The following is a 143218-nucleotide window of genomic DNA, read 5'->3' as shown; positions in this document are numbered from 1 at the left end:
TTCATTGGGGATGTAGGGAAAACTTAGGTCGGAAACTTTTTCCCATGTAAAATGAGCTAATTTTTTCATGGAAAATGATTTTTCATTTCCCTTGGTACCCAGAAAACCCATGTATAAAACAGTCATTTCACATCTCCTTCATTGGGGATGTAGGGAAAATTTAGGTCGGAAACTTTTTCCCATGTAAAATGAGCTCATTTTTTCATGAAAATTGATTTTTCTATCATTAAATCATTGGGATGACTCATTTTTCATGGAAAATAAAAAAATTTCTCTGTTTTTTATGAAATCTCATTCCTACTAAAGACTAGAGCTTTTTCCATGAAATATATTTTCCATAATTCTTTTTTTCCAGGGTATCTTTACCTGCTGTATATCAGATGGTGGTGATGGCATTCAGAAATATGAATTCAGGAGAGAATTGTCCTTTTAACCAAAAAAATGACGGGTCAGGATTACTCTTAAAATCCCATCCTCTATCAGTAAATTACCTTTTTAATTGGTGATTTATGCCTGTAATTCCTTGCACAAACAAGGGTATATGCCAAGGAAGAAATTATGAGACAACCCAATCTCCATCTTACACACATAATTTATGAAAAAAACAGTTTAGAAAGAAATCTCACGCTGAAGGAACCCGCCTGACAATCGACGGTCAAGATTCAGTAGTGTAGAAAACTTGTGAGTCTCTTCTTTGTCCATATCTGAAGAACCTGACAGCCAAGTGTCGGAGAAAATCAAAATCATGTAGTAAACAGAAGGAAAAATACAAGCTAAATTTTTAAAATTACAGTTCAGTTGAGACAGAATACATCTCATAGTATGATATTACCATATTAATTCAAAGAAAAGATCAAGCGGAATGTAATTCTCAAAGGCATCTCTTTGATGATGACATTTTCCTATGAATGGATACCAAATGTGCTGTAGAAATTTCAATATTCTTAAGGTTGAGTGACCTGTAAGAGTGGATACCAAATGTGCTATAGAAATTTCAATATTCTTAGGCATGAGGATGTGGCAACTACTTGGGGGAGTCTCAAAGGTTGACGACTCCACCTTTCATTCTTTTCCTTTATTGTTCAGGCTTGCCAAGTAAGATAATAGTTCCAGTGTTTCAGAACGCAGATGCGGGTCAAAACGCGACCAAAGCAAATCCTAGTCGACTCGAAAAGACGTGGCTGAGTACTCGGTTGACGTTGTCATGACTCGAGAGAGTCAAAGGAGTTTTGATTGACTTTCTAGGGTGATGCAGGTGAAAGGTGGCAGAAGCTGTGCTCCGGTTTGGAATGAGCAAGTGTACATAAAGAGGTGCAGTATGTGTAACTCTCATTTTGGAACTAACATTAATCAAAACCATAGAACAAATGTGATACAGATTCTGTAATTTAATAGGTTTCGGTGTACTCAGGGTTCAGCTTTACTTCAAGTTTTCTTAAATTCAAGGTCCTTCTCAGGTCCTTAAGTTAATTGCAAAAATTTCAGTAATCACCTATTCCAATATTGTCCTTAAAGGTCACTCCATATTCAGAGTTGAAGCAACTTTAATTAAAGTTCAGCTAGTGCATTAACTTGCAGGCAGAAGCATAGGTCAGCAAACTTCTTCCCAAGTGAAAACCGCGAGTTTCAATGTTCTTAGAGAGCTAATTCCCATCACCTCAAGTGCACATTCAGGAGAAAGGTGGAAAATAAACACAAACTTAAAGCATAACCAACAATTGTCCTATGTTTCTCAATGCTTTTGAAAAGCCTCAAACCAATATGCTTCTCTCATGCCTGTATCTGATGGAATTAATTAACAGTGGGAGGATTTTATTTTATTTTATTTTAACAGAGGGAGCATATTAATCTTGGACACCCAGTACTGGAGACTGCCCAAGAGAATGAAATGTCAGTTTCTGATTCAGAAAGTGGCCCTACTAGTGCCTTACCGAAGGAGGTCGGTTTCTCAGGGGATGAAATGGTTGGACTGGATAATGAAGATAGAAATCATACTTTTGTCAAGAATATCTTCCTTTCAGGGATGGGCTCTCTTGGGAAGCACACTAATGTTGTGGCCATACATAGAAATTCTCATTCTAGTTTCTCCTCAAGAGCTCAGTTGCGAGCTTTCCGGATTTATTCAGAAGCTATGGTGAAGAAGCTTGGAGCGGCATTAATATGAAGCAGTGTTGAAAAACGCAGATGTGGGTCAAAATGCGGTCAAGAAAAATCCTTGTCGACTTGGCGCGGACACGGCCAAGAACGTGGTTGACGCGGCTGAGTACTCGATTGATGCGTTCGTAACTCGGCAAGTTCAAAGGAGTTTTTATTGACTTTGTAGGGCAAAATGCGGAATGCAGTGACAAATCTCAGAACATAGCCAAGAGAAAAGGGAGCTGACTCGGGTGAATCCACGATGACGTGGGGGAGTTTTAAAATTATGATCTGAATTATGCCTGGTATGGTACTTCTAAGGATGGAGTTTGTGGGATTTTACGCCATGGGTTTAGTCGGTGTGAACCACCCGAAGGTGCTGGATTGTATGGGTCTGCCATCAATCTATATCTTGCGGATTCTTCTATTAAAAGTGCGGTATCTTTCCATTCTGGATGAAAATCGGCTGCGGCATGTTTTGCTTTGTCGTGTGATATTGGGTAACACTGATGAGGTCTGTCCTGGTTCGAAAAGCTTCATCCAAGATCCGAGGAATTCAATTCCAGTGTAGATTATCAGTCAGCTACTAAGAGACACATCGTGTGGAGTACACACATTAATACCCATACTTTGCTGGACTATATCATAAGTTTTAGGATTCCTTCTTGCCCAAAAGGGTTTCAGGAGCTGGTGAGAAGACCCAGCTCAGCTTGGATGCCATTTCCAAAACTAAAATATTTCCTTTCACTATTCTTACCTCCTGCTGCTATCAGTTTGATAAAGAGATATCATAGTGATCACCTGGACAAGAAAATTACACGGGAGCATCTAATACAACAAGACAAATAGACAAGTTACTCATCGAAGCCATTCGATGTTATCGAGCCAAGCAACAACCTAACGTAATGGTTTCTATACCGAGCAAGCACGAAGGTCTATAACATGCAACATCCGGAATTCGTCTAACACTGCCAATCTGTCAGATTCTCTCTCATTTACTTTGATATGTGCAAACAAGATGTATCATTCTGAAAGAACTGTGTTACAAATATTAGCCCAAGGCAAGTGAATGTCTTAGATAAAGTCAGTGTTGCAAGGGAGAACTTGCATTCTTTTATTATATCTTCTACCATGAGCAGAATTGATATGAACAGGAAAGCACGAATATTTACCAGAACAGGGCGGCTAAAATAGCACAGTGCTTCTTTCCCCGCTGGGATGGAAGAGATGTTAGGAGGGGCAGCATTTATCAGTCGGCGATAGAGTGTAAAAGAGAATTTGAAAATATATCTACCAATGGAGAGGTCCAAGGCATCTATGGATTGGAAGGTGGCTAATGAAATATTGTACGCATTTGTTTATGAGGTCTGTATTCGTGGAGGCATCTATTCTTTGATCCTTTTTTATTCTCGGTAATAGTAGTTGTTGTTTTTTTTTTTTTTTAAGAATAGATTGTAGCATATAAATAAATAAAAACAATCATATTGCTCATCTATTCGGTGAATTGTGAGCTAGAACCACCTTCATATACAATACAATGATATGGAATTTGACCATATAAAAGATTTACAATATATTCTTATTATAGTAATTCATTCATATTATAGGAATGCTAAGGCTGTAGGGTACGTCATCAGTACCTTCAGGATTCTGATCTCTGCAATATCAGCAACATTACAAGGATTATTTCTTAATTTCACAATACAAGGACTGCTGCTCTGCATGATTTCCCATAAAATAAAAGAATTATTGGGGTTTCCAAGAGAATAATTTCATTTTTAAAACTTGAAGCTAGAAAACAGTAAGAAATACAGCAATAGTTCATTAGATAGCACGAACACCAGAAACAATGAAATGCAATGAAGATTTGCAAAGACACAGAATACAGATCGACAGGCCACATGTAGGACATTGCAAGAGGTCATAAATATCCTCAAGGTCTTTCTAAAATGTTCATGTTAAGATAATGTTATTTGCCGTAAAATGGCACAAGCGAAAAGAATACAAAAAGGGGCGGCCCAGCGGACGAGGCGGCCGCCATTGCGGGGTCTGGTGAGGGCTAGATGTACGTAGCCTTACCCCTGCTTTCCCATGACCACCAGGTCACAATGGAGCAACCTTAACGTTGCGGCAAGGCAAGCGAAAAGAATAAAAAAACAGAAAAATAAAACATACCCGTTTCAACCACACCATTCACGAGCATTCTGGAACATCCTCAGCCATGGACTCGGCCCCTTCTTGTCGACTTCCCATTCCTTTGGATACCATGGGAACTGCCACATCATGAAACAACGCTCTGGATGAGGCATCATAGCAAGATGCCTCCCATCTGGTGAACATAGTGCTGCAACCCCTAATGGCGAACCATTGGGATTGAAAGGGTAAAGCTCCGTTACATTCCCATCATCATTGCAGTATCTCAGCGGGGCCAAATTCGACTCTAGGATGCGATCAAGAACACCCTTGTCAGGGAAATATGCCCTACCCTCACCATGAGCAGCCCAAACACCCAATGTGCTGCCTTCCATGCCTCTGAACATTATGGACGGAGAGTCCCCTATAGTCACACTAGTAAACCGGCACTCAAACCGGCCAGACTCATTGTGTACAAACCTTGGTTGTGACATGTCCCCGCCCTCACCAAGGACACCCCCAACTTGCCACCCAGGAACCCATCCCAAAAGTGCCATGAGCTGACACCCATTGCAGACACCAAGGCTGAAAGTGTCGGGACGATCATAAAACTCTTGGAATTGGGTCAGAAGCTGCTGGTTGAATCGAATGGATGCTGACCAACCTGTTGAAGTATAAATGATTAAATAACACCATCTCTAATAGCATCATTCAAAAAAAAAACATCTCTAACAGCTTAAGCTTTTGGAGTAACTGGTTGTTTCACATGGTATCAGAGCAAATGTCATGAGTTCAAAACTCCTTCATATTAAAAATCCACATGCAATGGCAACCCCAAAAAGAGGGCTCACATGTGCCACGTGTATGGCCAACCCAAAAAAGAAGGGCCACACATGAGGGGGAGTGTTGAAGTATAAATGATTAAGTAACACCATCTCTAATAGCTTAAGCTGTTTGAGTAATTGGTTTTTCACACGACCTTTTGCAGAGTCTAGTACATCCGCATAGCTGAAACCTCCAACGAATGCAACTCCCTGGAACATCTGAAGAGAAATGTGGCCGCTCAGTAGGTCCGACATCGAGATGTCCCAAGGTTCAAAACCCGCGGCATAGAATGCTGCAGCCATTTCCCGGTCTCCATTACTCCCCTCTTCGCGAATCACAGCTACTTTCGGTTTTGAAATCACTGCCATCAGTTTCTCATTCGTAAATCTAGGAGTAAAAGATAATGAACACAAAGGCTCATGCCTATATTTCAATCCATCTTTTTCCAATTCTACACAGGACGCTAGTCTCTGCAACCTCTCAATCTGAAAACTAGTTTCTTCCCACATGTCCCTAAGGTGGAAAGTTTCCTCCTTTAATTGAGACATTCCATCAACACGTAATTCTACCACAGGCGACTCGGTAACATGTCCAATAACCTCGGCAGAAACTTGAGCAGAATTAAGCTTTTCCCTGACCATTGTGAAATTCTGCTTGCTTACCTCAAGAACAAGACCAAGCTCTTCTGCAAAAAGAGCCTGGAAAAGGCTCTTTCCATGTGATGACAAATCTAACTGCACACCGCAGTTTCCAGCAAATGCCATCTCGAGAATACACACAATAATCCCACCATCACTAATGTCATGACCAGCAGAGATTAGGCCATCTGAAAGCAGTTCTTGAACGACTTCAAAACATCTTTTGAGATAAGGAACATCGTCAAGATCAGGGCAATCATGACCAACTTGGTCAAACGCCTGAGCAAGAGCCGAACCACCTAACCGTCGTTTTCCTCGAGCTAGATCAATGTGTAACAAAATACCATTATTTCCAAGCTTTAAATCTGGGGTCACAGTCATTGTTATATCTGGGCAAGTGACATAAACACTAATCACAAGATTTCCCGGCGCCTTGACAATCTCACCGGAGACATGAGCCGCCATAGAAAGACTGTCCTTTCCCCCATCTATTGCTATACCAAGTTCTATCATCGACTCTGAAAGGGCATTAGCAGCGTCATACATCGCTGCCCCTTCGCCGTCGAGTTTCGCAGCATACATCCAATTACCACTTGCTTTCACATCTCCGAGCGATGTAACCTTAGCCCAAACAAGATTAGTCAAAGCTTCACCAACAGCCAATCTTGCCATTGCTTTCGGGTTTAGTAAACCTTTGATGGGTTGTTCCCCTATTGCACACGCACCCCCTGTTAGGTCAGTATAAGTCTGGGCAATTACCGCAACATCAGAAAGGGGAAGTTGCAAGGCCCCAACTGTTTGTTGTTGTGCTACAAGTCCTGTGACACACCTATCAACTTTTGTCGTCAAAAAACGTTTCGAACATACCGATGGAAGACTCAAAACTCTCTTCAGAGCCGCAAGCAATGTGATCGCAGGGGCAATATCAAGCGGCTCGCATAGTGGAGCCATCCGTTTGAATTCAAAATATTTCTGAGGCATGTCTCCAAGCACTTTTTCAAGCTCAAGATCTACTGCAGGAGGTGGAAGAGGGAGACCACTCGAGCGACAATGTTCTATGGCAAAGCTGTCTATTAACACAACTCGTCCATCACCACTGATGGTTCCAATAACAGCCATAGATACCCTTTCTCTTTTACAAATGGAGTCCAAGAATTCCCGGCTTTCCGGCTTCACTAAGATAGCATCTTGTTCCTGGTATTCAGCACCCCATATCTCCAAAACAGACATTGTATGGTCACCAATTACTATTGCCCGGATATCGATTTCCGCACCCATTGGGTAGATAATTTCCTTAACAACATTGCAATTTCCCCCCGCACCCTGATCATGAATGCTCACAATAGGGTTGTCTTCTCCCATTTCGATACAAGCACGGACTACACGATATAACTTTCGGGCCATCTCAGCATCTCCTCGCTGGACAGCATTAAAATCCAAGTCAGCATCATTCTGGCCACTCACCATGCTTGACGCAGCACCGCCACCCATTCCAATTCTATATGCGGGACCTCCTATCTTCACAACTAGCATTCCAACCTCAGGCTCCCCTTTTGATATATGCACATGATCAATCTGACCGATTCCTGCACTAAACATTATCGGTTTCAACCATTCACGCCTTTCCCCGTTTGGGAGTCGCATTCCAAATGTTCTCGTATATCCTTGAATTAAGGGTTCTCCAAACTTGTTTCCATAGTCAGAAGCGCCATTACTTGCATCTATCAAAATCTGCAAAGGGGAAGCCAAGTTTGATGGATAGGCAAAAGATGTATCTTCCCACGGAGCGTATGAACCGTCGATCTGAAGGTTTCCAACACAGTAACCAGCAGTGGATGCAATGACGTAGGACCCACGTCCTGTTGCATGAGTATCTCTGATGCGACCTCCAGCACCTGTTTCTGCACCAGGGTAAGGAGCAACGGCGCATGGGAAATTGTGGGTCTCTGCTGTAAATAGAATATCGAGGTCTCGTGTAGAAGTGTGCAAGGGAGATGTTGAACCAGACATCACAGGACGCAGCAAATCCACCAGGAAACCCCTGATAGCACTCGAGTTATCTTTGAAGCCTATGACAGAGTTGCTGGGGTTTGCCTTCAAGGTACTCTTAACAATCTGCATAAGAGTGCTACTCATAGGCTGCCCATCAATCACAAGCTTCCCATTGAAAAACCAGTGCCTGTTAAAAATATGCAAGGGGTAAGAACCCAAGTAGAGTAAAGACATTAGAGGTCAAAATTTCCAAAAAAAAAAAAAAGAGCACCTGCTATGCTCACTGTTAGACTGAGCAATATCAAAGAGCTCCACAGTTGTAGGATTGCGTCTGATGTCCTCCCTAAAAAGTGATGTGTAATACTGTAGATCCTGCTCATCAAAAGCAAGCCCCATTTTCTCATTGATTTCTTCTAATGCTGCCCTTCCTTTCTCCATGACAGGCACCTGGCTAACAGCCTCAGGAATTATGCTCGTCTCGAATGACATGAGCTTGGAGGGATAGACACACTCTGTCATTCGATCGTGAACCATCGCAGCAAACTCATTAATCAGATTTTCCTGTAATAGACCACTTCCTGCATTGAGATACAACAGGTATCTTCTCGACTTCTCCAAGCGGATCACCTCTGTTAAATTACACGCTTGGCAGATTGAGACCGCATTAGCTGACCATGCCGTTGTAAAAGACAGGCGGGGTCCGACCTCAACTAACACCACACTAACATCATCGGCTCTCTCTTTATCAAGAGAGCTCTCAGTCTGCAAATTCTCAGGTTCGTATGTTTCTCGAAGAAGCCATTTGAGAATTTCAAGCTTCTCAATAGATAGACTAGAGCTTAGCCCAATGTTGAAACACTGTTCCGTCTTTAAATCAATGATGTCGGGCGAAATTTTCCCCTGCACTAGCTTCAGAAGCTCGTGCGTCGCACTTTCTCGAATGAGTGGGACACGATAAAAGTGCATCACTCCCACAGTACCCTCCAACTCATTGGTTCCTTCATTTACTGTACTGGGCATACCTTCCGAAGCAACTGCTCTTGTCTTCAATAGAACCGGCACTTTTGATGCAACAAGTCGATTAGACCGGCAACTTCCATAACTACCCAAAAGCTCACGATGTTTCTGTTTATGGCAATTCCTATGGAACATCAATTTTTGCCTTTGCATTCCCTTCAAGAATTTGGCCGCCGCAACCTCACCAAAGGCAGCCATTTCCTGTTTGCACCAAATACGTATGAGATTTTTAATGGCCACGAAATTTTTTTATACAAAATTGAACAAATAAAGCCAAATCAAGAATATTACTATCAAGTAATGTTTTCTAACTGCAAAAACAACACAAAGCATTGTTTTCTTATACAAATTTTGATAAATAAAGCCAAATTAAGAATCTTACTATCAAGTAATGTTTTCTAACTGCAAACAATACAAAGCATTTAATACATACCCACATATCATGTGGAATTTCTATAGACTATATGATTTGTACAACTTAAAATAACCTTACTTTGATTTCTTTCTTTCAAAAAAAACAAAAAACAAAAACAATACAAAGCATTCTACAGCATTGAAAAGGGGAGATGAAGGTCATCAAGCACTATTTTCCAAAGGGGCCGAATTAAATATTAAGAATATTAAAAAAAATGCTTAAAAACGACCTAAAATGAAATATAAACGGAAAAAAATCCAAATACATCCTAGATTTTTAGGGCCCGCATTGAGATTCAGCCCTACGCCGCACCGATTACACTAAAAAAAGGCATTTCAAAAAAAAAAAAAAAATAGTGTCTGCAGTTCTTTTTATACAAAATTAGATAAATAAAACCAAATTAAGAATCTTAGAACAATACAAAGCATTCTAGAAAAAAAAAAAAAAAAAAACTGAAATATTTACTAACTAAGATCTTGGTTTTAGCTTTTTAAAGGGGGGGAAAAAGGTTATCAGAAAAAATAAATAAACGACCTAAAATGAAATATAAACGGAAAGTGCAAAAATAGAAATTTAGCAATGGAATATAGAAAATAAATCAAAGAACAAACTAAGATCTTGATTTTTTTTGGCTTTCTTTAGGGAAACAAACATCATATTATCAGAAAAAATAACAGAAATGAATGGCAGTATAGAATTTCATTATTCTCTTGAAGAGATCAAATGAAAAATAGAGACAGAATGAAGGATCATATATTATCAGAATAGAAGAAGGAATGAATAAAAGTAAAACTTACCGGCGGTGAAGAATCGTCGTAGAAAAAGTCTCCGGCAACTATTCCGGCGAGTTCAGAGTCGGACTAGGGTTTACCAAAACCCTCTCTTCTCATTTTATTGGTTTTTTTTTTTTTTTTGTCGGAGAGTTTTGGGTTTTTCTTCGACACAAAAAATATCAGTATAAATTTTATTTTACTTTTACTCCGATAACTCGGGGCGATTCGGGGGGATGGATTTGGACCATTTGGTGAGGCCCACAACGTTAAATGAAGAGGCCGTCGTTTATTCTAGAACCGTGCGATTATTTCTGCGGCTTAGATTAAAAGAGAGGAAAACCCACTCAGTGCATGTTTGGCGTACCCTTTAAAACACCGTTTGGCGTTTGAAATACCGTTTTGGGGCCAAACTGCCGTTTAGGAGTGTTTGGGTGTGCAGCCACCGTTTGAAACGCCGTTTGAAACACCGTTTTGAACCCTCAAAACGGCGTTTTGCAAACGGAGGGGGGAGGTCCGTTTGCAAAACGCTGTTTTGAACGGAGTTTTTGAGCTGTGGGTTTTTACGTGTTTGCCCTCACCAAAACCCATTTTTAAATATATGCGTGCGACTTTATGCGTTACGTCAAATACCAAAAAAGTGGGGGTGTTAATATCATTCTTGATGACACAAATTTGTTAAATTGTTAATATTTAATTCAAAACAAAGGGCTGCTGATATCATTATATGATCTCTTAATTTTGATTTTTTAAAGACAAAAGAATTAAAAGAAACCCTAGTTTCTTACTTTCTTCATCTACTTTGCAAAGTTGCAAACCCACTTGTCCGCCTCACTGCCTCAGCGCCTCCACTCGGTTACATTGGGCCTAATGAGAGAGTAATTGAGTTACATTGAAGCCAACCAAACAATGCCTTTTTTGGTCATTTTACCACTAAAACTCCGTTTTGGGGCATTTGCAACCAAACACACAATACCTCCGTTTGCCATTTAAAACCTCGTTTTGATCTGGCCAACCAAACATGAAAACGCCGTCTGGCAAAACACCGTTTTGAACCAAAACGGCGTTTTAAACGCTATTTCAAACGGTACGCCAAACACACAAGTTACCAGGTCACCTCTCTCTCTCTGATCTTCTACCCTTTTTAGGGCAACGTCACTGCCCAATTCAAAACCCTAATTCCGTAAAAACATGGCCATGTTGTCGTTAAGTTCAACCACATAAAAAAGAGATTGAATCTGGTGGTGACATTAGAGAGAGAGAGAGAGAGAGAGAGAGAGAGAGAGCGAGATCCTTAAATAAGATCAAGAAGACCTTTGATCTTTCCCGAGCTTGAAGACTACTATGAAACGCCCATTGCTCTTTTCTCCCTTTTTACTCTCCTTGCTCATCTCAAGAGATGCAAAACATGTAAGAGTAAGAAAGAGGGACCAAGGGTTAGGTTAGATGGGTTGGGTTAGGGAGGAATCGAAAGGGGGACTTGAGTGGGAGAGAATCGCGAGGGAGAAGAGGGAGAAACAGAGAAGACGAGTGGGAGAAGATGACGATGCTTCAGAGGCTACCAAAAATTTCGTCAAACGAAACCAGAGAGAAACCCTAGATCGATCTAAGTTTTTGGGACATGAATGTAAAAAAAAATTTGTTTAGTGGAGAGTTTAAGGGTTCGACTGTCTTTTTGGAGATTTAATACTAAGTTTCTCCCGGTTGTGGCCCCACATACGAAAGCCAATGGGAGGGCGTTTAATCATCTGCCGCAGCTAACTTTGCTACGCTTAACCGCAGCAACTCTATATATACTAGTAAAAACCTCCCTGTGATAGCATGAGCCGACAAAGAACTGTACGGACCACATCATAGGTTGATCTAAACTGTTCATGTGATAGAACACAACATCAATAAGTTGTGCTCATAAAATCATTTCTGTAGGCCGATCCTAGCCCTTCAATCTATAGAGGTTTCCATAATTTAAAAAAAACATAAAGGAAGGGGGTAGGATTGAAACTATGTGGCTTTAATGGGTGCCTTTGTTAAAAAGCATAAAGGAGGGGGGCAGGATTGAAAATATGTGGGTTGAATGGGTGCCTTTGTTAAAGAAAGTCAAAAAAAGTGATGTGTAATTCTCAATTTTGAGAGAAATTCAAATAATTCTCTCATTTTCTCTTCTGCTATATAGTATACTAGTAAGCCCCAACGTGCGATGCGCGACACAGCAAAAAAAAGAAATATGATACAAAAAAAAATAGTTAAAAATATGTATAAACAATAAGCAAAAAAGTATGCATAATCACTTACCAAGTAATGAAAAAAATGCAAAAGAATATGTTTTCTAGGCCGACAAAGAATTGTACGAACCATAGTATAGGTTGATCCAAACCGTTGATGTGATGGAACACAGCATCAATCGGTTGTGCCCGTGAAATCATTTACATAGGCTGATCCTAGCCCTCCAATCGGTGCACAGGCCGACAAAGAACTGTACGGACCACATTATAGGTTGATCCAAATCGTCCATGTGATGGCACACAACATCAATCGGTTGTGCCCGTAAAATAATTTCCATGGCTGCTCCTAGCCCTCCAATCGATCGAGGTTTCCATAATTGTTGTTCCTCTTCAGGTGCCCGGAATGGCGGAATCCGTCAATATTTTGCAAGTTGTCTCGCATAGGGGTGTAAATGGATATTCGGAAATTCGATTACCGTCCGCATCCGAATCCGTTTAAAGCGAATATTATCTGAATCAGTTTCAAGCGGATATTATTTGAATCCGTTTATGAGATATCTGGCTCTTCGCAGATGCGAATCTGGTAAATGGTATATCCGATCCGTTTAACATCCGAATCCGAGAAGTAAATCCTTTTTATTTATTATTAATAATATCATTAATATTTATTTTTAGTAATGACACACTATCTTTTGTTTCTATAAGAAAAGTGAATATTCTTTTTAGAAAAAATAAAATAAAAACAAAAATAGCCCAAACTCATTCCATCAAAATAACCCAAACCCATTCCATCATATACAAAAAAAAAGAAGGAAAAACCCAAAGACCACTACCAACACTATCATCCATCCCCATCGCCTCCCTCCCTCTCTCTCTGCCTTTGTTTTAAAAGGAAGAAGATGATCTCATATATTTTAGGGTTTGAGAGTTAATTTTGTGAAGAGAATGTAGAGGTCTAGTTTTAGGGTTTGGAAAATTCATCCGAGTAAGTAGGAGAAAAAAGATAAAGTGCTGCAATAAAATGTTCGAATTTACCGGATAAACGGATACGGACAATATCTGAATTCGAACAATATCCGACGGATACGAATTCGGTAATAGATATTAAATATCCGTCAAATCCGAATCCGAATCCGAATTCGGATAGTGTATACTGTAATCGAATTCGGATATAGCCATATCCGCTCCGAATTCGATCCGTTTACACCCCTAGTCCCGCATGGGTAATATCATGTAGATTTTTCGTCATTGTCATGTGTCTATACCTCTTCTTGGTAGTTTATTCTGTAATTGTCATATACATACACCACGTGTCGGTACTTTTCGTATTAAATGACAAATCAATTGACGAATTTACCCTCAAATAATTTCTCAAAGATATAGATGTTGTTAGATAGCACCAAAGGGGTTAATGATAAAAGAGTAATGCCGACGTGTAAAGGTGATATGGATTTGAGGGCCCCGGAGGTATTTAAAACTTAGAGGCGTGGGAATTTGAGGGCATACGAGGCATTTCTCTCTTTTAGCTGAGGTGTAAATCCCCCCGATTTTTCAGAAAAGCCCGGGCTTCAAGCTTATTATAGTAGATAGATATATAGAGAAGCCTACTGCTGACATTTTTTCGTCCACAATAAATTCCAAGACCATTGCTACATTTAAAAACAGACATATTCTGGGACAGAAAAATAGCAGGATACCCATCAAAAATAAAATAAAATAAAAGTACTAGAACACTGCAGAATTCTTGCTGTCTGAAAGTTGATTTAGAACCTTATTTTTGGCCATGTCTGTGTGCAATTATGGAGTGAAATTACAATCAAATTTAGCATCGTAGTATTCTAGTTGTTGTTGGATAAGCTTGGATAGAAATTATTGTGCAAACTCTTGCGTTCGTGACTTGCAATTGGTTTCAAAGTCCTAACTAATTGAGGAGTTGAAAGTGGGAACACCCTCATGACAGTATGCTTCCATGTTAACACAGATATTGCCTACCTTTATAATTGTTGAAGGTAAAATCGGTTCCTCTCTCGAGCTTTGTCTGAACTAATAATGAAGTGTCTTCACAGAATTTGAATTGCTCTCAGTTAGTATAATTGCCTAACTAAATTAGTGACAAAGACACTGGTGAAGGCTTCCCGTCCATTGATTTCAACCAATCCCGAAATCAACCACTCACAAACTAGGGATTAGCTTCCTGCTGTACTCACCCTGCATCAGCATAGCATGCAATCGAAAGATTTATTCAGAACGTTCTTTGAGCAACTCCTACATCTGTATATGGATGAGATATGGCATTGAAATGTGCGTACCGATCTACAACAATGAATCTAGTAGATTTTCCTTTTGAAATAGGCAGCCCGTCAATAAAATCCATTGCAATATCTTCCCATACGGCGGTCAATGAAGTCCCGCCAAGCTTTTGGATGAGATAAAAGATTTTGCATGGATGGTACTTTATCTCTCTAATCCCTAGAAGTGTCAATTAACGATTAAGCTGATCACCTCACTAAGGCCCTGTTTGTTTAAGATTATGCTAGCAGATTGTGAGTCCAAAACCAATTATTGGACTCAAATTTATGTTCAATTTTGAGTCAAATAGTTGGTTTTGGACTCTCAATCAGTTGGCATAATCTCAAACGAACAGTGCCTAAGGACCTGAACCAGTAGCTTCTAGCGATTACTTGTATATGGGGCAGTCTCTACCCATAATCTCAACTTGTAATCTCTTTTATTTATTTAATGGGATCTTTTTCTGAAAAAAAAATTCAGACATGACAATGCAGATAGTATAAACTTATATATGTATACTAATAAGTTTACATGGACAAAGAAACTATAAGTAACATATTAACATAGTATGGCATGGAAGGAGCGACTATATATAAGCTTGTTTTAGGCATCAGACCATGTGATATCATAGTCGCCAATCTCGGATTTTGGGATCCCCAATGCCTTCCACACTGCAGGAGATGCATCCACAATGTTGTAGGGGCACGGTGGCTGGAAGTCATGATCGGAATCACACCCATAAACTGAATCGCACTCATCAACGACCTTGGCCATCACAGATCTTCCGTTGGCATTGATCTTGATGTTGTTCAGGCAACGACTTCCACCATTATACCACCCCGTAGACAATGCCACAACAAACTCATGGTCACTATGGTATTGATTGTCGCACTCGGAAGGGCCTCCACCATCACCGCCTTTGGCAAAGCTGTTGATGGTCATGGTTGCCGGAGTGTCGCCAGTGATCGGAGGAGAGCAACGGTACTGTGGGTACAACTTTCCGGCCTTGCAACAGTCAGAGTCGTTCTCCGGGTTGCAATGGCCAGTCTTACCTCTCAAGTAGCCGCTGGGATGGCACGATCCAAATGGAGAATAGCAATGCCCAACATGGAGGGTTGCTAGAACTAGTAAAACCATTGCAAGTATGGACTTGTTAGCCATTCTTGGTGGTTTCTATCACTTGCCTTCTTCTTCTAGTTGAAAGGGTGGTTTGTTGTATTTTTGAAGTCTAATTTAGTAGTGCATCCTATTTATAGGGAAACCCTCCTTGCTTTCCCATGGAGACTCTTATTTTGTACAACGTATGAAACTACAGAATTGAAAGACAACGTACACGAAAAACAGACAAATCGTCACGGCTACGGCTCTCTTCTTGTTTTGATAATAGTAGTATAATTTAGCGCCATTTCTATCTCAATGTGGACATAGAAATTCTCTGTAATATTTGCACTCCACAACCCAGCTTTCATTTCTAGGGCTCTGTTTGGATTGAATGAATTTTCTGGAAAAGTTAGGGATAGAAAAACTTTTCAGGAATTTCTAGGGGAAAAAAAAAAGCAATTTGAACCACGACAGTAATCTTAAATTTATGATAAAATCCCTTTAATTTAGACATAACTATATCATTTCCCTCTAAATTGTGAAAATGAAAAAAGAAATGATAAAATCCCTTTAATTCAGACATAACCATATCATTTCTCTCTAAATTGTGGAAATGAAAAAAGAAATTGCAAGAAAAAAATTCTGTCGGGACCCGGGTAGAACTCGCCCTCAAAAGCTAGTTGTTAAGGGGAGGGAACCCATTCCCTTATAAGCCCATCCACATCTCATTACACATCCGATGTGGGACTATTTGCTTTTGCGTGGAACCTCAACAATCCCCTCCTCCACGCAGAAGCAACGTGGACCATCTCACCCCTCCACACAGTGGCAATGTGGGAACCACGAGATAACTACACCGGCGTTTCCAAGATCTTCCCCAAGGGACATTCCTACTCTCGGAGGCAGATCTCGGAAACCCCGTGTAGTTATCTCATGGTTCAACCAGAACCCGACCTGATTTTATGGTAAAAACTCGAGCCAAATTCCCAAAAATCAACCTGAGTTGCACACCTAGTTTTAGTAGTGTCGGAAAGGAAGGGCCGTGGTAAGCCGTGCGTATTGAAATCTCAGCTCAGCACTAAATTTACATTATATATCCAAGGCTTGGGTGATAATTAAAACCAAAATATGGAAAGGCTCACACTCACTCATCATTCACTAGGTAGGTTATAGGGGAGCAACTCGGCTGGGTTGGGTCGGGTTGAGGCCAACCCTAGCCCAGCTAGAGATAGCATTCCCTCAACCCTAACCTGACCCAACCCGAGTTTAGGGTTGAGGATGGTCAACCCTAACCCAGCCAGCCTCTAAATCTCTCAACCCTAACGTGACACGTCTAATCCATTTTTTTACAAATTGGATAATGTTGAGCACGCACGCGCGCACACAAAATAATAAAAAATAAAAAACATAACCGTAATATTTCTAAAAATCACAATAAAATTAGAGGACAAAGATCGGGTTGGGTTGCTCAAAGCGTCAACCCTAATCCGACCCAAAATTAAATCAGATTGGCTTTTCCTACCCTTAACCCAACCCAAGGAAATGCCAACCCAACCTGAGCAAAATATCCAGTTGAGCCCGACCCAAGTTGCACCTCTAACTAGTTACTTTCAGACTCAGCAATTTCACGAAGAGGGCCCATCAAATGTAAGGTCAAGATCATAGTACAATTTATCATATAATACTTCCTCTTCCAAACTCTGCACATCTCCTCTAATGGCAGTTGCGAATGCCTTTCATTTCTCCATTTCCCCCTCTTTCCTGCCAACTAATCATCTCCAAATTCAAACATCCCCACAACTTCCCAACCCTCTCTAACCCCAAGCCGGCAACTCCCTAATCGAGGTTCTTATTCTGCTAGTTTCCTTCTCTACCAGTTTTTCTTTTTAGCTTCCCTGTCTGTTTTTGGTGTCTCTCTGTTAATTTTCTTTTTGCTGAGGAGTATCTATAAATAAATGCAATTATCGTTTCGCTAAGGACCTGTTTGTTTAAGATTATGAAGACCGATTGTGAGTGCTAAACCGATTATTGGACTCAAATTTAAACGTAATTTTAAATCCAGTAATCGGTTTGGCATTCATGATCGGGTTGACATAATCGTAAACCAACAGAGCCTAAGAGTATATAAAAGAACCATAATTGCTTTGGAGGTAGGAGGTCTGATACCCTGGAAGAGAGATCTATTTTCACCTCTTTTGTCCCTTTATCTTGATTACAAATTTCAATATCTTTACATAGAACTTGGATTATATCACACAGCTTCTTCGTTATATGCGTAAGTATGATAAAACACTACACTTCCTTGTTTTGACAATGGCACTCCTCACTTCATTAAACACTTGTCTAATTGGCTGTTCGTTTTCAGAGTGTTTTAACATTACAATGTCAGTCCCTTTACCTGAATTCCATGTCTAGAATATTAGTATTTTAGCAAGGTTAATGACATCTGATTTATTAATCCTCTTGTTTTGATAATTGCACTCATCACTTTGCTGATTGTAAACAACAAAACCTTTTAACAGATTACGTAAAGAAGTGTAAACCAAAGAGGCAAGTGACATTTTTAAAACAAGATATCAGTTCCCTTATTATTAACTCCCATCATCCCAACTGCAAAATATTTAAGACATTGAATTCTCAAACTGGTTGGCATTTAAAATTTCAATCCAAATTTCCAAAAATCTAAACTTTAGCAGGGCTGCTGCAATTCTGTGTATGGTTGAACCTCAGATTGGTTAGCATTTAAAATTCCAATATAGCTCAGGTTAGGTCAAGATAATTGTACCTCAGATTGCCCTTAGGTCCAAGTTTCTCAACCTCCTAACAATTAAAAGACTAGTAGACTTGGCCCATGTTTGACAACCATGAATTTTCTTTTCATGAGAAATTAGCTTCTCAAGTGGTGAGGGCGTAGGAAGCGTGAGAGGAGACATGAGTGGAGGGTTGAAATGGCTAAAAAGGAAGGAAAAAATCAATCATATTTTGGGTGGAGTTTTGGTTTCCTTGTTTTTCAGGCTTTTCTTACCTCCTCCCCACTCAGTCCTTCTCGTGTCTATCCCTCTCCTACGCTCCCTCACAATTGGGTAAGCTAATATTCCAGGAAAAAGAATTCATGGTAGCCAAACATGTCTTGAATAGGCACCTTCACCACTTACAGGGTTCAAAAGAGCTAAGAAAAAGATGGATCCTTAAATTTCCAAAACCTCTGACCACACAACAGGCATAAAATCATTGAAACCACGTCTTACTAACATTCAGTTCAAAAAAAAAAAAAAAGTAATATCTTACTAACATCATAAAGATGTTTAGAAAACTAGATTAGATTTATCGCCTTATAAAATTTTACCAAAGCAGAAACCAAAGGAAAGCGGCGGGCAAGTTCTACTACTGACGGACTTCGACTCTCTTCTTCTGCCAGAGTCTATCGATGGCACCGTCAGCATCTCCCTGAAAAACAGCTTAATGCTAGATCAGTACAAGCACACTTCATGGATAATGAAGAAGGAAAAAGTAAGGAAATGCGAGTAAAAACAGAAGCCCTTCCCATTTAAGATGGGGAAAGAAGTCATGCTAATGGAACATGTAAATTCCTCCAAACCATTCCATTTGCTTGCAGTAGTAGGAAAGCAACTAGAAAAGTTAACCCAAGTGCATAAATTAGCTTGTAGAGATAGTCTGAAAGAATAGACCATGTCGACACAGGAAGTTAACTCCAATGAGGATGATGATAAAAAGAATAGACGCATGTCCGCTTTCCCATCATATCCTTCATAAGAATGTATGAGATTAACCAAACTTGGAGTGTCCTACACCCACAAATGGGTAATGTAGTCTCCATTCCTAGTACAAAGGAGTCTACGAGTGTTTTTCCAAAAACAAACATCACATAATGATTTCACGGTAATCTCAATATTTAGGCATTGTGACCAACTACAGTTGAGGCTCTAATAATTAATGCTCAGTAAATTTATAACCTCTTATATCTTAAGTTGCTCAGGAACCAACATTGTTCCTATGCTAATAATTTATATTCTCACACTTCTAATGTTTAATACAAAAACCAATGGTATATGATATAATAGATTACATTCTTATGAAACGTTGTTCAAAGTAAATACAAGTGAACAATAATGTTGTTTGAAGTACCTACTATATGGAAGTACATACTATATCTCGGTATATGGGAAACATTCTTAAGTCTTTTCAATGGATTTTGTTGTTGTGGTCGCAACAGCCATGGACTTTGGGGTTGTAGTGGAAGAGCCACAAATGGCAAACCCAGGTAAGTAGCAACAACATACTCCCGCCCAAGGTTTTAAATTTCGGTTTCGGCAATAATTTCAGGGGTAAACGAAACCAAAATTTTAGCCGAAATCCCAATATTTTGGCTGAAATTCGGTAACAGCGCACGAAATGGCGTTTTTTGGGGCCGAAATTACCGAAATTTCGGTAATTTCGTTAATTTAGGCTGAAATTGTGTGAAGGATTAAAAAATTAATATTTTATTGGAAATTTCGCAAAAAAATTCGAAATTTCTGAAATTTCGCCCAAAATTTGGTAAATTTCGGAAATTTCGGTTTTGGAACATTTCGATTTCGGTCCTCACCAAAATCTGGATTTCTGCCGCAATTTAAAACCTTGCTCCCGCTTGCCGCCTGGCAATGACAGTAGGTAGTCGCCAGATTTTTTTTTTTCTTACCAAACAGACAAGTATAAAACCCAGTACGCCAAAAACGTGGGCAAGACAAGGACAAAGATTTGGACGAAAGAAATGCCGCGTGGCTAGAAATACTTTTGATAGAGTGACACTGTGTTCTTCGATATTTCGGGTCCTAAGCACCTTTTCTTTTTTGCAAAGAGAGGGGGTGGGCAGCACCTATCTAGTGATTAATATTCTCTAGTACCTTGTATAAAATGTGGACACTGGCAATATTAATTATTAGAGCCCCAATTGTATTAAGAAACTTGGGAGAATTAGGAGATAGATTCTCTTACTTCAAATGTCAATTCAGTAATTCCCCTTGAAACTCTTTATATCTTTTCCGGTGGCTTCCCAATCTCCAAGTACATGATATTAGCAATTCGGATGTGTGACACGCCAACAAAAGGCCCACTGAATAAGCAGAATGACACCCTCAAATAGAAGGAATCAAAGAAGTGAAAAATTGGAACAATGGTGTGAAAATTCTACAGATGGAAGTCATATTTATATTTTTTGGGTAGGTAAGCAAGGATTGAACCTCTGACCTCCAGGTTGAAGAACAGAACCCTGACCAATGAGCTAGAGGCTCAATCCCAAGTCATATTTCAATTCGGGATAAACAAATTGAGACAACCTTTCCAGAGAAACATGGGGATGGTAAAGAATCTCAAAATTTTCAATCCCTTACTCGGGTCTCTTAAAACAAGCACTCATTTGCTGCTATCAAGCAAAGTAAAATATGTTATGTTGGCCTTGTGAAAACTAAATTCGATGATCTCAGACATCCAGAATTGCTACTGTAGTTTCTTGGGATACCAGAATGCAAAATTGGGCATCTAAAAAATGTAGATAAACTGCAGTCTCACAATTGAACAAACAATTCAAGTCCATTCTCAGAAAAACTGCATTCAAGCAATTGAACAGATAATCCATGTCGTTTTTCACGAATAAAAAAAAATCATATATAGATAAAGAAACACCCACAAATTCAACAAATGCATAATCACAAAATTAACTGTGCAGAATACAAGAACCATTAGTATAGTAAACACAAAGGTTGCAACTTGGGTCAGGTTTTACCCGACCCGCATTGAACCGACCCGAAAATAACATGGGTCGAGTTTAGAAATCATGGGTCTTGGGTTAGGTCGGGTTTTAGGATGAAAAACCCAACCCAATCTTGGGTAGTATGTTTGTGAAGTGAAAAAATAGTTTCCTTCTTAAATTTCTACACTTGATGACATAAATTTTGAGTTTTTTGGTGTGAAAATTTGTTGTTTTCTACCATCTTTGAAATTAATCACTAAGAGCAGAGCACAAATACCTGAGCGCGGACAAAACCACATAGGGCAAATGTGGTGAACTGTCCAGTATAGACCCCACTCTCATCCAAATGCCCCACATTTATCTGAACTGATGCGTGATCCTTCGAAGTTATAAGCCTGTTCGTTGCCGAACTGTAAACAAGAAAAAACACAAATACAAAACGCCATAACAACGCTCATATAGGCCTTGATGAAAAGAACCCAGAATTGAAAGAAAAGATATAGCCTGTTAAAAGGCTTCAGAACAAAAAAAGAAGAAGAAGAGGGAAAAAGGATAATACCATTTTCTGGGGATGTATAAATCCATGTTTTGCCCCTCTTCGTTCTGCATTTTGGGAAGCGCTTAGACGACAGGAATAAGAAGGCAAAAAAAAAACCCTAGTTTCTTACAGTAGGGTTTTTTAGAATGACGAAGAAACCCTAATTTCTCAAGCTTTATATAGTGTCAGCTGCGCGTATTTTTCAGGAAAAAACAATGAAAGGCTGAACCCTACCTTATTCGAAGGTCCAAGATTATTTACGGTGTAAGCTCGTATCGGTCGGTATTTTTAAAAGGTACTGTACGGCTTACACCATAGGATGATCCCAACCATCCATCTTATGGACCACAGCATAAATATAAATAGGTTGTGCCCCAAAAATCATTTCCATAGGATGATCCCAATCCTCAGATCTATAAAATCTTCCATAATATATGCAGTTCCTCTATATTATTGGAAGGCATCCTAGTATATATTAAATAAAGAAAGATGATATAATAGCAAAAATAAGACCGTCGTCCAGTCCTTAGAGCAATGTCTAAGTCTTTGTTTGGACGCAGATGGTTACCATGTAGATTAGTGGTATAAGTAGTCAATTAGGTAGGAGGCAAACTATTGTAATGTTTATTTTTCCTAGGATTTACCTGGTATCGCAGTGTTTGGTTGCCAATCTTGTACAAGTAACGGTAGGGGGTGTCATTACTGATATATAGAAAGAAAAGGGAGAAAAGGAGAGAAAAAGAGAATTCTATTTGGCTCTGTTAACTTGTTTTCCCCGGGAAAGAAAAAGAAAATGTTTCTCGGAAACCTGACGTGGCATTAGGAAAAGAAATCCAGGGAATTTGTGCAGGAAAAGGTTTCCCTGGACTGTTCACTTGCGCAGGAAAAGGTTTCCAGGGAAACTGCTTGCCCTTCTTTTTGCACTTATTTTCCCAGGAAACGAAATCTGAGTGTTTTTGGTCGGAAATGCAATCCCCCCTTTGGGGGGGGAATGGGCTTTTCCATGTCATTTTTTTACTTATTGTAGAAATTCCACTTGTGTAATTCTATTTTCCCGAGAAAGCAAGTGAACACCAGAATTTTGTCTTGTCAAGGAAAAAAGAGGCTGTTTTTTAGGGATTTGCTTTCCCGGTAACGCAAGTGAACATAGCCTTTAGGTATAAGGAAAGCTCATGGGTGCCACATCACCAGGCAAGCAATATTTAGCTATCATTCTATCTGATAGTCTCCATGGAGTGTGATGCTAGATTGGCAAACAAACACCAAAAAAGTGCTTTTTTTTTGCTTGGGTACTTTTTTTTGCTTGGGGAGTGCTCAAGGCTCTCTTGCAATTGGCATCTGAACAGAGGGTAAGGAAAAGGGCAGAACAACTAGGGTCATGATACCCTTAAAGACAAACTCAAAACAAACAAGAGAAAAGAAATACACTAGCTAGATTTGTGCAACGGGTGATGCTTTGATTCTTCTGTTGTGCAATATTCTAGTAAGGGAATTTTGGGGTCATAATGCAGAACTTCCACCGATTCAGGCATTTGTTTTAAAAAAAGGTATATTTTTGGAATGAAAGTTTTAGGGAAATGATATCTGCGCCAAGGTGTTTCGATAAACAAGCGGTCCACTTGTTTGTCGTGTAGTATTTAAAGGGATTTCAGAGGATATTACGGTTCTCAAAAAGCTCTTTAAACCCTTTAAATACTACACGACAAACAAGTGGAGCGCATGTTTATTGAAACACTTGGCGGAGATATCATTTTTTTTTTTTCATTATGTTTACAAGGGCAACAGAATAGGATGCTGATATCAATCCATCTGCAATCCAAACCCACCCCAAGTAGAGATGAGAAGTTGATACTAGAGTAGATGTGGATGATGTATATGAGAGCTGAAAGTAATTAAGATTGGAAGTCAAAATTGTGCATTGGACCATTTATCTGTCCTGCCGGTTCATAATTTACTACTTCTAGCATATCATCTTAATAGGAATGCTAAATTGAAGGCCACTCTTGCAAAAACCAGCCGCATGGGCGCCCTCATTGGATCCACGTCGCCCAAAGTGCATTTATTAAATTTATAGTTTTCAATGCGATTCTAAATGCACTTTCTGTAACGGGGAACCAATGGGGGGCATCCTTGCAGCTGTTTTTTTTTTTTGCAACGGCGCCCTTCTGTTTAGCATTCCTCCCATCGTAACAAATCAGCTGGCATGCATACCATATTATATTAGTTATCTAACAATGACTATATCTAGGGTTGTATATATCTAGGTCTTCTTCAACCTTGAGGTCTGATTTTTCAATCCCAACTTGCCTACCAAAAAAATAATTAAGCAATAATTAATTCCCTTAATTCTAACTTCAAACAATTATTCTATTTTTTATTTCATCCTGTTAAAATAAGGAATCTGCTAGGCAATTTCGCATAAAGCCATTATCTGCTTACTTTTGCAGGAGAGAACAGCCACCTCAGATGAATTAAATGAATAAGACAAGAGCTGCTAAAAATTGAGCCTAGTGGCAGTTCTCTCCTGCAAAATGGCTTCATGCGAAATTGCTTAGCAAATTCCTTAAAATAAATATTTCCACCCACTTTTGTTTTGTCTTTTGTTGAAAATGACTTGTTTTAAGATAAAAAGTCATACAGAAGATGGTCGGATTGCAGTTATATACAATTCTTTTTAAAAAATAAGACAAAAAGAAGGTGGGAAATGCTTGGAAGAGGTCTAAGATTATGGGCTCCAAGACAGTTTGGCCTATGAGTCTTGGCCAACAACTTAGGCACATGGTTAAGATTAAGACATCCAGTGTAAATAATTCATTTAAAGCTTCAAACGATGTTTGACTGAGAAATGTTGTTTTCTGCAAAATTTCAATTTGATGAAGTCATTCAAAGAAATAAAACGAAGCAATTGTTAAGAAACCAAGAAACCCATCTTGAGAAAAATGGACTCTTTTTCTCCCCTTGTGTTCTTCTTCCTGATTCTGATAATTTCAGGCTCTGAATCGAGGAAAATTGTCGTTCATGAACATCAATTGGGTGAAGCATTTGGTTAGTTAATGAATTGCTTAAACTTTATTAGAAATTGTGGTTGATATTTCTTTCTGTTGGGTCTTTGCAGATGGAGATGGGTCTTGGGTGGAATTGAATTTCTATGGAGGAAGAAGGGCAGCTAGAGAATCAACACTCACACCACCATCTCCCCAAGCAAATGAAAATCATAATCCTGGCCCACCCACTTCTCGTTGATTATCTGCAGTCAGATCATTTGGTTTGAAAATTCTATGTTTCTTTTTCAGTTTAAATGAATTTTAATGCTACTGTTATTAGTAAAGTTTGGTCATGTGGTGAAGATTTCCTTTCACTAATTGTAATAAGAACAAGGATGTATGTTGTGTTGTAGAATTTTCCTCTAAATATAAAATTATGGCGTACCTGATCTTTGATTTCTGTAAAAAACTAAGAAATAAATTATTAGAAAAAACCTTTTTGATGCGACGAGATGAGGCACGGACTAGGTCGCTCTCTTTAAGGTGATTTTGTGCCTCTGTGGAAAAGCCTCCGGTGCAACATATCCAAACACAATCACCTCCAAGATACAACAACCCGATGCACCGTTGATATCTATCTGAAGTGCATGATCAGATAGATATGAACCAGACGACTAACACTCCAATTACCCAGCAAGAAACAAAAGTAGATAAGGACAAAGGAAAATGTAATACACTGTTCTATTAACAACATAGAGAGGAGACAAAAAAGTTGTGTTTAAAACGTTGGTGCAAATACGTTTTTAAAGGCAAAAACGTGTCTGTTTTTAACACCCTTTCAGAAACAGTAAACACGTCCCGTAAACGTACAACCCTTTAAATGCTATTTTAAAAAAAGAGCCGTTTGTTGAAATGTTTTAAGAAGGGTTTTAACGGTCACATTTGAAAAGATACGGCTTTTGAGTTTTATCAAAAAAAAAAATACGTTGTTTAAGATAAAACAAAGGGACATAACACTTGGTGTTAAAAAGATAATCCCGTTTAGGGAAAGTTCTTTGTAAAACTCCCAAGGCAAACAAATTGAATGCCCTTGAAAGGCCTAAGCCTTTGTCTCAACACTTCCTCTTATATGGATGGAGGAGTCTCTCTCACTTTCCCATCTTGAACTAAATTTCACAGGTGAAAAGAAAGCACACTCCAAAGGCTTAAAAAATTTAAGTGGGAAAAGTACAAAAGAGAGAATCAATTTGAAAACTTCAAATTTTGGGTTGGAAGTTTCAAAAGAAAAGGAATCTTTTTAAAAAGGTAAAAGAGCTCTCTTTATTTTTAGTATTAAAATACCAACATGTTGAATGTGGGACTTTTTATAGGTATATTTCTTTTTCATTTTTCTGTGTTTGAAAGAGTTACTCTCTCTCTCTCGTGGCAATTCTTTATCAGTTTCGTTGCAAATATTTTTCTCATAGTAACGGTGTAAGTAGTCAATAGGGAGGAGACATACATTGGATTTACTAGGACCTTACCTCATAGACTAATTGGAGGAGGTAGTGTTCGGTTGTCAACCTTGTAGAGTAGTGGTAGGGAGTGTTATTGCCAATATGAGAAGAGAGAGCTGAGAGCATGAGGGAAGAGAGAAAAATGATCATTCCCAAGAAATCCAAGCAAAAACCCATCTTTTTGTCGTTTTGGCATGGATTTCTTTGGAAGGAGACAAGAGTGACACATCAAGCAAACATTCCACAGGAGACATCCTATTAGTCTCCTAGAATTTCAATGCAATTTTGGCAACCAAACAAGGGATTTTGCCAACATGGCACCCAAACGCCAAGCATGACCCTCAAGCTATCCCGGCTTTGTGTACACAAACAGTTAGGTTTTGTAGGATTTTCTTAAGAAAACTAAACTGTTGATCTTTGTAGTCCATCTTACGCACAGGATGTCAATTCAATATGCGAGAATTTATATGGTGGCCGACCGTCAAACAACAAGGGCAGGGAGAAAAAAAACTCTCCCCCTTATTTTTTGATCCAAGTCAAACCCCCTTTTTTGACTTTCCTCTTATAAAAAATCAAGGGGTTGATATTTTCTCTCTCCGCCCTTTATATGTAAAGGGCGGCCATCATATAATTTCTCCAATATGGAACCAAGAATATGAGGGTCTCCTCATGATGTTCTAGCTGCAAGATCAAGTCTCTATGCCTCCAATGCCCCAGGTAGGAGCCAAAAAGTTGGCTTTGAGAATTGTAAGTGAAAGTGACTTTCTACATAGTCGTTCAAGGCCTTTAAAAACAGGTCCAATATCAAAAGAAAAAATAATTTCATATTTAAATTAGGAGGTGGTGGAGTGAGGATTTTTTTCGGCCTAAGAAATAGGTCAAATCTCAAAAGGAAAAAAAAATTCCTATTTAAAATAGAAGGTGGCGAGTGAGGATTTTTTTTCTTTGTTTACCAACTCCATCACACACAGCCCTCTAGAATCTTTCTCACCGGCCTTCTCTACCCTTCTTTCACCTTGGGTAAACTAATATTCCATAATTTTTTTTTCATGGCTGCCAAATATGGCTTTAGGGTATTGATTTTAATGAAACAAATGAAAAATTGATAAAGCTAAACATCAAACAATAGAAATTGAGTTAGCATATGCAAACAATGAAAGTCATCTGGAAAGTTGCTTCTAAACATCAAACAATAGAAATTGAGTTAGCATATGCAAACAATGAAAGTCATCTGGAAAGTTGCTTCTACATTGGAGAATTATTGTTTGAGTTTCTCCATTATCTAATACTACCATTCTTGGCCCATTCTATGCATGGTGTAAAATGGTGGGCTCCCTGTGCATGGACTTGGGTGGAGATCGGGGGACTCATTCCATCTAGTGTAAACAGAGTAGTCATAACTCATAAATATACTAGAGGGGTAGCCCGGGAAGAAAAGCGTGAAAAGTATATTACTTCCCCAAAACATTAAGTAAAATTAATAATGTTTACCGCCAAGAAAAGGAAATGCAGTGGCTGATGTCCTTTCTAAACTTGATTTCTCATATAAAGGTGAAGATCTCGACCTTCCTACCATCTCTCATCGACTGTATGGCTCTAGACTCCTCGGAATTCCAGCATCCTCGATTGTAATTTTTCTCTTTTCTGGGTTTCGATTGTATTTGGGTGGGTGCCCTTTTTCCTGTCTGGTTTTGTTCCAGGCCCCCTTTTGTATTTTTTTTTTTTTAATCAAATCTGGTAGGGGTCCTGCCTAACCCCAGCTCAATTATCAAAAAAAAAAAAAAAACATTAAGTAAAATTTTGGGCTCCATCTGATGCAGGTGTTTGACCCACCCCAATCAATTCATGGTGCAAAAATGGTGGACCCAACTCTATGCATGGAATTGAGTGGATATGGTGGACCCACTCATAGGTGTAAAATGGTGGGGCCTTACCCATCTTAGGCCCCCAAATTTAGATAATTCGAATCGTGTGAATTTTTGGATGGGGCCTTACCCATCTTAGGCCCACCAAATAGCAATAAATATCCATGTACGATCAGATAATCAAGACCGTCCATTTGGCGCGCTTTTAACCTCCCCTGCGCATGTTAGAGATTCCCAGTTTTGTTAAATGAAATTTAAAAGCGCTTTCACATCCTATAAAAGGGCAAAAGAGTAGAGAGAGGGAGAGAGAAGGATGGAGTTTTCATTGAGCGGGAACGCGCTGAAAACCTTCAATCGGTCCATCACATGCCTGGCGCGTATTGGTAACGAGCTCGTCATCCAAGCCTCTTCCTCTCAGGTAACCAATCATCATCATTATCTCATTGGAATCTTGTATTACTGACTTAACCCACATAACATTTTGCAACATTTTCCTAAATAGTGATGTGTATTTTCCTATTCCCATACTTCATCTTGTTTTAATTTACAAGGACTGAAAATCCCAAACTGGGTATTGAACAATCCTGTTTTCGAGAACCTCTTCACATCGATTACAGATTTACAGGCATACTTCATTGGATTTACCTTTTCTAATAGTTGGTTGGGTTCTAAAACATTGATTATGGGTTTGTGCCAAATGTTTTTGGATTTTGAGTTGAATTGGGTCCTTTGAAGTGCTAACCGGAAAACACATTTCAATACCATTAATTTGTCGAATTAGTTGGAATGTGTTACATGCCTTAGATGCCTAATTGGTCGTACCACAAACAAGCAAGGAACAATTTAGAAAACGTAACACAAATAAACAAACAACAAGATAGAAAAAGAGAGGGTTTGAGCCTCTGGAGGCTCAATGGTCAAGTCTTTGTTCCTCAATTTGGAAGTCGGAGGTTCAATCCCAGCCTACCTACGAAAAAAAGATGGAAAAAGATAAGAAAAGGGTTGATTTGAGGCAACCGGACCTCATAACGGTTCAATTCGAGAGGAACCATGACTCTCCTGAAACATAAGTTTCAGTCTTGGTTGCAAATTCTCTCCCTTTTCATTAAGATATGACTCCTTAAATACAAGCACAAAGCTGTGCCACATCACCAACCCTTACCCACTTACATGACACACAATAAGTGACTAACATCCACTTACATGACACATAATAAGTATCTAAAATGCACAATCGTACAATAACTACTTTGTAACTACATCATATAAACAATAACATGTATGTATCATTCATTCCCCCTTAAAAATGACCTTGTCCTCAAGGTCGAATTATTGGAGAAAAACTTTATTCCATTAGGCTCCTGAATCTTAATGGTCGCAATCATTCGAACCCCGCCTTCAAAATCCATTGTGATCAAAGTTGGAAAGAATACGATTTTTCGTGAAGCGCCATTTAAATGGTGGAATAATCAAATGGTTGAACAAAATCATTGTGATCCTTGGCATGCTATTCAACTAAAAGTATTTTAGTCGTGATCACTTCTCGCATTTCTCTGCTCGAACATCAACATTTTTAAGATTTAACATTCCTTCGTCTTTGCGCATTTCCTTGATCGCCACTCTGATTTTGTTCAAGCCTTCTGCAAATCTTCGTTGCTCTTCTATCATTTTTGAAACAAGTGCTTTGATCTTCTAAAAATCATCACTTATAGAGTCCAAAATCTCTAAAGACGTAGGCATGACGCAGGATAGACTGCTCTGTTACGTGCTTAATTGGCTGTAACACAAATAAACTGTTGGGGTTTCACGCAAAAGCAAATAGTCCCACATTGGTAAAGTGATGGGGATGGCAATGGGTTATAAGGGAATGGGCACCCTCCCTCTAAAGGCTAACTTTTAGGGGTGAGTTCTACCCGGTTAAAATTCCCTACAATAACAAAGAAAAGGATAGAAAAAGAGAAGGAAAGGGCTGATTCGAGGCTACCGGACCTCCTAACGGTTCAATTCAAGATGAACCATGACTCTCCTGAAACATAAGTTTCTATTTTGGTGGCAAATTCTCTCCCTTTTATTAAGATATAACTCCTTAAATACAAACACAAAGGTGTGCTACATCACCAACCCATTTACCCACTTACATGACACATAATAAGTAACTAACATCCACTTACATGACACATATTAAGTACGTAACACTCATAAATCTAAAATGCTTAATCTTAAAATAGTTGTAACTACATAATATACACCATAACATGTACGTATCAGAATGTTTGGTCCTCTGTTTTGGGTTTTGAAAGAGCATTTGGATGTTTATGGATGTTACCCTGTTCTTTTGGGGAAGAGGACCACCCTTTTGGTAGTTACAGGTTTGGAACTTACTAGGTTCTTGCAATGGCTAATTAGTGAGGGAGTGCTTATTTATTTCACATTTGAGAAAACAACCCATGCAACAATCTTGTCTTCTGTACTTGACATTTCCTGTCTGATCGCCCATGGTCTGAAATACAGAAGGTTTTCTACTTTTTTTCAATTGGGTAATCTGATTTACTTGAAGCAAAAAGGATGGGCGTATGTGGCATGTGTTGATTAATTATTCTGGGGATCTTAAGTGAATACATGAAAGTCTGTTAAGGAGATCTATCACTATGTTGTATGCAAGGTTTAAATTTCGGCCGAAATACCGAAATTTTGGATTTCGGCGACCTCCAACTCCCCCCCGGCTCCTTGTGCCAGTTATAATCAATCTTAGTTCTGCTTCCAAATATGCAGAGAGATAGCCCATGAACATTATCTATACAAAAGTCTACAGTGCATGGCTTGACTCATGTAGCAAGCATATTAAAACATAATTAATTGTCTTCTCTGGTATTGCTATTTTTTACCTGGTCTTTGAATCTAATCCTAACTGATTCTTCCACCCCCATTTATTGTGTCGTATATCTTGCGTAAATTAAAAAATACCAACAGTACTTTTTCTTCCTGTGCAGCTTGTTTTTCATTCCCTGAATTCATCTCGGTCTGCATATCAGTGCATAACATTTAAAGCTGATTTTTTTGATGCCTATACACTTTCTGCGGTCCAAGTGCAATGCAGTGTGCTTTTGAAGGTATTCATCCGTTCGAAGTACATTTGCTTGTATAATTTTTGGATATAATTATCTCTAACTAGGTGTTTAGGCTGTTTGTTCCATTCTCAGGACACCGATTACAAGTGTTGATCGTCTGATTGTGCTTCTGCCCAACTCGGATGCGGCAAAAGTGCAGTGGACTTTAGACTGCCATAATGGTACTATGTTCTCAACTATCATTAATTTATGCTCAACTCCAAGTCTTTATATGATATGATAGTCTCTGATTTCGCAGACACTTTGAATTTATTGCTAACACACGTGTCGTGTGTGCGTGTCCACACATGTGAACACACCTTTTGATACTTTTAAATGTACTACTAGAAGTGTTAAGACTTAATGTGGGCATGTTCAACACGGTTTTGTACAGTGTCAAATGTGACATTTCGTATTATTATTAAATATTGTATTTACCTCTTTTATTATTAATTCTTTTTTTTTGTTATAAACTCTTCATTTAGCTTTTCTTTTACCAATATTTGTTGTTATATCCCTTCCCCTAAACCTAAAGCCGTAAACAAACTCTTATTCCAATATTATATTCATTGTATCCTTTTGGTCTCATTTTTTCACTGCATATTGTAGATGAAAGGGAACTATATTAAATTGACGAATGAGTTGTTATTTGATTATCGCATGTTTGATTCAAATTATAGTTGATTATTCCTAAGATTTATTAGGTTGTTAAATGAATACCGTATTTATATTGTTACAAATTATGACAACAATTAGTAATTTTATACGTATGTACATGTATAGGCATTTCACCATTTCTAGATTTTTAGGGGTTGCCATGTCAGACACCTCGTATACGTGTCGAAGCTCGACACACGGATTTGTGATCACAAATCATGATTATATTTACTTTCTGTTTTAGTTGTGTCACCGTTTCTAAATTTTGGGGGTTTGCCGTGTCCAACACTCCATGTCCGTGTCCACAAATCATAGATGATAGCGTATTTATATCATATTACACACACATCTTTACTTGCTTAATGTGTTTGAAATAATTTCATGGAAAATCTTTGTGAAATGTGGCACAGGTACGAGGAAAGCCTATTGGATTAGTTGCAATGTCGAGCCCGACATACAACATCTTTCTCTCGATAGGAGAAAATTTCCCAGTAATTTTGTAGTGAGGCCTCGTGATCTCAACAGGTTGTTTGCTAATTTCCAATCATCACTTCAGGAGATTACCATCATTGCAACTGAACCAACGTCCTTACCTTCTGATACGGAGGGTGCAATAGGTGGGAAAGCAGTGGAACTTAGAAGCTATATAGATCCAACAAAAGGTAGTCTTTCCATCCACTTTGCTTTCAGAAAGTCTCTTCCCAAGGTTGTGAAGCTTATTACATTATTTTAATCACAGAGAACAGTGATACTGCCTTACACACTCAGCTTTGGATAGATCCTGTTGAAGAATTTGTGCAGTATACACACACTGGAGATGCTGTGGATATAACATTCAGCGTGAAAGAACTGAAGGCATTGTTGCTCATGCTTTTGTAGATATTCCACAACCTATTAATTACAAATGCTCAGTTCCTATCTTGTAAAATATAAAAGATTAAATAATGCCATCTCCAACTGCTTAAGCTTTTGGAATAATTGGTTGTTTTCACATGGTATCAGAGCGAAGGTCCTGAGTTCAAACCTCCTTGATATTAAAAATTCACATGTAATGGCCAACCCAAAAAAGAGGAGCCACATGTGCCACGTGTAGGCCAACCCTAAAAAGAGGAGCCACACGTGAGGGGGAGTGTTAAAATATAAAAGATTAAATAACACCATCTCCAACACCTTAAGCTTTTGGAGTAATTGGTTGTTTTCACACCATCTGCTTCTATTCATAATATAAATGAATCAATCATTAACTGTATACAACATAAAGAATCATTAATTGTATAAATCGTCCCTTACCTTTGATTTTGCAATTCATTTATATTTATCATTCTTCTCAATATCATTAACATTGTTATTATTTGCACTCTACTGAAGTGTTGTCTGAGTTGCCATGTATCTCCCATTCGATTTATGCTATGTATTTGGCTGAACTTTTTGCTACTTAATAACAGGCATTTCTTTCATTTTGTGAGGGATGTGAAGTTGATATTCATCTATTTTTCGAGAAAGCTGGCGAGTAAGATCTTCATGATTCCTAGTTCTTTGTCTAACTTTCTCTTTTATTTTAGATGCCAGTTTTATAGGACCTCCATTGTGTAATTGATGTCTAAGATTGAATTGTCACTGGCTGTATAGACCTATTCTATTGGCACCTAAATTTGGTATGGATGATGGCACCAACTCCGACTTTGACACAACAGTAGTCCTTGCAACAATGCTTATATCACAGCTCCGTGAAAGAAATACTACAGAGCATCCCCCACCTGTTCCAGTACCTTCTGGTCAGGCTGTACATGGGGCTGGGTCCCAGGCACAATGTGCACCTCATACACATGATAGGCCTCGAGTGGCTAACCCGTCACCGGTTTTGGAGCACCCGTCTGACCACACCAGAATCTGGTCTGAACTTTCAGGTGATGATTTCTTTTTTCATCCTGGAATGGCAACGTCATGTTCATCGTAGTTTTAAATTTTGGCCGAAATCCAAAATTTTGGTCAAAATATTTCGGTGTTGATTTGGACCGACACCGAAAGTACATTGAATTGGAAAAATATAAGATTTTTTTATCTTTTTTTTTTACACCGAAATCAATGAAATTTTCATGAAAAATTCAGAAATTTCCACAGAAATTACCGAAATTTTAGGTTTAGAAATTTTGTTTAAAAAAATTTAAAAACCAAATTTTTTAGAATTTTTACATTATTTCAGCTGAAACGGTTTCGGTTGTGGCCGAAATTGACAATGAAATCCTTGATGTTCATATGCATTTCTTTCTCAAAGAAAAGTGGAACAATAACATCACAATAATAATCTGTGTACCATATGCAATTGCACTACCAAAACAGGAAGTGCGGCCAAAAGCTCTAGTGTTGTTGAAGAAAGAAATGCTCAACCTGACCAAAGCCCAATTGCGGGAGAAGGGAATGACATGCAAAGGCTTAACATGAGAGAAATTTCGAACACACTGCCCACGAGAGAGAATGTACCTGATCCGTATCCTGACACTTCTTTGCTGGCAGAGTATTTTTCTGTACCATAATTTAAGGGGAAATCTGGTACGAAATATTGAATCTTCATAACATAAGTTCACTCTAAGAAAACCTTATCGGCTTATCCATGTCTGATCAGGATCAGTTGGTGGTCGGAACTGGGAGCCACGTGATCCCGCCATCTTCTAAAATGTCAATGTGAGAGTAGCCCACTTCCCATTGTCAATGATGAGATTACCCATAGTGAACTTCTGCTATTGGTGTTTCATACCAAATCAATCCCTAGTTCTATAAGTGAAGTCTGTTGTGGTATAATTTTCTGTTGAAATAATATATTGAAACCATTTATTCTCTTACTTCAAACTATCAGGATGCTTGAACTATGTCTACCAACATATTAATTGAATATTTCATGTGAATATAATTACTAGAGGCTAAAAGATGGTGTAAATTTCAGCCGAAACAGATCCCTTTCAGCCCACCTCATCATGAAACTTATGTGGGAATATTAATCACTGAAACAATCTTGCATCTTCCATGCTTTGTGAAGTTTTCTTCTCTTCACTGAAACAATCCCCTCCACTCGAGAGGAACTCGACCCGTGTTCAACTTCTTGATAATGTCAATTGTATGGGGATCAATTTGTATGTGATTCTCAATAGTTGTCCATCTCTTGGGTCAGTCCGCCCCCCTGCACTAGATTAGTTGCCTGTGAAAGTCCATCAACCTTGTACTTGGTATTGGATCATTAATATCAACAAGCTGCTCTACAATTGCTATGACATTGACACTAGAATGAACTGAGACGGGAATTTCTGTTAGGTCAAGTGTGCTCCTGAAGATCCTTATACTATCTCAAAAGTTGACCTACCAGTGGATCAATTCTTTTTTTTTAATGATACCAATGGATCTATTCTTCATGCAATTTGTATGCAAATTCAGCTTGGGCAACTGACTAGTCCCACAGCTTTGGCCAATCATTTTACAAACAGTATTACCAAGGGTCTGATTCACCACTTCAATCTGTGGATAATAAACACCTTTGTATTTAATCTTCGTATCGCCACTGCAGGGTCCTCCAAAGTGGGTAAGGAACTTCATGTCAACGCCAATATCTGTGGATGATAAACCCCTTTGTATTAAATCTTCGTATCGCCACTGCAGGGTCCTCCAAAAAGTGGGTAAGGAACTTCATGTCAATGCCAATAGTAATTGTCTTTGGTACTCCTTGTAGCCACACTACCTCCCTGAATGTACTCACTGGTAATGTGGGATGCATTGTAAGAATTCCATCATGAGATGAAATGTGCCATGTTAGAGAACCAACTAACCACCACAAAGATGGAATCCATTGCTTGTTGAGTTGTCGGAAGTCATAATATGAAGTCCCCTCAAGACGTCTTGCCAAGGTCTAGAATGAACAAGATTTGGTCTATACAATCCCATGTTTACATTTGGCCCGTGGAGGTTTGGCTTTCCATACAACTTTGAATGGCACATGTGACGTTGCGTCGTCACTGAGCCAATAGTGTCTATCCTCCATGAGTGTGATACACTTGCCTTTACCAAAGTTTCCTCCAAGTCCACTGCCTTGTAGATCCATATTGATGTGATCTCATTGGGACAATCCAGGATGCATATATTCTTTCTTTTAAAACGATAACCATCTTGTATGTAGAAACCACCCTCCAACTGTTGTAGCCTGTAGGCACTTGCTTCTTAGATTTGTGAAATCCTCATTGTGTCGAACTGCTTCACCTCTACACCTCTATACTCAAAGTGCCCAATACAGAAGCTCGTTGTCTTAATGCTTTTGCCACCTTGTTCTGAACACCAGACTTAGAACAAAGGTGTACACATGCAAGAAATATGCCACCTAATAGGCATAGGTTTGATAGACATCTTACGTGCTTTTGGGCCTCATGATCTGTATATAGGAATAGGATGAACTCTTGCAAGATAACGTAGTACCGCCATTGTTTGAGAACCTGAATAATTGAAAAGAACTCTAGCTCATGTGGACCATTTTTAGCTTGACTTTGTCGATTTTTCGCTAAAGAAAGTCTCTTGTTTGCCCCTCTTAAGAGAAAACTCATCAATGCCGATATGGGAGGCATCATAGTCCACCTGAAAGAGTTTCTTGAAACCCGGCAATGTGAGGTCCGAGGCTTCGATTAATTTTTATCTAATTAATTTGAAATCCATTGTTGCATCACGCTTCCATATGATCCCTCCTTTCTTCAGACAAGTGGTCACTGGTGTCATGATGGTGTTGAAGTTCCTCATGGAAATTCTTGACATCATGCACTGATTTAGGTCTTGGCCATTCTCACTTAGCCCTCAACTTCTCCTGGTCCACATAGTTACAGTCGAGTGCATGGTGCCACACTCAACTTCTCATGGATCACCTCAACTTCTTGAGCTACATAGTTACAGTTGAGGGTATGAAGGTACACTCTTCATGTCGGTGCTTTACTAGATAAATTGGTTGAGGCTTTCTATCTCAACCTTGAGATCGTAGGTTTAATCCCAGCTTGTCTACCCAAAAAGTGGTGCTTTACTAGATAGATCTAGTTATGGAAACATTTGATTGTCTCCATCTTCACCCCTTTTCTATTTCTTGTTGATTCTTCTTCTCAAAATTTCATTTCCATTTGGTTACATGTGTTCCATTTTATTTATCGATGATGCTTCTAGATGCGCTTGGTAGTATCTAGTAAAAACTAAACCCAAAATTTCTGTTACTTTTCAGCCTTCTCCATTTATTCTATAACCCAGTTCAATGAACATATCAAAGTGCTTTGTCGTGTCTTGTTTGATTTAATGTATACTTGAAATATTTTGGGTAGTTATTCAAAAATCATTTCCAGAAAGTTTTGCCCTTGACTAACCATAGAACTTGGCAGCCTATGGAAGCAAATCATTTGCAGAAATCCCAAGGTTATTTTCAATACTAGTTCATAAGTTAAAAGCTTACAGATTTTTGCTTTCTGCTTGTAGCATCTTTCATTGCTAGTATTATGTTTTGCTTTGCAGGTTGGTCACAGCGTCATCCTAGTAATTGGGTTAGTGCTGGTGACGATGATGAAGAAGAATATGAGGGAGAACTGTGTGTTCAGTCAACACCTCAATTCTAGAAACAGTAAGAGGAATATCGTATCTCCTCATTTTACAATGGTTTTGGAGGGCGAGAGTCGTTGCTATTTATTTTTCTTCTGTTGTAAGTACTATTTCTTCTTTTTACAAGTCATGTTTTTCTAATCAAATAGCTTCTTCTTTTGTTATCATTTAACAATATATACTCTACTAAAGGTTCTAGATCAATTGCCACTATTATGAAGATAGCTTTTGATTTGTCAAACTACCATGAACTGCTAGAAAACCCACACTTTTCCACTTAGATGAATCCATGGCACCTAAGACAGAGCTAAATCTTATGATTCTTAACTATGTCTATAAGCTGTAATCATCTTGGTGCTTCTGGGTCAGCTAAACTTCATCTTAGTGTTCACATCAAAGCTCTAATAATTAATGGACTCAAGCTCCATGTAAGCCTACTCTTGAACCATTAAGAATGTATCCAAGCATTGTCTCGTCTGGTTTTTCTCATAGATTCTTTTAAAGGAAGGATTCTTTATTACTATTGTGTTGTTAGGGTTTTACTTCTTCCTCTTCCTCTTCTTCTCAGGCAAATAGTCTGTAAATCACTGTCCATATAGTTGGGTTTCCTGATCGTTTGTTTTGCAGTATTTCTGATCACATGCTCTCTTTTGCGAAGCTGATTTTTTTTTTTTTTTGCTATGCATTTTTCTTTACAGAATCTTTTGTGAAGCTTGTCTGTCAATCAGATCCATTCTAGCGGAGTTTCTCCTCTACGCTTGATCTCAAGAGTTAATTTTAGTCATGGAAGCAGGATTCTTCCCTGGGAGCCTTCGATTCCCGCTTTGGCAACCTTGAGTAGGATTTTTTCCTGGGAGCCTTCGATTCCCGCTCTGGCAACCTTGAATTTTACTATTAGTTGGAACAATTTTTAGAGACCCCACTTGGAGTTGGTTATGGAATCAACTAAGCATTTTCTAATTCTTAAACCAAAACTGAGTAGCTTTTCAATTGTTTGCGTTGGAATGACGTATAACTGAAACCCAAGTGATCATTTTATAGTTTTTAACCAAAGCTGTGTTCTTTTTCAATAGTTTGCATTAGAATAAGGTCTGAGTAACTGATACCCAACTCTGTATTTATCTACATCAATGGTTTTACCAACACTGTCAAAGTCTTTTAGCTTGCTTTTGATTATGAGGCAGCAGATTGTTCTTATTAACCATAAGACTAAAGGAGAGCAGTTCATCTCGTTTGAATGATGCAATTTCGGGTGTTTTGGGGCTTTAGTGAGTATATAAGATTAATTTTAATAAGGAAATTGTGTTTATTTGATAGCATATTGCTGTAATTCTCATTATAAGCTGTGTGTTTGCACATGATTGAGTCGAAGCACAGGTGGGCCCGCATATTTCCAACCATCTGGGATGTGGCCCCAGAGGCTTCCCTATTGGATGATCCTGACCGTGTTTTATGGAGTTGGTTATTTGAACGAGGATAATTGGATTTTGAGTTTTTAATCCTAAAATTACTGACAATAAATTGAAGGGTTGGGATCATCTAATGGGGACAGTTGTGGTCGCTGGCTGGATCAACTGACCCGATCCTGTCCATGTGGAACATGTAGGGCCCAAATAATGGCTGGTAGGCTATTTTATCATCTTCCTGTATGAAAATACCAAGCAATTTCAGTGATATTGTGAAGGGATTTTAATTAAAGCCCTTCTTATTGTACCACTAGAAAATGGCGCGCTATCCATTAGTCATTAAAAAAAGGAATTTGCTAGGCAATTTTGCAGAAAGCCATTTCACGTCTCACTTTTGCAGGAGAAACAGCCACACAGGATCACTTTTCAGCAGATTTTGTCTTATTCATTTATTCATCTGTGGTGGCTGTCCTCTCTCCTGCAAAAGCAAGCCCCGAAATGGCTTTCCACGAAATTGCCCAGCAAATCCCTTAAAAAACGATATGCACTCTTATTGTTAAATTTTTATTAGGTAGAAAGAGCCAAAGCTCAAGTTATTAACAGCTATTGAAAATTTTACTAATATACTCTAGATAACTTATCTACTCTATAGAGGGGTAAATTTACTCTTTTTTTTTTTTATTCCCTCTCGGCTCTTCTCTTAACCCTAAGCCCTAACTACCCTAGAGGGTTGATGCTTGTAGCAATTCAGAGTAATTCCTTTGTTTACAAGCATCATTTTACTTATTTATAAATTTAGATTAGTCACATATAAGAGACGGTTTCAACTGAATAAACTGCGTAGACACATTAATAATAAAGAGTGCATTTTAACTTTTAAAAAAATTCTAACTGTGTACAATTGGTATGACCTAGAACACTTCGATTAACATTCTGATTCGAAAATGGATCATAACCCATACCCTGAAAGTAGATTCCAAAGTACATTTCGAATAAGATCGACTGATAAGTGATCTGAACGGTGATAGAACACCGTTCTATCATATAGAAGATAAAGAAGAATATTGATAGATTGAGAGGAAAAGAGAGAATAAAGTGAGCTAATTCGAGGAAACTCAGGCCTCCAATGAGTTAATTCGAGGAAACTCAACCTCCAACATGCCAAGCACTAAACGTGATTTTATTTCTTGCTCAAAAAGCCATACGGCATCTACATCTTATAGAAAATAAGGATAGCAAAATAGGAAATATAGATTAGTAGAATAGGAAATATGAAAATAGAAATATAGTGCAATATGGAAATCTAGCTTAATTAAAATCTTCTAAAAAAGGGAAAGTGATCCTAATAAACGGATTGCAGCCCAGATATAGGTGAGTTCGATCCAAATTTGATTCATTGACAAGCATGCTCACAAGTCACAACCCAAGGTTTGTATGTTTTAAATAGCATGTGGGGATGCCCATCACACCTCATGTTTTCCCATTATAGGTTAGATAGTATGTATAGACATAGATGATTCCAAAAAAATTACATATCAAAGTTCCCAAACCTAAAATTGTTAGGATGGGTTTGAAATGAGCATGGTGGTGTTAGGTAGGTTTGAAAAGATGAGAGAATTTTGGAATTTTTCTTAGAGAACTTGGAGCTGTTTTGAGGGTGGTACAAGTGATTAGAAAAATGGGCTTCTTTATGCCCCAATATGTTTATGAGAGAGATGACAACTGGCTTGACGCATGTTTTAGAACGACGTGAATGGCGCGTCGGTTTCTTGCTGACCTGCCTAACGCCGTTAATTACGGAATTTTTGTCTTCGCTCGCTCCACTCTTCCTATTCAGATTCCTTCTGACAAAAAAACAATAGGTACCCTGATAAAGTCGCACTCCCTTTAGGATAATTCGCACCCTGATAACGTGAATTGTGGCAGCTTTAATGTTTTTTTTGACGTCAAATTACGTTGACAGGTGCACCCTACTTAGATAGGCCGTGTCCCCAAAAGCATATATATATATATATATATATATATATATATATATATATATATATATATATATATATATATATATATATATATATATATAAGATGATCCTGACCTTTTGACTTACAGATCGGTGGGCCACGCACATTATAGTGTGGGCCATCAATACCAAAAAATCCTCATAAATTGAAAATAATTAGCACTAATATTTTATTTTCCCAACTCGCTTTGTGAGAGAGAGAGAGAGAGAGAGGTGACAGCAATAGGGGTGAAAACGAGCCAAGCCGAGCCGAGCTTGGCCAGGCTCGCGAGCCTTACAGGGCTCGGTTTATATTAAGTTCACACCCCTCATCTTCCCTGGACAGCCCTATCTAGTGTAATTTGACTACTTTTTTTACACTATGGTGGGTGGTCCAAGTAACAAATGGGGTTCCAAAAATGAAGTGACATATTTTGCCTCCCGCTTTCACTCCTGAATAACCCTTTTAGTGTATATATTAATAATATATATATATATATATATATATATATATATATATATATATATATATGAAGAAAGTGTCTCTAGTCTCTCCCCTAGATAAGCTTATCTACTCCTCCCTTTAAAAAACACAGTGGGCCCACGCTGTTTGGATGATCCAAAGCATTCATTTGATAGGTCCTAACATAGATAGGGTGTGCCCAAAAAATCAGCACCAAAGGGTCATCCTAGAACTTCATTTTGTTGGGCACACCGTGTCCAAAATGGACGCATATAAACGTGACGTTTATATGTGTCCATTCTGGGTACCACAAGGCACCACAAAACGAAGTTCTAGGATGACCCTTTGGTGCTGATTTTTTGGGCACACCCTATCTATGTTAGGACCTATCAAATGAATGCTTTGGATCATCCAAACAGTGTGAGCCCACTGTGTTTTTTAAATGGAGGAGTAGATAAGCTTATCTAGGGGAGAGACTAGAGACACTTTCCTATATATATATATATATATATATATATATATATATATATATATATATATATTAAATTCTTAACGAGCCGAGCTGAGCCGAGCGTGGCCTAAATCCGGTTCAGCTCGTTAAGGATTCGAGCAAAATTGACACCCTTAGCAGCAATTGAAGCCTGTAAGGAAGGGCAAAAAGTACCAAAACAAGTGGTGGCAAAAGAAAATGATGGGAAATAATATTGTCGGTGGAAAAAAAATTCAAAAGAATATAAATTCCACAGTCCACTTGATTTGCAGTTTGGTTGAAAAATAAGGAAAACTTTTTATTTAAAATAAAATAAAACTTAGCCTTATATTTTGGCCCCATGTTTAGAACTAGGAAAAGGAAAATTATAGAAACTAATAATTTCCCGGAAACATTTATATGGGTTTTTTTTTTCTTGTTGAAAATTTCCTTTTCTAATGTTTTATTTTAGGGCATGTTTGGATTGCAAGAAAAATGTTTCTGATTGAAAAAATTTTCCTAGGGACCATCACATGCAACAAGCAGACGCCAAGTGCCATTTCACAATGGACCCCAGCAAATCTCGGAAAAATAAAGTATGAAGTGTGAACATTAAGAAATATTTTTTCTTTCCAAACTTTTCCAGAAATTCCAGCAAAAAGAGTGGTCGTCAAGTGTCGTGTGGGATAACGGGGACGGAAGTGCGAAGCAAAACGTTGTTTGCCAACAAGTTCTTTGACCGGACTTGCGACAGCTGCAAACCCTAGATGCCCTCTGTCAACTTAATGCCTGTTCAGACCATCTACTAACACCCACTGTTTCATCCTTTATTACGAACTTACCCCTAGCCGTTGAGAACCCAAATCCTCATTCCCACCACACCCACAATGAGTACATTTTGGCTGGGATTCACAATTTTTTTGAAAAATAGATTCAGACACGTTTGGCTGCGAGGAATTTGTTTTTAATGATAAATTGGGGTTTTCAAGTGGAGATGAAGGTGAAATCCTTAAAAATTAGGGAACTTCTGGCAGCCAGGATTTAAATTTTTTTTTTTTTAATGATAAATTGGATGTCTCCAAGTGGTGAGATGAGGTAGGGCCGGTGAACTCAACTCCACATAGCTTTTGTCCCAAACCAGCTGAGGTCGGCTAAATGTATCCTTTAGAAAAATTTCATGAATGTAGGGCCGGTGAAATGGCTAGAAATCAGGAAACTAGTGTCGGAGTGGCTAAGAAAAATTACTTCAAAAATGGTTTTTTCTTTCAATACAAATAGGACCTAACTTGCGGTTAACCTCACTCTTCTTAAACAAACAACAACTAAGTCCTCGAGTGAGTGTTTGGATATAAGGAAAAGAAAATGCTATTGATATTCCCATCCCATGACCATGATAATGAGACAAACTCACCTTATCTTTTATTATTTAACCGTTGTCAAGGATATTACAATTCCTTTAGGTGCCATTTGGATATCAATATTTTAAAATGTTGGATTTCTTCGTAACCCTGGATGGGAAATGAGCCGTCCGTTGTTTTTTTATTTCTCAACCTCTTTTCGTCGAACGTGAGAGCAGGAGATCGACCCATATTTCTATGTTTTAGAAATCTTAGGATGCTGGAGAGATTTCTAAAACCTGGATTCCTTAGAATCCAGGATAATGAATTGCAAAATCCACTGCTTTCAAACTAAACCTTGGATTCTAAAATCCACATCTCCAAACAGCCCTAAAATGCTAGGGAAACAATTTTTACAACCAGGAAATTAAGCAAATGGGTTTCTGCCAACACATAACAAGTGACATACAACTGTCCTTCGATACAGGGCAATCACCAAAAAAGGGGATTTTTTTACACCCATGTCACGTTCTCACTGTTGGTTTCTCCCATTGATGTTACTCTCTGTTACCATATCATTTTCCATTCCCAAAAGCACCAAGTAGCCAATTAAAAAATTAAAACTGCTGCGAGAGAAACCAAGAGGGGTAGTTTTGCCATCTTAACCAAAAAAAGAGCTAAGCTAACTTGTGAAAAGGCAATTTGTTTCAATTCCACTCTCGGTTACCATATCATTATGAAAGAGAAGGTGAATTCGTCACCTTCTCAAAACACAGTAGTGAGAATCTTGTCTTAAGATTGTTGAAAAATTTGTTGAGGGTACTGTTGATGATAGAAAACAGAAACTTGTTGCTTCAAGGCGTGATATCACTTTCCTTAAGACAAGATTCGCCCCCACTAGTAGTGTGCAAAGGGGATCCGCGAATTGCCTCCAAGATATAATGAAGCCTAGTAGGGAAGCCCTACTAATGTTTGATGACGCGTAGCACTAGCGGAATCAAACCCGAAATGCCCTTCCGAAATTTCAAGCCTTAGAGAAATCTCTAGATTCTGTTTCTGCAGAAAAACAGTATCTAGAACAGTAAACAAAAGAAAAACAGTATGTAGAAATACTTGGGGATTTTTGTAGGAGTGTAGAAGAGAGTGTAAAGTCTGTCAGAATTGCCAATTCGATTTCTATCTTGAAATGACTGAATTTTGCACAATTTGTAGACCACCTGGTGTCTTTTCAGTGTGGAAAACACCTCTACAGGGCACCTTTCCAGAATGTTTCAAATCTGACCGTTAGATCGCACCCATTGATATTGAACGGTACTGATCGATCCTAGATGTGACTGTTGGTTTGAGTAAAACCTCTCTCCAACCCAGTCATCGTTAGATCAACCATCTATGGTGAAGTGCAAAGTGCGCCTAAAAAAGCGCCACTAGCGCGTGTGCGAACGGTGCGTTGCACCGTCCCACGAGTCTAACCATGGGTTCAACCCAATGTGCAATCAAACAAGTAATAGAAAAGTGTAGTGCTTTATAAGCCCTTCTCTTTCTTTTCTCTCATCTGGTACGGGACTATCTTTTCAACTACACTTCTACATCCTTTTGTAAAAGCAAATCTTTCCAAGAAAACATTTTCTTTTTCCCAAACGCTTTTTATAAAACATTTTCCAAAACACTAATACATGATTTTGAAAATCCAAAATCACTAACAAACTCACCTTATCTTTTATTATTTAACCATTGTCAAGGATATTACAATTCCTTTAGGTGCCATTTGGATATCAATATTTTAAAATATTGGATTTCTTCGTAACCCTGGATGGGAAATGAGCCGTCCGTTGTTTTTTTAGTTCTCAGCCTCATTTCGTCGAACGAGAGAGCAGGAGATCAACCCATATTTCTATGTTTTAGAAATCTTAGGATGCTGGAGAGATTTCTAAAACCTGGATTCCTTAGAATCCAGGATAATGGATTGTAAAATCCACTGCTTTCAAACTAAACCTTGGATTCTAAAATCCACATCTCCAAACAGCCCTAAAATGCTAGGGAAACAATTTTTACAACCAGGAAATTAAGCAAATGGGTTTCTGCCACCACATAACAAGTGACATACAACTGTCCTTCGATACAGGACAATCACCAAAAAAGGGGATTTTTTTGCACCCATGTCACGTTCTCACTGTTGGTTTCTCCCATTGATGTTACTCTCTGTTACAATATCATTTTCCATTCCCAAAAGCACCAAGTAGCCAATTAAAAAATTAAAACTGCTGCGAGACAAACCAAGAGGGGTAATTTTGCCATCTTAACCAAAAAAAAAAGCTAAGCTAACGTGTGAAAAGGCAATTTGTTTCAATTCCACTCTCGGTTACCATATCATTATGAAATAGAAGGTGAATTCGTCTCCTTCTCAAAACATAGTAGTGAGTAAAAATTTTCAATAGTGAGTAAATATTTTCATGGACAGTAAAAAAAATTCCATGTGCACGAAGTTTGTAGTTTTCCTTGAAAATATGGAAAATTTTCAAAAATCCATGCAGAATGATATTAACAATCACTGGAAAATTACTTTCCAAGGAAAACTTTTCCAACAATTTTTTAACCCAAACAGACATATAGGTAGACAAGATCTAGTGTCAGTTTTGTAGTTTTCAATATGTCCAAGGCTATTTGCTTAAAGCTGCCAACCTATATCAGTCACCTACCTCCCATTCCTATCATTTCTGTGACAACAAGAAGAGAGAGAGAGAGAGAGAGATGGCAAATCCCTCTACTTTTCTGCCTCTAATCTTCATCCTCATCTTCCTCATCATCCCTTCCTCCGGCACGGAATTCCACAACATGGGCTGGATCCCAACCCAGTCCCCTTGCACTGGTTCCATCTCCGACTGCATCTCCGGCGAAGAATTCTCCATGGATTCCGACCTCAACCGTCGAATTCTCGCCACTACCCAATACATAAGTTACCAAGCTCTAAGGGCTAACAGTGTCCCATGCTCTCGCCGTGGCGCTTCCTACTACAATTGCCGTGCCGGAGCTCAGGCCAACCCTTACCGCAGAGGCTGCAGCGCCATCACCCGTTGCCGGAGTAGTTAATTCCCTCACTCTCTCTCTATCCCCTTTCTTCTCTATTTTTTTTAATCTGAGCCTTTAATTTGTTGGTCAGTTTTTGTTTTATATGTGGGTTGTTATAATTTAATTATTACTGGAGATTGGAGTTGTGTATTGTGTAAAACATTCTTCTTTACGACTATGTTTGTTGTTCTTCTCTCTTGGTAGCTTCAGATGGATGATGGGGTTTTACTTTTTGATGGTAATTGTTATTTACTAATTAGCCATTAATTTTTTTTTATCTGTATTTTGAGTTCTCTTTTGGTTTTTTTTTTATGGGTTTTATGGAAATTTTGTTGTAGATGAAATCCAGACCATAATGGTTGGTGGTGCTTTCATCTGTAAATTTTCTTGAGATTCATGAGTTTGGTGATGAAAAATTTTGGGTAGTGTAATAATAGGGGAATTTAGTATATTTTAGTGATTCTTTTGATTAATCCATAGTGTTTCATTTCAATTTTTTTGAGTTTTAGTCTTTGAATTTCCTTCTTTTTTGAAGAAAAAATGGAAGGGGAAAGATTGAAAAAGAAAGAAAAGATAAGATGGAGAAGGTACACTTTTGAGGACCAACCTTTTGCTTGCAATGGAAAACTAAAGGGAAATTTTGTGGTTTGATAGTGGCCCTATTCAATTTTCAATTAACTTTTCTCAACTGCTAATCAGAAAAGTGTCAAACGAAGTTATGGGTGCCAATACACAAATAACATTTTTAAAAAGTCCTTTTTTACTATAAAGCGAGGCTCCCCAGTACCATGTTTTGATAATAAGGCAAACTCTGTTATTATTTAAGCAGCTATCACAGTTCACAAGCTATTACATAATTCCCAAAAAGCTCTCACCAGCCAATTAAATAGGAAAAGACGGGATGAGTTCATCTCAGTATCAAAACATGGTAGTGCAAATATCAGTAGTCTAGACACTAGAGTAATGGCTGTCAAATTTAAAAGGGAAATGATATCTGCGCAAGGTGTTTCGATAAATAATCACTCCACTTGTTTGTCGTGTAGTATTTATGTTTGTCGTGTAGTATTTAAAGAGTTTAAAGAGCTTTGGATCAATTACCAATGGGCGACAAAAATTAGTTGGAATTATCAACGGGACTCATGCTTGTTTTTAGAAATTATCAATGCCCTTAACAGGTTTTGCTTTCCACTTTTCCCTCTTCTCTCTTCTTTCCCTCTTTTTTTTTTTTTACTTTTTCATTTTCAACTTTGTTTTTTTACCTTACCAGTCATCTTCTTCATCATTTAGCCACCATTGGAGGTGGGCTCGAAATTTTGAAATGTGAGTTCATTCCCATCTATCTCTCAATATCTAGGTTTTGTTTTCCATTTGTTTTAGGGTTTTGCATTTCTCCTTCTCCCTTTCAATGGAGGTTGAGGAAGATTAATCGTACGGTAGAAAGAAAAAAACGTGAAAATGAACGAGTGAAAAAAAAAAGGAAGTAAAAACGTGTTCATAAGGGACTTGATAAGCCCATTTGGAATTTGGTAACCTCATTTTGATACCGGATAACCCCAACCCCAGAGACTTGAAAGCCCCCTTCCAAAATTCCAGTACCTTTGGGCAATTTTAAGGGACTTGATAAGCCCATTCGTAAATTGGTAACCCCATCTTGATACTAGCTAACCCCAATCCCAGAGACTTGAGAACCCCCTTCCAAAACTCTAGTACCCTTGACCATTTTTCAGGGACTTGATCACTCCATTCGGAAATTGGTAACCCTATTTTTTATACTAAATAACGCCAATCTTAGAGACTTGAAAACCCTCGGCCAATTTTCAAGCACTTGATAAGCCCATTCAAAAATTGGTAATCCTACTTTTGAGAGTTACTAACCCCCTTCCAAAGAGTTGATAAACTCCTTCTGCTACAAAATCCCCTGCCTATAGCAACTCTTCTAATGGCATTACAATTCTGCTCATGATAGAAATAACAAAAGAAATGGATGTTATTTTCATTGAATGTGCTTCATGTATTACATCCCAATTTGTGTATTCCAAAAAAAAAAGATTTAAGTAAATCAAAAAATGTGTAGCCATCAATTCATGTATTACATCAACTTTTTCTTATACAACCACTTGTCTTCCAAAAAAGTGAGTGAAGTCATCCATGCATTATCTCCAGAACTCATCCTAAAATACAAATCGCTTAAACCCTAAACAAGATAAATTAGAAACAGAGAAATGAAAAATAGTGCAAAACCCTAAAAAAAAAAGGAAAACAAAACCTAAATACAAAGAGCATTCAAGTTTTCAAGATTTATCAACAACAATGGTAGCTGAACAAGGAGGAAGATGACTAGTAGGGTAAAAAATAAAAAAGGTGATAATGGAAAAGTAAAAGAAGAGGGAAGAAGGAAAAAACAAGGTCAAAAGGTGTTGTAAATGCAAAGGACATTTTCGTCCAGCTTTTACTGACAAGACCTCTTTTGTCCCTCTCGTTGATAATTTTTGAAAACCATGGGTCATGTTGATAATTTTGCCTAATGTTTGTCCCCCATTGGTAATTGTTCCAAGAACTTTTTGAGAACAGTAATATCCTCTGGAATCCCTTTAAATACTACAAAACAAACAATTGGAGGGCTTGTTTATCGAAACACCTTGGCGCAGATATCATTTCCCATTTAAAAAACATTACGAGGCGAAAAATAAGTTTTGAGCTGTGCTATTTTGGCTTGCGGAGAGCCATATGAACATTTGCTTGGCCTCTTTGCCTATTCCATTGAAGATATGACACGTGCACGGTGATTGGACGGTTGATCTTGTGGGCCACAGTAAAAAACCAGTGGTCAAAGACTCTAAGTAATCAAATCAATTGCTTAGAAATTCACCAGTGGTCCACTAATTTTAAATCTTTAATAACTATTTAGAAAGAACAAACTGTCATGGTTGTATTGGAATTTTTATATTGCTATTGTTTTATATTGAAAAAACTGGAGACCACATACCTTTACTCTGTTTTTTAATTGATCAAGAATTTAATAAAAATGTCATAGGCAAAGACAAATGTAGCGAATTTAATAAAAATGTTAATGGACAAGATTTGGCCAATACATCTATAGATCTGAACGGTGTCCATTGGCTTCACATGCTACGGTCTTAAATTATCTTGGATTTTGACTTACATGCGGCGACAAAATCCAATGGGCTGTTGGATGTGAACGCAGCCACCTCACATAATAAGACAAAATCTGTTCAAAAGTGAGCCTCCAATGCTGATGCTAGTAAGGTTTTAAATTTCCATTTCGGTCCTCACCTCACCTAAAGTTTAGCCGAAATCCCGAAATTCGGTAGACGCGCTCGAATGTCGTTTTCTAGGGCCAAAATTTCGGTAATTTTGGCTGAAATTTTGTAAAGGAATAAATAATTAACATTTTATCAAGAATTTCGCTGAAATTTCGACCAAAATTTGGTAATTTTCGGCAATTTCAGTTTCGGACCATATCGGTTTCGGTCCTCACCAAAATCCGAAATTTCAGATTTCGGCCAAAATTTAAAACCTTGCACGCAACAGCCCAACTACGAAAGGCAATGACAGAGGCAAGGGGGGCAATTGTACCCCCTGAAAAATCTCAAAAAAAATCCTAAGGGCTGTTGGGATACCCGGATTTTAGAATCTAGGTTTTAGTTTGAAAACAATGTAAAAGAGGGTCATGATCAAGCTGCTGGTATGTTTTGCTGGCATGCTGTGCTGAGAGCGTTTCTTGGATTTTAAGTAAGAAAACCAGGTTTTAGAAATCTCTCCCGCATTCTGCGATTTCTGAAACCTGGAAACATGGGATGATCGCCAGCTCTCTTGGTGTCGAAAAGAAGGGCTAGAAATCAGAAAACAACGGCCGCTCTCTTTCTTCTCTCGTCTCCCAACTACAATTTTGAGGAAATCAAGGATTCTAAAATCCGCCTAATCAAACAGCCCCTAAGGCTCTTGTATTTCCATAATTACCCTTTGCGCCCTTTCATTTTCCCAATTTTGTGAAGGTGGGCAAATGTCCCCGTTTCAACCATGGCTTTAAATTTTGATTCATGTGATGCTTTGGATTTGTACTTTTTCCCCACTTTTAATTGTGTAGTTATGATCATGGTTTTAAATTTCAACCGAAATCCAAGATTTCGGCAACGTCAAATACCCGAAACGCTTTTAATTGTGTAGTTATGATCATGGTTTTAAATTATTAGAAGAACATGTTTTTCCCAATAAATCGCTAATCTATAAAATATTTTCGTAGGCCCCTCCCATACCACACCATAGGATAATCCAAACCGTCCATTTGATGGGCCATAAACGTAAATAGGTTGCGTCCCAAAATATTTTTCCATAGGCGGATCCTAGCCCTCCGATCTAAATAGAAACTACATCTTATGCAACCTCTATAGATTGTAGGGTTGTGATCATCCTATGGAAATGATTTTTGGGGCACAACCTATTGACATTGTGGCTCATCAAATGAATGGTTTGGATCATTCTATGGAGTTGGTCGTAAAGTAGCATTAAGGTCCGTCCACAACATAGGACGATCCAAGCCAATGGAGTAGGCGGAAATGCACTAGATGGGGCTGATATTGAAGGCGATTTCAACAAAATAGATTATAGAGTCAAAAGATCTTGATGGATTTGAGCCACCATCCTCTTGAGAAACTTCCGATCATATCCAATTTCCCAAGTGCTCTACTTCAAGGTGGCAAACGGGCCGTGCCGGCCCACGGCCCGGCAAGGCATGGCACGCCACGGATAGCTACAGTGACGCGGGCAGTGCCAGCACGGCACGAAGTCACGGGCCGTGCCGGGCTGTGGGGTTTAGGCCCGTAGCACGGCACGACAAGTGGCCTGGCACGGTAAAATCAGTGTAAAAGTGAGTATCTAAGGCTATTTTCCCAGGCCGCGGGCCGTGCCGTGCCTAACCTTCAACTTTTTGGGGCCACATCGGGCCGAGAAGTTTCGTGCCGTGCCGGCACGGCACGGCCCGTTTGCGACCTTGAGCTCTACTATTTGAGCTAAAGATCCACATCTTGCCTTCATTAAGCATATGAAATATATGGAAGGGCAAAATTTAACTCACTTACAAGCACCCAAGCAACAACAGTAAAGATTCCAAATAGTACTCAAATCCATCTAAAACTTTCACATGGCCAACAGCCGGAATCTTTAAAGTCGGTGAATATGAAGCTAACCTCCAAGAAATAATCATTCCTAGCACTAAATCCAAAGCTCAAAGCTCTAGTTAAAAGAGCATTTGCCATCCATCAAAGGAGGAGAAAAACAAGAATGAAACTTCTCTGTTTGGTTGCTTATAGATGGCTGGGAGATTAGGAGAAAAAGAAGTCAAAGAGACTAAGACAAGCATGGAAGATGGGGAGAAGATTATGAGGAAGATTTGTGAGTAGCGTTAGGTTGCGCGAGAAGATTAGCAGAAGATGTAGGGTGTCATTATCAAAATATAAGGTGGAAGAGAGAGAGAGAAAGAAAAAGACAAGAAATTCGATTAGTTCTCCAAACAAATTTCTCCATTTTGGTGAAAAAAATGGGAGAAGATTATGAGAGGAAACATCTCCATCACGTAGGCGCCAGCCACCTAGGATAAAAGGCGAAAATGATGTCTAGAAGTTGCCTAGTGGTCAAAAGTATAAATGACAACCAAACATGCTTTGGGGAGATCTTTGGAAGATCACAAACATTTGAAACTCCTACAATTCCCTAAAATGAGCAACCAAACTGAGTTAGATTTCATTCAAGGAAAATAACCAAGTGCCTAAAGCTTACACCCTTTGTATTTGTCGTTTTTTGTCCTCTGAACTTTATATTTATTTAAATTCTTATCCCTACCATAAAATACAACCGCGCTTTTTGCTAAGACAAATCTACTGTGAGGTGGCAGTTTTATAATGTCATCTGGCTCGTTCTCATGCTTACCTATGCTGGACCACCCTCTTGTAGTGTATAGTCTTAAGTCTTTAACTCATAACCCAAAAAAAAAAAAAAAAAGGTCTTTTAACTCATAAATACACTAGAGGGGGCTGTGCCAGGGGAAAAAAAGGATCGAATATTTTACTTCCCCAAAAATTCTCCTTTTCAAAGACCAAATCCTCAATTTGAATTGATGGCAACACCCCCATTCCACGTGTAGACTCACTACACACAAAACCAAAAAAACCTCCACTTCTCATCACATCCTCCTCCCACGTCTCACCTTCCATTTCTCTTATGTTGTGGCTCAAATAATAGTTACAAGAGAAAAACAAGCTCCTCCCTAACCACCCACCTCCAAAAAAAAACCCTCCAAAACTCCTCCCCTACCTAAAAACCACCTCCAAAATATTCAAAACAACTCTTTCTTCCCTAAACTCCACTCCCATGGCATCCCAAAACCTCAAACAACGCTCTAAAGATGAACCCACCACCACCACCACCACCACAACAACAACAAACAACAATAACAACAAGGCCAAGAAACGTGCACTGGCAAAAAGGGGCCTCAAATCCTTAGCCATAGCCATAGCCATCCCAGCCACTCTAACCATCTTCACCATCTATCTCTTTGGCTTAACCCGTGGGGTCAAGCCCTTCTATAACCCTCCTCTATGGGCAATTCACCTAGCCTCTATCCTCTCCTCTTGCCTCATGAGCCTCTCCTCCTGGCTCGTATGGGCCGAGGGGGGGTTCCATAGGCAACACATGGCTTTGCCTCTATACATGGCCCAATTCGTGTTAGGATTATTATGGGCACCCACTGTGTTTTGGCTTGATGCAAAGAGGATGGGACTTGTTATCTGTGTTGCTCACTTTGTTGTTCTTTACCGGTGTTCTCAGTGTTTCCGGCACGTGAATCCGATCGCCGGAGATCTAGTCAAGCTTTGCCTGGCGTGGGTGGCGTTCCTTGGCATCATCAACTACAAGCTTCTTTGAATATGATGTGTGTTTTGTAAGTAGTAACTTTTGTAAACTTTTAAGCATGTTAGTTTTGCTGATCAGTTCTGTAATACGATGTTAAATACTATCTTAATCGATCGTGGTCGAATATCAATATCATGGTGAATGGGATAATCCTAGCCGTTTGATTGGTGCAACCGCCAAGATGGGTTTGGGCTCGCATAGGGTATTGTAGCCGTGATAATACTTTTTGTATAACTTTCTAAATGGATCCTGATGCCCTATTCATTTGGGATTATGACAGCCGATTGCCAGCAATCGCCCAATCTGGTTATTGGACCCAAAACATGCAATTTTAGGTCCAATAATCGGATTGGGGATGGCAATCAGTTGCCACAATCTCAAAAAGGGCTGAGTCATCAACACTGACTGCCATAGGGCATTAATTTGTTGATTAGTCTCTATCTTTCTCAACCTGAACCTTTGGTGAGGCCTAGCAAGTGTTGATTAGTCTCTCTTTCCCTCTCTCCTCTAGTCCTCTTTAAGCACAAAGGCAAACCCTTGGTGGGGCCAAACAATGAATGGCTTAGATCTTAGAAAAAGGAAGGTGGGCACCATAAAAAGTGTATTATTTTTTTAAAAAAGCACGTTGGCCAACCTGGTTCGAAGATTCAAACCTGCCCATTTTTCCGGGCCCAAACCTGCCCAACGTAAAGAGGTCTGGCCCATGATTTTTGGGGCACATCCTATTTACATTGTGGCCCATCAAATGAATGGTTTGGATCATTCTATGGAGTTGGTCTTACAGTAACATTAATGCCCCACCGATATTTTTTCAAATTGAAGCGTACCGTCCACAACATAGGATAATCCAAGCCGTCCATGGTTTGGTGTGGTTCGTACAGTAACATTAAGGCCCAATTTAGGCCCCACCCATATTTTTGAAAATGAAGTGTACCGTCCAGACCCATAGGATGATCCAAGCCGTCATTTGATGGGCCATAACGTAAATGGGTTGTGCCCCCAAAAGGGTTGGCCCATCAAATAAATGGTTTGGATCATCCTGTGGTCATACAGTAACATTAAGGCCCGTCCACAGCATAGGATGATCCAAGCCGTCCATGGTTTGGATAATCCTATGGAGTTGGTCGTACACTCCCAATCGTAGGCCCCACCGATATTTTTCAAATTGAAGCGTACCGTCCACAACATAGGATGATCCAAGCCGTCCATGGTTTGGGTCATCCTATGGTGTGGTTCGTACCAATTTAGGCCCCACCCATATTTTTGAAAATGAAGTGTACTGTCCAGATCACAGGATGATCCGAGCCGTCCATTTGATGGGCCACAATGTAAATAGTTTGTTCCCCAAAAATATTTCCGTAGGATGATCACAACCCTACAATCTATAGAGGTTGCATAAAATGTAGTTTCTATTTAGATCGGAGGGCTAGGATCAACCTATGGAAATAATATTTTGTGACACAACCTATTTACGTTTATGGCCCATCAAATGGACGGTTTGGATTATCCTATGGTGTGGTATGGGCGGGGCCTACGTTGTTCAAAGATGGACCCACAATTCCACCAACGGTTTCTGTTGGGCCCACCAACTGTTCTTGTTGTGTGTGTGTGGAGAGAGAGAGAGAGAGAGAGAGAGAGAGAGCGGCCCACCAACTGTTCTTGTTGTGTGTGTGTGGAGAGAGAGAGAGAGAGAGCGACCGGTCAAATGGTGGGAAAATGTTAGCCAGCCGTCGGGGGGATATCAGCGCCCAAGATAAAATGGTCCAATAAATCAAGTTGTATTAGTGGTGATGATGGACTGAATACTGATTTCAAGACCTAGCTTTAGTTTCAAATACTTAATTAATTAGAGAAGGAACCAAATTAGCAAATCAACAAATATCCAAGATAGGTTATATTCTAATCCTACTCAAGTAAAGATATCACAACAAAAATAACAAGAGAGAGAGAGAGAGGTGTGTACCAAAAGAGAGATGAACATCAAGATTTTAAGTGGTTCGGCTTTCAAACCCAAGGCCTACGTCCACTCTTCTCAAGGTCGTACTTGAGGTTATCCACTATTTAAAGCACACACAACGCCCTGCTCCAAGGCTCCTTACAAATCTTTCGAGTGTTTTAATTACAGCGCCCTCCCGCGTTACAATGATTGATAGAAGAAGAAGAAGAACTAAGATTTAGCCTCTTTGTAGGCTTGATTACAAATTGTAGCACAAAATGACTCTCTCAAGAAAGATTACAAGTATAGCCTAATTCCAATCTAAAAAAGGTTTATTCAAAATCAAGGCACAAGTAAGGATTGGAGAGAGAAACCTTAGATTTTAAAGTTTAAGCTCTAAAAAATATGAAATAATCTTGCAAAAGGTTGTTTAGAAGGTCAAGGATAGGATATAAATAGCCCAAGCAAAGATATGACCATTGGGGGGGCAAAACCGTAATAAACAGTCCAAGAAAAACAAGTCGCGCAAGCCCCAACGGCTACTTTGCCAGACGGTCGACCGGGGTGTCGTGGTCGCCCGCCCTCATCGGACGCTCTTTTTTATTTTGAAATTTAAAAGCGCCGCGGTCGACCGGGGGTTCCGCAGTCGCCCACCAATGGCTTTCTGGACTTTTTTATTTTTTTGTCCAAATCCTATCCGCGGTCGGCCGAGCCTAGGGCGGTCGACCACCAAGACCTTTTTGGATGGCTCCAAAATTTTTAGGAGCTCATCCACGGTAGACCGGGGTAGCCTCGGTCGACCGACCCACTCTTAACGGGTAGATACTGGAGTTCCAGTATCCATCCCGCGGTCGCCCGCGTTGCCTCGGTCGACCAGCCCTATTTTGAAAACTTATTTTTCCATGATTGAATCTTAGGGCATTGGGCTATGGTCTTTGGTCCTATTTTAAAAACATTTTGGGTTAGTTTGAGTATGCCTTGACCAAGAATAAATCCAAGAGAGAGAGAGAGGAATGCATTCTACCATTTTGAACACTCCCTTGAATGACTTGTGCTAGTCATTACTTGATCTTACATTAATGCATAGCTTGCCTTTGGGATCTTCAACTTGAGATTGATTGCTTGACATCTTCCATTCTTCATGGTCTTCTCTTGTGGGATGATGTCACCAATGTGTTCAAGCTTCTTTGTCCTTTAAGCATGTTGATCCTCAACTTTGGCCTTCATTGATCTTCATTTGATTCTTCAAATGCTTGAGACAGTTGAGATGGAACTTCTCTTTGGTTGTACCTTCAAGGCATGATGAATTATGCTTGTTCCAGCTCCTTTGACTTGTGTTTGGTTCATCCTCAAGCATAGGTCATGTGTGGTGATGTGCTACTACATGTCAACCTGTGAAACCCTGTCTATAGCACAACACTCAAGACAACTCATTAGTCCATAAAACACTAATCAATTTGTGTTTGTTAATCATCAAAACATGGTGATTGATTGAACCCACAGAAACCCTTGGGCTTACAAGATCATCCTAGAGAGATGATTTTTGGGGCAAAGCCTATGAGCCAAAATGTTTTTTTTTTTTAAATACAATTTTTATGGTGTCTACCTTGAAAGATCTAAACCATTCATAGTTGGCCCCACTAAGGGTTCCTCTTAAGTGTACAAAGAGAAGAACAAGACAGTACTGGTTGCGAGAATAGATATGGGTGGGGCCTACATTATTCAAAGATCCTTCTAGGACGTACATCAAATTTCTCCCTCTGGACGATCCTAAGCCTTGCATCTGTCGAGGCTTTCTTGATGAATACATCCTAACTGTCCATCTAAAGGCCAAATATTGATAGGTTAGAATCGGCAGATATGATAGAATTTTGGTACATGGCCCATCCATTAAAATGGCTATTAGATAAATGGTTTGGATTCGTTGAACAAGTAGCCTTCACTTGCAACTTGTACTCAATACCTCATATTTTTCTACAGAATAGCATGGCATCCACCATATAACCCCTCTAAGTTGAGTTCCACATACTGTAATTTAAATAGAATCTAATATCACACACAACAGTGGGTATAAACAAATTTACATAGAATCTAATATTGCATACAAAATTGAACCTGCAACCTCAAGATTTGAGAAAGAAAGCATCAACAAATAGAACAATGGTGTTGATCTCAAAATTTACCGAAAGAAAAAAATTATTTCGAAAACAGTAACAGCACCATTTAACAGAATTCTAAATTCTTCATCATACCCATTTCAACCAAAAGCTCATCTGGTTGCCTCTCAAATAGATCCATTACTGCTTGGTTTGGAGCTTCAGTTTTATATTTTTATCACTGGACTGTCCACTGTTCACAATAGCAAGTGCCCTATCGCCACAATTCGAAATTAGCTCAGCCAAAACAATCCAGACAGATCTTCTAATGGGTAGACATATAGTTTATATGTTTGAAAGAGAGGCATAAAAGTGGAAGTTGGTATGTAATGTAGGACAATTACTTGTGAAGAAATGCTTATTTGGGTTGGCAGAGCTTTCGTAGTGTGACAGAGGTTCTTTTCTTTTGTTGGATTTCTTGACCTTCCCACACCTGAAAACCTGGTTTGCGGTTTATCTCATGCTTCCAAAGATAGCGAGCTTCCCCTGACATGAGAACCAGCGATCCTGGGGAAAGGAGAACCGGGATCTTCGTAATGGAACCATCTTTCTCTTCTTCTACATTTTCATCACTGCATTCTTCTCTTTTCACCCGCAAAAAGTGCATGACACATGCAGATTCTAGGGAGATAATTGCAATCCCATCATCAAAGCGCATGAGGTCAACATGACCACAGATTCCCTGACCAAAAATACAATTCCCTTATTAAGTACAACTGTATTTATTATGTACAACCATTTGGATTGCCAGATTCCCAAAACTGCTATAACTCCAACAAAAGAGGAGCAGGAGTATTTAGAGGTTAGATAAGGTTTTAGAGAGTTTTAGTTGGGAACATGGTTTTAAATTTCTCTTGCAACCTCTTCAGTTTGCCCATTTTACTGCGTTTGTGTGATAGAGTTTCTTCAAGATATATGGTTTCATTTATTAAGGATTTGAGCAACCGAAACACTTCTGTGTCGCTATTCCTGCGGAGCTTTCAGTTCTTGATCACAGAGTTACACAACTACAACCAATTCTTTCACTAAAATTTCAGTGAACTGAACTCATCTCTTGACTCCCTGGAATTATAGGGTTGTTGCACCTGAAATTCTCATAGACCCGAGGTTACAAGTTCTTCTAAGTTTCAGAGGTTAGTACTCTTTAGGGAATCACTTGGAACAAAAAGATCAAGGGCTGGAGTTGTATGTTGTGAATATGGGGAAGACAATTGACCAACTGATTTTCTGGAAATTAAAGGAGCTAACTAAATGCTCAGAGATCCTGGAATTATAGGGTTGTCGTTCACGAAATTCTCAGAGACCTAACGTTTCAAGTTCATCTAAGTTTCAGAGGTGAGTACTCTTTAGGGAATCAGTTAGGGCCAAAAGCTCAAAGGTCGGAGTTGTACATTGTAAATATGTGTAAGACCAGTGACCAACTGATTTTCTGGAAATTAAAGGAGCAAAGTAAATGCTCAGAGTTCGCCATTCAAAAGGAAAAAAAAAACTAAATTCTCAGAGTTCTGAAAAGTCACAGCAGGCTGTTGTGATTTTCTTAGGCTTTTATTTTATCAAGTTTGTGAGTTGTGAATTTAACTTACAGCCCTTGAACCAACTTATGCTATAAGAATTGCTATTGTATTGTCCCCAATAAAAAAAAAGAATTTCTATTGTTCAAAGAATATCTGAAGCGGATGTGTGTGTTCGCTTGACCGGGCTTAAGCTTTTGACCACAGATTTTGAAAGGAGTTTTATATGGAGGGTGATTGTTCCACTTTTATATCGAGGCCAAGAGTAATTTTTCCAGACCCGTGGAGGTTGGCAGGGATTATTGTTTGGGACAACCTCAACTCCATCTGTAATTTCTTCATCCTTTTTATTTTTTTGATAAACCTTTACTTTCTCAAAAACAACAACGAGACTAAGCTATGCCCATTTCACAAGCACTATAGTAAAAGGATAATGAGTTCAAGAAAGATAACAAAAATCAAGAAAGATCGAAAGTACTTCGAGAAGATATACAAACATAAAGTCAATAAAAAAGCAATAGCCATAAGAGAAGACAAATCAGGCAAGAAGAAAATAAGCAGTTCGGAATGGTAGCATAGCAAGCACATACCTATTCAACTTATAAAGGAGTGCTTCAGTAGGCCACACCCTCATTTTCATACAATAAGGCATTCCAACTATGGCATAGTGGATCCCACCTTTAATTGATCTCAACCATGCACATGATAGGCCCTACTTTAGGTCTCCTATGGCCAAAAAATCATGAAAATCATTCAATACTAACACCCAATAGTGGGTACCTTTAGTCGTTGCACATGGACGGTCAAAAACTATATATAGACAACGGTTCAAATTCAATGACAAAAAGTACGGATTATTGGATGTTAGGAATTAGGACTACATGATTTGCATATTTTTCGGCCACAGGAAATCCAAAGCGAAGCCTTTAAAATGGAAAGGTCTGGATCAACCATGCCACAGTATGCCTGCCTCATTATATAAAAATGAGGTTACACCCTACTGGGTTCGCATTCCTCTAAAAATAGGCCATTCGAAAAGAAAAGCGAGGCCTTCAATCATGCCAACCATCAAATCCATGATCGTAGAAAAAGTGATGCTCGCACCTCACCTGGTTGGTACACGTTTACAATTAGTTGATCAAACAGTGGCTCTCTCCACAACAAGTCTGATGGCAATGGACATTCTTCCTCCTGAACTTGGTCAGAAGTTGTTGAATCCTCACGTAACTCAGAAAAGAACTCACTAGGACACACTACCTCCCGGATAAAGCCAGCAAGTTCAATTGCCCAGATTGGAAGATCTCTAAATCGCATAGCCTTCAGTAGAAGAATTTATAAGTATAACAATTACAAGACTCTTAAGAGGGTGCATCTATCGAGCATGACTCCTACTAAGTATAAGTGTGCCAAACTCTGCAGAATCATCTAACTGTGCAAAAACAATTCGTTGCTCATCCATCAGAGCAATAAAAGCATGATAAATATGTGGTGCTTGACAACAGAACAAAAAAATGGTAATTTATAATCATAAAAAATAGGGGACTGATATCCACACGATCATGTTTTGATAAAGGAGCGAACTCAAGTTGTTTTTATATGTGCTAAACAGTCAACTTTGTTTTCAATGTTCTAACCAGTTCACTTTGCTTTATATGTTCTAAGACCAGCTGTAAAAGGCTATTGCAATTCCAAAAACGCTCTCAGCGACCAACCAGAATCTAAAAAAAAAAAAGTGAGTTTGCGCCATTATCAAAACATGGTCGTGTGGATATCAGTAGCAAAAAAAAATCTTCCCTATTTGAGAATGCATTTATTGGGAGGAAGCAGACTGTTGATGTGTATTCAGTGATAAGGTTAGACACTATAGACTATAGAGCAATGTTTCAGTCTATTGAGTTCTAGCCACATAAAAACGTGGCATGTTTTCCCATGTAGTACCCAAAACCTAGATCTTAGAGTACAACATGCCTCTACCGAACATTCTTAAATATCCAATGGTGAGTATCAAAAGAAAAACCATGTTATTATCAACTGTAACCGTTATTAATGTTATTTATAAAGAAAAATTATTGTCACTATTAAAGTATAAAAGATTAAATAACACCTTCTCCAACAGCTTAAGCTTTTGGAGTAACTGGTACTTTCACTTGGTATCAGAGCAAAGGTCCCGAGTTCAAACTTCCTTGCTGTAAAAAAAAAATCCACATGCAATGGTCAACCCAAAAGTGGGGCAACATGTGTCACATATAGGCCAACCAAAAGAAAGAGGGGCCACACGTGAGGGGGAGTGTTAAAGTAAAAAAGATTAAATAACGCCTTCTCCAACAGCTTAAGCTTTTGGAGTAATTGGTTGTTTCACAGTCACCATTACAAGAATCTCACTTTAAGAATATTGACAGTGAATCAAAGATGGTTACGAGAAAACTTTATTTCTAAAAATGCAGGGATCTTGACAGAATGCATAGAAAGTTTCCGAATAATACAGGAACCTTACGTGTACCTGATTATGAGAAGCTTCAGTGAACCATCCCTCTGCAAGCACAAATCATAAAGCAAAATATGTGGGATTTTTCCATAGTACAATTGATGAGGATAAGACTAAAACTAAAGGTTAAATAGAAACATATTGTGATTTTCCTTTCAATAAATGTAGGATCTTTTACATATTTGGTTCACTTATATGTTTCTTATATTTCTCTAACAATTTCTGATTTTTTTGAAAATTTTTCATATTTTTAACAATTAAAACAATAATTTCCCCTCATCGTAACGGAACGAAAAGTTTCGAGAGAAATCCGAACGAAATGTTCCGTTCCGGTCGCCAAAATGAAATGGCGAATGAAACGAATTTTACAGCTTAGATGGAGTATAAGGCACGATGTTGGAATCAGAAGTGGGACGCGAGAGCTTTAAAAAAATAGAAAATGCAAGAAGGAAAAAGCTCTAAAGAAAGTAAGGAGGAAACATATGGAAATCATCATTGAAAGTCAACATAAAACATGTAATAAGCCTTACTGGAATGGAAGCAAACAAGAAGAGTTTAGAAAAAAGAGTAGGGTTGTAGCAGCCTAGCAGGCTAGGAAGGGTTAATGCAGGTAAGGATTACAAGAAGTAAAGAAGACTTCACAACTGCTTAGAAAAACAAGTGTGTTTTCCTTTCAAAAAAAGAATAACAAGTTTCGGGGCCTTCACAACTGGTTAGAAAAACAAGTTTCAGCTAGGTGTTCGCCTTTCAAAAAAAGAAAGAAAAGAAGAACAAGTTTAGGGGATTATAGTTTCATTCACGCAGATTTAATGTTGAGTTTTAAAGTGTACTCTTGACTCTTGATTAAGAGGAAACATATAGGAAGCATGTAGAAACTTGAAAGCGTGCTTCCCCTAAATTTAAGAATCAAGAAGAACTTAGCTTCCAAAGCAAGCTTCTGGGAGAGTGAGCTTCCCATTAAGTTAGCTTTAGCTATGTTAGTCATTTAAGAAGGATTTTAGGGCTGAGATTAGAAGTGGTTCAAGGACTTGGGCAATTTTTAGGGTTTAAGTACATAGGGGGGCAACCGTTGTGACGTAAAGAGGTTCTCTTCTTTTTTCTTTTTTCTTTTTGACCTAATTGAAATTAGTGTAGGAGAATTTTCTCCCCTGAGACGCTACACGAACAACAGCAACACCCTCACTTCTTTTGAATTTTCTCCTATTTATCTTTGAGGATCTGTTTCTTTTGCCTTTGTTGCTCTCCTTAAAAAGGATTCATTTGAGCTGGGTGCTTTAGCTGAGCAGGCCTTCCAATCGTTGAAACACGCCATGGTTACTACTCCAGTGCTCGCACTCCCAAATTTCTCAAAGACCTGTGTCATGGACTACGATGCATCCGAAACTAGAATCGGTGCTGTACTTATGCAAGATGGACGATGATGGTGCTGGTACAGTGGGCTCATGTGCCATTATTGGTATTCCATGCAAGAACGATTTCCTGAATTTCAACCATGACAAGGTTGACCCCAGGGAGAGGGGAATGTTATAATTGGGCTGATATTTGACAGTTGGGTATCTGTGTGAAATTAGAATTCCTTGTTAAAGAAGGAAGTAAAGTTGGTTGGGGTTGTTACTCATCTTATCCTACACAACAGTCTAGATTAGGACCTTTTAGTTGGCATTTGTTTATCATGTTGGGCTTGTTTGTGGATCTTATCTTTTCCTTGAGTTAACCTATATGTATTGCAGAGATAATTTATTTTGCTATGTTGCATAGTACGGGTACGGGTATTGGAATCCAACACGGGTATCGAGCGTCGGATTCGGCAAACCTCAAAAAGGAAGATTCGTCGATTTACCAAAATATTTTAATCAATTCACAAATTTTAATTATAAAAAGTAATATATTGAAAATTTTAATATGCTAAGTAAATATCATGTTTTATTTCTATACAAAATCATCCTAGAAGTGCCGTCGTGAATCTTGAAGTACGGGAATCCGAGACGCGTCCAACATGGGTATCCCTAACCTAATATCTTAAGATTTTGGATTAATTTGTTGTTTTACAAGATGAATCCATGCAACAAAGTTATTTTGACATCAATGAAACAAAAATCATTCCTTAGGAGGAAGTTGAATATGATCATATAAAATAAAATTCAATCAATTAATATGATCAGATAAAATAAAATTCAGAGAGAGAAACAAAAAAACTGTTACCACGTTTGATCGAAGAAAGCAATGAAGATTGTTGATCCGGAGAAAGGAAATTAGGGCACAACCATAATCCATTGATCTCTTTCACCCGTTCCCAATTAGGGTTTTTCTCGCTCTGCGTCTGTGGTAATTTAAACAAGAGATTTTGCTTAATAGAGATGAAAATTGTATGACGAGAAAAAATGAAAAAAAAAAAAAATAATGCCAAAGAAACCCACGTGGATAAAATCAGAGAATTGATTTTCATCATCGCTGTCTTCGGATGATTCCCCAAACACAGTTTCCAGAATCCGCTTCTGTTCTTCCATCATCAAAACCCCAAACGAACGCTGATGCTGCGTTTGTTCTTATTTTCTAGGGTTTTGCTTTTCGCGGCAAAACACCGTTTTCCTGTCTTATCAAAGAAGATTGAGCCGGGTTTTTCAAACTAAAACCCTACCCAAGATTGAGCAGGGTTTTTCAAGTAGAGGGGCTGTCCCAAGTAAGGAAAAAGGGGCAAATATATCATTTCCCTTTCCTAATATGCTTACAAAATATAGAATATTCATCTTATAAACCCCTTTCATATGCTACAGTCTTAAGTGGAGGTGGGACCCAGCCTGATATGAGACAGGTTTAAGGGAGGTGGGACCCAGCCTGGTATGAGTTCTTAAGGGCCTAGACTGATGCATTTTCCATCAGCTAATGGAGATTTTTTGGCAAAAATGTTAGGCACCTAACGACCATGTCCCATACCAGGTTGGGCCCACCTAGTCCCATACCTAGGTAGGCCCCGACTTAGGTCCGTAGCACCATACAATGCCAGCAAATTCTAGAAAATTCATTCTTCCGACAAAATATTTGGTCTATTGGCTGGGTAGCCATTTTGCAGCTGACTTTTTACACAGGTGAACAGCCACACATGCTCACAATTTAGAAGTTTTTGTCTTATTCATTTAATTCGTCTTAGCTAATGCATTTCCGCGAAATTGCCTAGCAAATCCCTTATTATCACAAGGGAGCTGCTATGAAAATGAAAACATGTTTCCCTTAGAAGAAGGGGACAACGTAATGTTGACACCTGTGCAAGAAGACAAAAAAGAGCACTACATTTATCATGGGAATTTGGCTTCCATCAAAATGTTCAAAACACCAGTATTTTAAGAGTAAATTTTCAAAAGAATGACTAGTGATCTTCAATAGCCAGGTGCCACCAATGCTGACTGGTGTCTTTCCGGCAATACAATGCTAGAGTAAGCTAAAAAATGATACCATTTTTAAAAAAATCAGTCCTATACATAAGGGTATTTTTGTCTTTTTGCCCATCATTATGAATATGAAAACCCGAAAAATTATATGATAAGGGGCTGTATAAACACGCACCCATCATCCCATCCTTGATATTTGATCCAACAACACGCACCCATCATCCCATCCTTGATATTTGATCCAACAACAGCTCACTTTCTGTACCATTCAAAAAAAAAAAAAAAAATCAACTCACTTTTTGAGGAGCTGCTGTTGGATCAAATATCAAGGGTGGTACTTCTCTCGTACCACCTTTACGTGTTTATACAATTTCTCATGAAAACCATTCCTGTTTTCAAAGTGTTCTCCTTAGAATAATATAACATGAATTATGGCATGAACATATTTGACTGAAAATTGCTCAAAATCAGTTACATATTTGATCACAGTAACTCATCAAGGATGTCAGTACTGGACATTTTGTGTTCAAAGTCAACTTACTGGCAGCTTTCAGTAAGCAAGAGGCAGTGTAATCTGTTTATACAATCTGTAATAAGTTCTGCTGAAAATAAGTGTCATAGACACAACAATTGCCAGATGTATTTGGAATTGAGAAAGATCACAAGAATTCACATAAAAAAACTAAATTAACAAATTCTATTCTATCTATATAATCTCAACAGATCTGTATGCATCTCCCATGTTTGCACAGAGAATGACAATGCTTGATGTGGTGGGTGGTAATATACACCATCATTGTTTTATGATAAATAACCAACAGAGCTCTGGTGGGTGGTAATATACACCATCAATTTTTATGATAAATAACCAACAGAGCTCCCACATTATTTCCAAATGATAAACATGAAAAACTTAGAGAAACACATATGATGAACATATCAGACTATTAGGACCTGTAAAAACAAAATTGGGTTTCTTCCTTTTGTCCTAGCTGACCCCTGCAGCAACGGCAGGGAGTGGTTGGAAACCGACGACATCATAACAGCGGCCACAGAGAGTAGGGTGCTCAGCGAATGAACCAACTTGGGGGGTGTAATTCCAGCATCGCTCACATTTTGTACCATCGGCACGAGAAATACCAATCCATGTTGCGCTTTGCCCTTGAACAAAATTTCCACTGTATGGAACGTTTGCAGTTATTTCGTTCTTCAGAGAAGAAAGAATTTCAACCTGTAAGTCAACAATTGAACACAGAACCATTAACAGTTCACATTTGAATACATGACCAGAATATAATTTTTCTCATTGAATTAGTTTTATGGATCTGGAGGTAAGGTGCTATGTCCAACTCTTTGTACAAGTTTATCATATAAATAAAATATAAAGTGTCGGCCAGGGTTCCTAGATAAATTCCGAATTAAAAAAATATAATTTTTCAGCAGAAACAATGTCCATGACAAGGCAGATCTAGTTTTACCTGAGATGTTATAAATATACGGTGCAACGCGTCCGCATCATTGCTGGCAGCACACATTTCTCGTAACCTGGAGGCCACGCTAATATCGGTAGTGTGGAGATAAACCTTTGCCTCTAAACTGGAGCCTATCAACTTTCCCGTGCGAGCAGTCTCTAGGACTCTGTTCACCTCTGTCCTCAACTGGTCCAAGAAAGAATTAAGTTAGAACAAAATTGTTTCCCAGATGCAACAAGAATTGGTTGTGAATTGTAGGTAGCTTATTGGAATGAAAACATGGTCAATACCAAAAAAATAATACGAGTACCCACGATTCTTAATTGGTAACAGAACAGTAAGGTAAATTAACCAAGCTCCATGCTAGCAAGAACCTCATGGTTAACCATTTTTCTGGTAAAGGGGTCTGGCTCACCATACACGTAGCACTTTATGGTAATCAGCTCCGCTGAAAAAATGGACAACCACTGCTTCCTGTACGACTGTGAATGGATGATCCTATGCTGTTGATCGACAGATTTATCAAATATGTATCTTTTTATACTCTATAAGATGTCTTTTCTATGCCTTTCAAGAGGTGTTGATCAAAGGGCTTAGAATCGTTCAATCATAGATGACCTTCTGAATAATATTAAAAAGATACTGCTCTTTTTGTTCATAATCCTAATCTTTGCGAATTATGATAGGGAAATGATCTCAACACAAACATATTTTGATACAAGACGCTCATGTTTCTTGTCTTTTAGTAATTAAAGACCTGTAAAAGGGTTTTTACAGTTCCCAAAGGCACTTACGTGACCATTAAATGCTAAAAGACAAGATACATGAGCGCATGATCAAAACATAGCTGTGCTGAAATCATTTCCCTTATGATAATGGCTGGTATATTCAAAGCCATAGATGGATGAGAACTTCCCCCTAACTTGAAGGAGATTGCTGGTTTATGCCAATCACATATTTCTGCAAGAAAGGCGGAATTGAGATCCACATCCCAAAGAAACTCACATTATAATGTATTCATTCTACTTTTCTTCTTCGCAGTTCGCACAATGCAAAATATGCATATTATCTTCAACCGAAAAAACGATGATTAAAAAGTTGTCTGTCAATGTAGAAAAAATAAATTGATTTACAAGTTGGTTATGAATTGTAGGTAATCTATTGGAGTGAACACATGGTCAAAAACAAAACAAAAAATAATATGACTACCCACGATTTGTAATTGGAAATAGAATTCTATGTTTAAATCAGACAAGTGAAATGCGAGCAAGAACTATCTGATTTCTATTTTTGGTAAACTGCTCTGGCACACAATACGTGTGGCACTCTATGGTGATAAGCTCTGCTGACCAAGTGGACCACCACAACTCCGGCCCACCGCCTCTTTTTCGACTGTGACTGGATGAACCTAAGATGTTGATTAACAGCTTTAACAAAAAGGAATATTTTTTTATACGCTTTAAGATGCCTTCTATGACTTTCATGAAGATTGTGGTCAACTGCTTAGGATCATCCGATCATGAGACAATGTGCAACCTAGTGATGGTCCACAAGATCAATGGAACCAATCAGCACAAAGTGCCATGTGAGTGCTGGACCAGACCAGATTATAAAGAAATGGGCAGACCTGGTGGTTCTTCATATGATAATTCACTAGACATAAAAAAGGAAACACCAAGAGAAACTCATCATTTTAGGGAAAAGCGGAGGAAGGGGTAGGTGATACCTCTAGAAGTTTTTCCCAAAAATCAACATTTTCAGATGGAAATGCAAGCCATCTTTCCTCCACATTTGGCCACCCGGACTCAAAAATAAATTTGGCAACAGAACCATCTTCGATGGCATGCTCAAATGGAAGGTTCTGCCATACATCCTCAGCCAAATGAGGCATCGTAGGAGCAATTACCCTAACAATGGACAGAAGATGTGCTGCAAGAACAGTTTGACAACTTCTCCTCGTAAAACTTGACGTCCCCCTGAATCATCAGCCAATTTGTTAAGAAAGAAAGAGAAGAAAGCATTTTTAAGATGTTTCCAGCACCACCTATGTTCTGATTTCATGCTAAATAAAATTCATCTAAGAAAATTCAATGTAGGCTAAAAGCAAAGGGAACTCTGTAGAAAAATTTTCTCTCACAGAAAGAAGAATTGCAGAACCCAAAGTCTTAAGAAAAGCCAGTGGACATAGATTAAAATGAGATCTGAAGGTGAGGATGACTTAAGTAGTAAGCAAATGAAGGAAAAGGATACACAAGCACCATGGAATAGATATCGCACATTATTTAAAGTATAGAAATTTATTTATGAAGACTTTGGAATAGAATAAACAAGTCCCAGCATAAGTAAAACAAAAAAGAAGGAAAAGATGAGCTGTTCATAAAACAAATAGCAACCAAAACATAGCAAAAAAAAATTAAAAAGAGGAATTTTCAGAACAATGTGAATAAGTTTTGGTTAGTAGGTACCATTCAAAAAAGGAAAAAGTTCTGGTTAGTAGGCATTATTCATAGGGAGGAAGAAGAATCTCTGAACCATCCATTCCTTCGTTGCAGATCAACGAGCAAGGTTTAGGCACCCTCAAGTGCTTTGATATTGTAGGAGTTTCTAAATAAGGCAGTGGAGCTTTTCTTCATGTGGTCAAGAGGCAAATTTAGTGATAGAGAGAAGATTCTTTCGAGGTGTTCCATGGTAAAATCAAAGGGTATTTGGTGACGGACATTAGGTGATTTGATAGTGAGTTTGGATATGAATCCATCGCCAAATAGGTGATGGTAAGTGTTATGCAGATGTATTGTATTCTGGTAGTGATACAATGCACTGGCAGATTATTTGTGCGATGCACGTACGGGTCGAGGTGCGTGGTCAGCTCGCTGGATGCAGGGTCAGCACGCCCCTTTCAAAACGTGCGTTTTCTTTGAATTTTTTTTCTTGGCTGAAAGGAAAGGAGAATTTTGTAACCCTAAACCAAAATAGTGAAACTCTTCTCCCGTGGACTTTGGCAGACGGTTGAAACACGTAAATCATATGTTCTTGTTTTCTGTAATTGCGTTTCATGCATCTCTTCTTGTTGTTTACTGCACGTGTTTGATCCTTATTTGAGAAGGTATTTCTCGGTCTTCTACAAAATGGTATAAGAGCGATTGCATCAATGACGTGAGTCAAGAATAAGGTGGAGAAATTCACTGGGACAGGTCACTTCAGCACGTGGCAAACAAAAGTGAGATCTCTTGGTTCAGTAAGGTCTATTGAAGATCTTATTAGGTAAAGACAAGAAAACGAAAAAGACGAGTGAAGACGATTGAGAAGAGTTGGATGGGAAGGCGGTTTGCATGATCTGCTTGTGTTTAGCATGATGTCATTTACAACATAATCAGCAAAGAGACTCCAACTGGGATTTGGTGCAAAGTTGAGAGTCTCCACGGGGAGAAATCATTAACCAACAACTCTAAGCAAGTCCCTGTCCATAGAACATAGTTGCTTATTCCTTAGATTTATGTTTGTTAAATGAATATCAGATTTATCTTGTTCCATATTATGATTAGTATTCAGTGATTTTATATGCATGTAAGCCCACGGGCATGTCTCTGCTTCCTGATTTTTAGTGGTACCATGTCGGACACCTCATATCTGTGTTGACACTACACACGAGTCCCTGTCCATAGATCATAGGTCTTGAGGAATGGGTAAATGGACCATGGGCAACGAGGTAAACGGGAAAATGGGTAAGTGATGTGGAAATCCCCCAAATCTAGGCCTAAAGTAACATTACAGAAAAACTTTTTCATGAAATAAAATCAAATAAATATTAAATCGCATTAGTTGGCAACTAAGCAGAGAAGAACTCTGAATGACTTGAGCTTGGTGTATAGAGAACAAGTTTCTTAGTAGGCTATCCCATAGAACTGATAACTCATCTGCAACTAAGGTTTCAGCTTTGAGTTTCGATAAATGTTTCAGTCGTAACAGAAACAAAAACAAGTCAATTTCGGATGAAAATTTTAGTAAAAATTCTATAAAATCATGAAATATATAGAAAAACATGCAAATGATAAAACTTTAAGATGAAACTTCAGTAAGGCCACGCTTTTTGTATTTGGATTTGGATTTGAGTTTTGGATACAAAATACATCAATCATCCTCATGCTCATGTTGTACGAGGGAGGGACGACTTGTTGTTGCTGCCGCAAGGTCGAGGAGCAGCGAGGGTGAAGGTAATTGCCATAAAGATGGATTTCTATATAATGTCTCACAGAAAAGATTTGAAAATCAGATTTTTTTTCATTGTTGTAGCTGATTTGGAAATCGAAGGATCCGATCTAGTTCCAAATTTCAACTGTAAATGACTAAATGTGAGAAATCCAAATCTAAATCTTGTGGGTATCCAGACCCAAATGCTAAAAAAGCACAAATACACACTGAAAACCTCTTCACACAAGCAAGAAAAAGCACCCATAACAACATCAAACACCTAGAAACAAGCAGTGTCACGCATGTCAGATAATTCAATACACACCACATTTCATTTCATTAATATTTATATATGATACATACACCATATTCCACATGCAATTCATATAAATATACTTATGTAACATATACTGGTATAATATAACTAAATAGAAAAAAAATATTTCTTCTTCAAAAAATCTAGGATGCCATCATGTGCAATATATTACTTTAATACGAAGCATACACTACTTAAATGAAATTTCGTTGCCTGGAATGATCACAACAGTGTCAAAAGAAACTACCCTTAAAAATGGTCCTGGCTTTCTCAATCGGAAAAGTGATGACTCTAAAACTTTGCATCAGACCCAGTGCACAACAAGATACCTTTTTTTTTTTTAAAGGTAACAAGATACCTTAGTTGATCCCACATAACATACTACAGTCGGTTTCAAGGAACTCAAAATAATTAACTCCGAAATCCCGATTTCTCATTTGATCACAATAAATACCCAATACAAGTCCTGCTTATTAAACCTTGATTTATAAAGTTTCACTAGATTAGAAAAAAATGCACATAGGGAATTGATTGAATAAATAGATGCTAAAGAATTAAGAAACACATACCCAACATAAAGCCGGTCTTTAGCAACATCAAAATAGAAATTTGATAGATCTACAATGGCAAAGCGTTGTATGGTCTGAAATAGGTAAAACGACATTAGAATAAAATTGCACATGGACATCCATAATAGCAAATATAGGAAAACTGGTGTCTGCAGAATTAATGCATTGAAAATCAAGAACAATCACAGAATTATAGAGAATTCGGAAGAAAACATCATAAATAATTTGATAAAATCTGATCATAGAATCAAACAAAACTGTTATAACTACAAAATAGTATAAATTTTCTAATAATATACTTTAAATACTACTCAACAACCCTACAAGTCAATATCAGGCCTCCACAAAGTCTAAAACTTCCCAAAGTTGCTCAGTCAAAAGTATAAATTTCATTTTGTTCAACTTGGATTTTTATTGGAAAAAATGAAAACCTAAATGATTAAAATTTAAATTTTTTTACAAAAACAAAAAGTAAAAGAAGTGAATTGGAGATGCAGAAAAGAGAGGAGAGGAGAATAATTTGTGGGGTAAGGAAAGAGTAAGCATTCCGACCTCACAACTTTTCTATTTTAGTATGGATTAAAATCAATGATGAGAGATTGCGCAAGTTCCATCCATATCCAAAGTCAAATAAAGGGAGAAAGAATAATCTACCCTTATATTAACACTTACGATATATATACATGAAGAAAATAAACTTCAACATTATTCCTCAAGATAAAGCATAAATAAATCAAATGCTCAACTTGCCACAAATTCTGTGAATATAATCATGACCAAGTGCTTTGGTAAAGATGTCTCATAACTGATCTTTAGACTCCACATATGGAGTAGATATCTGTTTATTCAAGACTTTTTCTAGAATAAAGTGACAATCTATTTCAATATGTTTAGACCTCTCGTGAAATACAGAGTTGCTTGCTATATGAATTGCTGCTTGGCTGTAACTATCAATTTTTGTTGGCTACTCAAACATTAAAACTATCTCAGGCGTTAGATTTTAGCTGGTGCCCGATCGAGCATGCTCGTGCAAGAGGAACTCTGTAGTGTGAGTCATTGCTCTGTACTCAATCACATTCACTCACAATATATGTCTCCTACAAAACTCAGATGTAGTGACAATAATGCTTAACTTTTTAAACAAAGCTGAGGAAACAACTTCAACAAAAAACTGCTTTCTTCAATCTGAAAACCTTTTGAACCCAACCCCCCCCTAAACCCAAAAAAAATCCAGGTGGTTGCTCAATAAACACTTTTTCCTCCAGGTCACCATTTAAGAAAGCAATTTTAACGTCAACATGCCCCAATGGTCAATCCATATTAGCAGCAATGGTTATAAGTTATAACCACACAAACTGAATTAAGTTTGGCAATAAGAGGTAATCACAAAATAGTAAATGCCAAAGGTTGGCGTGTACCCTTTGGCAGCTAGTCTGGCTAGTCTCTCAAACTTACCATTGGGAAATACTTAACCACATAAACGCATCTACAAACAACTACATATTTTCTAGCTGGTAAATTAGTAAGCTCCCATTTAATGTTTCGTATGAGAGCAATCATCTCTTCATACATAGCTCCTTTCCAATCATCATGAGAAAGGTCAACTTCACAGAACTTACAGAGATAGAAGAGGGAAGCAATGAAAAATGCTTATAGAAAGGAAATATTATCAAAGGAAACGAATTGAGCAACATTATGAGTATAAAATTGGTTGCTTTTGTGAATAGCAATTGGAAGATCGGGACAACGGGAAATAGAACTAGGATTTGTAGCCACATAATCTGACCGATTAGTTTGTTAAGTCATATTTGATGCCTCATTTACTCTCCTTGTGTAAACCTATGTGGGATGGTCGTGGGATATGTTAGAAGGACAACGGAAACAACTTCACAAGGTAATGTAGGAGACAAGGGAGAATGCTATCAGAAGAGAAATGTGAGAAAACATTCATGTGTCTTGAAAATCATGGAAAAAAATCAATTCTAAGGTTAGATGTGTCCTCTATGTTGAAAAAAAACTACTTTCTTCAATTCTTGTCGGAGCCGTGTCCCGCACGAATCTTGTTTTTTTTTTGGGCGAATCCGATTCATCATTGTCTCTTTTAAAATGTGAATCCTATATATTTTCGCTTCAAATGTGCTTTCTTCTTAACTTTTTTTATATGAAAGCACAACCCATAATCTTTTAATAAAAACCCTAGTGCCTCGCCCCCATTAATTGTTTTTTGCTTCATAAGTGCTTGTTTTTTATTTTTTCTTGTTTCTTTAATTATTGTGAAAATGCATCAAGTAATTGTTAATTTGATTCATTTGCACATGGATAAGAGCATGCATTTTCATTTTTCATGGATTTATGCTTTTGAAAATCGAGAAAAAGCATATTTTTGAATAAAAACTAATCATATATGCATGCTAACTTCCGATTTTAATATATGTGAGTACTTCTTGCATGATCTATCGATTGACAAAGTCAATTTTTCATTTTAAAAATTAATTATTTTATTTATTTTTATTAAAAATGCTTTATAAATAGGGAAAAACTGTCTAAAAATACTTATCATATTTGCATGTTTAGCTTCTATTTTTTATGTCAGTTATTCTTGCTTGATTTACAGTTTAGTGGAATTACAGTTTTTTTACATTTCAAAAATTAATATATTAGTTATTTTCGCTAAAAATCTTTAAAATTTCCATCATTATATTACTCCTTCATTATATTGTACTTTTTATGAAAAAATAAATAGAGCAACATTTTTCCTACTTTTTCTGTTTATTAACATATAAGATTTTATTTATTTTTCTAAAATATCTTTGAAATTTCCATCATTATATTATACTCCTTCATTATATTGTACTTTTTATGAAATTAATGAATAGAACAGCATTTTTCTTACATTTTCTGTTTATTTGAAGAATATGTATACGTTTTTGTATACGTTTTCTGTTTAGAATGGAACTTACGGTTCCAGACACGCGCAATGTTGCGCATGTCATTAAGTGTTTGATCTTGTTAAACTATTGTGGATCATTGTATTCCTTATGTGATGGTTTCTACGTGTGCAACTGTGCTTGTTCTAGCATTTCCATGCTTCATCCTAAAATTCCATAATTTGCACGCATTTTTATAAACATCCATGATTTTACAGTATTTTCATCGAAATCTATGACCGAAACTGACATGTTTTCATTTTCACGGTGACAGAAATGCTTTTACCAAAACTGACATTTAAAACCATGCCCAGACGCAGAGAGTGAACAAAACAAACATAGAGAAATACAAGGGGAAGTAAAAAACAAGAGATTTGCAGGAAAAAGTATAGAGGGGATTTGCCTTCCAGGCAAAGATGGAAGGCAAATCCCCTCTATACTTTTGGAAGTAACATGAAATGAAAATGGCAACTCCCCAATATACTTTTGGATCACAGATAGTTATATAATTTTGTCTTGGCATAGGTGACAGCTGCCGCCACCACCACCCTTACTTTTAGCTCTATGTCCTCCTATTTCCTCATTCATGAGAAGTTACATAATCTTCTTTGAAAGTGGAGATGGCTCATTTCTTTCCTATGCAAAAGTTTCTTGAAGTCTTTTTTTTCTAATTTTTCCTTAAATTTAGGAACCCATATGTTTTGCAACAAATGTTCCCCTTGCTGCTTTTTTTTGGTCCCCTTACTGTTTTGAAGTTAAGAAGCTCTTTTTCAGCTTAGTCGTAGGTGTGGGACTAATTTTCTTTGTACAAATGGTTTTTACTTTCTCCTTTTTTGGTAAATTTTTTAGCTCATACACACATGATGTGTTTTCATCGAAAGAGAAAGTTTTGTGTATTATTTCCCATACTTCTTTAGTCGTATCAAGAAACATCACATTGGGACTAACTTGCTTGATACTGTTCCATAATCAAGTCATAATTGGGTACTTTTCTATAAGCTGCTTTCATATTTACCATCAGACCCACTTGCCCACTAAATCCATTTTAAGTAAAAAAATTCAACTTTTCCCTTGCACCAAGAGATACTCTCATTGATTGAACCCATAGGAGATAACCGGACTCATTCAATTTGATAAATATATGTTGCATACCTGGATCACCACAATGGTGAAAAACTAGGTTTTTTTTCACTCATTATGCAGATTCACAAATAGGGTAAACAACCGATCAAACCCTTGACCATAATTTAGGGCAGCAAGTCACTCAAAGGAATTTGTGGATAGGGCAAGAAATAATAGAACCACGAGCAAGGTAACAAGGCACCGCAGTCCCCAAAGTACATAGCACACCTAACAATCCATGAACAAGACAACTCACGAATCAATGAATAGGGCGGCACAATCCTCAAAGAGCACCATCCACACGAGTAAGATGGGTCACATGCACTGAGTATTAACTTAAACGCACAGAAGCAGCACAGTCATCTTCTATGCACCAGATCCTCCTTGACTAATCACCAAAAGAGGAACACTTTAAATGACATTCATTATGGCATGAAAAAACCTTCTGTGCAAAAAGTAAAGGAACATTCTCTATGTCATTCTCAGAGAGAGAGAGAAAATCATAAACCCACATGACTGTCCCATCATTTTTTCTTGTATCACTTCAAGAGACATAGTAGAGTTCAGGCCCTTCAAAACTGCATGACTGTCCCATATTTTAGAAGAATTGTAGCCAAATTCACTTTCTTAATCCAAACTAAAATTTGATATTATGATTATAGAGGCCCGAAAGACACGTATGAGTTACTCCCTAATGAGACTTCTCAAAACCCAACTTAAAGACTTCCTAGTAAAAAAAAACACTCAATTATATAGCAAAGACAGAACTTATGGGCCCACTTAATGATCTCATCTCGAGAAAGAAAAGAGAAACCTCTTCATCCTTTTTTTTCCTTTTTGGACTTTGGAGATTGTTAAAGTCAGATTGAACCTACAATCTATATCGTGAACAAAGGTTCATAAGATGACACATTATGAGATAACAACAATACTTAAAAACCCAAACAAGAGTATGGATAAGTTTTAGCTTCGTTCTGAAACCAAATACTCTCGAGTGTATATGGTTTTCTTTGGCTAAATCGTCCCCAGTGTATAAAGGATCCTAATCAACCTCGAAATGTTGACTGTTCATCTGCAACTAATGTATCCAACAGTGTGCACTGTGTCTGTTTATTTCATTTTAGAAACAGATAATTTTTTTTCCTTTTTTAGTAATTTTCCCCATGCATTTATGTATCTTCAAGCATCCCTCGTAACAAAACACCTTACAACATGAGAAAATGAATAACGACATTTTATTGCTTGCAGCAGTTGAATAATTACTTTTCAAACTCACCAATTCAACATGGATTTTTAAATTAAGTAATAATATGACCAGAAATTCATAGGTGTGAACTTGGAAAGGTCACAATTAAAAAAAATTAATAGCATAATAGAAAACAGAGGTTATAAAGAAAACAGAATACCTGGAATATCTTGTAAAATTGAAAGCTCTCGTAACTCTCTTTGATGTTGTTTACCACATTTCCGAGTTGGAATAATGCATGCTGATCAATCCGTGGAAGATCACTGTATAAAACAGCATTCTCCGGCTAGAATCAAAGACATTAAAACGAGCATAAGAGAATGATTCCTCGAAGAGAACATAAAAGGCAAAACAACATAGAGGAAATCTCGTTAGTTACATAGAATACCATGCCGCTAAAATGAAAGGGGTGAGAAGTATGAGATATACACCATAGGAGAAGAGGAAGACAATAATGAAACTAAATAGACGAACATGAGCTTATTGTAACATCTCCCAAGCATGTTTAAAATTTCTACCAAAACCGACATGAAGTGACCGAAATGTTTTTATTTTCATCCCCACCGACACCAAAACCGAAACAACCGAAATGCATAAACCAAAATCGTAAGCGTAATAGCGGTATACTATATTAGTATGTAATACATAATTATATCTATGTGACTTGCATTCGAAATGCAGTGCATATATTATCTATAAATATTTTTATGAATTACACATGAAATTTGGTATGTACTAAATTATCAGACATGCACGACAGTGCATGTCACTAGGTGTTCAATGTTTTTAAACCATTATGGATGGATATTTTGCTTATGTGATGGTTTCTAATTGTATTTGTACTTACTCTAGCATTTTCTGAAGTTTCATCTTTAAATTCTATCATTTGCATATGTTTCCGTAATTGTACAGGATTTCCACATAAATTTCCAACCGAAACCGAAATCGTTTGGTTTCTATGGAGATCGAAACAAATATTTAAAGCTTGCTCCCAAGCAAGAGAAATAAAATGGGGAATCTGACCTGCATGAGGTTTAATTAAGACTGAAAGAAGATGCTGAGAGCAACAAAGTGTTCCAACATTCCAGAATATAAACGTAAGAAGAATTGACCACTATCTTAGGTGCTCTTTTCAAGCATTTCAAACAGAAGTTGAGAAACCACGGGGACACTATAATACTTATGCAAATGCCATAAGAAGAATTATAAGAGGCAAAAAAAAAATGGTTTCTAACAAAGATTAGAAAAAACATTATTGCCGGTTGGATGACTAAAGCAGAGAATTGGTGCAAAAAAAAGTTCATGAGCAAGCCCATAATTCAGCAAAGATCTGAGAGAAGGCTCGATCTAAACCCTAAAAGTAGGTTCGAAGGAAACTGACACACTATGCTTACATCAATAGTGGGCCCAAAAAGGCTCCATCCATCACAAAAAAATGATATGCTGGGTCACTGTACTTGGAGCTTATTTTTAGAGATTTTATTTAAATTCAAGGTAAATTTAAGTCGAAACATGAATATTTTGGAATCTTTCCAATCTGAAAAGTTTTTAAAGATTTGAAATAAGTATCTCCAGAATTTATTTGGTAACTTAAATGGGTTTTAAACTTTGGAGTTTACAAAAAGGTTAGAAAGTTATTTTAAAGAGATAAGTAGTTTTGTAGAGCTACCAATTAAAGAAAAGGTAGTGTGTTGTGTTTTGATTATCAAATGTGATTTACTGTCTATTTTTATTTTTGGTATCTCTAACATAGAAATGAGGATATTCAAGTTTATCTAGAGGCTGAAATCGATCACAAACCAATGGTTAGAACTAGGGCTAAACTAGCTTTAAGAAGTTTTGGACTAATATAAATGAAATCCTGATGTACTTTTTGGAAGGCTAATGAATAGTTACAAGTTTACCTTACTTTGATCATGTTTCCATCAAATTTATTGTTATTTTATCTCTAGTGAAGATCTATTGGATTATTTGCATGTTTTTTCAATTCTGTCACAAGTTTTTTTCTCTAGGTAGATTCACAATAGTTTACTTGCATCAAAATCTTTCAATATATGCCTAGCTGTCTGAACAAAGCAAAACCTACAACTAGTTGACAACCTGAACATACTTTCCAATCATGCAGATTTGATAAAAGATATCGCAATGTTCCTCGAAGCTTTCTATAGATGTCAGACATTTGACGAAGGATTTGAGGCCCAATCATAACATCACCAGTATAATCTACACTGGATACCCAAAGCCGCAGCACATCTGCTCCATAAGCAGGTGCATCCTACCAAGAAGAAACAAAAATCATCAGAACCACACAAGAAACATAAATTTTAGAGGCATTTCCACAATTGCCAAACCTTGAGATTTTTTCCTCCTTCAATCACGATAATTGGATCCACAACATTACCCAAAGATTTACTCATTTTAAAACCCTTCTCATCGAGAACAAATCCATGTGTTATAACACGCAAATATGGAGCCTTTCCTGTAAAAAATGACAAATAAATCATATATCATACACTGAATTAAAGACACCATATCCGGTTCTCCACTAGTCAATGACTAAAAGTAAATACAAACATCTTCAAATAAATGAAGCAGTGGCTACGAAAGTAGAATTAAAGTTGTTGCTACCTACAAATAAATGGAGCCTTCAGATTCATCATGCAAGAACTATGAAACAAGCTTGACTTACCCTAAATCAAACCTTCTCTGATTCTAAAGAAAAACTGCATATTACGGAAACCTCTATAGATTGGAGAGTTGTGATCATCCAATGGAAATGATTTTTGGGGCACGACCTATTTACATTCTGGCCCATCAAATGAATGCTTTCGATCATCCTATGGTGTGGGGTCGTGCATTAACATTAAGGCCAAATTGTAGGCCCCACCCAGATTTTTCAAATGAAGTTTGCAGTCAACGCCATAGGATGATCCAAGCCGTCCATTTGATGAGCGCGACGCAAATAGGTTGTGCCCCCAAAATCATTTCGATGGGATGATCGCAACCCTCCGATCTATAAGGTTTTTCCGTAATATGCAGTTTCTCTATTGTCTATCATGAGAATCTAAATATAATGTTTTCCCACTCCGTGTGCATCGCACGAAGTGTCCCACTAGTGTGTGTGTGTGTGTGTGTGTGTGTGTGTGTGTATATATATATATATATATATATATATATATATAGCAGAAGAGAAAAGGAGGGAATTATTTGAATTTCTCCCAAAATTCTACGAGAATTACACATCACTTTTTTTGACTTTTTTTAACAAAGGCACCCATTCAACCCACATATTTTCAATCCTACCCCCTCCTTTATGCTTTTTAACAAAGGCACCCATTAAAGCCACATAATTTCAATCCTACCCCCCTCCTTTATGTTTTTTTAATTATGGAAACCTCTATAGATTGGAGGGCTAGGATCAGCCTATGGAAATGATTTACGAGCACAACCTATTGATGTTGCGTTCCATCACATGGACGGTTTGGATCAACCTATGATGTGGTCCGTACAGTTCTTTGTCGGCCCGTGCATCGCACGGGGTTTTTTACTAGTGTATATATATATATATATATATATATATATATATATATATATATATATATATATAGAGAGAGAGAGAGAGGAAACTGTTGGTGTGCTTAAGCTCACCAAACTTATGTTGCGCTTAAGCGCCCAATCACATGGGTCCCACATTTTCTGTGGTGATCCAAACCATTCATTTGCAAGGCCCTATCATAGATAGGGTGTGTACCAAAAATCAGCTCCATAGGATCATCCTAACCCCTCCATTTGTGGAGGACAAAAATGGGCAGATTTGTGGACAAATAATGTCTGTCCATTTTGACCTCCACAAATGAATAGGTTAGGATGATCCTATGGAGCTGATTTTTGGTACACACCCCATCTATGTAAGGACCTTTCAAATGAATGCTTTGGATCATCCTAACAAAGTGGGCCCCCATGTGATTGGGCGCTTAAGCGCACCATAAGTTTGGTGAGCTTAAGCGCACCAACAGTTTATATATATATATATATGAGAAAAGTGTAGCTACACACCCGTGTAGCTAACTTAGCTACACCGATGGCTTAAAATACAGTGGGCCCACATTGTTTGGGTGATCCAAACCATTCATTTGATAGGCCCTCACATAGATAGGGTGTGCCCAAAAAATCAGCTCCACAGGATCATCCCAACACTATGATTTGTGGAGGCAAAAATGGACGTGTAAAAACCTTCACAAATCTGTCCATTTTTGCCTCCACAGTTTTAAGGGTTGGGATGATCCTATGGAGCTGATTTTTTGGGCATACCCTATCAAAGTGAGGGCCTATCAAATGAATGATTTGGACCACCCAAACAATGTGGGCCCACTATATTTTAAGACGTCGGTGTAGCTTCACTATATATATATATATATATATATATATATATATATATATAGAGAGAGAGAGAGAGAGAGAGGAAAAGTGGAGGGCAAAAATCAGCTCCATTGAATCATCCTAACCCCTCCAAAAGTGGAGGGCAAAAATGGGCAGATTTGTGGACAAACAGTGTCTATCCATTTTGACCTCCACAAATGGATGGGTTAGGATGATCCTATGGAGCTGATTTTTGGTACACACCCCATCTATGTAAGGGCCTTTCAAATAAATGCTTTGGATCATCCTAACAAAGTGGGCCCACATGTGATTGGGCACTCGAGCGTACCTTAAGCTTGGTACACTCGAGCGTACAATCCTTTTCCTCACACACACACATACACACACACACACACACACACACACACACATATATATATATATTTATATATATATATATATTCTAATCAAATGTGAATGCAAAATCATATACATGACTATTACCCCTCAATTACCTTTGGTGGCAATACTGGTTAACAAAGAACTTTGGAACCATCCACGATGCTGATCTGTGCCTTCAAGATATAAATCGGCCGGACAACCAAGGCCGTCTCTTTTCTCTAGCACAGCAGCCCAAGAGGATCCTAAGGACAGAACACAAGTTTTTAAGAGAATAGGTAATTCACCAGAAAGCAACATCTCGGATGGAAGCATGAACAGCGAGTAATGCACCCTACAGAGGTCAATGATAAAACCTATCTCACCCGGGCATAGTGAAAGAAAATGTAAGAAAAGCAAACATAGAGAAAAACACGCAAAATTTTAATCTATGATATAGATCCAAATCCTGAAGTCTGAAGATAGCTATAGGATACATAACATTTATGCGAAAAGCATCGTCTCTTCAGAATTCAAAATGATGGCAGAGGAGTCATAGTAACGTGATAAATATAAAACTGGTTCTCAATCTATAACCTGGATTAGTTGGGGTCTTTAGACACGGATTAGTTGTTGACTCTTATTTTCCGACTACGGACTGCTAGTTGTTATTGGGAGCTTTGCTTCATTTTTCTTTTATTGAGATAAGCCCAAGTGATTCCATTAGTTGGGCCTCCCTCAACGAAGAATGGATCAACAAGGTGCTCTTTTCCAGGCCTTGAGAGTTGAGACCAATGGGGAGAGACAATGCTTCCACTTGAGTTTTTCACATCGATGGACCCAGAATAGGCTTTGACGATGTCCCCATTACTCCAATCCCAGCTGGACCAAGATTACCCAAAGAATTTCCTTCAAAATTCAATTGATAGAAATAGAGGGAGGGGTAAACTTTCTATGGTTTTCTTTGGCTCGGTTGGACTCAAAGAAATAATTTAAATTGTGAAGATAATCTCCCATTGAGACCCCCAAATTCTTTTTTACCATAAGCCCATTGAACTATGAACATTTAAATATAAAAATGAGATCTACAAAGAAAGCATGTTGGTCTTCAGAAAACTTTTTGTTCCTTTAGGTCCAAATACCCCACAACAATGCATACGGACGTAACGGACTCACCCACCAAAGAAGCCCTCCTCCTTATTAACCAATGGATCAGGGCCACACTCGAGGTAAAGGCCTGCTACCATCACTAAAATACCCATCACATGTCTTTACCAAGAAAGGGATAAAAACACTCCTGCCATGTCAAAGCACTTGAGAATAGCTACATGTGGCTTATAATCTATTTTACAATGAAGAAAGAGATGATTTGATGATGAGTCCATTTCTCAAGACAAAATGCAGTGTTTACCAAGTTTGAATTTCTTTCTTTTGAGCATATGCAGGTTTTAACCTTCTTGGAACTTGTCTTCCAACATAACATGACTCCAAATCTTGGTCAAGCCGATGATGGTAAACCCTATTTTTTCTACCATTTTGAATAAAACCCATGACACAATTTCATGAAGAACATTTTTTTTTTTTTTGAAATGGCAATATATTGAAAGAAAGGAACCAAGATGGTCCACGAAAATACAAAGAAAAGAAATTTTACATCAAAAAAGAGAAAAACTACATTTCACGGAGGGAGATGATCAAACCATTCCAAACCCTCTTTATGAGCACCCGCTCTCGCAAGGGAATCAGCTTCACCATTGGCTGATCTTCTAACAAATTTAAACACTATGGATGACCCTGAAACAAGATCAATGATTTCCTCAAAGAAGCTAAGAAAGCGCCACGGAGGTGTAATCTTCCCAGATAGCCAACTGATTACGTTAGAAGAATCACCTTCCACAATCACGTTATCGAACATATCCCTACTCAAACGTTTTATTCCTTGAAAAGCCGCTTTAACTTCCGCTTCAGATGAGTCGCTTCTCCCAATTGGGCCAGCAATACCCCAAGACACCACCCCTGCAGAATTCCTAACAAGGCCACCAATACCTGCCGGACCCGGATTACCCAAACTAGACCTGTCAAAATTTATTTTCAAGTACCCTTCAGGAGGAGCCTCCCATCTTTGGACTATCTTCTCTCTCCTCACCCCTTCCCAACACACAGTTCTCCAACCTCCCCACAAATCAAAAGCTAAAACAAATTGAAACTGAGGAAGACTCTTCTCCTAAAAAATCACCAAAGCAATAATTTTCATAAATAACCAATAAGTTGACTTAGCCACTCCATTAAAAACTCTCGAATTTCTTTCTTTCCAAATAACCCACCACAAAGCTATCAAACACAGCTTCCAGAGCAATTTCCCTTTCTTCTTCCAAGGCACAAAATCCCAGCTCAACACTAGTTCTGGTATAGAGTTTGGGAAGATCCAACAGATACTAACCCTATCCAAAATGAGGCCCCAAATCTCCCTTGCAACCTTGCAATGAATAAACAGATGATCAATAGATTCATCATCTTCCATACAAAGCGAACAATAATCTATCAACCACATTCCCCTTCTTCTAAGAAATTCAATGGTATGAATCCTCCCCCAGCAGACTGCCAAACCAAAAAAGGAAACAGATGGAGGCCCAAGGAACTTCCAAACGTCAGCTGCGAGAGGGGAGCCTGAAGCATGCACCAACCTAGAGTAAAATGACTTTACAGAGAAGAGGCCTGATGAGTCCCAGATCCAAATTCTTTTATCCACCCCACTTCTTTTTATATAGCAATTCTCAATCAAAAGAAGTAACCGGGAAATGGAATTTAACTCCCTATCAAAACAATTCCTTCTGAAGCTAGGCTTCCAAACCACCATGGCGTCCACCCTCTCAAAACAATCACACACCAACACATCCTTCTTCAAAGCCGCCGCGAACAAATCAGGAAAAAGAGTCTTCAAGGGTTCCTCAGAGCACCAAGCATCCACCCAAAACTTTATACGATCCCCTTTGTAAACTTTAAACTGAATACCCTCCTCAAATCTGTTCTTGAACCTCAAAATGTTTCGCCAAACAGTCCCCCCTTTCTTGCTATATGAATCATCCGAGCACCAATTCCCATTTATGAATCATCCGAGCACCAATTCACGAAGAACATTATCCTTTCTTACACAGGCCCTTGCAACGATTGTGATGCAATTGACGAGGAAGCTCGTGCTATGGGGAACAATACAAGTCACTGTCTCAGATTGGCCCACCTAAGCTTTGGGTAGAAGGCAACTCCCTTAACACGATTAAATAGCTCGAGGAGGAGTCTCCCACTCCATGGATGATTCAGACACTTATTTAAGGAGGTTCAGGATTTTTATGGAGCATGCATTGTACCTTTTATCATATTCATATGAAAGGTAACACTTCGTCTGATTTATTTGCTAATTTTGGTGTCTCTTGTACGGGCTTGAGAGTCTGCCATGAAATACCTAGACTGTAGTTTCTTTTCTTTTTCTTTCTGTTTTTGTTGTATTTTGGTTGTGCTAGCTTTCGCTGGCCTTTTATTAATAAAATATCACTTGTCGACCAAAAAAAATCAACTTGAGGATAAATATATATTTTTTTGAATGGTATCTTGAGGATAAATATTGAACTTTCAGAATTTGGCAGCAGATGAATAATTTCCATAGATGAACAAGAATCAAAGAGACAAAAAGGAACTGAAAATATAAGAATTGATAAACATCAGTTTTTGAAATACATTCTCTGATTCTAATACTTAAGAACCTTCATAAATTTTATCCAAATTAATTCCAATAGTTCTTTACATAAATTCAAGTGGGAACTGGAAGCCAGAAAAAATAGAAGCAGGCCAAACATATGACAATGTGTGAGAAAAATCAGTGATGAACTTTATAATCAGATTTAGTGCCACATAATTTGAACATATATTAACTTAAATAAACACCTGAGTCAAACCAAACATCCATTGTATCAGTTCCCTTTTGATAATCTGAAGCTTTATCGCGATATTTATCTGGGAGTAGTTCCTCCGTTGTCATGTACCACCATGCATCACTACCCTTTTCGGATATTATAGCTGCAAAAAGAAATACCAGGACTTGAATAAATGATTTCACAAGAGGGCATTAAATATTACATAACACACCCCACAAAAACTTGGAACACAGAAATAAATCTCACATATTATGCAATAACACGAATAAAGTCCATTCCGTGTCAGTAAAGAAGGATGTAAAGATTTAAACACTGAAAAGCATGGCGACAAAAGATGTAAAAGGGGCCCAAAAGGTGCTGATGTATTGATCTTACTTTTACGCACTTGAGCACGCACAGTTAGAATTAAAATGGGAGAAACAAAAGACTGAGTACGGATGAGAAGGATTTTTTGTGAGTGGTGCTTTTTTTTTTGGGAGGTTAGGTAAGCTAGGATTGAACCTCCGAACTCTTGGTTGAGGAACAAAGCCTTTAACCAATGAGTTAGAGGCTCAACCCCGATTTGAGTGGTGTTTGGAAGGGTTCAAGGCGGAAATTTGAGCTTATTTGATTTTGATTCGAACAACAGTTATGTTTCAGGTGGCAAGTTCTGATGTTGGTAGGCTGGCCAGGGATAAGCTAGAGTTATTTGATTTCATTATCCCCCGCAGCCCTCTGTTCTGTGTTTTTTTTTTCTTCTTTCCTTCTCTTTTGTTTTGACCATCTCGGTCGTTATTTCTCGATTAATAAAGTTCACATCATTTTAAAAAAACAGATATGTTTCAGATCCAAGGGGTTTCTGTTGGACTTGTAGGGCTTGTACGACCACTATTTCTACGACATTTTCGGATTTAAATCATTTGTTCCATTGAGATTGGGCATGAAAAACACCAATCTACTATTGCTGTCTGTGAAAGCCGGACCCCAAGAGCCGAGTCTGTCCCTCTTGAAAGTTAAACTTAATGACTATTTTCTGTTGAAATCTTTCATACATTATGTGATTCTCCTATCTCAGTGAAGGAAATCTTTAAATCTAAATACAAGAAGAATCCAGCAATCAACAACTTGCTATTGTGCAAATATTCAGCAACCATTGACCCAACCAACCATCACGCCATGAAGTCTATAATACTCATCATTATCCCATCAGAACTTTAGCAACTGCCACTGCACATACTTCTAATAGCTTCACTGGATTGAAAAAGATTCATTATGTTGGTAACCAAAACAGATAATTTTAAGCAACCGTGTCATCTTCTACCACAAATCTCACTCTTAAAAGTTAAATCAAGGACACAGTCAAATTCAGCTCTGCATGCTTAAACATGCATGACAAAGTTGCTAGTTTAGGCATCATAATTCATAAGTGGATATCCTATAGAGAGCCACGCATAAATGCCAGGCAGGTTTTTATAGTGGGGTATGCCCAAACAATTTTATTTTATTTTTTTTGGATAAATAACAACGCCCAAACAATTTATAGTGAGAAAAAGAAAATCAATATCTAATGCATCCAATATTTACTGAAAGACCAATATCATTATTGGGTCTAGAAATTTCTCTTAAACATTGTGACAGTAGTTATGAAGCACGCAGCATTACTGGAAAAAAGTAGAAGGAAATTAATGTATTGCAGAATTTCTTACACTCAATATGACCCATAGTCTCTTCATTCATAAGTGGTTCTTTGGTGTCCACATGATAAAAAACTGGAATTGGAACACCCCAAATCCTTTGCCGTGATATACACCAATCAGAGCGACTAGATGTCATTGCGGCAATTCTGTTTTCTGCCTGGACAAACACTGTGGACATGAATATTATGTAACACTGGTAATAGAAAATATGGTAAAATATAGATCGTGGCATGAAGAGGAAAGACTCAACCATAAACGAAAAAACACAAGAATAAATTAAAATAAGAAAAGCTTTGGTGGCAGAGGCAATGCAATGAAGATACCAAATACAACTTACAAACCAGCAATGCACAACTAAGAACAACTGAATAAATATCTCAGCATGAAAAGGAAAGATTCAGCGATAGGTGAAAAGCACAAGAATAAATTAAAATGAGAAAAGCTTTAGTAAACCATTTCCTCAACAATGTATTTCTTTTTTCATGCTGACAAACAAGTGTAGAGAAGTCATGCCCTGAAGGCATTTCTCCGTTGTTATCAATTCACAATGTACTCATTTAGTCAAATGTGCTTAGTTGTGATGGCATTCACATAATCATAGTTGGTCAGTAATATATTACATTCATAGCTTTTGGCTTCTTTTCTCCTGCAAAGCAAAATAAAGTCGTCCAGAATATAGTTATATCCCATCAGTGTGAGGTTCCAGTCACAGGAACCATGCACACATACTAACACTCCATAGGCTCGCCTACATTTTGTACGTGTTTTATACATCTATCATAATAATGGTTTCTTTGTATCCATGATAAGAACAGATGCCATAAATTAAGCATCCGTATCAAACATCCTTTGGAGTGAGTTAGCAATCACAGATGTATATAGGATATGGAACAGAATAAAAACACAATAATAGTATATACTATAGACAGGATACAATACACCATAAAACTTACATAATAAACAAGACATAGTTTAATAGGGTTTAATAATATCGTCCCATTCCATGGAGACTCAAAGAAAACAAAGCACCAAGAATGACAGATCCATATGAACTTCCATGCAGCTCAAATGAAACAGGGAAGCCATAGATGAAAAATGAAGAGGTCCAAGCCTACAAAAAACACCTGCGCTGGAACCCATTTCACTTGGCTGATTGCAGCCATAGCAGCCTGCTTGAACCCTTCCACAGAAGCGAACCACTGCTCAGTTGCCCTAAATATTGTAGGCTTCTTTGTTCTCCAATCATACGGGTACTTGTGTCCTGCACAAGAGAACAACAATTCAGTCAAAAAGAGTCAAAAGAATAAACAACCATGGGAAGATCCATCATTGATTTTATAAGGGGATCTCTAACTTACTGTATGGTTCTTCCATAATAATTGACATATGCTCATCCAAATATTCTACAACAGCAACATTACCATCTCCCAATACATCCAAACCACAAAATTGCCCGGCTTCTTCAGTAAATTTTCCATCATCATCTACAGGAGAAAGAATAGGTAGTCCATATTTCAGGCCAGTTGTGTAATCCTCCTGACCATGACCAGGGGCAGTATGGACTAGTCCAGTTCCTGACTCAGTAGTAATATAGTCTCCTCCAATGACGACAGGGCATTCCCTGTTATCTACTGGATGAATATACCTGATATCATAGTTTAAAATCAGCAATCAGGTATGGATATCTGAGATGTATCCAAATAGAACTTGAATAGGTAAATACAATAGAATCAGAAAGAAAGCAAATTTATACACTTTTTTTTTTTTTGAAAATTAGAATGCAAATTTTCGTAACAAATATCATTCTCGGCCATTTCTCAGCAAGGGAAAATATCAGGATATATTTTTTTGGGTTTATATCAGGAAAATGACAAAAATATAATTTAAGAAAAAAATATAAACTAAAAAATATCATGATATTATTGAAGTAAATGACTAAATTGAAATGTTGCTATATTTTTAACATATCGGAATTATTCCGTTTTATCAAAATGTCGCGATAAAATCACGATAAAGTCGGAGATATTTGTGACATAGTTTACACACATGCCATCAATGACTGAGAAAGTACATGCCAACTATTCACTCAGAAGTATAATAGAACTTCATATTTTCCATTGCCAGATACAACCTGCAATTTTGAAGAGCAGAACCCAGAATAGTTTTCTTGACTATAAGGTTCACTCCCCACTTGGATTGTAATGTTGGCACAAGGTCTGATGCCACGATGAGAAAAAGCCTCCCTTGCTTGCTTTTCAGAACATTGCCTAGTTTTCTACTTCCAGATGATGAAGAAACATGTTCTAGGAGTGACTGCACTTCAGTCACTGCATATAGAAGCTCAGCATTCACGGCAACAGCTAAACAAGAACAAAAAGATATTATTGTTAGACCCTGTGCTATTAATATAATCAATGGCCTCTCAGAATAATAAAGATTGATGGCAAAAGCACTGTAAGGAAAAGCACAAAAGAATCAACTGAAAAATTAAGGTTCTTCCAAAAACATTTCAGACAGATCCAAATAAATTTCTCACTTTTTAGCATGCGATCAGTAAAAGTCATACTTTGAACTACAAAAAATCACATAACAAGAAATGCAGGGGAACCAGAGTTTCCCAATAAGCAATGCTGGTTACAGAGAAAAATAGAAAACTAGGACAATAAGGCCTAGACTTCACACAGCAATTGGCAATTGGCAATTGGCAAGATCATCAGCAAGCAGATTACATTAACCATTCGCATGGGAAAGATCTATGTTTTTATATGGATCAGTAAATTAAAAACTTCTGACAATAAAAGGTAGAGAAGAGCCTCAAAGAAAAATCTTCTCTCTTAACAAGTTTATGATTTTAAAGAATCCCAAAGATCCACATTTTATACATGAACAAGAAGCTAACCGGTGAGCCCTGCGGAAAAGATTATCATTTTTCATATCAAACCCGTAGATTAGTGCTCAAAGCGTGGTTACAAGTAACATGAAACAGGTACGACTAACAAGTAGGCATTCCCAAATAAATTTTCCAATACATTTTAATTTTCAAGTTATTTATTTGGGAGAAATCATAATAACACGCATAAAATTCAAAAAAATCATGAAATCCATCCATTATAACAATTATATGTATTATTATCTACAATCATCTCGAATATTCATGATTTCTTAATATGTTGAAGTAATATTATCAAATCATTAAACTCTATGCCTAATACTTTGTAAGCAAATCTTGAGTTTCAGATAACAAAGAAAGACAACTCAATGTCACATTATTATTATAGATGCCAGTCCAAATTCAAGAATAAAAATATAATCGGCCGCAAATAAACGGTTTGGTAGATCAACAATTTTTAATAGCCAAATTTTAATTAATAAATAAACAGAAACTTGAACTGGAGAGAAATTGTTGTTGATGTATTGCAAAACCCAAACTGTCAATACAATTCTACTTGATAATAACTTTCCAAAATGAAACTAGTACAGATTTTAATGCTACAAGCACAATGCTAATTTAAAAGCCAAATAGCTATAGTAAGTTTCTATATTTAGGAAGCTAGCGTAGGGTTCCTGGTCTTGCCTGAGAAAGGAATTCATCACATGCCTATCTTGGGAAAATTTTCTAAAGAAATAAGTATAACAATTGATGACACCTTCCCTCAATAATTGATGGATTGTCAGACTTTGTCTCTTGCTAGTTATCTCTTGCCCAGGTGTGAGCATATATTTATAACTCGAGCTGTCCAAAGTCCGAACATATCTCCAGTGCCAAAGCCCATGTAAATTTCACAAAGCAAACCTAATTATCTTTCCAAATGGAAATGCAACAAGAAATAAACACTTTCACATGAAACTAATCCAGTTTCAACTAGGAATACACATGCCAAAATTCAAAAACAAAGAAAGCCATAATCTCATGATCACAACATTTGTAGGCATAATTTGTTGAACTTAATTATATTACCCAACCAACTGTTCACTCACAGGAAAGCACATATAACACAACTCTAAAAGCAATTCTATTTAGAAATTACTCAGAGCATAATAAATATTTTGATAAGTGTTTTGTAAAGGGCTTACCGGCATTTGCCGGGACAGTCCAAGGAGTTGTTGTCCATACAGCCAAGCACAAATCTGGAAAGAACTCCTCTAATAAGCCTTTCAAAGTTGGAGGAGCAGTAACTAATTTGAAAATGGCATAAATGCTCTTTGAAATGTGACCCTCAGGATACTGTAAAGAAGCTTAGTTGTAAGTAATAAATAGAAGTCTTGGAGAATCTACGAGGAAAAGAAAGATAGGTTCAAATATAAGACCCTAAATAATACACACACGACAATCACCTGGCACAAACAAACAATGGAACTATCAAGCATTAACTATAGAAGAAAAATAATCACAAACATCTATTCTCGTTGGGACAGTTTTAAACTACGATTGTATGATGTAGCACAAACATGCTATGGTCTTTATACATTCTCTCATGTAACTCATGTTAAGACTTAAGGTTCCTGAGGCTTAACAAAAGAAAATGAATTTTAAACTTCTAACTGCTCTTATCAAATAGTGATCCACTCCAAAGTCAAACACTTATGATATCCATAAGTCCCTTACTTCATTCATTCATTACCATAATTATTTCGGTTTTGCAAATACTGGAATATCAACAAAATATGAACCAAGAAGATAAAAACAGCCAATGCGAGCATAATGACTCTTTTCAGTATAGGGTGTTTAATAGCACTTAGGTACACCATGACTTACTCAAAATGAGAAATATCACATCGGAAAAAATGGTAAATTATATCCCTTCCACCATGAGTTGTTCTAGTTTTTGTTTGGGTTTCATTTCTGTATTTTTCCATCGTTGTGTTGACCATCTCAGCCCTCTTTGTTTTTAACGAAATTTGGCTACCATTTCAAAAAAATGGTAAAGTATAAGTTTAGAGATAAAATACCCTAACGACAATCCAAATGCACTTCATTGCTTTTTATTTTTTATTTTTATTTTTACAAGGTAGTAGTTTGCAAAACAAAATCTAAGCTAGACACCATGTTGCTGACTCTTAAAGCTCATATCCCTGTCAAAGTTTTGAAGATTCCACTGACAGCAGCTCCACAGAAACTTGAAAGGTGTTTCACTAAAGGGTTAGAAGATATTTCGAAGCTTAAAGAGAGAGGCATCAATGGTAGTTGGCATAAGACAAATTACAAGTTGCTAGTTCATGAAACAAATGACCTGAAAAGCAAACTAGACATCATTCCTTATCTCAGACGTGCTCAGGCCACTCCAAGCACTCTTTTGACTACAGTACTTAGGAGTGAAGTACTGCTAACTCATTTGAATGCCCACCTCTAATGTCCACTTGAAAGCTTCCTATATCAGATAGTTGTCATCATGGATTTAAATTTCAGTTTCGGTTTCGGCCAGCCCAAATTTGAACAAAAAAAAAGAATTATTTAATTATTTGCAAATTTCAGCCGAAATTACCGAAACTAAAATTTCAGAAAAATAATGTAATATTTGTTAACTTACCAACTTCTCCAAAAGCTTACGCTGTTGGAGAAAGGAGTTATTTATCTTTTATACTTTAACACTCCCCCGCACGTGTGGCCCACTTGGCCAAACATGTGGCACATGTGGTCCCACTTTGGGCCGACCATCGCATGTGGGTTTTTGCTATCCGAGAGGTTTGAGCTCGAGACCTTTGGCTATGATACCATGTGAAACTACCAGTTACTCCCAAAGCTTAAGTTGATAAGTTAACATTTAACTTACCAACTTCTCCAAAAGCTTAAGCTGTTGGAGAAAGGCATTATTTATTTTTTATACTTTAACACTCCCCAGCACTTGTGGCCCACTTGGCAAACACGTGGCACATGTGGTCCCACTTTGGGCCAACCATGGCATGTGGATTTTTGCTATCCGGGAGGTTTGAACTTGAGGCCTTTGGCTCTGATACCAAGTTAACAATATTTACAAAAAATCAAATTCTCAAAATTACGGCCAAAATTCCCAAAATTTCAGGTATTGTTGATTTTGGTTTCGGTCCCAACCGAAATCCGAAATTTCGGTATTTCAGCCGAAATTTAAAACCATGGTTGTAGTTGATGGCACAAACTTCAGATGTTAATAGCTAAATTTGGACAGTACTCCTGTGACATTTTTTTCAGAATTGTAACTCACCAAAATCCAAATACCAGCAGGGTACAGAGAACTATTACAGATGAAGGCCATACATATTCTTCATATCACAAGAGTTGTAATATGTTCATTGAAAATTTGAAATTTTAGCCGACAAAAAGATCTGCACTCAATCCAAAATACAATATTACCTCCAACTCAGCCTCCGCAAGAGCAGTACGTGAAGACGGGCTCCAGTGCACAGGCTTTCGGCCCCTATAGATATACCCTTTCAAGGCCATCTGTCCGAAAACTTCAATCTAGGAGAGGTAAACATGTATGGAAAACCAGTTTAGTCATAATTCTATTAGTTGACAGTCACCCCATCTCAGGTATGAGTAAAATTCTTTTATACGTGATAAATTAGCCAGTCTGCAACTTCTGATGTTTTCATTAAGCTTAGCAAAAGAACCCATCCAGTACGGGCCAATAGTCATAAAAGAAAACATCGGGAAAAAACAATAGAAAATATCGGGAAAGAACAATAGAAAAATTTATTTAACAAATATATAACTATAGAAAATTTAAGAAAAAATATAAAATAAAAATATCGTAAAAATATTTGGATAATATCATGATATTATCATAGTTGTCAACCCGTGACTCGACTCGTGACTCGATTTCTTAATTTTATGACTCGTGACTCGACTCGACTCGTGACTCGTAGGAGTTTTTGTAAAGAGTAGAAATGTAGTTGAAAAAAATATCATTATATCTCAAAAGATGAAGCATGTAAAAAAAAATAACCCAATTGCACATAGATAAAGCACTAAGCCAAAAATATCCATCTAATATAATTATACTGAGCACGTAACTTTCCAAATGTCATTCACCTTTTCTAGAAAAAGTTTTTCCTAGAAAATATTTTCCCCTACATCATGTTTTGATCTTTTGATTGGGTGGGGTGGGGCCCATATTCTATACCTAAGAATAGCATGCGTAGGGTCCACTATTTTACCCTTGATCTGATGAGCCCACCAACTCTATCCAAACCCATGCATACACCGTGGGACCAACTTTTTTTTTGAATGGTTTGGACTAATTATTTTACACCTCATGCTACAATGGGGTGCGGCTAATATTTAATGACATGCTTGTAACTTGCATGAACAAAAATAATTAAGTTTTAAGTTCCTACTTCCTAGTTTTCAACCATCAAAGCAAGAAAACCCGGCCCAACGACTCGTAAGAGTCATAGTTTTTTTACTCGACTCGGAGCGACTCGTAAGAGTCACCAGATGACCCGTAAGAGTTTTCGACATAGGCAACTCGCATGGGTGACTCGACTTGAAAGCCCGGCGACTCGACTCGACTCGAGAGTTGACTCGTACGACTCGTAAGAGTTTGACAACTATGGATATTATCACGATAGTTTATGATAAAAAATGAAAATATCACTGTATTTTTAAAATCTCGGGATTTTGAAGTTTTATCAAAATGTCGCGATAAAAATGCAATATTTTGAAAATATCGAAGATATTTGTGACATAGAATAGATGCAAGTAGCACATCATAAAAATTGTGGAAAATACAGTAGCCTAATATGGCGGAGCCCAATCTCAATCGATTGTTCTTGTGAAACTACCAGTTACTCCAAAAGCTTAAGCTGTTGGAGAAGGCGTTCTTTATTCTTTTATACTTTAACACTCCCCCTCACCTGTGGCCACTCTTTCTAGGGTTGGTCTACACCTCGCCAAGGTTTTAAATTTCAACCAAAATCCGAAATTTCGGGTTTCGGTCGATAGCGAAACCGAAATCGATCTTACACGAAACTGTAGTTTTTTTCGGCCAAAATTTCAAAATTTCGGCGAAATTTTAGGGATTTCACCAAAAAATCTGGATTTTTGATAATTATTTAATAAGGAAATGATATCTGTGCCAACGTGTTTCGAGAAACAAGCGCTCCACTTGTTTGTCGTGTAGTATTGTATTAAAGGGATTTCAGAGGATATTACAGTTCTCAAAAAGCTCTTTAAACCCTTTAAATACTACACGACAAACAAGTGGAGCAATTGTTTATCAAAACACCTTGGCGCAGATATCATTTCCCATTTAATATTATTCCGAAATTTGAGCCGAAATTTCGGTCGAAATAAATTAGGAGAAAAAATTGTTGTGGAATAGATTTAATTGGATTTCGGCGGACATTTTGGCCAAAATTTCGGTTTCGGTGAGGACTGAAACGCACTCAACTCAACTCAACTCAACAAAGCCTTTGTCCCAAACTAGTTGGGATCAGCTAAATGACTCCTTTAGAAAAAAATCATGAAGAAGGTAAAAGGAATCGACCCGGCTCTAATTCTAGTTCTAATTGGGTTCTTCTACGTGGATCATTTTCTTCCATTCTATCCTATCCAAGGTCATGTTCTCTGTTATGTTTTTAGCTATCAAGTCTTTCCTCACTGTTTCTACCCAAGCTATCAAGTCTCTCCTCACTGTTTCTACCCAAGCTATCAAGTCTCTCCTTACTGAAACGCATTCTGAAACCGAAATTTGAAGCCTTGCACGTGAAACGCATTCTGAAACCGAAATTTGAAGCCTTGCACGTGGCACATGTGGCCCCACTTTTGGGTCGACCATTGCATGTGGATTTATTTTTTTTTTTAAACATCAAGGAGGTTTGAACTCAGGACCTTTGCTCTGATACCACGTGAAACTACCAGTTACTCCAAAAGCTTAAGATGTTGGAAAAGGCGTTATTTATTCTTTTATACTTTAACAGTTTTAAACACCATAAAGGTAGTCAAAGACAATAGGGGGTGGCAATTCCACTCAGATTTCAAGAATAAACAAAAAATAAATAAAGACCTACCTGAGCTGCTTCATATTCTGGAGTGAGTGTTAAGTAAGGATTATCCCAGTCTCCCCATACCCCATAGCGCTGAAAGTATTCAATAACCAGAGTTCAATAGTTACTATAATCCTTGCGCAAGAGCACGCATTCATGTGCAACAAAAGCCACCATGTGAAGCTTCATCTTAATGCAACAATAAAGATATTTTTAATCTGAAGAGAAAGGTAAAAAATTTGTAAGGTGATCTCCTGCACAAAAGAAGTAAACAAAAGAAGTCAGAAATAACCTTGAAAGATTTCATCTGAACATTAACAGTCTCTTTAGCAAACTTAGAAGCTTTCTTCCTCAACTTCAATGGTGTGAGATCCCGTCTGGCATTTTGATCCATTGACTGCAGAACTGAAAGAATTAGAAATGGTCGTCAAATAACTCGAGAAAAAATTATTAGTGTAACTCTAATAGGTCAGATCAGTAAGAATAACAGAGATTGAACACCACGATGCATCTGCAGACTCAATAACTTAGTCTGGCAGCGAGGCCAGCACTTTAGGGAACTTTCCAACGCATCAAGACACTTCTGAAATGGGTTTCTTACAAAATACTGTTAGTTTTTTGGCATTAATAGATATGCATATTTTTTGCATTCCCATATGCTATTCTCATATAATGTATTTATTTTTTTAATTCCATGATTAATTTCTTTACTTTTTCATGTTTGAAAGATCCAGGTGCCTGTGTTTCAAGACCTTGTTCTCCACCATTCTTTGTTTTTCTAGATCTCATATTAGCATCTTTCTAGGATACCTTTTTTGCCCTTCCCTTATCCAACATACCCTCTTCTCTCCATTGAAGAATTTCTATGGACAAGATTGAAAAGTCAATTTTTCGTAGTATTTTCCATTTAGTAATTGTATAGTAACATCCAAGATTTACATAATTATTGAGCTGCAAATTTGTGTTTCTCAAACAATTTCAAAAGCAATTCTAAGAGTGACCCAAGAGGAAGAGGAACGAATATAAATGGTAAACAAAGAAGACATGCTTCAAACCAATAGTGACACAGCAAAATATGTTTGATCTAAGTTACCCTTCAAATGTTAGAACTTAGAAGATATAACTAGGCAGATCAAAAAGGAGGAGAATTTCATAAATACATGTATAATGCTACAAAGGTAGGTCCAAAAGGAATAACATAAAAAATCTCTAGAGACCAATATTTTAAAAAAAAAGGAAGATAAAAAAGGAGGAGATATAACTAGGCAGATCAAAAAGGCGGAGAATTTCATAAATACATGTATAATGCTACAAAGGTCAGCAAATGTACCTATTTTTGGTTAGTAATACATTTCTAAACTGCCATATTTTATAATACATTTCTATTCTGTTATATTTCTTGCGATTTTGTTTTTTTATTCAATATCCGCCGTTGAAAATATCAAGATAAGTTACAACAAAGTATTAGACCAACAACATCACAAAACAAATATAATTCAGGAGCAAATCTTATACACAACCTAAAATATATGAAAAGGCCCACAAACCCAAGTAATACTTGCCTTTCAACTCAATCGGTAGGCCATGACAATCCCAACCTGGCACATAATGGACTTTATAATTTTGAAGAAGCTGTAAGAAAAAAAGATTAAAAACATTATGAGGACAGTACAAAAAGTATATACGATGTCAAAAAATTGAAGACAAATTTGGTAATGTTCACGTATAATGCTTTACATCACACTTTAGATGGAAAGAATCAAACCACTGATGAATAAATTTATTTCCATCCATTGACATTTGAAGGTGCACATCCTCAACCAAGGTTCTGAAAATCGGAATCGAATCGTAAATCATAACAGGGTTCGAATCGTATCGGATCGTAAGATTTTTTCAAATTTATATATAAAAAAGAGGAACATATTAAAAATATTTAAAAACAAGTATAAAATGAGTAATTATCTATTTTTCATTCAAAACAATTAAATTAAATATAAAATTCCATGATTAATAATCCAAACTTATGGGTAGAAATAGAAAGGCTGAGGAAGAGAAGAAGAAAAGAAGAGGAGAAGAAACGAAGAGAAAATAGAGTTAGGGATTTCTTGTTTTTAGGTTATAAGTTGGGGCTGGGGGTTCATATACGATTTGTTTCTAATCGTAAAGGACCCACCATAAAAAAAATAAGCGAAGAAAGTCAAATCCCACGATGTTTACGAAAAACGATTCTTCCTTCCGAATTGAATCGTTCAACCCTCGATTCGATTGAATCGTACGATTTTAACAACATGGTCATCAACCATATAGTGCTCACCATGGTTTTAAATTTCGGTTTCGGAATAAATATCAATCTTATCCGAAACCAAAATTTGTGCCGAATCGTAGATAGCGTCAAATTCCGGATTTTTAGGGCTGAAATTTTGTAACCAAATAAAAATATATTTTTAAAAAAAAATTCGACGAAATTTCGTAAATGTCGGTCATTTTGGTTTCGGATCACTAGCAAGAAATTTTGCACTTAGGCATGGTCAATGAGAAATTTAAGCTGAATTCTCTTCGGAGAACACGAAAATATGCCAAAGGTTTTTGTAAATGTGAACCCACTTAATATAAGGAGCACCTTTATTCATGGATGATTAAGAGTGCCCTTTAATATTTCCAATTTCTTTCAAGACTACTAAAGATGTTGTGCAGATGTCTTGTATTCCGGCATTATATAGGGCCCTGACGGATAAATGTGGCATTGATATAGTGGCATTTTTCCGCTAAAGGGTATTTCAGTAATTATCTCAATATACTGGCATTGATATATATAGGCCACATATTAGGGTTACGAAAAGTTGAGGTTTTCTTTGTGTTTTCTTGGCCAAGAAGAAGAGTTTGTAACCCTAAACCAAAAATAGTGAAAACTCTTCTACCGTCTTGTATTTCTTTGCATCTCTTCTCTCTTTTGTTGGTTTTATTAGGGAGAATCACCCTAATAAGAGCCGATGGAAGCATCTCATTGGATGGAAGAAGGTGTGCAGGTTGAAGCCTCAGGGAGGGATTGGCATTACTCGTATTAAGATGAGGAATATATCCATTCTTGGAAAATGGATTTGGCAGTATGGCAAAGAGAAGGAGGCTCTATGGCATACAATTATCGGGGTGGGGAGGGACTGGGACTGTAGGGATCCATGTTTAGGCAAAGGCTCTGGTGCATGGAAATCTATTTCCGTTTCCTGAAGTTATTTTGCGCCTTGTGTAAAATTTTCAGTGGGCAGAGGGGAGAGCACTCAGTTCTGGACAGACTTATGGTTAGGGGATTCCTGCTTAAGCCAGGCTTTCCCAGACCTTTATCAGCTAGTGTATGATAGAGGGCAAGAGTTTGTGATTATATGAATAGAAAAAGGGAGGGGAGAGGAGTAGATTGGATAATTAAACTTAGAAGAGACCTCAAGGATCACAAGATAGTCAGACTCTCTCAACTTCTCTCCATCCTCAAGTCCTAGTATTGCTGTGCATCTTATCAGGATCGCAGGATATGGTCCCCTGACTCTTTAGGCAAGTTTTCACTTCGCTCCGTTTTTCGTTGGTTGGTGCGCAGTGACAGCTCGATCTCCAAGTTCTCCATCATATGGCGATCCTTGCCCCCCCTCGTGTGGCAGCGTTCACTTAGACAATGGCCCGTAGGCAGATAAACAATTGCAATCGTCTCAAAAAGCGCAATGTCTTTATTGTAAGCAGGTGCATCCTTTGCAAGGATGTAGAAGAATCCTTGAACCACAGCCTCCTCCGTTGCCCCCTCTCTTCTGCAGTGTGGAGGGCTATCATTAGAAGCATTGGATTCTCTTGGATGTTCCACATTATCCATCTCAAGAGCGATAGGCTGATCCCTTTGGAGCTTAGTACCCTACGCAGTATTGTGGCATATTTGACAAGAGAGAAATAGGAGATTTTCTTATGATAAAGAAAACAGCGTCGGCAAGATCCTATGGGAGATTAAGAGTAACATCATAGCGTGGGCAAAAACAAAATAGTTATTGGCAACATACACTGGTTGACATCTTGATGAATTGGCAGGCGTTAATTTGGGAAAGAAGTACTAAAAATCGACCGGCCCCTTCTTGGAAGCCTCCCCCAACCGGCTGGCTCAAACTCAACTTTGACGGAAGAGAGAAAGGCAAACCATGCCCGGCAAGGTTTGGTAGGCTAATTTGGGATGCTGAGGACAACATTCTTTATTCGTACTCCGGTCCAACCCGAATATGTAAGTCTAATGAGGCAGAAGCAAGAGCCTTATTGCATTGCCTTAGACGGTTCCTCACTCATCTATCCGGCCCCTTGATCTTAGAGGGAGACTCTTCCAATGTCTTAGCCTGGGCGAGCGGATCGGCTTCAGTCCATGGAGACTCTAACATCATCACAGAAATTCAAGGCTATACCTATTCATCCACGATTCATGCATATGTTCAGGTCAGCTCACCATGTTCTTGTCGTGCATGGCTGCAACTTTGGGATGTAGTTCGCAGAACTAAAGCCTCATAACCGGATGTAATCTAGCGATTGGGGGGAAGGGGGGGGCTCAACGTCCCCGTCATCCATTTGTATAGTTTCCCATTATCAATAAAGTTACCTATTTTCAAAAAAAATAAAAATAAAAAAGAACAAATATGTAAAAATATAAGCTATTGTTAAACTTTCAACCTAACTAAATGCATCCAAGCAAGAATGCAACTAGATGAACTTCTCAAATTCAGAGAAAACATCAACATCTCAGCAATAACCAAATACACACACAGCACACATATATGCACATGTATAATGTTTAGAACAATCTATACTATACATAAATACGTAATTAAATATTATATATACGTATATAGATATGTATGTGCTTATGTATGTTTAGAGATGCAACTGAAACCATCATATAGTGACACAATGGTCATAGATACCCATAACAATAAATAAACAAATATGGAGGAAAAAGAAATAAAACCTTATAACGATTAATAATATCCTTCAGAATCTTATTCAGGGCATGGCCTATATGTAGATTGCCATTGGCATATGGTGGGCCGTCATGAAGAATGAAGCTTCCCTGCCAACGTAATTCAAAATCAGTTATTAGATTTCTTTAACTATTATATAAAGAAGCAGAGGTAAACTATGCTACGTACCCCATTATTCCTCTGAACTACCCTCTTCAACACTTGATTATCATCCCACAGTTTCTGAATTTCTGGCTCCCTTACAACGGAGTTTGCTCTCATGCCAAAGGTTGTCTTAGGCAAATCAACTGTGTGCTTATACTTTCCATCTTCTTGATTTGTTCCTAAACAATATAAACCATTCCAGTCCATCCCAATAAATAATAATAATAATAATAAATGTTTTCTCTCTGAATGAATAATAATATATAAAAAAGTAAGAGCAAAAGCAAATTAAACAGGATGATCGTGAGGTGGCTATGAGAACAACTAAGAATATATCAACATACCCTCCAATGCTTTCTTTGCAGCCATGACAGGTCCGCGAATTCTTCGCTTCGATACAGAACCAGAATAAAGCCTTGTGTTTGAGAAACGGAAGCCCTTACCCAAAGAACTCATGCAACAAAATGGGCTAATGGCAGTAATTTTTCTAATAGAGGAGCAAGTTCTCTGTGATAACATCTACCATATAGGAAAACTCATATTAGTGCTAATTTCAATGGATGCAATACATATTTAAAAGATTAAAGAAAAAAAAGTAAAGAAATAAGATAACTAATAAAATTTGTTCAAGAAAATCAAGCCAGAAGACACCACAAGCTTGTGTGTCAAGTCAAATTTTTTTTTAAAGATCCCATTTTATAAATTTTCACAAGCAAGTCAATTAATTGCATTTATTTGTGACCATTCAAATTATTGTTCCTACAAAGTCCAGAAATATAACGTATCAACTTAGCATACAAAAGAGAATACATATCGATTATCTTACACAAGTGACAATCTCATGCACTTTGATTCAAGCATTTACTCCTAATTAAAAATATTTGCAAATTGAACTGCCGTTAATGATACTTAGCAGGGGTAGATAGGAGAGAGATGGGGCAGTTTGGCCATGAGAACAACAAGGGAGTTTCTGATCAAATAGTTGCACAGGTTTATAACTTGAGCATGGGGCGTCTTCATCTTTTTCAAAGGTATCGCTTGTTCCAGTCACACAGAATGGCGTTCTTTAGAAGGGCAGCTGTGACAGTCAGAATGGCTGTGCCTTTTCCTTCTTCTTTTTTTCCTTTTTTAGAAGCTTTTTGGGAGTCGGATTTGTTGGGAAAGTGGTAATGGAGGGTCCATTCAATGTTAGAGGATTGGGCATAGTACTCTTTTTTGCTATTTTTGGGGGATTTGGAGAAAGAAAAAAAGGAGATAATATTACAGATAAGGTGACACCTGTAAGGAGATCAACGGAGAACATAATGAATAATGGCTATACAGTGAAGGAGTTTTGACCAGTTTAAAGTTTCAAGATTTAATCCGCAACGGGACAGGAGCTCTAGAAGGATATGGAAGAAAGCGGAAGTTGTTCAATCGAAGGAGTCACATGGTCCAATCAAATCAAGTTCAAACTTTCAATATAAGCTCAACAAGAAAATGAGGAGTCTTCTTCTTGAGAGGGACTCTTCTTCTAATGCTATTAGTTGGGTCTCTAAGAGGAGTTGGGATCCTTAGAGATTAGCCATTGTCGTTGGGAGGCTAAAGATTCAGCACGGGTTGATGTATCTGTTGTCAATAAAATGAGGAGCTTGGTCCAATATTGGAAGTTTTGGTCGGATTCAATGTTTTTCAAACATCATTAATTCGGACATATTCCAGGGTGTCTAATATTATCTCAAGATATAGACCATCTTCTCCCCCCCACCCCATTTCAATGTGATGTAGCTTTGGATGTAGGATATTGCAACTATTCAACAAGTTGATGACTTCATACGTGTTGTGGACCAATTAAAGTCTAATTTGGTTATAGGAACCTATAAGTTGTTCTATGTAAGGGTTCCTCAAAATTCAACGGATTGAATCGATCCAATTAAGTATAAATCCGAGACAAGGAGGGAGCCTAATTGGCCGATGCATTCTTTTTATATATTCATATCTAATCAATGGAAAGAATGATTCTATACCTAAAAAATGACCAACTTCATTGCAAATTGAAGACATTAAATATCCCATGTAGCTGATTTGTTCTTTTGCGGATATGCTAAAGTGCATGAAACTCCTCTTTCCATCACTTCTGACTATAAAGTTGGTTATTTATCTTGGAACTTTAAGAAAACAATTCTTGACACTTACAATCACCAAATTGGTGAGCAAAACTGAAGTTTTCTATCAGAGTTGGGTAATTTCCTGAGATGTTCCGACTTCCAATTCCGTGCCAGTCGCCAAGGCCTTAGGCTCATTTGGCAACAAGATGATTTTGGCAATGGTGCAGCCACAGTATGGTCGGCTAAACCTGGTGATGCGAGCATGACTTGTTGCCTTGCCTAGGCGCCTAGCATTGACTACAATGATATAGGCCCGAATTCATGCAACCCGGAAAACAAATCTTCCACAAAAGGAAGATACATCCATTTTCAGGCATATCATTGCAAAACAGCTCATGCTTGGAACCAATCATGAATATCTCGATGGATGAGAAAAAAAAAAAGTGGGTTCATTGTCTCTAACAAAAAGCAAAACGGCATTAGCTCTTTTATATACTACATGTTTCTTATGAGAATAAAAATAGGAGGGCATTTTTTTGTCTACAAAACAGTTTGTTTCAGCAAATCTTTATTAGTCTTCTCTAAATTTTTCTTCTTTAAACGCAGTTACATAAAACCCTTATTCGAAACTGAAGTAGAACAGCAGAGTTCTAATGCAAGAACAGTAGATATCAGAACAAAAAAGAGCAAGGAACTCGAACGAAAGGAAAATGAAGAAATTTACTCTGTGAGGAGACATTTACATTACCATTCAAAAACAAAGAGATGTTTGCATTGCCATCTTCGCATGTATGGGAACAAATAGAGTCGAATTCACAGTGTAATAGAGAATGGATGTTGCATCCATTCACTTATGGTCAGAAAGAGCAAATTTTATTTGTTTTCTCACTCTCTTTCTTCTTTAAATGTAGTTAGATAAAACCCTAAGCCGAGATTGAAGTAGAATAGCAGAGTTCTAATTCAAGAACCATACAAAAAAGTATAAAGCCTACTTCTAATACATGAACCATGTGAGAAAAAAAAAGTAAGGAATTCGAACGAAAGGAAATTTACAAAAAAAAACCTAAAAAAAAGAAATTTACTCTGTAAGAAGATGTTCACATTTTCATCTTTGCAATTACGGGAACAAACACAGTCTAATTAACAGTGAATTTGAGAAGGGAGATCGCATCCATTCACTTACAGTCAGAAAGAACAAATTTTTATTGGTTTTCTCTGTCTTTTTCTTCTTTAAACGTAGTTACATAAAACCCTAAGCCGAAACTGAAGTAGAATAACAGAAGATATGAGGAAAAAAAAGGTAAGGAATTCGAGCGAAAGGGGAAAAAGAAAAAACTTACTCTGTAAGGATATGTTTGCATTGCCATTTTTGAATGCAAGGAACATATACAGTCGAATTCACAATGTATTTGAGAAGGGATATTGCATCCATTTACAGGTAGAAAGCTTCCTCATAAGAAGAGCGGAAGAGGGAGAGAGATAAGGAGAGAAACTGGTGAACGAAAACCCTCTTATTGGAACTTAGGGTCTGAAACCGTTCGGGCCCACCAAGTGAGTCACTGGTGGGCCCCACTTTGGCGTAAAAAGGCTCTATCGGACGATCCCAACCACCCATCAGGTGGCCTCAACTTACTGTCTGAAATGCACTCTGTAAAACACTAATTCGATGATTAGGGTTGATAGGTTGTATCTGAGATTCTTATAAAATGGACTTAAAATGAGCATAAAACAAATTTTATGCCCGATTTAAGTGGAAAATTAGACATAAAATATTGTTTAATTTGTTTTACTCACAAGATGTTAGTCAAATCGTGGTTAGCAAGAGGAGCTTTTACAAAATGCTGTTAGAGCTCTCCTAATTAATGCGCTCCAAAACTGATAATCTCTTGTGTCCTATACTCAAAACCAAGAACTAACATTGTTCCTACACTAAAATCTGAGGGGTATAAACCCTAAAATCCGAGAAGAAGACTCCCAAACTTACAATTTACCACCGAATATTAAAGAATAAAAAACAAAGAAAAAGCCCTAAACTTAAAAGATCAGATTCAGCATTCGTACCGTGATGTCGTCGACTCGTAGCAGGAGTTGGCCCAGTTGGAGACTTGGAGAGTGATGTTGCATCCCGTGTTACCGTCGCCAGAGAGGGAGAGTTGACGATAGAGAGGCGGCAAAAGAAACCCAAACTCAGAGAACTCCGTTCTCAGAAGTTAGATGAAAGATAGAAGCTAGGGCAAAGTTAAGGTTTTTAGCGGGCAAAGTTAAGGTTTTTAGCGTGTGTTTGGCATACCGTTTGAAATAGCGTTTAAAACCCGCGTTTTCATGTTTTGCTGGCCATATCAAAACGGCGAAGGGAGGTATTTTGCGTTTGGTTGCGAATGCTCCATAATATAATTTTAGTGGTAAAATGACCAAAAAGGGCATTGTTTGGTTGGCCTCAATGTAACTCAACTACTTTCTTATTAGGCCCATTATTAAAATGTCATTAGGATCTCATTCAAACACTATTAAAATTAAACATCATTGCCAAAAAAAAATGGCTATACGTTTGGGGTTCTTCTCCTCCTTCTTCTTAACGGCTGAATTTGTTGAATTTGACGGACGAGTGGAGGTGCTGAGGCAATGAGGTGTGAGAGAGTTTGCAACTTTATAAAGTAAATGAAGAAAGTAAGAAACTAGGGTTTCTTTTAATTCTTTTGTCTTTAAAAAATCAAAATTAAGAGATCATATAATGATATCAGCAGCCCCTTATTTTGAATTAAATATTAAAATTTAACAAATTTGTGTCCTCAAGAATGATACTAACACCCCCACTTTTTTGGTATTTGACGTAACACATAAAATCGCACGCATATACGTAAAAATATGTTTTGGTGAAGGCAAACACGTAAAAAGCCACAATCCAAAAACTCCGTTCAAAACGACGTTTTGCAGACGGACCTCCCCCCAAACACTCTCAAACGGCCGTTTCGCCCCAAAACGGTGTTTTAAACGGTACGCCAAACACGCACTTAGTTGATTGAAAATTGAAAGTTAGTTGATTGAAAATTGAAAGTAATAATTGAAATGATATCGACCCTTTTTTTACCTTAGACAGCCCCTTTGAGCTTTGAAGCCTTCGATGAAATGTTTAATGGGGCTGTACCAACTTTAAAAGGGGGGGTGTTTTTTATTAGGGGGGATGTTTTTGTTTCATTCCTTCCTTCGGTTTTTCGTCTGGAACGAGTGAAGATCCATAGAGGTGTTGGTGATATGATATTGAATAGAACGCCCACCTTTTAAAGGGTCTCACCAAACTCAACTAATCACAACAATATTTGCTTATTCCAAATGAGTGTTAACAAAAGTAGGATGGACATCTCACAAGACAAAATTAATGTACTTTATTGATGGCATTTGTGATGCCTCAACATTTTTGTCAGTTTTGATGTCCAATGAACAAGATAAATTCAAGATAAAGCATTTGCTAAGAGTAAAAATGTCTCATATATCAGCACAACCAAGCTTTAATAATTGCCCAAACGTCTTTTACTTTTTAATTGGTTTGTAAGAACTTTTTGGGAACTTTAATATCCTTTACAGCTCTTCAAATCAATCAAATAATAAAAGGACAAGATGGGTCAGTACAATTATCAAAACATGGTTGTGCCGATAACATTTCCTCAAAAAACGTTAAATACTAGATTTTATACGGTGGGTCGCGAACCAATATTTTTCAGAGGGGGGAGGTTTATGAGCTCTAGCTCAGCCCGAGCTAGAGCTCTATAAATACACCATCTCCATGTTGTTTCAGTCATCCAATCCATTCATTCTATAGCAGTATAGCACCTCACATAGGTAAGGTGTTCCTAACAAACCATCTCCATACCATAATCTAACCATTCAATCTATAAAAGCCCATTTTCTAGCCATTCATTCTAACCCTCCACAAATCATAACCCTAACCATAACCTATAATCGTAACCATAACCCTGATCACAACCTATAAAATGAATGGGTCGGATGAGTCAAACAACTATGGGAGTGGTGGTTTCTGAGCTCGAGCTCATAAACCTTTTCGTATTTTTCAAAAAGTACGACGCCCACTTCATAGGTTGATTCAAACCGTTCATTTGTTGGGCTACAATGTAAATAGCCTGTACCCATAAGTAATCTACATAGGATGGTCCCAACCCTCAGATTTAGAGTTTCCTATAATGTGCAATCCCTCTACAAATTGAAGGGTCCATCTACAGATATCAAATGGTTAGGATCATCATATGGAGATGATCTACTAGGTACGGCCTATTTTACTTTATGGCCAACAAATGAACAGTTGGATCATCTTATGAAGTGGGTCCCACTTACTTTTTGAAGGGTCCATCTCAAGATTTGCTAGGGACCATCACAGCAGGCATCTCGCCGGCGGGCTGTTGCATGAGTGCAGCCACCTCAAACGAATTGAATGAATAAGACAAAATATGTGCCTATGTGGCTTCTCTCATGCAACAGCCAACCCGCAAAAACACCTACTGCGATGATCCCTAGCAAATCCCATCTCATAATATACAGAGTTTATAAAAGGAGAAATTTCTCGCTATAAAGTAGGGGTGTCAACAGATCCATTTCGGGTCGGATCCACCTTTGTCACAGTCACGATCCATTCAAATTCCTTATCGGTCGGGTCGGAATCAGATTGTTCTTCGGATCCTACTTTCCACGTCATGATCACGATCCATTTTAATTCGGACTGTCTATCGGAGTGTCCTATTATGTCCCACTAAGCCAAGTAAACAATTAATTTTTTTTTAAAAGAGAGAGAATGGCAGTCCACCATTAGTGTGTCTCTATGCATTTTCTTTAACTAAATTAAAAATTTATCTATGTTTAATCTATGTGTATAATAATGCTTGTAAACAATACAACTAATCAAAATTATATACACAAATATAATGTATAACTATCACAAAACCCGTCTCCCTTTTCCTTTGTGAAAATATGAAATGAAACGATTGAAATGAGTGAAATTGCATTCCCATCCGATTCTCCGTTGGGATGCAGGAATTTTTTTGGTTCTTGGGACTCTTGTGGAATTTCCACAGGAAACCCACGTTTGGTTGCTGGTTATATAGTGGGTACAAAAAAATCCCACGAACCAAAATAACCCCGCACAAGACCCAAAGTTGGAAAAAAAATCCCAAGAATCAAAATAATCCCACACCAAATCCGAGGAACCAAATTAACCAAAAGAAGAACTTTTTTCTTCCCAACAGCTAAAGCAACCAAACAAAGCGGATTTTTATTTTACCGGGATTCCCCCCCCCACCATAGTCAGATCAACCAAATATGGGATTTTTATGTTACCAGGATACTTCCAGGGAGTGTTTTTCCCCACCAATATCCCAGGAAGTTTTTTGTTTCACAAAAGTCCCAAGAACTAAAAAAATACCAGCAACCAAACGGACTTGGTGATAAGACAATCCAAAATTTTTCAGATCCCATATTTGATGATCCAAAATATGCCCATGGATCCTATTCATATGTTTAGATCTGTTCATTAACGTTTTTATTTGGATGATCCATTAGACCGTCTGGATCTATTGACATCCTTACTGTAAAGAAAGTAACCAGATTGTTTTTTGGGTAGCTGCATAGTAGTTGGGTGACTTTTAAAAGGTATATTTAGTACTTGGAAGGAAACTTTGTATTTAGTCCTTTCTCCTTTTTGAAATGCCGGAATAAGCCATAGTCCTTTCTCCTTTTTGAAATGCCGGAATAAGCCATAGTCCTTTCTCCTTTTTGAAATGCCGGAATAAGCCATAGTCCTTTCTCTTTTTCGAAATATCATATAGACCCTTCTAGAGAGTAGAGGCACCGCCAAAATGCATAATTCCCTTTCTCATCCCACTTGCAATCTGCCACGTCAGATGCTGACATGTCACCTCTAAACCCGTGCCGCCTCGATGTGTGGGCCATCTCACACATTGGGAAGTGAAATATGAGCAGGTTGACGTGTCAAAATTGCCACGTGTGATCCATACACCGAATCTTATTATGACACGTGTCAGGTCAGTGCCCCCCTCGCGAAGCAACTTAGCCTCGAAGTCGTCAAATGATGACACGAAGGACTATATCTCTTCAATTAAACTCCGCCACATGTCATTTTGATTATAATTACCACCGTCAGATGTTATTACCATCGAACGGCCCTCTGAATCGAGATTCGCTATAAATAGGCGTTATTGTTATAACTTTCTTCTTCCAGAGATATTCCTAGGGTTTTTCTGTTTGCAAAAGTTTTCTTGTTAGGGTTTGTGGAGAACTCTGAAAATTGCAAAAATGGCGGAATCGGATCTAAACCAGCCATCCGAAATGGTAGTTTTCTTTCTATTTCGTTTAGATCATCAATAAACTTGTGCTTTTCTGTTTCTTTTTTTTTTGTACGAAGAGATTTCTGAAATATTCCATGAAATGTTCTTTCTTTGTCTTTCTCGTATGAATCTGCAGTGTTATCGTTCGATTTCATGGTGATTTCTGAAATACTCCATGAAATTTTCATTGATCCTTGATAAATTTGTGCTTTTCTCTTCTTTCTTTTTTTTTTCTCTACGAAGCTGCTGCAGTGTTATCGTTTGGTTTCATGGAGATTTCTGATCTATTCCATGAAATCATCTTTCTATTTCGTTGAGATCTTGAAAATTTTGATAGTAATTTCTGAAATATTCCATAAAATCTTCTTTGTATTTCGTTTAGATCCTCAGATAAATCCTTGCTACGTTGTTGCAGTTTAATCCTTCAATTTCATGGAGATTTCTGAAATATTCAATGAAATTTTCTTTCTAATTCGTTGAGATCTTGAAAATTTTGTGTTTTCCTGTTTGCTTTTCTTGATCTCGAGTTTTTAATGCTTATCTCTTCTCTTCTTCTTCTTTTTTTTCATTTTTACAGACTCAAGAACAAGGACAAAAACTCGAATATCTGGAATTCCTCCAAGCCGCGGCCGTGCATGCAGTGTTGCTCTTTTCGAGTGTCTATGATTTTGCGAAGGAGAATTCGGGCCCGTTGAAACCCGGAGTTCAGACCGTGGAGGGTACCGTCAAGACCGTTATCGGACCCGTCTACGAGAAATTCCATGACGTTCCCTTCGAGCTCCTCAAGTTCGCCGATCGTAAGGTTAGCAAACCCTCGGATTCTTAATCTGTCCCCTACGGTGCATGGTAGACAGATCGTGTCTGAACCCCTCTTAACATGCGCCTTACAACGTCGTTGTTTCGTCCCCATGGTTGATCTGTGTTAAGTTAGCGGCCTCTGACCAACATGCGCTGCTCCCACTTTGGCCTTGCTGGGCCGTTTGGATACAATTTTATAAATCCTGGATTTTTACAAGCTAAAACCTGAATTTGTTAGACTGTTTGGTTAGCACGGATTTTCTGAAACCTGGATTTCATAATCCAGGATTGTAATATCCAAACGGCCGAAGACAATAATGCAGGTGTTATGCGCTGCGTTAATCCTCACTTGTTACGTTTGCTAATATACTTAATCCAGCGCACATTAGTCCTTCCATGTTGCGTTTGCTAATATACGCAATGGCCCAACTCTCCTTGCGGTGCATACGGTGACGCGTGTTTTGTTATTTGGAAAAAAAAGAGAAAAAAAACTTGATGAGCAAGATCAATTGGAGATGCTCTATTCACCTCGCTAAATTGCGCGGCATGCGCACCCTCGAACAACCACTCGTGTTTTTAGCACTCTACATGAAACTCTCTTCCATGATTCCGGGCCGGGTTTTGAGAGCCGATCAGTCATTTTGTTTTTTAAAATACCAGAGCTGCCAGAGAGAGAGAGAGAGAGAGAGAGAGAGAGAGACCCATGTACAATAAGACAAAGAAGCGGCCCATATTCTTCGTTTAGAAAAACTTTTGCAAGGGACGGATTTAAGATTTCTTTATAAATAATGACAAAATTAGTTCGCAAAATGACAAAATTAGTTCGCACTGATTCCCCTACTTTAAAAAAGTAGTAAAATATCACTTCTTTCCAAAAGGTCGTTAAACATCACATCTTCCCAAAAGGGGTAATGGGAACTTGGGAGGTGATATATCACATCTAGTGGCTGGCCCAATGAAGAAAAAGGGGCGAATATATCATTTCCCCAATTATTGATATTTACACTACAAGCCCACCATGTCTTTTACTACCTGTCGATATTGGCAATACCATGTCTTTTCTTTCTGAACTGGCTTCTTTTTTTAAGTAAAAGTCCAGCTGAGTTGGGGCAATTATCAAAACATGGCAGTACATTACCATGAGCTAAAATGACAACAAGAGACAAGTTGGGTGTTTTTGCCTTTATCAAAATATGGTAGTGCAAATATAAGTAGCCAACAAATGGCCATGTCTCCTTCTGCCAAAGGCCTCACCTTTGACCTTTCTCACTGATCATTTTACAGGTGGACGGAATCGTGCACGAGGTGGAACGGCACTTACCTCGGCTAGTGAAGTCGGCTTCGAGCCAAGCCCTATCGGCGGCTCAGAAGGCTCCGGAAGTGGCTCGAGCCGTGGCTTCTGAAGTCCGCCGACAAGGTATGGTGGAGACGGCTACGGAGATCGCCAAAACGGCTTACACCAAGCTGGAACCGACGGCTAAGGAGCTGTACGGCAAGTGCGAGCCGGTGGCTGAGCATTACGCGGTGTCGGCTTGGCGCACCCTCAACCGGCTCCCGCTTTTCCCGGAGGTGGCCCACATTGTGGTCCCCACCGCGGCCTACTGGTCGGAGAAATACAACAGGACCGTATGTTATACGGCCGAGAAGGGGTATACGGTATCCGCGTACCTACCTTTAGTACCGACGGATAGGATTGCGAAGATTTTTAGTGGTGGGGCCGAGGAGAAGAAATCTGAGCCGACCATGCGGATGGTGGAGATCAGTGCCAACGGTGGAGATTCGGTCGATGTAGCGGAATGATGATTGGGGGTGTTTACGAGATAATAATATTTGTAAAAAGCTGAAAAGACGAAAAAGGACATGTGTATGGTGCTGGAGCTAGTGTTCGGTAATGTAAATCCAGCTTTGGTTTTTAGTGCTTTTGGTCATTTTGCTTCCTTAGGTCGACTATCGTGAAAATGACCGTCGTTTTATCTCTCCGTTTAGATCAACGGTCAACATTTCAAGAGATATATCTTGTACATGGATTTTAATCGCATTGATGGGTATGGGAAATTTGAGGAAGTCTAAACTGAAGGGAGCCCTTAATAGTGTTGGAATAGGTAGAGAAATTTAATAGAAATTAAAGGTTAGTCTTAATGTTTGTTGTGGCCCCTAACAGCTGATTATTGCAAATCTAAAGGCTTAGAAATTATATAGAGATCGAGGATGAAGAGTGGAATCAAAATGTTGGTAGAGAAAATGTGCATGGATTTTATAATCCAGGTTTTAGCATATAAAATCAAGATTTTACAATGGTAAAATCCATGTATCCAAAGGGTGGCCGAAGTAGAGGTGTAAACGAGCCGAGCCGAGCTTGGCCAGGCTCAGCTCGTCTCGGCTTGTTAAGCTCAAAAGCTCGGCTCGGGCTCGGTCACGCTCGCGAGCCTTATCGAGCTCAGGTTATATTAAGTTCACACCCCTCATCTTCCTTGGACAACCCTATCTAGTGTAATTTGACTACTCTTTTTACACTAGGGGGTGGTCCAATTAACAGATGGGGTTCCAAAAAAGAAGTGACATATTTTGCCTCCCCCTTTCACTCCCTGGATAACCCTTTTAGTGTATATATTAATATATAGGGAAAGGTGTGCGTACTCGGTCGAGTATCTACTCGGTCAGGTTAAAAACAGTGGGGGCCCACATTTTTGGGGTGATCCAAACCATTCATTTGAAAGGCCCTTACCTAGATAAGGTGTCCACGAAAAATCAGCCCCATAGGATCATCTTAACCCATCCAACAGTGGAGGGAAAAATGGGCAGATTTGTGGACAAGCTGTGTTTGTCCATTTTTTCCCATTTTTCCCTCCACTGTTGCATGGGTTAGGATGATCCTATGGGGCTGATTTTTTACGGACACCCTATCTAGGTAAGGGCCTTTCAAATGAATGGTTTGGATCACCCCAAAAATGTGGGCCCCCACTGTTTTTAACCTGACCGAGTAGATAAGCTTATCTACTCGACCGAGTACGCACACCTTTCCCTAATATATAATATATATATATTTAAATATATTAAATTCTTAACGAGCCAGCCGGCTCGGATTCGAGCCGAGCGAGCTTCTGAGCCCGAGCCAAAATTGACACCCTTACTCCGAAGGAAAATTTTTCTTGGGAAATGACCCTTCCATCCTCCGTTCCATGCTCCAGATTTTGGAATTTCTTTTCCTCCAAAATTTTGCTTCATTTCTAACTAAGGGTGTCAATTTTGGCTCGGGCTCGGCTTGAAAAAAGCTCGGCTCGAATCCTTAACAAGCCGAGCCGAGCCGGCTCGCCAGGCTCGTTAAGCTTAACGAGCCGAGCCCGATTTAGGCCAGGCTCGGCTCGGCTCGTCAAGGCTCGTTAAGAATTTAATATATTTAAATATATATATATTATATATTAATATATACATTAAAAGGGTTGTCCAGGGAGTGAAAGCGGGGGGGCAAAATATGTCACTTCATTTTTGGAACCCCATTTGTTACTAGGACCACCCCCCATAGTGTAAAAAAAGTAGTCAAATTACACTAGCAGGGCTGTCCAGGGAAGATGAGGGGTGTGAACTTAATATAACAGCTCGGCTCGGCTCGTTTACACCCCTTTTTTGGACCCGATTAAGAGCACGAACTTGATTATGGGCTCGGCTCGTTAAGGATTCGAGCCGAGCTCGAGCGAGCCCGAGCCAAAATTGACACCCTTACTCCGAAGGAAAAATTTTCTTGGGAAATGACCCTTCCATCCTCCGTTCCATGCTCGAGATTTTGGAATTTCTTTTCCTCCAAAATTTAGCTTCATCTGACCCGATTAAGAGCACGAACTTGATTAAGAGTATGAACTTACTCAAAATTTGGCCAGTTTCTACCCAAATAGTGGGCTTGTTTTACCTTGAAAATTTAGCTTCATATACGTCTAAAGGTCTTGAAGTTACTCAGAATTTAGTTTGGTTTCTGCCCAAATTTTGGGCCAAAGAAAGCTTGATCAAATTCGAACTCAGTTTTTATCTTGATTACAACATGTGTTGGGTTAGTTTTTCGCCAGTTTTTTGCTTGATTTCAACTTAAATTTCCGGGACAATTACTGCCCAGTTTTTTACTTGGATTGTACCCAATTTTTATCATGTAAAACTATCATACTTTGGGTGTAAACCTGCCCAGATTTCTCTTTTAAGGTAGACCTAGATTTCAGCCTGTATTAAACCAATTACTCCAAATCATTTGGATCATATTTCTGCAACCAATTTAGCTTTGATAAGGGCAACTTTTGTCTGAAAATTAGAGTACTTTCTATGTTCTAGAATAAAGACAATCGTTTTTTAGCAGTTTGCCTGAATCTGAAATATTATTCAACTATCATGGATCTGATTTTTACGAGGTTTTAGGTCTTTATTATATAAGAAAGTTCACCTCTAAAGATAATTTCGAAAGTCCCCAACACACGTCACTCACTATTTTTAGTGGCTCGATTGGATTGACTATTTAAGATCAACTTCCCAAGCTTAAAAAAGTAGGAATTTTAAGCATTGAAAGGTTTAGATGTGGATATCTCACATTTGAAGTTGAGATCCGGAGCCGGACCAGCTGCAACAGTGAAAAAAAAATTAAAAAAATCCGATTTTCAAATCTATTCTGCAAGACATTATTTGGAAATCAATATTTGTTGCAATTACCTTCACCCTTGCTGCTGCTGCTCGGCAGCGAGACGTCCCTCCCTCCCTCCCTCTCATACAAAATGAGGATGAGGATGAGGATGAGGATGTATTTTGCATCCAAACTCAAATCCAAATACAAAAACATGAGGTATCCAAACATGGCCTAAATGCCTAAATAATTCGAGAGCTCTTCATATCAGGAAAATATCATTTATTCAAATAACATAAAACATCATTGCAGGTACCATACGCAGAAAACGGTTTGCAGTTTGATATTCACAATGTCCTATTTCATTAACTACTGTGTCTAGTGTCATCAGTTCGGCTTATGCGTCAATCCAATAAAGGCAACGCATTAGGATGAAACATTATCTGTAATTTCCATTTTTAGGATATCAGAGTGACATATAAGCCAAACCTATTGGGTATCAGAAATTCAAAATACAGATGCAAACGCATCAGAATCTACCTGATATATGCACCAAATACTTGGAACAACTTACAGCGTTAACTTTATAGTAGCTATCTACATAGACAATGAAGCATCAAACATTTTAGGTTATAACTATGCAAACTGAAGAATTAAGAATGGAATCTAATAAGTGAAACCCACAAGAATTACATGAAATTGATTGATGATGGCCACGGAATTGTCACCAAGTGTCACTTTGGTTGTGACCCAATTCTGTACAAATGAAAACAGGTAGCTTGTGTGAGTTTATTAGTCAAACTCTATCTTGTTCAGACTAGCACTTTCAAACATTAGATTTAACTTTAAAGCGTACGCATAAAAGTGCTACCTTGTTAATCTCAAACAAGTTGCACAACAGCGGATACCCTCAGAGCTCCACCTTGGAGGAGATCGGAAAGCTCGTCGAATAACAAAGCTGTACGCCAGCCCCATCCCTTGGGAGCTTTGGGCAACAGGGTCCCTGGCTGTTTAAAGCTTCCAAAAAACATCACTTCCCTTTTTGATGGACAAATCAACTGGAAAAACAAAGAGATAAGATGTTCAACTTACACTGTCTAATCTAATGCAATCTTAGGTACAACTAGTGAACAAAAAAAGGCAGCATTTAATTTAAAAGTTTTACCTGATATCGAGCTGTCACCTTTTCCCGGGAATCTACATACATATGAAACTGCAAAAAAAAAAAAAAAAGGGTTAACAAATATCCTTTTGGGAGTGCATGGTGAACTATCGATCTTTGTTTATCAGGAAACACTGACCTTTCTTAGGGAATCTGTCATCTCTGCCTTGCGGCGGTGGAGAAATAATCCTGAAATGCGACACTTAAAAGTCACATGGATAGTTTATACACGTAAGGTGACCCTCATGAGTCTTTCTAGGAATGGAAACATTACCAAGAGTTCGGCGTCCTTGGGGGTCTTCATCATTAAAAGCCTGAACACTAACCTGTAACCCACAAAATCAACTTATATCAAATTCGTACCATAAGAACACATACAAGAAAATACTCGAAGGAAACAGTTCACAGGTCAATGCTGTTAAGTACCTTCCACAGTGAACCAGCATAAAATATTTCTGGTGAATGCTTCACTTGGCCATCCATAAGCCTGTGGACATCTTCAAATTCTACCCTGAAAATTCAGTAGAGAAATATTGGCAATGGCACATAAATGAATATTTTCAACAACAGAACAAGTAGAAATAACAAAATAAATGACGAGTCCAGAACTTAATACAAAAGGAAAAAAAAAACTCAAATAAGGTTGAGTGAAACAATTGATATTGGAAAGAAACTACGTCTATCAGTAAAAAAATCACATGTTAGAAAGTATTAATGAAGCCAAGAAACTCTAGACAATAATTCAAAAATGTTGATAAGCTTTGCAACATGTTTACAATGAACAAACCATATCACAATCAATGCAAAATTCACATTATAGAGTGGAAGCAGATAAAAACCAAGCAAATGGTATGGATATCATCCTCTTATTACAGTCAATGTAATTCGGATAGTTCAAAGTTCAAACCATAGTTACCGAAAGCTCAGCTAGTTGGGTCAAAAGCTCACTTTGGAAGCTATGCTCGTTTCGCTTCCCAGATTTAGCAAAATCACGGTTCCTATTTAGGTTTATAATTTTCCTAGAAGCGTGTTTTCCCCTTTTCGTAATGTTTAAAGAGTGCATTTATCACTTAAAAAAATTAATATTAAGTTAAAAAAAAAAAAAGTGATTTTCTTTTCAAAAATTTAACATGTAATCTAAATGAATAATACATCAAGCTCTTAAAAGTCAATAAACTACATTCAGCAATGAAAGAGTTCGATTCCCAAGAATATGTGGTCAAAGGGCAAAGAGCAGTAAAAAGATAGACAGAAGGCTAAGAAATCCCACCCAAAACGAAAAGGAGGGAAGTGGCGCAATGGTGTTTTCATATCTAACGATATGGAAGAACCCTCAGCATTTTCCCAATCTATTCCAAGGGAATGCTCCTGTGATTCTAGCATCTGAACAGGGATACCACTACTACTTGGTACAGAAACACTAGCTCCCGCTAGTCTACATTGCAATTCTGGCTCAAAAGCTCTCTCTGTTTGCTCCGCATGACCAGGAATGGCACTGTTCCCTTGGCTAAGCCCAACTAAAGCCGTCAATCCATCTCCAGACAGGTCTCCATTCAGATCGGCTCTGGCTTCTGACTCATCATTAGCAAGTGACTGCTGGCAATTTCTATTGCCAAGTCCAAAAGGGACGCGTGAAAAAACAAAGCGTGTTGGAGGCCATGCGGCAGCCGGCACAAATGTAGTTCCTCGACCAATACCAGCGAGTCCATCAATGGGTCCCCTAACATGAACCCGTACAGGCCCAAATAGGCCATTTCCTTCACCTTGGGCATCGGCAAGATATACATTCCCCACATTGCCAGGTCCACTATTTCGATCATAATCCTGCCTGTAATAACCCGTGGTCCCACCATGTGAAAATCCATACGGCTGTCTACAAGCACATGACATGCTTGTAAGGCAGCAATTTTTACAGGTATCGATGCCTATTTCTTGAACTTTGTGATTCAAAAGCATCTGCATGAAAGCCAAACAGATCTCAAACACAGATTTTCGTCAACTACAATTGCTGGCAATGTAAAGTGATAAAACAAATAACATGTCCAAGATGAGTTAAGTGCGTAGTTTTAAATTTCGGTGTCGGTTTGGACCAAAACCGAAAGTAATTGAATCGGAAAAATGCAGGATTTTTTTCACCCTTATTTACAAAATTTTCACCAAAATGTTAAAGATTTCCACCAAAATTTCCACTGAAATTGCCGAAATTACTGAAATTTTATACATTTCGGTGGAATTTAAAAAGAAAAATTTCATCAAAGTTTTACATGATTTCAGCCGAAATTTCCACCAAAACTGAACTGAAATATTTCGGTTTCAATGGTGGCCGAAACCGACATTTAAATCCTTGGTTAAGTGTACCAGATAGATACAGAAGACTAGTTCTTATGGAAAAGGATGCACGTTTCTGACCTGCAGCCAAAGACCATCATTTACAGCTTTGCCAGGGAACCCCAATTCTTCGAGCTGCTTTCTCACATTTAGGAGTGCCTCAAAAGACATGTTACAGTATAAGAGAGAACCCCCTTCAAAGATGTTCATAAATGCATCATATTCTTCACTATGTATACCACAATTCACCTTAGAGTAACTCTTCACCTGTCTCCTACCTACTATCCTACCACCCCATGAATGAGGCGGCATGCTACATCTTCCCCAGTCATTTGGCATAACCTCATTACAAGAAGTTGCGGAAGAGCCGGGCTTCGATTGGTCCCGGGAAATCCATATATTATTATTATTATTATTTAAATGGTAACATGTGCGCTCTTCAGATGGGCCTTCCATAGATGCTTCATTGCTCCCCATTCTGTTTGCTTCAATGCCGTTCCGCATTTCAACATAAGCACGCGATGTTCTAATTGCATCCGTGTCGGAAAATGAGTTACTTTGCTCCATCTTACAGGAATATCTCGAATCCAAAACGGGTTCAGAGCATGTTTCTTGTTGCATCTGTAGAGGTTTGGAATTTGAAACACCTGCATGAAAGTCTACGACGCAGTCCGCAAGCTCAACGAGAATATTACGAGCAGTTGCATGTCCGTCAAGATTATCCAATAAATTCAGGTGCCCTAATCCAGTTTCTATTGGCTGTTTACTTGTGCTGCCACCAATCAAATTCTTCCCTTTTAGTACAGATAGATCGGGAGGAACCCCTCCTCCCGTCTCAGAGGCTGAACTTGTTTGCTCAGGATGATCGGCCTTGAGAAAAGCACCTTTTGCAAGTAGCGTGCACAATGCCAGTTCAAACCTTCAAAAAAAAAAGAAAAGTATAGAGATATATCCAACTTCAAAGGAAGTACAGTTGAGAGCCAAAAAAGCCAATAAATGCGGGTATGGGACATTACCGTTTCTCCTCACTTGGTACCCACAGTTCATCTGAAGTGAGAAGAGCATGCAATGTTTGAGAAGAAAGCTTCGGAAGCACCTATTCATCACAGGATTAGATTAATCACCGTGTATATGGTATGGGTGACCCAGTTGCCCATAATCTGTCCAAAAAACTAAAAATGCAAGCAACTACAAAACTGGAAGTAGAACAACATTTGACATTTCAGATTAAAAAGAAATCTCCAAGCACAATACCCCATGGTACAAAAGAATATACAAATAGAGTCACCATTACAAAGAGGGGTGAAGATACCTCACTATTGTCTCTCGTAATAGTGTCACCATTACAGTGAAATGAGAATTTTTTTTTTTTATAAACAGTCCATGTAATTTCTCTTGTTTGAAAGATAACCAACAGCTTTATAAACTCACTGAAAAACAGAAATATAAGGGGAATTCGAATTATACGGAAAACCTTAATGACCTTACCAGTCTCATTCCTAAATAATAAAAGTGGACAACTGGATGCACAAGAATTGGCATTGCGCAGATTGCTCTTAGAATCAGCGGCAATCTCTATTTCGTTGTCGAGATAGAAAGGGCAGTATATGACATTCTCGTACTCCATGACAAAGCATTTCTCGTTCGCGCACAGTTCAGGGACTCTAGTGCTTCTACACTTCTTGGAACCAGGGCATTCTGCAAATGCACTTCAGTTTTATAGGAATTCGAGTTACCTGGAAAACCTTAATGGCCTCACCCATCTCATTCCTAAATAATATTCCAATGCTGGCAGGCCCAAATTGCCACTTGAAATTCTATAAAAAATAATCTTAGCAAGCTGAGGGGAAGAGGAACCTATCTCACTTCAATTTTATCCACCCTCGGGAAGCTCCAAGCAACTTCTCTCCATCTCTGCAATAGGTCACTAACCAAAACACCTTAAAACTCTTTTCTAAAACAGCTGAATGGATGATAGAAAATTAATGTCACTTGTCAAAATGCAGTGATCACATAACCTCATATATACTCTTACTTCTGTCATTCCATTTTTCCTTTACCTCTGCAGGAGTGATGTTCTAAAGGTATCTTTCCTTTGTCCCCAAGCACACCAATATTCCATTTCATGAAAAGATCCAAAATAATTCCAGAAATATGCAACCTATGGAGCCACACATAGGTTGCCACCTTACAGTGAATGAATAAATGGTAGTCAATTCCTCCTTTTCCCTACTAAGAAAACACATGTAGCCAAACCTAAATTTCATCTTTTTTTAATGATAAAGAAGAATTTAAAGCAAAAAGGGCGGCTACAAGCCTAAACTTCTTCTTAAGGACATCATACGTTATACATTCAGACACTGCCATCAAACAAAAAGCCTCAACTCTATGAAGGAGTAGTGCTCCCCAAACAATTGAAAGCTAGAGCTAGAACCTAACTCACTAAATAGAATGATCCATACACTTCCCAACCCCAAATTCTTGTGTCACGTTCAACGGAGGAAGGTGAAAATGTAACTCTCTAAGAAAGTATCGGATACACTCTACCTCATCTTCTTACACTAAACGGAGGTACACGGTTCAAGAAAAAGAAATGTCCGCAATAGTGCATTGCCTATGAAATTGGAGACATGGCTTTCTTGTCTCCGACATGTAGCCATGAATTACTTCCAAAAAGAAAAGAAGCTATCACCAAAACAATCTCAAAGAACGCAATGCTTCAACCCGCCTCAAGAGCGACCTACATGATCTTATCTACAAAGGGCTAGGGAGCGGCTCCTTTGCCAAAACCCTACTGCAGTTGGTCAAAGAGGAAAAAACACAGGTTTTGGATTCGAAGATGACGTCTTGGTAACCAAGCGGGGCCGGATATACGTCCCTTGCACAACAGACTTGAGAAAGAAGCTTCTCAGATACTGCCATGATACACAGTGGGTGAGGCACCCTGGAGTACATAGCTCTCTTGCCGTGTTAGAACGTGGCTATTATTGGCCAAGGATGGGCAACGACATGGAAGAGCATGTTCGGACATGCCTCACATGCCAGTATGATAAGGTGGAAATGGCAAGGTGTTGGGACTACTAGAACCACAACCTTTACCGAAGGGGCCAGGGGAAAGTGTCTCTTTGGACTTCATTGAGAGCTTGCCAAAGGTGCGGGAGTTGGGGTCCATTCTCATGGTGGTTGATTGATTTTCAGAATATGAGATCAACATCCCTGTCACATCACACTGTATGATAGAAGAGGCAGCCAAATTATTCTTTCGTCATGTTGTTAAATATTGGAGAGTTCCCCAAAGTATTTTCAGAGATCTGGATTCAAGATTCACTAGATGCCTGTGGAAAGAAGTGTTTAAGTTGTTGGAAACAAAATTGAACTTCTCTACAAGCCTACACCCCCAAGTTAATGGGAAAATAGAGAGGGTCAATGCCCTCCTTGAAGAATACTTAAGGAGCTTTGTTAGTGTCGATCAAAGGAATTGGGTTCACTTGCTCGACGTTGCCAGGTTTTGTTACAACTTACAGAGGGGCTATGCATCCAATCAGAGCTCTTTCGAGCTAGCCAACGGTCGGCAACCTTCCACGCCTCATTCTATTAACACCGAATATACTAGAAGTAGCCTCCATGTCTATCATCTAACCAAGGAATGGAAAATGAATATAGATATCGCCAATGCCTACTCAAAGAGAGATTCCAAAAGAATGAAGAAGTGGGTTGACAAAAACAAAAGACCAGAGAACTTCAAGGTTGGTAATCTCGTGCCGTGAAAACCCAAGCCAACTCAAATTCACACGCAAAGTGGACAAATGTCGAGATCGCAAGTATGAAGGCCTACTTCCTATCCTTGAACGAGTTGGAAAAGTCTCCTTCCAAGTCCAACTCCCCTAGAGGGTTTTGGAGTTTCTTCCTCAACCCATTTGGTATATATTGGGCAATAGAGAGAATCAGCTACTCCTGCTCAACTAAAGGACAGCCTCACCCTTGGGGAATCTTGTGTGATATTTGAGAAAAACATGACAACAAAATCATCAGGATCTCAACACTTTAGTTGGAGTGTTAGACTGGCTATAAAGAGAATCAGAAAAGTTCATTTATATGTTGGGAGTTAGCTCGTGAGGAGTTCAAGGCATTCTTCTAGTGGCTTGATTAGAGACAGTTATATTTGGCGTGGTCTTCCAGACCCACTATTAGACGGTCGAGTTGAATTAAAAGGCAATCCATTCAGTAATCCAGGTACATCTTGTCGGATGTCGGTGGCTTGATTCGACTCCAGTAAGGCAGAAGCTGGGGCTCTCTACGGAAGAGTAAGATTATTTTACATATATTATATTATGCGCCATCATTGTCAAAGGTGACTCAGCCTTACTACATAGGCAAGGCATAAGTAGTGGTTCCATGGAAACAAGACCATTTTAGAGGCTAAATATCTCTCTCCAACATGTTCCCCTTTCTGGCTAAATAGTTAGTCTCCCTGCAAAAGATGGACCAGACCCCATATTGAACATTAGGAACCCTGTCATGAAATTTTAACTCAGTGTTGTCCCTTGTTTCTATAGCTCTGTCCTTTTACTCAGCAATAAAATTTAACCTATCCAAAATAAATAAATCTAGGCTGCGTGCAATTTTACAACCTGCCATTCAGCATTAATAGCAAATATTTGTCGCATACCTCTCTCAACTCCGTAGTGCCACTTTGACATAGGTAGCCCCAGCAAGCACTTCTAACACGCTCCCCATGTATACCATAATCTTGGCTCTCTGCAAATACCTGAAAAATAAACAGAAGCAGTTGAAACCTAAAGAATACGGAGCAAGGACGTTCTGACAACAAAAGTGTGCAATATAAGCAGCTGGAGCTGACCTGATATGCTAAAAAGTTGGAAGTCCATAGTTCAGAAATGATAAAGTCCGTGCAAATTGCACATAAATCCTGAGTACAAAATTTGGGCAATAAATTCAAGATATAATATGTACAGAACAGAAATTGATGGAACTATTATTCAAAAATATTTAGGCCATTCAAAGATCAAATAAAAATATTTAGGCCTTTTTTAAGGAACAAGTGAAGAAATATATTCCCAAATGTATGCCGGACCCAGTGTACTAAAAAACTCAATGGTATCTGCATTCCCAAAAATGAGTACCTGAAGGTCAAGAAATGAAGCAGCAGCAAGAACACGAAATGCATTACTATCATTAAGCTTAGGATGGTGCCCATAAAGGTAAGCCAAGGCTATTGCAATCGCCTCCGGATTAACATTGTCATCATCAATATGCAAGGTTACCATCGGAGCATTGGCCTCCTTCCACGGACCGTGAAGCATGTTCCTGTGAGGCACATTATACACCATATAAGTTGCACTTTTGCAAGTTACAACCACACCTTAGTTATAGTAACTTTCTAAAAGCATGCTTGCTTAGACATAGTTTTGAAATTGTTAACTGAGAAATGATTTAAATTTATCTAATACCCGTTGCCCATGAGAAAGGGGGGAGAACAAGCAAGTAAACAAAGTTCAGAAAAAAAGAGAGGGAAGGGGGGGAGGGGAGATCGTAGACGAGACTAAAATAAGAGGGAGGGGTGAGGGGAGATGGTAGACGAAACTAAAATCCCATTGATTGAAATGCCAACAAAACAATGTCAATGTCCAACATAAGTAGGGCTTACAACTCGGAATTAACTGTTGCAAATAAACTAGAATCAGTTGCTACTCAAGGAGCTTAAAAAGAAGATGCTATATAGCCTTACCAAGCTCTATGCAACAGCTTAAAACATACAACACGTTGAGCTTCATACGACGATGTTCATGCTGTCGACCTTATTTCCAGACGATGGTGTCCCCATCGTTGGTTAGCTCTCTTCAAGCGACAGTTTCCCTGTCGACCTCTCTTCAAGCGACGACGTTTATGTCGTCGACCTTCTTTCCAGACGATAGTGTCCTCATCGTTGGTTGCCTCTCTTCAAGCGATGGTTTCACCGTTGACCACTTTTCATGCGACGATATTTATGCCGTCGACCTTGTCTCCAGACGATGGTTTCCCTATCGTTGGTTGGTTATCTTCTCCCTCGTTTTCTTCCTATCTTCACCGTGCTCTCATTCAGGGGGAGGCCCTGTTTGGCTCTCGTTGTTGTGCTACTTCAAGGGAGCTGCTCTTTTTTTATGGCCGTTGATCTCGATGCAGTTCACTGTCTGTGGCCATAACTACTTTTTATTATGATTTTCATTATATATTCACCACGCCAGCTTGAGGAGTGTTATACCAAGCTTGATGTGTGTACGAGCTTGTTGTACTTTTTGTTATTTTTAGTTGGTTATTGTAGTCTCCTTTGTAGCAAGCTGGAGTTCCATAGTACACACTCCAGCTTAGGGAAGTGTTGAATAACATGTATTAGGGTAGTTTAGTCTTAGGGGTAGTACAGTCATTGTACATTGTTACTTTATTTGGGGCCTATATATACATCATATACATGAGGAGCTCCCTAGTGGAGACTTCCCATCTTCTCTACTCCTCTTCTTCTTCCTCTCTTCTAATCCTAATCTCATTTCTAACAGATATGATGGAAACGAAACATTTTGATCGTTTCTTATCGATTACAGTGTGGAAATTTGAAACCACACTTAAGGTAAGTAACATAGTTCATGATCCTTCTACACGAAGAATCTACATATCCTTCATGTAGAGCTTCTTCCTCAATTTATCACCAAAAGAGAGATAATTTTAATGGTACACTAGCACAAAATATTCAAAGAAAGAAAAAAGAGAAAGGGAGATTCAATCTAGGGTTTCTAAGGAGAAAACAAGGAAATCAGACCAAGAAACTTATGGATGTTGGCTTTGATACTGTTAGAAGTGTGTAATATGTGTGTTATAAGCCCCATCTCCTCCACCCACCAGTCCTCCTACTTGGTGGCCCAAACGAAACCCTAACCCGACCTCCCACCCCTCACCGGAAATCCCACCCACCCCCTCCCACACCACCTAAACCCTAACCCGACACCCTCTCACCCTCGGCACCACTCCCTTACACCATCTCACTCTATAACCCTCCCTGACATCTTTCCCTCATCCCCTAGCCTCCTGACCTCGTCAGCAAAACCCCCCAAGGCCCCACTGACCCTCTCCTCATTCCATTCTCCAACTCTCTAAAGCTTTTCCTCTTTTAAAAACCTAGTCTTGCACTATAACCTCTTTCTCTAGTGGGTTCACTCTTGAAACCCTAATCTAGTCACCTTCTTTCTCTCATTCTTTTCCCCTAATCTAGTCACCTTCTTTCTCTCATTCTTTTCCATATAGACTAAATTCTCATTGATGCCTTCTTCCTCTCTCTCTCTCTGCCTTCGATCTCCTTTTATATTTCTTGGGAATTGAAGTAGCTTACTCAGGTACTAGTCTCTCCATCTCACAGCAGAAGTATGTATTAGATCTACTAGATGAACCAGGGTCGCTGGGTATGAAACCAGTTACTACTCCCATGGACCCAAATACAAAGCTCCATCCAGAAGAGGGTGACTTGTTACATGATCCGGGTAGATACCGATGGCTTGTTGGGAAGCTCATAGACCTCACAGTTACTCGCCCAGATATTTCTTATGCAGTGGGCTAAGTTATCAATTCCGTTCCGTTCCGCTCGGAACGCACCGAAATTCTGGTTCCTGTCCGGATTCCGAAACGAAATGCCTATATTTTCCATTCCGGTCCATTCTTGTCGTTCCGGCGGAATCAGGAATTCCGGGCGAAACCCCCTATTCCAGTGTTTCGCCCGGAAGTGCTGGAATGTTGGAAATTTTCCAAAAAATTACAAAAATGCCCTTATGGCTGTTGGGGAGTGTATTTTACAAATTTACCCTCGTTTTATGACAGTGGGGGAGTGCTGTTGGGAGGGCTATGTTCGTCTTTTTGCAAAAAATTCCCCTCGCCGTAGCAGAACGAAAAATTCCAAAAAAATCACTATACCCATTGGATTTTTTTCATATTTTTAACCTTTTTTTTAAAAAAAATTCCCCTCACTAGAGCGGAACGAAAAGTTTAGAAAAGAGAAACGCTGAACGAAACGGCCGAAACACCGAAACGTTCCGTTCCAGTAGCCAAAACGGAATGGCGACCGGAACGGAATTTATAACTTAGGCAGTGGGGGTTGTTAGTCAGTTCATGAGTACCCCTCGTACATCCTACTGGGCAGCTGTGGTTCAGATCCTTCGATATTTGAAAAGCGCTCAAGGGAAATGACTGCTTTTCAAAAGACATGGACATTAGAAGATAGAAGGCTTCAGTGATGCTGACAGGGCAGGTTCTCCAGCAGATAGACGCTCCACAACAAGCTATTGTACCTTTGTGGGAGGTAACTTAGTGTCCTAGTGAAGTAAGAAGCAAAATGTTGTAGCCAAGTCCAGTGCCGAAGGCCGAATATCAATCCATGTCACATACTAGCAGTGAGCTTATCTGGCTGCGTTCACTTTTATATGAGATTGGATTCTCATCATCATCATCAGTTCAGTTGTGCTGCAACAACAAGACAGCTATTCACATTGCTACCAATCCGGTCTTTCATGAGCGTACTAAGCACATAGAGGTGGACTACCATTTCATACGACATATAATCCAACAGGGAGAGATATGAACTAATGCTTTCACCAGGCCCCTAAGCAAAGCTAAACTAATTGATATTTGTAACAAGCTTGGAATGCACAATATATGCATTCCAGCTTGTCGGGGAATGTTAGAAGTGTGGAATATGCGTGTGTTATGCCTAAGCGCAATTTAGTCTTTGCACCTCTTTCTCTTCTATATATATACATAAGTGAGGGGGAGAGCTTTCCTGAACTCACTCTTTTCTCATCCTCCACTCTTCTCTCTTCTCCTCTCTCAACAGATACTATGTACTAAACTCAACTTTCATTGCTTTGATCCCCAAGAACCTCAATGCCATAACCCCAACAAATTTCAACCCAATATCACTCTGTAATTTTGTATACAAAACTATTACAAAAATCCTGGCTGAGAGACTGAAATCTGTCATTGATAAACTTATCAACCCATCTCAATCAGCTTTCATCAGAGGGAGCCTCATTCAGGAAAACATTCTCCTGACTCATGATCTCATCCATAACTTCCACTCCAAAAATCAAAAAGATAAAAAAGAGCCATGTGCCTTAAAATAGACCTTGCAAAAGCTTTTCATAACATTAACAGATCTGCTCTTCTCGATTATATGCAAAAGTAGGGATTTACTCAATGGATTGGGTGGATCAAAGAGTGTATATCAAATCCCTACTTTCGTAATTCTCATAAATGGTAGTCCTCATGGCCATTTCCACTGAACAAACGGCATAAGGCAAGGTGACCCGCTCTCTCCCCTTCTCTTCAGCATTGTCATGGAAATGATATCTGTATCCATTGAAAATGCTGTTCAGCTGGGCCTCATCTCCACTCCATTCTCTGTGGGAAGCACTTTCATCACTCATCTCCTTTTCGCCGACGACCTGATGATTTTTGCTCATGACACTCCCAAGGCTGCTAGGGGTATTCTCGAATGTTTAAGATCGTTCTCAGGAATCTCAGGCCTAGAAGCAAATTTTGAGAAAAGTGAAGTTTTTTTTTTCAGGAACAAATCAAGGTACTAGAAGAGAAATTATTAACACACTACAATTCAAGGAAGGAAAACTTCCTATCACGTATTTGGGTATCCCTTTGATATCTTCTCAGCTATTGGCCTCTGATTGTGCTCCTCTAATCTCTAAGGTCAGGAAAAGAATCGAGTCTTGGAGTGCAAAGACCCTCTCTCAAGCTGGAAGATTGGAGCTTATTAAGTCTGTGTTATGCTCATTCCAAATATTTTGGTGCTCGGCCTTCAACCTCCCTTGTAGCATCCTTGCTCTCCAGGAGAAAATATTCGGAGATTTCTTCTGGGGGGATCTGAAGGAACCAAGACTCTGCATACTGTTGGCTGGGACACCATCTGCAAGCCAAAGATAGAAGGAGGCCTGGGAATTAGAAAACTATAAGAGGTGAACACATCCCTACGGCTCAAGCTGCTTTGGAACCTTATGAGTAAAAAGAAGTCCCTCTGGACTACCTGGGTTTACAAAAAATATGTCAAGAACAAAATTTTGTGGACTATAAACATCCCCTCCAGTCCATCTTGGGGCCTTAGGAGCATCCTAAAAGCCCGATTTCGTTTCCTATAGTATAGGATCTGAGACTGAGATCAATTTATGGAATCAGCCATGGCACCCCCAAGGTCCTCTAAGCAACATTCTCTCTCGAAACATTACTGACCCTTCTCTCAGCTCGGCTTCTTTGCTATCAGAGATTCATTCCGAAAATTCTTGGAATCACTGCTTAGACAAGCCTAGTCTCACCCATGAAAAATTGTTACTGATGGAAGCCATCTTCAGTTTGGATAGAGTTACAAAGCCTATTTGGAAGCTCTCCTCAAATGGTTTGTTCTCTGTCAAATGTGGTTGGGACGCTTTCAGAGAGAAAGCTGCAAAACCTCCTAGATATACAATTACCGCATGGAAAGCCTTGAAGAAGAGACTTAGCACAAAATATCGGCTCAATTTCAAAGGTGTGTCCTTTGTAATTCAGTCCCTGGAAAAAGGAATTTACAATTGGAGATTAGAGAATAGAGAAATGTACCTGAAATAGGAACTTCGGGAAAGGATAAGACGATGAAGGTGGTAGGTGGAGCCCATGGCCTGGATAACGAGATCAGAGAAGGATCCAGAATCGAAACCCTCCATCTGGATGTGATCGCAGAGAGCCGTCAGATTGCAATCGAGCGCTCGTAATTCGCCGCTGCTCCGATCGTTATCGGGAGGGATCCCCATTTTCATGCTGCTATTATTAGCACTGCTGTAGGAATGAGATTTAGGGTATTGAGACTCCATATCCCTCGTTTTCCGAGGAAAGGCATTAAAGAATCCCTGTAGAATGCATAGTTTAATAGTTAGAGACCAGAGGGGGAGATTTTTTTTTATCGGGAAGATTGCAAAATATCATCCAATGAAATCTTTTGTCGTTTGCAACGATGAGACTTTTTTTTATCCCATCAATCCTCATTTTCAGGCAAAATAAAGAAAAAAGAAAAAGGAGCAGTGGATTAGATTCACCCTCTTTTGGCCCTGTTTGGATTGCAAGAATTTTCGGAGAAATTTTGGAAAAGAAAAACATTTCTAAAGTCCCTACCTGGTTTTTACCCACGGAAAAGAATCAAAAGATAGTTTAAACAAACCCGATTGAATAGTTATTTGGATACCCAATAGATTTAGATTTGGATTTCTCACATTTGCAGTTGAGATTTTGGACCGCATGAGATCCTTAGATTTCCAAATCAGCTACAACAATGAAAAAAAATCCGATTTCCGAATTTGTTCTGCAAGACATTATTTGGAAATCAATATTTATGGCAATTACCTTCACCCTCGCTGCTCATCGACCTTGCTGCTGTAGCAGCCAGACGTCCCTCCCTCCCTTCCGCTCTCTCCCTTACAACATGTGCATTGGATGTTTAATGTATTTTGCGTCAAAAACTCAAATCCATATCCAAATACAAAAACATTAGGGGGGCGTTTGGATACTCGGATTTTAGAATCCAAGTTTTTAATTTAAAACATTGAAAAAGAGGGCTCATGATCGAGCTGTTGTATGCATTCATGACAGCGTTTCTTGGATTTTAAGTGAGAAATTCAGGTTTTAAAAATCTCTCCTCCATTCTGAGATTTCTAAAACCTGGAGATATGGGGGGATCGGCTACTCTCTTGCTGACGGAAAGAAAAGCGAGAAGTAAAAAACGAGCCAAAAATAACGGTTGGTCCGCTTCTTCTCTTGTCTCTTAGCTACAATTTTGAAGAAATCCCATATTCTAAAATCTGCGTATCAAAACAGCCCCTAGGTGTCCAAACTTGGCCTTAATGGATATCTCTCTAACCTAACCATCAATACATTGTTTCCTCTAAATTGTAGAAAGAAAAAAACTTCTCGAGAAATTTTTTTGCATCATAAATGTTTTTCTTGCAATCCAAATAGACTCGCCCACTTTACCTAAAGTCACTCACAACCCGTACAACAGTGGTATCGTAAGACTAATTGTACTGATCTCTCTATACCCTTGGTGGGGCCCAACAACTGAATTGTTTATATCTTGCAGAGTAGGCCCTACCTTACATAATCTCACAAAACGTACTCTCTATCTTCCCTTCTTTGTACACGAATCCTTAGTTGGCCCAACAATGAATGGTTTAGATTTTTGAAGAAGGTGAAGACCATTAAAAGTGTATTTAAAAAAAAAAAAAATTTACTTGAGCTCACTTTGTTCGAATATCCAAACCGTTTATTTGTTGCAACCCAACATACATGGGCCTTGCCGCAAAAATCTTCTCCCTACGACAATCTTAACTCCTCGGACTGTAGAGATTTTTAGTTGTCGTCATATTAGAGTGGAGGGTTAGGATCATCTGATGGAGATGATTTTTGGGGCACAACCTATCTAAGGCGAGACTCAACAAATGAACAGTTTGGATCGCCCAACAAGGTGTCCCCTCCCCAGTAGATTTTCTAAAGAGTATGTGGTATAAGATGTATGTAGTGCCATATAATAGGCTGGCCAAGTGTGTATTACGCTGGTTCATAGGTTAGGCAGTATGACGAACCTACATCTTGTTAGTGATTTTGCATTTTCAAAATCATGTATATTACATGTTTTAGTGTTTTGGAAAATGTTTTATCAAAAGCGTTTGGGAAAAAGAAAATGTTTTCTTGGAAATATTTGCTTTTACAAAAGGATGTACAAGTGTAGTTGAAAAGATAGTCCCGTACCGGATGAGAGAAAAGAAAGAGAAGGGCTTATAAAGCACTACCTTTTCTAACTCTTGTTGATTGCACATTGGGTTGAACCCATGGTTGGACCCGTGGGACGGTGCAACGCACAGTTCGCACACGCGCGCGCACGGCGTGGGCAATGGGCTATAGGGCGCATAGTGGCACTTTATTGGTGCTTTTTTAGGAGGTTTTACTCAAACCAACAGTCACCTCTAGAATCGATCAGGACCATTCAATATCAATGGGTGCGATCTAACGGTCAGATTTCAAACATTCTGGAAAGGTGTCCTGTAGAGGTGTTTTTCACACTGAAAAGACACCAGATGGTCTATAAAAAATGTGCAAACTTCAGTCATTTCACATAGAAATCGAATTGGCAATTCTGACTGACTTTACACTCTCTTCTACACTCCTACAAAAATCCCCAAGTATTTCTACGTACTGTTTTTCTTTTGTTTACTGTTCTAGATACTGTTTTTCTGCAGAAACAGAATCTAGAGATTTCTCTAAGGCTTGAAATTTCGGAAGGGCATTTCGGGTTTGATTCCGCTAGTGCTACGCGTCATCAAACATTAGTAGGGCTTCCCTACTAGGCTTCATTGTATCTTGGAGGCAATTCGTGGATCCCCTTTGCACACTACTAGTGGGGGCGAATCTTGTCTTAAGGAAAGTGATATCACGCCTTGAAGCAACAAGTTTCTGTTTTCTATCATCAACAGTACCCTCAACAAATTTTATCAACAATCTTAAGACAAGATTATCTACTGTTGTTTCAATGGCACTTTATTCAGTTCGTCAAATGACCCAAGACTTTGTCAAACTCGAACGTTTCGACAAAGGAAATTTCAAGCGCTGGCAGAAGAAGTTGTACTTCATTTTGACATCACTCAAAGTAGTCCATGTTCTCACTACTCTAAAGCCGTCAGCAAATGAAAATGAAACTTTGGTGGAGGCTCGTGCAAGGATGAAGTGGGAACAGGATGACTACATTTGCAAAGGGCACATCCTAAATGCTATGTCAGATACACTATTTGACATATATCAAGGCATGGGATCAGCAAGTGAAATCTGGAATGCACTTGAAGCCAAATACTTGGCGGAAGATGCCAGTAGCAAGAAATTCACTGTGAGTCAATTTTTAAATTTTTAAATGGTAGATGATAAGTCTGTTATTGATCAATTACATGAAATACAACATGTAATTAATCAAATTCATTTGCAATGCATCCTTCTTGATGATTCCTTCATTGTCCCGTCAATTATTGACAAACTTCCACCAAATTGGAAAGACTTTAGAAAAAGTCTAAAACACAAGAAAGAGGAAATGTCTATTGAAGACTTGGCTCAATGAGGAAGAGTCAAGAATCAGAGACAAGAAAGAAAATGAAACTGTATCCTCTAAGATCCATTTGGTGGAAAATGTCAAGAATTCGAACCAACAAGGAAAAGGCAATTGGAAGAGAAACAAACACCCTGAAAAGAAGACTAATAAGAATAAGAAAAGAAAGGGTGCTTGTTTCCACTGTGGCAAACCAGGCCATTACAAGAGTGAGTGCCGACTTCTTAAGGATAAGAAGTCGGGTGCACCAACAGACAAAGAAAAGTTTGTCGCCATGATTTCAGAGGCAAATATGCTTGAAGATGGCAATGATTAGTGGATTGACTCTGGTGCGACGATGCATGTCTGTAAAGACAGGAACCTGTTTTCAACTTATGAAACAGTTGAAGATGGAAGCGTGTTATACATGGGAAATTCGTCGACAGCAGAAGTCAAAGGGAAGGGCAAGGTGGAACTTGAGTTCACATCCGGCAAGCGACTCACTCTAACCGGTGTCTACAATGTACCAGAAGTTAGAAAGAACTTAGTGTCTGGAAGCATTCTCAACAAGAAGGGCTTCAAACTTGTATTTGAATCTGACAAGTTCATTCTTTCTAGGGGGGTACTTTTGTTGGGAAGAGATATATGTATGAAGGGATGTTCAAACTTAATATCAATAAAGTGAATGTCGTTGCTTATGTTTTGGATTCTTCTTTATCTTTATGGCATAATCGTTTAGGACATGTAAATACTAGGAAAATGAATGATATGGTTAAGTTAACCTTAATTCATAAATATGAAAATGACTTAGTAGATAGATGTAAAACATGCATGCAAACCAAGATAATCACTAAGTCATTTCCTAAAGTAGATAGAACTTCTAACTTGTTAGATTTAATTCATAGTGATGTATGTGACATACATAGTGTTCCCACAAAGGGAGGTAAAAAGTACTTTGTTACATTTATTGATGATTATTCTAAGTACTGTTATGTTTATCTACTTAGTCATAAAGATGAGGTTTTAGAAAAATTTAAGATTTATAAAACTGAAGTAGAAAACCAATGTATAACAAGCATTAAATGTCTCAGATCAGATAGAGGTGGTGAATATCACTTTCCTCATTTCTGTGAATCAGTAGGCATAGTCCATGAAACTTCTGTCCCTTATACACCACAACAAAATGGTGTAGCAGAAAGGAAGAATAGGACACTTACTGAAATGATTAATGCTATGCTTGTTAATTCTGGTTTAAATAAAAATTTTTGAGGTGAAGCCTTACTTACAGCTTGTCACATTTTGAATAGGGTACCAAGTAAGAAATCTAATATAACCCCTTATGAATTGTGGAAGAAAAAGAAACCAAACTTAAGTTACCTTAAAGTTTGGAGTTGTAGATCTATAGTTAAAGTCCCTAAACCTAAGTTAAGAAAATTAGGTGAAAAGGGTATTGAGTGTATCTTTTTGGGATATGCTAGTCACAGTAAGGCCTATAGGTTCTTAGTTATAGAACCTAATGATTTCATAGATGTCAATACCATAATTGAATCTAGAGATGCCTTTTTCTATGAAAATAGGTTCACTTCAATTCCTAAAGAAATTGAACCTACAACTTCTGTAGATCATCCTTTAGAATCACAAACAGAAGTTGGTGAACCTAGTGTACAACCTAATAAAATAAGAAGAAGTTCAAGAGATAGAAGGGATAGGAGTTTTGGCCCTGACTTTGAAACCTACCTGGTAGAAGGGACAAGGAAAAAACTCCAAGGTTCTGTCTTGTTAAACTTAAGCATAGAAAGTGACCCTCAAACCTATGGAGAAGCCATAAAGTCACAAGATGCTGCTTTTTGGAAAGAAGCAATTAATGACGAAATTGATTCTATCATGGGTAATAAAACTTGGATTTTGATTGATCTACCACCTGGGTCTAAACCGATAGGATGTAAATGGATCTTCAAGAAGAAGATCAAACTAGATGGGACCATAGAAAAGTTTAAGGCAAGGTTAATTGCCAAAGGGTTTACTCAAAAACCCGGAATTGATTACTTTGACACATATGCACCTGTTGCTAGGATTTCTACCATTAGAGTGTTGATTGCCCTTGCTTCCATATACAAACTTCACATTCATCAGATGGATGTTAAAACCACATTCTTAAATGGTGAACTTGATGAAGAAGTGTATATGGAACAACCTGAGGGATTTATTCTGCCAGGCCAAGAGCATAAAGTATGTAAGCTTATCAAATCTTTGTATGGGCTTAAGCAAGCCCCTAAACAATGGCATGAAAGATTTGATAAAGTCTTAGTGTCAAATGGTTATAAGATACATGAGTCAGATAAATGTATATACAGTAAATTTAAGGGTGGCAAAGGTGTTGTTATTTGTTTATATGTTGATGACATGTTAATTTTTAGTACCGATATTGAAAGCATTCAAAGTACTAAATCATATCTTTCTCAAAACTTTGATATGAAAGATATGGGTGAAGCTGATGTGATTTTGGGTATTAGAATCATAAGACAGGATAATGGTCTTATTCTAACACAATCACATTATATTGAGAAAGTTCTCAAAAAGTTTAACCATTTTGAATGTTCACCCATTTCACCACCTTTTGACCCAAATATAAAGTTGTATCTTAATACTGGCAGGACTATCTCTCAACTAGGGTATGCTAGTGTAATTGGTAGTCTTATGTATGCTATGACTTGTACTAGGCCAGACATAGCATATGCTGTAGATAAACTTAGTAGGTTTACCAGTAATCCTAGTTTTTCTCATTGGAATGCAGTCTATAGAGTTTTAAAATATTTAAAGAAAACTATAGACTATGGTTTATGTTATAGTGGGTATCCAACTGTAATAGAAGGATACACTGATACTAGTTGGATAATTGAGCGTATAGACCATTTATCAACCAGTGGGTGGATTTTCACCCTTGGTGGGGAGCAGTCTCCTGGGCTTCTAAGAAACAGACATGCATAACAACTTCAACTATGGAAGCAGAGTTTATAGCTCTGGCAGCATGCTGTAAAGAGGCAGAATGGCTTCAGAATTTGTTATTGGAAATTCCGTTATGGTCTAAACTAATGCCATCGATTTATGTCCATTGTGATAGTCATGCCACACTATCAAGGGCATATAATCATGTTTATAATGGTAAGTCCAGACATATAGGACTTAGACATAGTGCTATAAGAGAGTTATTTACTAATGGAGTAGTAACTATTGATTTTGTGAGATCGAGCCAAAACTTGGCTGATCCATTCACTAAAGCTCTTGCAAGAGATCTGGTATGTAAAACATCATTATGGATGGGGTTAAAGCCATTAACCAATAGTCACCAATGATGGAACATCAACTCAACACTTGAATAAACATCAAGTCTTGAGTTCAATGAGTCCAAGTACATCATATGGAGTGATTGCAAGCACTATAATCTGTATTATTTGCCATCCCAAGGTAAAGTGCTTGGTACCTGTAATGTTTAAAAGGAGAAGGCTGAGTATTTAAACTCTTAATAGGCTTATAACATAGTGCTGGAGTGTTTTAGTTACAGGGGCACTCTTGATAAGCCTACCTATGTGAGTGTGGAAGTGGTGCCGCTTTTTATGAGACCTGGCTAGTCTCTAGAGCGCTCATGAAACCAAGATATAGACACAAGGCCAGTACATGTGTCGGTTTTAGAAATTGCCCAAAGAGGTGAAATCTTGTGTGTGAGACGTATCCGGTTAACCAAATAGAATAGCTAGTTCAAAGATACGTCTACTATGCAATTCTGGTTAACTTTGATATGTCCTCACTAAGTGAAGGTTCAAATCGAGAGATACCTTCATCTATGCATAAGATTTCCAAGCCTGATGAGAAAATTTTCTTTGATTTTGAAAATGGTGGGGGATTGTTAGTGATTTTGCATTTTCAAAATCATATATATTACATGTTTTAGTGTTTTGGAAAATGTTTTATCAAAAGAGTTTGGGAAAAAGAAAATGTTTTCTTGGAAATATTTGCTTTTACAAAAGGATGTAGAAGTGTAGTTGAAAAGATAGTCCCGTACCGGATGAGAGAAAAGAAAGAGAATGGCTTATAAAGCACTACCCTTTCTAACTCTTGTTGATTGCACATTGGGTTGAACCCATGGTTGGACCCGCGGGACGGTGCAACGCACCGTTCGCACACGCACACGCGCACGCGCACGCACGGCGTGGGCAATGGGCTATAGGGCGCTTTATTGGCGCTTTTTTAGGCGCACTTTGCACTTGCCTTTAATTTTTCCAGATTTGATCTGCACCGTTGGATCAAGATGAAGGTGGACCGGTTGGATGGGTGGGTCAAATGGTTCGCAGGTCCATCAAGCCGAATGGTTCAGTTGGGTTGGGCTTCGGTTCGGGCCTAACGGTCGGCCCAACGGGCCCATGACTCCAACGGTCAAAGGGTGTGATCAAATGGGTTGTGTCCCTTCCCCCAACGGTCATGTGCCAAGGGGGTGCGATCCACACCATAGATGGTTGATCTAACGATGACTGGGTTGGAGAGAGGTTTTACTCAAACCAACAGTCACCTCTAGAATCGATCAGGACCATTAAATATCAATGGGTGCGATCTAACGGTCAGATTTCAAACATTCTGGAAAGGTATCCTGTAGAGGTGTTTTTCACACTGAAAAGACACCAGATGGTCTATAAAAAATGTGCAAACTTCAGTCATTTCACATAGAAATCGAATTGGCAATTCTGACTGACTTTACACTCTCTTCTACACTCCTACAAAAATCCCCAAGTATTTCTACGTACTGTTTTTCTTTTGTTTACTGTTCTAGATACTGTTTTTCTGCAGAAACAGAATCTAGAGATTTCTCTAAGGCTTGAAATTTCGGAAGGGCATTTCGGGTTTGATTCCGCTAGTGCTACGCGTCATCAAACATTAGTAGGGCTTCCCTACTAGGCTTCATTGTATCTTGGAGGCAATTCGCGGATCCCCTTTGCACACTACTAGTGGAGGCGAATCTTGTCTTAAGGAAAGTGATATCATGCCTTGAAGCAACAAGTTTCTGTTTTCTATCATCAACAGTACCCTCAACAAATTTTATCAACACATCTTGGAAAATACAACAAAGCCCACCTTGTTTGAAGATCCAAAGTTCCAAACCATTCAGTTGTTGGCCCCAACGTTTCTAAACTGTTACCCAAAAATCATCTTCGTCGGATGATCCTGACCTTCTAGTGTGTGGATAAACTATAACAAATAGAAATCTCTGTAGATCGAAGAGTTAGGATCATCCAACGACGATGATTTTTTGGCAAACGGCCTATTTACATTGGGTCATGTCAAATGAACGGTTCGGATATTGGAATAATGTGCCCCATAATGAATTTTCTAATAAATATGCATTATATGGTGCCCGTACATAGGTGCACACATTTAAAAAAATAGAGTGGGGGCCCACTTTGTTTAGAGATTATGACTTTGTGGTCATAATCATAAGTTAATGCAAATGTAATGGTCCTTGCTCCTAAGGCATAGTGCGAGTGTGTAACCCACACCTTTGAACTATTGGAGCCCTTCATTTGATATGTCTTACTTTGGATCTATTATAAAGCCCCCAAAACATAACAATTATGCAACTCTAAATTTTAACAAGGTATATGGTATCTTAGCTCAAGCTCAGATAAGTTTTTTGAGCTAGAGTTTTTAAATAGGGTGGGTACCTATATTGTTTGGGTTATGTTAGATATTAATTCTATAGGACCTAACATAGATATGATGTCCCTAAGAAATCATCTTCATAGGATTATGGTAAGCATTGATTTGTAGAGGTTTAAAATGAACGGTTAGGATAATTGTATGGAGATAGTTTCTTAGGAACAACCTATCTATGTGAGGGTCTATAGAATGAATGGGTTGGATGAGTCAAACAACATGGGAAATGCCCTATTTAAAAACTCTACCTTGGAGCTACGCGCCCTCAATTTAATATGTGATTTTTTTGTTGTCGAGTATGAACCAATGGCCAAAGGCTCACTTGTTAGAAAACTAACGCAAGTGGGCTACACATGGTTAGTGAACGGTTAAGATCTTGGCAAATGCTAGCTATCAAATGAACGGTTCAGAAAGTGGGACCCACTACGTTCCAACATATTATTTATGGTCAAACAAGAATGTCAAGTAATTATCTTGGAAGATCAAAGAGGTAGAAGGCCAGGAAATTGATATTGCGATTGGACAATCTTAGCTATTCAGCTAGTGGGCCTGCAAATCGACGGCTGGAAAAAGTCGGGCAGAAAAGGAGCACTGGTTCATATTAACTAGCAAATCTGAAATTAACTTCGAATAATGAGGAACTTAGTTGGCGCTATTCCACTATTGACCAAAGTTGTGATTAACCATAACCCATTGACACCCCTCAAAAAGAGGTACAACTAAGACTGGCCATTAGGGTGGACTGTAATTAGGGGCACACACAATAATTTTCTGATGATGGCGCCATTGAAGAAAAAAAAAATTCATGATGGAAATGCAGGACTCCGGCTTATTGAGACAAACATGTCTATCCGTCTTGGGGGAGACTTACACAGAACAAGTAAATCACGAACATGATGACAACCTATGTTGGCTTCTATGGTCTTTGAGATATTGAACAAAACCATCAATATATCGACCATGGATCTCGCTTTCAGCAGCAAATATCTCTCTTACACCTCTTGCTTTTCCTCTAAATTCCTCACCCTCAGCTTCCACCATTACCAACTTCAATGTTTTGGCAATGTCTTTGCGTGTGAAAGAGCCATCATTCTCGTTCCTCGGCACCTCTACACCAATCTTCTTCTCTTCGATCTGCCGAGAATTCAACGATTGGTCCACTATCATGGGCAAGAGAATAAGAGGCTTCCCGAACCCAAGACCCTCGATGATTGAGCTCCAACCACCATGGCTGAAGAAACCTCCAATTGACGGGTGTGCCAATAACCTAACCTGGGGGACCCAATCCTTACAAACAAGTCCACTGCCCTTGGTTCGATCCTCAAACCCCATGGGTAGTATCTCCTCGCCCACGCCAGGTGGAGTCCGGAGTGCCCAAACAAAGGGCAATCCTGATAGCTCTAACCCAAAGGCTATTTCGTGCACTTGTTCTGTACTAAATATTAGTTGACTTCCAAATGCAACATAAACTACAGACCCTTGCAATTGTTGGTCTAGCCACTCGCCCTCTGCCCATTTCTCATGCCCACTCGTATCTTCTTGTATCGAAGGAGGGAGCAGACCCACTGGAAGAATCGGTTTATGGAGTAAATCGCTAAGAAGATTAAACCACTCCGGTTCGAATTCGGTGCAGCTACGTAGGGCCACAATGTCACACCCTTGGAGTGTAGAATAGAACCGGTAATTTATAGACACACCAGAAGCATCTTTTCTAGTGGTAGCCTCAAAATTTCCATTAGCCTCATAGGGCCGGAATATCACTTTAGAAGGGAATGGGACCCATGGAGGAACCACAGTTAATTGATCTGGCGATGTACGGTTGTCTATCATCTTGGGCGATGGTGGGCCCATGAACCCACAAGATGCAGCACTAAATGTGCCGAAGAAGGCACACGATAGCTTCAACTTAGCAGCCACACGGGAGACCCAATATGGAAAGGCATCATATATAATCCAATCTGGGGTTGGGGATGCATGTTCAAGGAACACTGACAAAGGTCCCTCCAGCTCGTCCAGTGTCTTGAACAGGTAGTGGGTCTCGGCTAGTGGAATGTCTCTGGTGGCCTCAGCACCTTCGGGCAGGCCCTCAACGTGAGGCAAGGGAAGCTCTACTAGATTTATGTTGGAGGATAAATGTGGAGGGATGTCTGGAAGCCTTGAGATATTTTTGGGGGTGGAAATGAAGGAGATACGGTGACCCCTTTTGGCCAAGCACATGGAGAACTCTAGAAAGGGCAATATGTGACCAAAGGCTAACGATTGGAACATAACAAGGTGAAGCACTTCTTCGTCTTCTTCTTCACCCTTCATTGTGAAGATGGAATGATGAAGACAGTGATGGGAGGCACTGGGTAACGAATAGATGTGACGACTCCTTTTGGCTTGAAGGCTTGGAGATCCGTGAGAATGGAATGCAACTCTGTATAAAATTTGTGTGTGTGCGTGTGAGTGAGAGAAAGAAAGAGAGAGAGAGACTACCCACATTAATTGTAGGGGGCACATCCGCACATGGGAACGTAATCGGCGCAAATCATTTGGTGGGCCACACCTTTGCAACAGACTAGTCAAATGATCCTAATCCTAATCCAAATCCAAATCCAAATCCAAATCCATTGATCAAGGTGGGTTTGACCAGTGAGTCAGCCAATCATTAATTGTAGGGGCACATGGGAACGTAATCGGTGGGCCACACCTTGGCAACAGACTAGTCAAATGATCCTAATCCTTTGATCAAGGTGGGTTTGACCAGTGAGTCAGCCACTCATTAATTGTATGGGGCTGGCAGCCACACCTTTAAGAGACCAACTACACATTAATTGTAGTGGGTCTCTGTATAAAATGTGAGAACGGAATGCAAGACTCTGTATAAAATTATATATGTGTGTATAAAATTATATATGTGTGTGTGAGAGACTAAACATTAATTGTAGGGGCACATGGGAGAGAGAGAGACTAAACATTAATTGTAGGGGGCCCATGGGAACGTAATAGGCGCAAATCATATGGTGGGCCACACCTTGGCAACAGAGTAGTCAAATGATCATAATCCATTGATCAAGGTGGTTAGACCAGTGAGGCAGCCACTCATTAATTGTATGGGGGTGGTCAGCCACACCTTTAAGTAGGGCTGCAACTCGGGTCCGGCAGGTTGGGTTTTGAAGAACCAAACTTTACCCGAGAAATATCTCAAGTTTGGTTTTTTTACGTTGACGCAATTTTTTAAGGAAAACTCTTGTTTGGCAAGGCAACCCAACTCATAGAAGTAGAAAAACTCAAGCATGGCAAACTTATTAGTGCATTAACTAATAACTAGTCCAAAGAGAATAAATTGATGCATTACCAAATGAAAATGATTATACTCATATGAGATAAACAACAAACTATTTAGTGCATTAACTATTTAGTTGAAACTTGAAACCCTAGAGTTAAAGTGGGGAAACGAACAGAAGATGGAAAGAGTCCATGTGATTGCGTGCGTGCGTGAGTTTTACTTTTTAAGTTTTCACTTTTAAAGTAACAAAGTTTCAGGAAAAAAAAATACATACTTTAACTTAAGTAACTCGGGTCGGACCCCTTCAAACCTAGCTCGACCCGAGATTCATGAGGGCTTTTGGATCGTAGACCTGGCTCGACCTGAAACCCCAAAAACATGAACCCAACCCAAGCTTTTTTTAGGTCGGGTCGATGCGGGTCGCGTAAAACCAAGTTGCAGCCTACCTTTAAGAGACCCACTACACACATTAAATTATAGGGGGCCCAAAGAGGATAGCTTCTATAGGCCGCTGTTAAGGATTGCTATTTCCGAATGTGTAAGATCAAGCATTGCTAGAAGTGATATTCTCACAACCTTAATATTCTCACCACCTTCTCGAATACTTAATATTTTGACCACCTTCTCGAATACTTTAACCTCTTTTCCTTCTAAGCTGATAAGTTCGCTTCGAATATTTACCCAACCGCCCCCTTCAACTTTCGATAATACAAGTAAATTTGGGTATGTTTTCGTTGCACGGGTTGCACAAAGGCTCGCTTGTCATTGGAATTTCGAATGCCAATGAATATTGATTCCTTCTTTCGTTGCCAATATTGCCTTAAAGTTCCATTTGACTGCCCAAAATGTTCTAGAAATTATCATTGCTTGTCTGCACATATGGCATTAATGTCTCCTCTACTCATATTCCAACAAAATTCTACCCAAATGTTAAATTTTTGATAGAAGGATAGTGGAAAAGGTTCATCTCTTTCTCTCTCTCTCTTGATAGAAGAATAGTGGAAAAGGTCCTCTCTCTCTCTCTCTCTCTCTTCCCTATCTCTCTCGTCATTCTCTTTTTTGGTAATGACACCCCAATTTTTCCACTAGCCTCCAAGAGAACAGCCGCACAACCAAACACTACGTACCATTGTCTGTTATTCTAAACATTACTTTAGTGATCACAATTGATCTTTGGCATTAAAAATCAAAGAAAATTTTGAATTTAATGAGATGGGTTTGATGTACCTTTCACCATGGCTGCCGTTTTGAAGCTTGTATTCCAGCGATCCTTCAAACTTTTCCGAGCACAAAGATGACTCGGAAACACCCCTTTGCTCTTCTCTTTCCTCTCCAATGCCCTAGGCTTAATAGGAAGCCTCTCTCAAGTAAAACTCTCTCTCATAATGAGTTCTCAAGTTGGGAAGGTAGAAAGAAGGATCAAGGGTCTCCTTATATAGACAAAAGCTCCAAATAGAACTTTTCTTTATTGCCCAAACTCGTTTGGCTATTTTGACACAAATTGTAAAGTGTATTTGGGTTAACCTTCCTTCTCCAAACGTTTCTAAACTTGAGTATTCAACCCAAAAATAAGAAAGATTACTTAATATGCAAAGCCACACTGATGTCAGCAACTGTAAACATGGAAACCATGTTATAGAATGCCTAACCAAGAGAAACCTTAAGTTTGGAAAGTCTAAATTATGGAAAACATCCAACACTGTTAGCTCAGAAAGTAATAGAATAAGAAGTCAAAAGGGGGGAGACAAGCATTTGATTTGTCTAGAAGAATAGTGGTAAGTAGTGTTTAGATCTTGGATAATTAGCCTCCCCGGCAAGCAA

General features: G+C 38.4%; 10 protein-coding genes, 1 long non-coding RNA gene and 2 pseudogenes across 18 annotated transcripts; 6 read left to right on the top strand and 7 right to left on the bottom strand.

The window, feature by feature from the left end:
- The window catches only part of LOC143881259 (putative inactive poly [ADP-ribose] polymerase SRO2), a 5269-nt pseudogene extending 2148 nt beyond the window's left edge, over nt 1-3121 (top strand).
- On the bottom strand, nt 456-10113 carry PUR4 (purine biosynthesis 4). Of its 2 annotated transcripts, none has more exons than XM_077384608.1 (5): nt 9954-10113; nt 7996-8942; nt 5249-7911; nt 4312-4933; nt 456-704 (listed from the first exon to the last, which is right to left on the bottom strand). In XM_077384608.1, the coding sequence occupies exons 2-4, from the start codon at nt 8937-8939 to the stop codon at nt 4317-4319; spliced, it is 4224 nt and encodes a 1407-aa protein (XP_077240723.1). In that variant the 5' UTR covers nt 8940-8942; nt 9954-10113; the 3' UTR covers nt 456-704; nt 4312-4316. The 2 variants fall into 2 exon arrangements, with proteins under 2 accessions (XP_077240723.1, XP_077240722.1); XM_077384607.1 differs by having other exon boundaries at nt 478-713.
- Nucleotides 10114-14910: 4797 nt separating this feature from the next.
- LOC143880821 (putative ripening-related protein 1) lies at nt 14911-15646 on the bottom strand. Its single transcript, XM_077383799.1, has one exon. The coding sequence runs from the start codon at nt 15596-15598 to the stop codon at nt 15041-15043; it is 558 nt and encodes a 185-aa protein (XP_077239914.1). The 5' UTR covers nt 15599-15646; the 3' UTR covers nt 14911-15040.
- Nucleotides 15647-18708: 3062 nt separating this feature from the next.
- On the bottom strand, nt 18709-22042 carry LOC143881508 (small ribosomal subunit protein eS21y-like). The gene is made up of 3 exons (XM_077384606.1): nt 21847-22042; nt 21565-21697; nt 18709-18985 (listed from the first exon to the last, which is right to left on the bottom strand). The coding sequence occupies exons 1-3, from the start codon at nt 21894-21896 to the stop codon at nt 18923-18925; spliced, it is 246 nt and encodes an 81-aa protein (XP_077240721.1). The 5' UTR covers nt 21897-22042; the 3' UTR covers nt 18709-18922.
- Nucleotides 22043-24560: 2518 nt separating this feature from the next.
- On the top strand, nt 24561-25262 carry LOC143880820 (uncharacterized). The gene is made up of 2 exons (XR_013251793.1): nt 24561-24870; nt 24941-25262. It is a non-coding gene; the product is annotated as an uncharacterized LOC143880820 (long non-coding RNA).
- A 3170-nt stretch (nt 25263-28432) lies between these two features.
- On the top strand, nt 28433-38709 carry RAD9 (cell cycle checkpoint control protein family). 3 transcript variants are annotated; one of them, XR_013251956.1, is made up of 11 exons: nt 28433-28588; nt 31161-31280; nt 31351-31459; nt 32345-32596; nt 32674-32789; nt 33380-33444; nt 33564-33841; nt 34275-34422; nt 37315-37358; nt 37455-37638; nt 38237-38709. XR_013251956.1 is itself a non-coding variant. In XM_077384604.1 (10 exons), the coding sequence occupies exons 1-10, from the start codon at nt 28484-28486 to the stop codon at nt 37553-37555; spliced, it is 1338 nt and encodes a 445-aa protein (XP_077240719.1). In that variant the 5' UTR covers nt 28433-28483; the 3' UTR covers nt 37556-37751. The 3 variants fall into 3 exon arrangements, 2 of the variants coding, with proteins under 2 accessions (XP_077240719.1, XP_077240720.1); XM_077384604.1 differs by lacking the exon at nt 38237-38709 and having other exon boundaries at nt 37455-37751; XM_077384605.1 differs by lacking the exons at nt 37315-37358; nt 37455-37638; nt 38237-38709 and adding exons at nt 34558-34616; nt 37289-37307 and having other exon boundaries at nt 34275-34449.
- Nucleotides 38710-45904: 7195 nt separating this feature from the next.
- On the top strand, nt 45905-46471 carry RALFL33 (ralf-like 33). The gene has a single exon (XM_077383798.1). The coding sequence runs from the start codon at nt 45959-45961 to the stop codon at nt 46295-46297; it is 339 nt and encodes a 112-aa protein (XP_077239913.1). The 5' UTR covers nt 45905-45958; the 3' UTR covers nt 46298-46471.
- Nucleotides 46472-52531: 6060 nt separating this feature from the next.
- Nucleotides 52532-53358, top strand: LOC143880818 (translocator protein homolog). The gene has a single exon (XM_077383796.1). The coding sequence runs from the start codon at nt 52664-52666 to the stop codon at nt 53213-53215; it is 552 nt and encodes a 183-aa protein (XP_077239911.1). The 5' UTR covers nt 52532-52663; the 3' UTR covers nt 53216-53358.
- Nucleotides 53359-57168: 3810 nt separating this feature from the next.
- Nucleotides 57169-63997, bottom strand: LOC143881506 (2-oxoglutarate (2OG) and Fe(II)-dependent oxygenase superfamily protein). Its single transcript, XM_077384603.1, has 5 exons — nt 63709-63997; nt 63494-63611; nt 61307-61338; nt 59911-60123; nt 57169-57977 (listed from the first exon to the last, which is right to left on the bottom strand). The coding sequence occupies exons 1-5, from the start codon at nt 63799-63801 to the stop codon at nt 57654-57656; spliced, it is 780 nt and encodes a 259-aa protein (XP_077240718.1). The 5' UTR covers nt 63802-63997; the 3' UTR covers nt 57169-57653.
- Nucleotides 63998-65297: 1300 nt separating this feature from the next.
- Nucleotides 65298-105317, bottom strand: OVA2 (tRNA synthetase class I (I, L, M and V) family protein). 4 transcript variants are annotated; one of them, XM_077384598.1, is made up of 22 exons: nt 105110-105317; nt 101306-101480; nt 100986-101140; nt 100805-100906; nt 97386-97455; nt 96116-96228; nt 95848-95916; nt 93188-93295; nt 90934-91084; nt 88991-89219; nt 88218-88504; nt 87984-88120; nt 86869-87016; nt 85194-85325; nt 81392-81520; nt 78869-78996; nt 78628-78792; nt 76678-76803; nt 71223-71296; nt 67876-68125; nt 66156-66335; nt 65298-65908 (listed from the first exon to the last, which is right to left on the bottom strand). In XM_077384598.1, the coding sequence occupies exons 1-22, from the start codon at nt 105170-105172 to the stop codon at nt 65666-65668; spliced, it is 3234 nt and encodes a 1077-aa protein (XP_077240713.1). In that variant the 5' UTR covers nt 105173-105317; the 3' UTR covers nt 65298-65665. The 4 variants fall into 4 exon arrangements, with proteins under 4 accessions (XP_077240713.1, XP_077240714.1, XP_077240715.1 ...); XM_077384599.1 differs by having other exon boundaries at nt 101306-101468; XM_077384600.1 differs by lacking the exon at nt 105110-105317 and adding an exon at nt 104389-104545.
- Nucleotides 105318-109254: 3937 nt separating this feature from the next.
- Nucleotides 109255-112204, top strand: LOC143881503 (stress-related protein-like). Its single transcript, XM_077384597.1, has 3 exons — nt 109255-109402; nt 109976-110200; nt 111481-112204. The coding sequence occupies exons 1-3, from the start codon at nt 109367-109369 to the stop codon at nt 111994-111996; spliced, it is 777 nt and encodes a 258-aa protein (XP_077240712.1). The 5' UTR covers nt 109255-109366; the 3' UTR covers nt 111997-112204.
- Nucleotides 112205-115272: 3068 nt separating this feature from the next.
- On the bottom strand, nt 115273-129367 carry LOC143881502 (BTB/POZ domain-containing protein). 2 transcript variants are annotated; one of them, XM_077384595.1, is made up of 13 exons: nt 128925-129367; nt 123428-123611; nt 123145-123213; nt 122953-123051; nt 119300-119379; nt 118365-119202; nt 117226-117911; nt 116382-116466; nt 116230-116281; nt 116095-116144; nt 115959-116006; nt 115665-115851; nt 115273-115549 (listed from the first exon to the last, which is right to left on the bottom strand). In XM_077384595.1, the coding sequence occupies exons 1-12, from the start codon at nt 129173-129175 to the stop codon at nt 115675-115677; spliced, it is 2619 nt and encodes an 872-aa protein (XP_077240710.1). In that variant the 5' UTR covers nt 129176-129367; the 3' UTR covers nt 115273-115549; nt 115665-115674. The 2 variants fall into 2 exon arrangements, with proteins under 2 accessions (XP_077240710.1, XP_077240711.1); XM_077384596.1 differs by lacking the exon at nt 116095-116144 and having other exon boundaries at nt 115959-115990.
- Nucleotides 129368-138769: 9402 nt separating this feature from the next.
- Nucleotides 138770-140513, bottom strand: LOC143880817 (UDP-glycosyltransferase 91C1 pseudogene; annotated as a pseudogene).
- Between the last annotated feature and the right edge of the window lie 2705 nt (nt 140514-143218).

This window comes from Tasmannia lanceolata, unplaced genomic scaffold (assembly GCF_043159265.1).
Source record: "Tasmannia lanceolata isolate RefF3 unplaced genomic scaffold, GAP_Taslan_0.1 ptg000007l, whole genome shotgun sequence".
Taxonomy (NCBI): Eukaryota; Viridiplantae; Streptophyta; class Magnoliopsida; order Canellales; family Winteraceae; genus Tasmannia; species Tasmannia lanceolata.
The sequence above is the reverse complement of the archived record's forward strand: the minus strand, read 5'-3'. Positions and strand labels throughout refer to the sequence as shown.

Coding starts and splice junctions, on each gene's coding strand:
- PUR4 (XM_077384608.1), bottom strand. CDS start 8,939: ATGGCTGCCTTTGGTGAGGTTGCGGCGGCCAAATTCTTGAAGGGAATG. Junction 7,912..7,995: donor TCTAACAGTGAGCATAGCAG/GTGCTCTTTTTT, acceptor TATTTTTAACAG/GCACTGGTTTTTCAATGGGA. Junction 4,934..5,248: donor TGTACTAGACTCTGCAAAAG/GTCGTGTGAAAA, acceptor ATACTTCAACAG/GTTGGTCAGCATCCATTCGA.
- LOC143880821 (XM_077383799.1), bottom strand. CDS start 15,598: ATGGCTAACAAGTCCATACTTGCAATGGTTTTACTAGTTCTAGCAACC.
- LOC143881508 (XM_077384606.1), bottom strand. CDS start 21,896: ATGCAGAACGAAGAGGGGCAAAACATGGATTTATACATCCCCAGAAAA. Junction 21,698..21,846: donor TTATACATCCCCAGAAAATG/GTATTATCCTTT, acceptor TCTTGTTTACAG/TTCGGCAACGAACAGGCTTA. Junction 18,986..21,564: donor GTGGTTTTGTCCGCGCTCAG/GTATTTGTGCTC, acceptor GCTGTTTTTCAG/GGAGATGCTGACGGTGCCAT.
- RAD9 (XM_077384604.1), top strand. CDS start 28,484: ATGGAGTTTTCATTGAGCGGGAACGCGCTGAAAACCTTCAATCGGTCC. Junction 28,589..31,160: donor TCCAAGCCTCTTCCTCTCAG/GTAACCAATCAT, acceptor CTTCCTGTGCAG/CTTGTTTTTCATTCCCTGAA. Junction 31,460..32,344: donor GACTTTAGACTGCCATAATG/GTACTATGTTCT, acceptor AATGTGGCACAG/GTACGAGGAAAGCCTATTGG.
- RALFL33 (XM_077383798.1), top strand. CDS start 45,959: ATGGCAAATCCCTCTACTTTTCTGCCTCTAATCTTCATCCTCATCTTC.
- LOC143880818 (XM_077383796.1), top strand. CDS start 52,664: ATGGCATCCCAAAACCTCAAACAACGCTCTAAAGATGAACCCACCACC.
- LOC143881506 (XM_077384603.1), bottom strand. CDS start 63,801: ATGATGGAAGAACAGAAGCGGATTCTGGAAACTGTGTTTGGGGAATCA. Junction 63,612..63,708: donor AATTCTCTGATTTTATCCAC/GTGGGTTTCTTT, acceptor AAATTACCACAG/ACGCAGAGCGAGAAAAACCC. Junction 60,124..61,306: donor CTGAAGCTTCTCATAATCAG/GTACACGTAAGG, acceptor CTTCTACTGAAG/GCTATGCGATTTAGAGATCT.
- OVA2 (XM_077384598.1), bottom strand. CDS start 105,172: ATGCAACATCACTCTCCAAGTCTCCAACTGGGCCAACTCCTGCTACGA. Junction 101,481..105,109: donor TACGAGTCGACGACATCACG/GTACGAATGCTG, acceptor CCTATATGGTAG/ATGTTATCACAGAGAACTTG. Junction 81,521..85,193: donor GGATGTTTGGTTTGACTCAG/GTGTTTATTTAA, acceptor TTCTGTCCTTAG/GATCCTCTTGGGCTGCTGTG.
- LOC143881503 (XM_077384597.1), top strand. CDS start 109,367: ATGGCGGAATCGGATCTAAACCAGCCATCCGAAATG. Junction 109,403..109,975: donor TAAACCAGCCATCCGAAATG/GTAGTTTTCTTT, acceptor TCATTTTTACAG/ACTCAAGAACAAGGACAAAA. Junction 110,201..111,480: donor TCAAGTTCGCCGATCGTAAG/GTTAGCAAACCC, acceptor ATCATTTTACAG/GTGGACGGAATCGTGCACGA.
- LOC143881502 (XM_077384595.1), bottom strand. CDS start 129,175: ATGGAGTCTCAATACCCTAAATCTCATTCCTACAGCAGTGCTAATAAT. Junction 123,052..123,144: donor CCAACTTTTTAGCATATCAG/GTCAGCTCCAGC, acceptor TTTATTTTTCAG/GTATTTGCAGAGAGCCAAGA. Junction 117,912..118,364: donor ATGATGGTCTTTGGCTGCAG/GTCAGAAACGTG, acceptor GCTTTCATGCAG/ATGCTTTTGAATCACAAAGT.